Source organism: Nomascus leucogenys, chromosome 4 (assembly GCF_006542625.1).
Source record: "Nomascus leucogenys isolate Asia chromosome 4, Asia_NLE_v1, whole genome shotgun sequence".
Lineage (NCBI taxonomy): Eukaryota > Metazoa > Chordata > Mammalia > Primates > Hylobatidae > Nomascus > Nomascus leucogenys.
Window position 1 is genome coordinate 142499580 of NC_044384.1, and position 144179 is coordinate 142643758.

Consider the following 144179-nt stretch of genomic DNA (forward strand, 5'->3'; position numbering starts at 1 on the left):
CATCATGCCCAGCTAATTTTTGTATTTTTTGCAGAGACGAGATTTCGCCATATGGGCCAGGCTGGTCTCGAACTCCTGACCTCAAGTGATTTGCCCACCTTGGCCTCCCAAAGTGCTTGGATTACAGGCATGAGCCACCATGCTCAGCTGGACTTTACATTTTCAATGCTACGCTTTATAATATGTGTCATGTCATTATAGACTTTTCTGAAATTTTGGAACTATGATGTTCAAAAAGGAGGGCCCCATATCCCTGGGTCATTTATTTAAATGGTAGGTACTAGTAACTTTATTTTTAAACATGGAAAATATTTCAAAACCTTGTGGACGGAAGCAAGGTCTTAAACCATTTGTCTCACTGTGACTGCATCTCATTATAGTTCAGACTGGTAACTGAAACTCCACTCCCAGGGCTACACAGCTTATGCTTTGCACACACACCCTTGGAAGGAGGCATGGAAGACAAAAGCACCTGAGCTTCACTCACCACACCTAGGAGCATGGTTGGGTCTGTGGAGAGTGATGCCTTGCTCTCCCTTTCACTGAGGCACCATACAGGCCCTGATATGGTTTGACTGTGTCCCCACCCAGATCTCACCTTGAATTCCCACATGCTATGGGAGGGACCTGGTGGGAGGTAATTGAATCATGGGGGCAGGTCTTTCCCATACTGTTCTTGTGACAGTGAATAAGTCTTATGATATCTGATGGTTTTATAAGGGGAGTTCTCCTGCACAAGCTCTCTCTTTCTGCCTGCTGCCATCCGTGTAAGACGTGACTTGCTCCTCCTTGCCTTCTGCCATGATGGTGAAGGCCTCCCCAGCCATGTGGAACTGTGAGTTCATTAAACTTCTTTTTCTTCCGAGTCTCAGGTATGTCTTCACCAGCAGCATGAAAATGGACTAATACAGGCCCCTTTTGAAAAGCCCCACAATAGAGTGTCTCCCTGTCCAATGCTTGCCTTTAGCAATAGACATGAAGTGGGGGATGATAGGGCATCCTCTCTGCAACCCATTCTCCCTCTCCCCTCCTCCTGGACATGCTTCATTTCAAAATGCCAACTATGCTACAGTTAGCCTCATGTGTCATGACTATTTCACAGATGTTTTCCATTTGTCTTTCATTGGACTAATTTTCCTTGTTTTTCTCAGAAAGAGGATGTTTTCTCCAGGATTGGGTGGGCAGTTGGGGGTTGGGAGGGGACATGGCTACTGTGGGACCCCCAGGAAAAGTTCTGGAATTCTGGGCGACGTCAAGGCAAATCCTTCGGCTTGCAGTGAAAGGGCCTGGGTCCTGTGGAATATCTTCAGCTGAAAGTACTTTCAACGGATGCTAAAAATACATTGCAGTTTATTTTCCCCAGTAGGGAGCATATGTGTTCCCACTTGACCTGGAAACACAAAGAGATCCAATGTTAAATGTAATGTTGCTCATTCCAAGATAAATGAGTTTTCTGGAGAGCAAGGGAAAGAAAAAACAACAGTTGTCTGGACATAGTTTTGCCTTTGCTCTCTGGAGGACTCAGTGTCTTGAACACATACTTTATGCTCCATGCTTGTAGTTAAGTGGCAAGTCTCACGTTTCTTAGCCATTGCTGATTGGAACTGGCTGTCTTTCTTTTTTTTTTCTTTTTTTAATGAGACAGAGTCTCGCTGTATCGCCCAGGCTGGAGTACAGTGGCTTGATCTCGGCTCACTGCAAGCTCCGCCTCCGCGGTTCACATCATTCTCCTGCCTTAGCCTCCCAGGTAGCTGGGACTACAGGTGCCTGCCACCACGCCCGGCTAATTTTTTGTATTTTTTAGTAGACACGGGGTTTCACCGTGTTAGCCAGGATGGTTTGATCTCCTGACCTCATGATCCATCCGCCTCGGCCTCCCAAAGTGCTGGGATTACAGGCGTGAGCCACCGTGCCCAGCCGGCTTGCTTTCAAATCAGATGAGTCCAAGGCAGATTTATTAAATTTAGGAAAGAGGGGTGAGGTATGTTTTAAATATTTTTTAAGTAAAATTTTTAAAAATCCAAGCAAAAGGGGTCAGATTCTTTGTATCTAATCTGAGCTTAATAAATTCTTCTTCCATCTTTTTCAAACAATGAAGCCAAAATACGAAGTCTGAAACACCCTCTAATTGGACTGTAGATTTACAGACATTGGTATTAAACCTTTTCTGTTAAAACGAGCAAATTGAACAAACACAGCTGATCTACAACTAGCATAGACATTCTGTTGGTTTCCTGCAGTGACATTTAAGAATAGTTATTAAGCCTAGTTCTTATAGTTGGGGACACTTTGTTTAGAGCTTTGCATTACCCAATATAATATTCTTCAATTTTGTAAGAGCTCAGTTCAATTTCTACTGAAGACTGGGTGGCAGCCCTGTCTCCAGCTGGTACCTCTTTCCCTCTTCTCTACAGCTTAAAATACACAGTCTGCTCCCAGTCAGTTAAGAACCAATCTCCTCTACCCTCCCGAGCCCTGAAGAATTAGCACAGTGATTAAATACAGGAATTTTACAGTCTGCCTTGATTTGAGTGAATTTTGCCACTCAGTATCTCTGCTTTCATTTTTCTCCATCTGTAAATGAGGCTAATGGAACCTACTATTCAGGGCTGTTGAGAAGATTAAATGAAATATTGCATGAAAAGCACACAGCACCGTGCCTAGGCGAATAGAAAACTTTTAAGAGATGTTAGCTATTATGACTGGCGATTATTCTGAGATTTCTCAGTGAGCGATGCCCAGTGGCAGGAGAGAATGCCATGATCACCAAGACCTCGTTTGACAAAACTGTTTGATGTCAATTTTTAACACTTTATTTCTAATCCCCTGCTTTGGACCAAGCCTAACAGCTTTCAAAGGGATATCTCTTCTTGGCTGGGTGCAGTGGCTCACACCTGTAATCCCCAGCATGTTGGGAGGCTGGGGCAGGTGGATCATTTGACGTCAGGAGTTTGAGACCAGCCTGGCCAACATGGTGAAACCCCGTCTCTATTAAAAATACAAAAATTAGCTGGGCTTGATGGTGTGTGCTTGTAGTCCCAGCTACTGGGGAGGCTGAGGCAGGAGAATCGCTTGAACCAGGGAGGCAGATATTGCAATGAGCCTAGTTCACGGCACTGCACTCCAGCCTGGGCAACAGAGCAAGACTCTGTCTCAAATAAATACATACATAAATAAATAAATATCTCTTCGTTTTCCTCTTTCTGTTTTTCTCTTGACTTTTTCCACTTCTATCTCCTCCAAAGACAAGTCAAGAAGGGTGTGGCCTAATTAAAATCGCGAAAGTGAGATTTTCTCTTAGTTGCCTTTAGCCACATGGCAGGAAGCATTGTTGTTGCTGTCATTTATTTAAAGCAAAATACGATCTAAAATTACAAGCAAGAAGAAATGTGGGAAACCCTTTGCCCCTTTTCATGATACAGACAGCATATCTTCAGCTTCTCCAGACTTCAAGGAGAAAATTCAGTTCATTTTCTCATGAGATGTTGTAACCCAGCCCTGGGATTCACTTGTGTGGAAGAGTTAAGTGATTGCCAAATTTTCTTTCAAGACTAGACAGGTAATTTTCATATTCCAAAGTCAGCTGGAACCTCCAGCCCATGAATATCCTGTCTTCTAAGGTAGTGAATAACTAGGTAAATGAAATCAGAACAAAGTCTAAATCAGAACAAAAGCAGCTGAAAAAGTGCTACATTTCCTGGAAGCTGTGCTTTCTGAACTCCTGAAGGGTAAAGGGAGAGCAAATTAAAGGGTCTGTTTTAAAGACCAAGTCAGTTAACAAATTGTACTAGTTTCCTAAGATTACCCTAGTTTTAAGAACAGAATGTCTCCTATCCTGAGAAACCCCTCAGTCTTGGGCACATTGGAATATTTTGTCACCTTAAAATGAAGACTTGATTAAGCTGTGATAGATTAAATTAAAATTCAATGGAAAAGGGCGCTCATATGATTTTCAAAATGCATCTTTAATAGACGTAGAGTAATATAAATATAAGTGGAAAAAGCATACTGACTAAATGTCCTCCTAAGAAGCTGTCATTATCTAGGCAAATCCTGGCCACTCTGCCCATGTAGTTATAGTGCTTCGTTTCGTAGCACTTATTCTAATTGCAAACTTGATCCCTAGAAGGAAATAATTAGCCTTTACAGGGACTCCTTTTGAAAACCCAAACCTTAAAGTGACACCAAATGTCCTATAGGCCAAAAAAGGCGAAAGTTTCCAAAGGAAGTTTTTTAATATTTTCAGCGATGGGAGGTCAAGGAAGGAGAAAGGGTGAGTTGACCTTTAAGAGGGAAAGGCTCATCAGCATGGTGGGGATGGAAACCAGATTCCTGGACTGGCCCAAGGAGGGAGCCAGGGGTGAGGAGTCAGACTAGCGTAGACCAATTATGGAAGATATTTGACAGAGAAAGGAAGTAAAGTAGTCAGATAGTAGCTAGGGCATTAGCAAGGTCGAGAGAAAACTGTCAAGATGGAAAAAGGTTGATTGAATATGCTGAAGACAGAGCAAAAGAAACCAGGATGAAAGCTTACTTGGGGCTTGTTGATAGTTTTAGCAAAGGATAGGAACCAACTACTCTTGCCCACCTCTATTCAGACTTTTTTTTTTTTTTTTTTTTTTGAGACAGAGTCTCGCTCTGTCATCCAGGCTGGAGTGCAGTGGCATGATCTTGGCTCACTGCGACCTCTGCCTCCTGGGTTCAAGCGATCCCCCTGCCTCAGCCTCCTGAGTAGCTACGATTACAGGAGTGCACCAACACGTCTGCCTAATTTTTTTTTTTTTTTTTGTATTTTTAGTAGAGAGGGGGTGTCACCGTGTTGGCCAGGCTGGTCTTGAACTACTGACCTCAAGTGATCCGCCCACCTCTACCTCCCAAAGTGTTGGGATTAGAGGCATGAGCCACCCCACATTGCCAATCCAGACTGTTCTTGACAAAAGATGCTTATATGGAGCATCTAGGATTCTCCCTTCTAAATAGCCATGTTTCAAGGCCTCACTCAAGACACAACCTCTTTCCATGTACTCTCCACTCTCCTGAATGACTCTGCCCTTGCAGAGAGGGTCTAGACTCTGGAAGAAAGCCAATGTGTATGGAATGTTCTTGCCATCATAAGGCAGCGGCGACAGAGAAAACAATCTAAGAGTCAGAAAACAGGATATATTAAAAGGCTTAAGCTGAAAAGGTTTTGGAAAGTTTATAGATTAGGTTCATGACATTGGATAGACCTCTAAGGAAAGAAAACTTTATATAACAGAGTTCCTCTTCTCCAAACAATGTGGTTGTTGTTTTTGCTTTTAGAAGAACCCTACCGTTTGCAGGGCCACGCTTATCCTTTACAGGGCCTGGGGAAAGGGTACACGTGAAGGCCCACATGCCACACGCCTAAATATCTGAATGTGTTACATCACCCTAACACATGTGGCACATTCACACTCCTTGCCCTAGCCTGGGTTTCATCCAGCACAGAGAGGAGCTTCGTCGGCACACACCTGAGGTCCAGCTCCTGCACAACCCCCAGCTCTAGGGATGCCCACCTCAATAGCTTCTTTTGAATGACTATGAAAGACTGCTCCACCCTCCCCATCCAGGCTTGAGGCTATTTGCAATGGGAATTCAGGGTCCTCCATACCATGTGTGTTCTAGAAGGTGGAGGGGGCGTGCTCCCTTGGCCCATCAGAAACTTTACCACAAGGGCTACAGCATGGTGAGAGGAGGGCCGGGTTAGGTGCCCACGGCAGGATCCTTCCCTGGGTTGATACTTGGGAGGATCACTTGAGCACAGGAGATCGAGACCAGCCCGGGCAACATAACCAGACCCTGTCTCAATGAAAAAACAAAAAAGATGACACTTTCATGAATCCTTTCTTTCTTTTTTTTCTTTCTGAGATGGAGTCTTGCTCTGTTGCCCAGGCTGGAGTGCAGTGGCATGATCTCGGCTCACTGCGACCTCTGCCTCCTGGATCCAAGCGATTCTCCTGCCTCAGCCTCCTGAGTAGCTGAGACTACAGGCACCCACCACCACACCCAGCTAATTTTTGTATTTTTAGTAGAGAGGAGGTTTCACCATGTTGGCCAGGCTGGTCTTGAACTCCTGACCTTGTGATCCGCCCGCCTCGGCCTCCCAAAGTGCTGAGATTACAGGTGTGAGCCACTGCACCCAGCCCAGGAATCATTTCTATAGTTCTTTATGAAGCAGTTTCTTTGAAAGTGGAAAGCACAAAGAAAAAAAAATTTAAAGCTGTATGGAACACAATATCTTTTCATAGAGTTTTCCTTTATCATTGAGTTATCTTTTACCATTTGACTTTCTAGTTTTTAGCATATTGACTTTCTTTTGTTGTGTTGTGTTGTGTTGTATTTTGAGACAGAATCTCACTCCGTTTCCCAGGCTGGAGTACAGTGGTGCAGTCTTGGCTCACTGCAGCCTCCACTTCCCAGCCTCAAGTGATCTTCCCGCCTCAGCCTCCTGAGTAGCTGGGACTACAGGTGTCAGCCACCACACCCTACTAATTTTTGTATTTTTGGTAGAGATGATGTCTTGCCTTGTTGCACAGGCTGGTCTCGAACTCCTGAGCTCAAATGATCTGCTCACCTCAGCCTCTGGAAGTGCCGGGATTACAGGCATATGCCCCTGTGCCCATTCACATACTGACTTTCAAAGAACTCACGGACAAGGATTCTTACAAGGCTTCCTACCATATTGACTGCATCAGCTGAGGGGCTCACAAAGAATTGCCCCCCTCAGCAGACTTATTCACACCAGGCTTTGGGGCTTTAGTGTGGGTTGAAGCCCTAGCGCAGGGTCCTATCCAGTTCTTTTTATTAGATAAAGCAAATTATAGATGATCTCCTGACAAATGAAGAGTACAGTTTTCCAAGGACATTTAAAGTGGAAGTATAAGCTGGTCAGAGTGGCTCATGCCTATAATCCCAGCTACTCAGGAGGCTCAGGCAAGAGGACTGCTTGAGCCCAGGAGTTCAAGTCTAGCCTGGGTAACAAAGCAAGACCCCTATCTCCAAAAAAAAAAAAAAAAAAAAAAAAAAAGAAAGGAAAATATAATTTTCTTTAGAGACAAAGTCTCACTCTGTCACCCAGGCTGGAGTGCAGTGGTGTGATCTTGGCTCACTGCAACCTCCGCCTTCTGGTTTCAAGCAACTTTCATGCCTCAGCCTCCTGAGTAGCTGGGGACTACAGGTGTTCACCACTACTCCTGGCTAATTTTTGTATTTTTTTGTAGAGATGGGGTTTGGACATGTTGGCCAGGCTGGTGTTGAGCTCCTAACCTCAAGTGATCCACCACCTCGGCCTCCCAAAGTGCTGAGATTACAGGCATGAGCCGTCATGTCCGGCCATTTTTCTTTTTTAAAAAATTTTTTTAAATAAAAATATTGTTAAAAAAATGAACACCATGAATTTGTGTGTGTCATCTTTGTGCAGGTGCCATGCTAAATCCTCTCTGTATTGTTCCAATTTTAGTATATGTGCTGCTGAAGCAAGCACAATTTTCATTTTTTCAATTGATTCCAGCTTCTGCAGAAGGAAGTATAATTTTTTGATGGCTTCTAAAGAGGAAGAGTTAGCTGTTATCGAGTTATAATCATGTAAGGCGGTGTAAGATGGTGATGCCTACTCCAGTCTCCTTACCCAGGCTGAGTTCATATTTGCGTTAGAAGGAGCTGCAGGATGGAGAATTTGGGGTCTGGCTCCAGAACAGCGTGAGTACAGGTGATGATCACAGGGGAGTACATTCCACATGGGGAGTGAGCAGTCCTGCCTCTACTCTACCTTGCTGGCTGATTGAGAAGTCACTTACTTTGAGCCCATTTCCTCCTCAATGGGGGGAAAAAAGGGTCAGCCTAGATAACTCAGAATATTTGTTGTAAAATTCTGACTGTCTCTGGGAGGGAGTGTGGGTGGGGATACCCTGAGCCATTTGAACTCTCGGAAGTCCTTCAGAGTGAACACAGATCAGCTCTTGCTGTTCACTTACTCACATTTCACCTGTGGTGTCAGAGCCTCGGGGACCCAGCAGAACGGGGGAACATCCTCCAGTTACAGCAAGTACTGCCTGCAGCCTGATGACCATCACTGGGGTGGATTTCCAGCCTCAGATATTCATGTGCTTTCTTTGGAAACACAAACTTCTCACGTACTGCACCAAATATGGGTCCCCAAATGACAGCCATAGCGCACGTCGGGTAGAGCTGCAGTGGGTCAAGTGGTGCCTTTAACCAATTAAAGGCAGTTTTTGGTTCCTGAAAACTATTTGCTTCCTTATCAACCAACCTGAAGGGAATGACGGAGGCGACATTGGGAGTCTTGGTAGATTTCCAGGCTTTCATAAGTTCGGGAGAAATTATTGACTTAGCATAGATGTGAGCTCAAAGAAACATTTCCTAACAGCAATAAAAATAAGCATTAGAGTCGAACAATGGACTGTGTTTCCCGAAATAGCTATTTTCTTGAGTCCGCAGAACAACATGTGCTGTATTAATGGGGATATAGTATTTGTTTCACAGCGTTGTTGTGAAGATAAATGTGATACCCCAGATAAAACATCTTGTGTCCCCCCCATCTTAACAACCCTCCTTTAGGCTGGCGGGCCACCTGCTCAAAAGCCTTCCCCAGAGGGGTTAAAACCGTGTTTTAGTAGGTCTGATACGGCTGGGCTGGGGGAGATCCTCTAAAGCCAGTGTGACATTGACCCTAGCCAATGTCCAGGCTCTTGACAGTATCCAGAGAATGAGTTCAAGGACAACTCAGAAAATAGTGACAATATGGAGATTTACTGCAAAGGGAAAAGTACACACTCAGGAAAAGGGATTGTGGGTGTACTCGAGAGAGGGTCACGCACAACGGGGCTTGGGGCTGCTACCTTTATAGGTTTCTTTAACCAAGGGGTGAAATATTCATGAAAATCCCTGGAAAAGTGTGGAGATTTTTCGGGACTGTGGTTGCCATCCATTTTTACTTCAAATATGGGTGTCCCCGGAACTGTCATGGCACTGGTGTGATTTAGGATGTTAAAGAGCATATAATGAAGGCCTAGGAGAAACCTAAGTCAAATCCAGGACCACGTTGGGTCCAGCCGGTCTTAGCCAGCTTGGTACACACCCTGGTTTTCAGGGTCTAATCAGCCCATAGCCTCTAGTCAAGTGAAACTGCTGCCTGAAATTTTTTATTCTCCTCTGACCACCCTGCATTACTCCTGTCTCATGTTCCACACGAAATAGGGCCTCAGGAAATATTTAACAAATGAATGAATGGTTGCCTGTTCTTCTGCTTTTGTTTAACCACACTCTTGTCCTAAGCTCCTATGATGATACCCAGGGCTTCCGAGTTCTGCCAGTTCCACTACGGCGTGGATGCAGGGCGAGTGGCACGGGAGCAGGTAAAGGATGAGTAAGGGAAGCCGGCGGATCCGACGCATTAGAGAACAAGAAAAAGAAATCCTTAGAGACTGGGGGCCAACAAAGAGCCAGGCGCGGGCGAACCCACCAGGGGAGCCCTGGAGCGCCACATCCGCCGCGGGGACGACCTCCCGCCCGGCATGGTCCGGGGCGCAGGCCCGCCCCCCGCCAGGCGCCCCCGGCCCCGCACCCGGCGCCCTCCGCAGCTCCCGCCCCCGGGGCGGTGCCGGGAAAACGCGGCGCCTCCGCCGGTCACGTGGGGGCCGCTCCGGCGGGCGGCGCTGCCGCTTCCCAATCGCGCCCTCCCAGCGCCGGGGACGCGGCGCCCGCGCTCCCGCCCGAGCCCGGGGAAACGGAGACAGGGAGGCGCCGCCGCCCCCTCCCCGCGGCTGCGCCCCGGCCCTGCGCCCGCAGCATGCCCGCCGCCGGGCCGAGCGCCGCCCTCCCCCAGGAGCTCGAGGAGGCGACGCCGCTGCCGGCCGCGGGACCGCGGCTGCGAGGGTAGCGGGGCCGGAGCCGGGCACCCCGAGGGGCCGCTCGGCGGGCGGAGAGGGAGGAGGAGCAGGCATCCTCCGCGGCGCGCGGGCGGCGGCCCTGCTGCCCGGCGCGCCCATGGCCCGGCGGCAGGGAGAATGCAAGCTGCTCTCCACGCGCTCGGCGTCCCCCAGAGCCACTCGCGTCGCCGCCGCCGCCCCCTAGCCGCCGGCGCTCGGCCGCTGGCTGCGCTAGGACCCGCGGCCGCCGGCCGCCGAGCGCGGCAGGGCAGGCAGGGGCAGGAGCAGGAGGGCCCGGGGCGCGGCGCGGCATGTAGCCGCGGGCTCCCGCGTCCGCGTGAGGCTGTCGGCCCGGGACCCCGCCATGGCTGGGATGGACAGTGGCAACCTGAAGACGGCGAGGCTGTGGCGGGACGCCGCCCTGCGTGCCAGGAAGCTGCGGAGCAACCTGCGCCAGCTCACGCTCACCGCCGCCGGGGCCTGCCCCGGGGCCGGGGCCGACGCGCTCGAGTCCCCCGCCTCTCCCCAGCTCGTGCTGCCGGCCAACCTCGGGGACATTGAGGCACTGAACCTGGGGAACAACGGCCTGGAGGAGGTACCCGAGGGGCTGGGGTCGGCGCTGGGCAGCCTGCGCGTCCTGGTCCTGCGCAGGAACCGCTTCGCCCGGCTGCCCCCGGCGGTGGCCGAGCTCGGCCACCACCTCACCGAGCTGGACGTGAGCCACAACCGGCTGACCGCCCTGGGCGCGGAGGTGGTGAGTGCTCTGAGGGAGATGCGGAAGCTCAATCTCAGCCACAACCAGCTGCCCGCGCTGCCCGCCCAGCTGGGCGCTCTCGCTCACCTGGAGGAGCTGGACGTCAGCTTTAACCGGCTGGCGCACCTGCCTGACTCCCTCTCCTGCCTCTCCCGCCTGCGCACCCTGGACGTGGATCACAACCAGCTCACTGCCTTCCCCCGGCAGCTGCTGCAGCTGGCGGCCCTGGAGGAGCTGGACGTGTCCAGCAACCGGCTGCGGGGCCTGCCTGAGGATATCAGTGCCCTGCGTGCCCTCAAGATCCTCTGGCTGAGTGGGGCCGAGCTTGGCACGCTGCCCGCCGGTTTCTGCGAGCTGGCCAGTTTGGAGAGCCTCATGCTAGACAACAACGGGCTGCAGGCTCTGCCCGCCCAGTTCAGCTGCCTGCAGCGGCTCAAAATGCTCAACCTCTCTTCCAACCTCTTCGAGGAGTTCCCTGCCGCGCTGCTGCCCCTGGCTGGTCTGGAGGAGCTCTACCTTAGTCGCAACCAGCTCACCTCGGTGCCATCCCTTATCTCGGGCCTGGGCCGGCTTCTCACCTTGTGGCTGGATAATAACCGCATCCGCTACCTGCCGGACTCCATCGTGGAGCTGACCGGCCTGGAGGAGCTCGTGCTGCAGGGGAACCAGATCGCGGTGCTGCCCGACAACTTTGGCCAGCTCTCCCGGGTGGGTTTGTGGAAGATCAAAGACAACCCACTGATCCAGCCCCCTTACGAGGTCTGCATGAAGGGGATCCCCTACATCGCAGCCTACCAGAAGGAACTGGCTCATTCCCAGCCGGCGGTGCAGCCCCGGCTCAAGCTGCTCCTGATGGGGCATAAGGCTGCAGGAAAGACTTTGCTGCGCCACTGCCTCACCGAGGAGAGAGTGGAGGGATGCCCAGGAGGAGGGGACGAGGAGAAGTGCTACCCACCGTCACCTCCCCCTGTGAGCAAGGGCATCGAGGTGACCAGCTGGACGGCCGATGCCTCCCGGGGCCTGCGGTTCATCGTGTATGACTTAGCTGGGGATGAAAGTTACGAGGTGATCCAGCCCTTCTTCCTGTCCCCAGGGGCCCTATATGTGCTGGTGGTCAACTTGGCCAGCTATGAGCCTCGCCGCTTTCCTACTACCGTGGGCTCCTTCTTGCATCGGGTCGGGGCGAGAGTGCCCCACGCGGTGGTGTGCATCGTGGGCACCCACGCGGACCTGTGCGGAGAGCGTGAGCTGGAGGAGAAGTGTCTGGACATTCACCGCCAGATCGCCCTGCAGGAGAAGCACGACGCGGAGGGGCTGAGCCGCTTGGCCCAGGTGGTGGACGAGGCACTGGCCCGGGACTTCGAGCTGCGCTCTGCCAGCCCCCACGCAGCCTACTACGGCGTTTCGGACAAGAACCTTCGACGGCGCAAGGCCCATTTTCAATACCTGCTCAACCACCGGCTGCAAATCCTCTCCCCGGTGTTGCCTGTTAGCTGCAGGGATCCGCGCCACTTAAAACGCCTTCGGGACAAGTTGCTGTCAGTTGCTGAGCACCGAGAAATCTTCCCCAACTTACACAGAGTACTGCCTCGATCCTGGCAGGTGCTGGAGGAACTGCATTTCCAGCCACCTCAGGCCCAGCGACTGTGGCTAAGCTGGTGGGATTCGGCGCGCCTGGGCCTGCAGGCGGGTCTGACCGAGGACCGACTGCAGAGTGCCCTCTCCTACCTGCATGAGAGCGGCAAGCTACTCTACTTTGAGGACAGTCCGGCCCTCAAGGAGCACGTCTTCCACAACCTCACCCGCCTCATCGACATCCTCAATGTCTTCTTCCAGAGGGATCCCTCTTTGCTGCTGCATAAGCTGCTCCTAGGGACCAGTGGAGAGGGCAAGGCGGAGGGGGAAAGCTCCCCGCCCATGGCGCTGCCCACTCCGAGCCAGGAACTGCTCCGAGCCACCCAGCTCCATCAGTATGTGGAGGGCTTTCTGTTGCATGGGCTCTTGCCAGCTCATGTCATTCGGTTGCTGCTTAAGCCTCATGTCCAGGCCCAGCAGGACTTGCAGCTGTTGCTGGAGCTGCTGGAGAAGATGGGACTCTGTTACTGCCTCAATAAACCCAAGGGCAAGCCTTTGAATGGTTCCACAGCTTGGTACAAGTTCCCATGCTATGTGCAGAACGAGGTGCCCCATGCAGAAGCCTGGATTAATGGGACCAACCTAGCTGGGCAGTCTTTTGTGGCTGAGCAGTTGCAAATTGAATATAGCTTTCCTTTTACCTTCCCACCTGGGTTGTTTGCACGGTACAGTGTCCAGATCAACAGCCACGTGGTGCACAGGTCGGATGGTAAATTTCAGATCTTTGCCTATAGAGGGAAAGTTCCTGTGGTGGTGAGTTACAGACCTGCCAAGGGAGTCCTGCAGCCAGACACCCTGTCCATTGCTAGCCATGCATCATTACCAAATATATGGACCGCATGGCAAGCCATAACCCCCTTGGTGGAGGAACTGAATGTCCTGCTTCAGGAATGGCCTGGACTGCACTACACCGTGCACATTCTCTGTTCTAAGTGCCTTAAGAGAGGATCGCCCAATCCACATGCTTTTCCAGGTAAGCGGAGAGAGGGAGAGGTTCTGTGGTAAGCTGTAAGATACGTTTTTGGAGATACTTGGTTCTCATTTGGCAGAATGTTTATTTAACTTCACGGGTTCTCCAGGAAAGCTGCATAAGGGAAACAGGGAGATTTGGAGATGAGCAAAAGGCGGTAAGTACCTGAGCCTTACGAAATGCAGTCACAAGTGTCATCCTCTCCTAATAGACTCAGACTTCCAAAATGGGTTCCAGTCACAACATTTGCCATCTCCTTTCTCCTCTTGTCGATGTAGCCCACATTTGGTGGAAGGAAATTTCAGGTGGTTGAACAAATGCTGGACAGTGTCTGATATTAGCCTCTTACTGATCCTTGGCTAAAGTGTTTATTAGACACATCTCAAAGGGGTAGATGAGTTTGAGTTTCAAGTGTCCGGTGTCACAATTTTTTAAAAAACTTTAATTTTCGTGAGTACATAGGTTTGTATATTTGTGGGGCGCATGAGATGTTTTGATACAGGCATGCAATGCATAGAAATCACATTGTAAAATGGGCTATCCATCCCCTCAAGCATTTAAGCACTCTGCTTACATTCAGAGTGAAATTAGAAAGTAAAAATTACTGCTCACTTTTCTTAAGAAATTCCAGAGAAAATCTTTTGTAATTGGAGTGAACGATGGATGAGTAAAGACAAAAATTTCAGACTGTAATGCATGACTAAATCCTGGAGCTGCTGCTCCCGTCCGCCCACTCAGGGGCATGAAAGATAGATGACTGAAATCTTTGAGGGGCGTTTCCTCGGGAATTTCCTGACAGTTTGGAGTTTTACAGACGTCTTAACGTTGTTTTTTGGTAAGTGTTAAGCAAATGAAGCTTTCTAGCAGTGCTTAATCATTGAGATGGAAGGGACAAAAAGTTAAGAGTTTTCTGGGGAGTGTTTTCCAGGAGACATTTTTTTCGTTTTCTTTTTTAAACCATCATAAGCAAGTGGAAGAATTCCAGGACTAGTTGTCTGGTGTTTTTTTTTTTTTTTTGAAGACTTTTTTTTTTTTTTTCTTAGAGCAGTTTTAAGTTTATAGCAAAACTGAACGAAAGGTAGAGATTTCCCATATATCCCCTTCCCCACATGTGTAGCTTCACCAACAACATCTCTCACCAGAGCAGTACATTTGTTTCAGTTGATAAACCTGCAGTGACACGTCAGTATCAGCCAAAGTTCATAGTTTACACAGGGTTTACTCTTTGTGTTGGGCATTCTGTGGGTTTGGACAAATGTCCAATGACCTGTGTCCCCCATTATAGTATCATACAGAGTAGTTCTACTGCCTTAAAAATCCTCTGTGCTCTGCCAATTCATTCCCTCCAACCCTGGCAACCACAGATCTTTTTACTGTCTCCGTAAGTTTTGGCTTTTACTTGTATGGGATTTTTTTTTTTTTTTTTTTTTTGAGCGTGGTTAATTGGTGTCAAACTAGTTTTTAGTTGGAAACATGTCCATTTCCTCATCCTTTGTAGTTCTTTAAACAACTGTTTGTGTGTGTGTGTGTGTGTATGTGTTTTGTTTTTTGTTTTTTTGTGGAGCAGGCTTGGTTAACAACATTCCAAGGGTCCTAAACACAAACCAGACAGAACAATAGCATCCTTGCACGTTTCTTACCTGGGTCCCCACCCCCAGGGGACCCGGAGGGGTGATGAAATGGAAGACTGCGTCCCAGTCTGATTTTTGTCCTGGTCAGATGGGGACAACAAGAATGCAGCTGGTAATAGTATCAGGAAGGAATTGAATACCAGTATTTCCGAAGGTGACATCTTTCCTTTGCCCTAGATCTAGGTTGAATTTAATTCTTCAGTGTGAAAAAAGCCGGTGTATTCAGTTACCAGTCAACTGAGCCATGCATTCTGTATGTTTATCTGGAATCTTGTCACACTCCATGACTTGGTAGACTCTTCAGTTTGTTTTATATTTGTCGTTGTGTGTTATTCATGGAAGCAAGATACTTCTTTATTGTGATACCAAATTGAATAAAGTGACTGGGAGTTACACATTTACAGGGTAGTTTACTAAAGGAGACCTGAAGCCATTCTTAATCCAAAGTAATAAAACGAATGTTATTAACAACAAAAGGAGAGACACAGGTTATTGAGCAAGTAAAGATCTTCTAAGAACTTTGAGGAGTAAGGGGCGAGGCTGCAGGTTTTTTTTTTTTTTTTCTAACCTCAGCTCTTTATGTTTGATTCTTACCAGTCATAAATTCCACAGACAAGCTTGCGCTGAGATGCAGAAACAAGCCCCTTGTCTTGTTTTGTCTATTTGCCTTTCAAATGAGGCACACCTGGTTTTGCAATCCAGGCTATAAGGAAGAGATTTTTTTTCAACGTGGAAAACAAACGATTGAAAAATTGTAAAATTATCTTACAGATTGAATAGGAATAAATCATCAGTTGTTTGTAGAACACAATTATAAAATGTATACATATACATATAATTATAAAATATGTACATATAAAATATATACATATATACACCAACATACATATTTTTGTCTTATTTATAGTCTTTTTGTTTTTTTTTTGAATTGTGTTGTTTTTCCAAAGTAGCAAAGGGCATAGAATAGTAGAAAACATGATTATAGTACATTTCTCATTACATTAAGAAGATGCAAAAAACATTTTCCTCTTCTGTATTTCTCTGTGATAGCCATCATTTGTTAGTAATTGTTACAATTGCGAAAGACTTGGTAAGAGTTAAAATAATGAGTTAGAAATAAAAGCTAAATGTCGGAACAGAATTATGTGGAGTGTTTAAGTAGAGCATACATTAAAAATAGATTCATTGAATCCCTAGGTTATTAAAATATATATTAATTAAGCAGAAACCCTTTGAATCTATTGGTAGCCTTTGCCTTTTCATGTTTTTTTGTTTGTTTGTTTTTGAGATGGAGTCTTGCTCTGTTGCCCAGGCTGGAGTGCAGTGGAATGATCTTGGCTCACTGCAACCTCTGCCTCCTGGATTCAAGCGGTTCTCCTGCCTAAGCCTCCCAAGTGGCTGGGATTAGAGGCATGCGCCACCATACCTGGCTAATTTTTGTATTTTTAATAGAGGTGGGGGTTTTGCCAGGTTGGCCAGGCTGGTCTTGAACTCCTGACCTCAGGTGATCCACCCACCTCAGTCTCCGAAAGTGCTGGGATTATAAGCGTGAGCCCCTATGCTTGGCCACCTTTGTCTTTTTAAGAAGTCGTTTTGCTTTTGGGGACATTAAAAATTGGTTACTTTTGTGTTTTATAAAAGTGTCAAGTTGTCCTATAAACTATAATAATTTTATGTGCACTGCTGAAAAAGTTGGACTTTGAATTTTCCTAACTTTGGGATATTAAGGTAAGAGTAAATAGTAAATTACCGTCTCCCTTGATTTTATACAGAAAAAATGTATAAAGTTACATTAATATCTTTTAAAATATTTTTATGTGAAAAGCCTATTTTGGCCTTGTCCTGTTGGATTTTCTGGCCTGAGCTGCCCTACTGTAGTTGACCACGGGAAGTATAATGATAAATTTCTCTTTTCTTATTTTGGTTTATACAAGAAAAGTAATGGGCAGCGTGCAGTGGCTTATGGCTGTAATTTCTTTGCTTTGGGAGGGTGAGGCAGGAGGATCACTTGGGTCCAGGAGTTCGAGACCAGCCTGAGTAATGTAGCCAGACTCCTTGTCTACAAAAAAAAAAAAAAAAAAAAAAAAAATCAGCTAAGCATGTACACTTGTGGTCCCAGCTAGTTGGGAGGCTGAGGTGGGACAATCACTTGAGCATGGGAGTTTGAGGCTGCAGTGAGCTATGATTGTGCCATTGCACTCTCACCCTGTCTCTTTAAAAAAAAAAAAAAAAAAAGAAAGAAATGATTGGAAAATGCACATTCAGCAATCACTAGTTTCATAGTTTTTTGTAAAAACAAATCACATTGCCAGAGAGATGACCTATTTGTCCTATTTACAATAGGTAATCTGACAACGTGATTATCTTTTTAAGACATGTTATTTAAGACAAAGGGGTTGAGTGACAGGGGATTCTTTTGGAAACTCGGAGATGGCCTATGATGAAGCCTAAATGTCACTGTGAAAGTCTTGACCTGCTTTCTCCATCCTGGCCAATATCCTAGCCTGGTCAACATGGTGAAACCCCATCTGTACAAAAAATACCAAAAAATTAGCTGGGCATGGTGGCTCATGCCTGTAATCCCAGCTACTGGGAAGAATGAGGCACGAGAATCCCTTGAACTTGGGAGGCGGAGGTTGCAGTGAGCTGAGGCTGTGCCATTGTGCTCCAGCCTGGGCGACAGAGCAAGACCCTAGCTCCAAAAAGAAAGTCTTTACCTGCTTCCTGCAGGTACCCTTTCGTTTCTACAGACTTGCTGCCCGTAGCTGGTAGCCAGGATTCCCTTCCTTTTGCTGTTTTCCTTCTCATTAGTTCGTCCTGTATACTTGTCTTAGAGCAAGTTTCTTCTTGTGGGGTATTTGCTTATGCTTTTATTTTGTTCTACCAGTATGACCTCTAAACTCAGAAAGTTGGTACTCTCGAAGTCGAGCGAGGATATATTGAGATGTGGTTAGAACATAGGCTTGCAGCAAGATTCGAGTGCTTTGATATTCCTTTTAAGCAGATTAGTGAATACTGTGTGTTTTTGAATTGGATGAGTGTGTCTTAGTGAGTCGAACTTCGCACTGACTGCAGATTTTCACTAAATATCCTACTCTCCAAATTATTTAAGATCATTTTAAAAAATAATGAGAAAGCAACCTAAATCATTAGATAGAATGAGTTATGTGGCTTTCTTTAGCTTTACTGTCTTTCATTTACTCAGTAACTTGATGCCTTTCTGTATCTCCTGCCAAATGTCTTCTGTCCTTTAGTTTCTTGCACACGGAGTGTACCTCTCCGACAACACTCAGCATATTTGACTTGTTTTGTTGGTGTTTGGGTGCGTCATGATATATCTTTGATTAGGTTGTTCACTTGCTGCTTCTGAGCCAGAGACACACCCGAGACTTTCTAGCCTCTGCGGAGCCTCTCAGATGTTTGCTGAATGATAGTTTGGTCTTTTTATGAGAAATACCTTTTCTTTTTTTTTTTTTTGGGGGGGGCGGGACAGCGTCTCACTCTGTCACCGAGGTTGGAGTGCATTGGGGCAATAATGGCTTACTGTAGCCTCGACCTCTTGGGCTCAGGTGATGATCCTCCTACTTCAGCCTCCTGAGTAGCTGGGACTCCAGAATCACCCTACCATGCCTGGCTAATTTTTGTGTTGTTTTGTAGAGACAGGGTTTCGCTATGTTGCTCAGGCTGGTCTCAAAGTCTACCTGCCTCAGCCTTCCAAAGTGCCGGGATTACAGGCTTGAGCCACCAAACCCTGCCTGAGAACTATCTCTTTTTCTTTGTTATTCACACACTCAGTGAAAATCCCAGGTAGTATTGTAATGATTATCTGGCTTTGTTTAGCTTCCCAACTCCCTCCCCCTCACAGTGTTCCTCCAGCATTCCCATTGTGCCTCTATGACTGGTCTCACCCTTGAATGGGTCCTTCATTTTGACCACTGAAGCAAAGCAAAATTCTTGCCTTATTATATCTAAGTTTTAGAATTACTGGCATTTGAGCATGACCTAGTTGTTTGGATTGAATTAGTCATTGTTTTTAATTAAACAAAGGTTATTCAATATGTCTTTGGTTAAGCTTTGTTAATATTGATGCTTCTTGGCTTTTCTTTTTTATGAACAGGCCTCTGAACTCCCTGGGACTTTGTTTCATGTAAAAATCAAAACCTTAATCAGGCACTAGGATAAACAAATACTGTGCAGAATAGAATTCTAGAAGGCTAGAAAGGCCTTTGGAGTATTCGAATTATTTTAAGTATTGGGTGCCTCTTCTTTAAACCCTGGAATAGGCTCTCAAGTCCATCCCTGCACAAGTAGTTTAGAATTTCCTAAAGTATTTTTTCTTTAAAAGTTTTTTTCCTTTTGTGTGTGTGTGTGTGTGTGAAAAATAGAGATAGGGCCTCGCTATGTTGCCCAAGCTGGTCTTGATCTCCTGGCCTCAAGTGGTCCTCCCTACTCAGCCTCCCAAAATGTTGGGATTAGAGGTGTGAGGCACCATACCCAAGCAGTATTTTTTATTTAATGATATTTTATGTCATACTCTGAGGTTATTCCCCTTTGTCTGTGAAGAAGTGGGGGGTTTTAGCTCCATATTACAGCAGGGGAAAGAGTGGGGAAAGCTGGAATTGGACATTTCTGGTTGTCTTCTCATCTACCCATTGACTTGCTTATGTCCATGGGAGAGTCTCGCTCTGTCGCCCAGGCTGGAGTGTAGTAGCGCTGTCTAGGCTCATTGCAACCTCCACCTCCTGGGTTCAAGTGATTCTCCTGCCCCAGCCTCCTGAGTAGCTGGGATTACAGGCCATACCACCACCCCCAGCTAATTTTTGTGTGTGTGTGTGTTTTTTTTTTTTTTTAGTAGAGACGGGGGTTTCACTATGTTAGTGAGGCTGGTCTCGAACTCCTGACCTCAGGTGGTCTGCCCACCTTGGTCTCCCAGAGTGCTGGGATTACAGGTGTGAGCCACCATGCTCAGCCTATGATGTTCTTTATCTTAAAGTATGCGTTTTAAAGGAAGCCAGTGTCATTTTCCCATGTGGTTTTTCTGGTATACACATTCCTGCCTTCCATATCTATCGCCTAATTCTTATAGAAATGGGGGAAGAGTGGGCAAGGGGCACTTAACAGCAGGATGGAAGTGTGCATTTAATGTAGGAGCTGGCCACAGAAAGCCTTCTACCACCTGACCTTGAGGGAGTGAACACGCCAACCTCCCAGAGCTGATGGTTCCCTGGCTGCTGCTTGCTTGCTTGCTTGCTTGCTTGCTTGCTTGCTTTCTTTCTTTCTTTCTTTCTTTCTTTTTTTTGAGACGGAGTCTCGCTCTGTCACCAGGTTGGAGCGCAGTGGCTCAATTATCGTGCCTAGGTTCAAGTGATTCTCCTGTCTCAGCCTCTCGAGTAGCTGGGATTACAGGCAACTGCCACCATGCCTAATTTTTGTATTTTTAGTAGAGACAGGGTTTCACCATGCTGGCCAGGCTGCTCTGAAACTCCTGACCTCAGGTGATCCGCCCACCTCAGCCTCCCAAAGTGGGATTACAGGCGTGAGCCAGCACGCCCAGCCAACATTCTATAGTGGGGAACATATGGATGGTGAGGAGCGTGAGGTCTGATGGTGGAGGTGGAGTAGGTGGAATAGGTGCAGGAAGGAAGATGTTTTCAGTGGTTCCCAGAAAGTGTGTACAGGTTACACCTGCTGGTGTGAGTTCCTGGAAGGTCATGGAAGAGTGGCTGGCCTAATGCAGACATGATTGCATGTGTACTCTATACCATGGTGGCTGCGTGGATAACAGTTCCCAGATTCCACTGCCAGTAGGGCTGACTTACTTGTGGAGAGCAAGAATGAAACATTCTGAGTTATTTTTATTTTTGGCACTAAATCCTTCAAAACATTTTTCCTTCCTCAATCTCTTAGCTGAAAATACTGGGGCTTTGTTTATTAAAAGAGTAAATTTAATGAAAAGCTATCACCAACAAGTTTTTTTCTTTCACTGTAAATCTATAGAAGCAAAGAGTCTAAAAAGTGCACGTTAGAGCAGGAGAAGAATGTGGGCAGAGGAAGACAGAGGCACTGGGTTACTGCTGTGGGCTTGCAGGGACATTGTGAGTTTGGAGCCTGTTTCACCCATCTTAGGAAGGGATGGGTCAGGCGTGGTGGCTCACACCTGTAATCACAGCACTTTGGGAGGCTGAGGAGGTGGATCACTTGAGGTCAGGAGTTCGAGAACAGCTTGGCCAATGTGGAGAACCGTCATCTCTACTAAAAATACAAAAATTAGCCAGGTGTGGTGGTGTGTGCCTGTAATCCCAGCTACTTGGGAGGCTGAGGCAGGAGGATCACTTGAACCCAGGAGGCGGAGGTTGCAGTGAGCTGAGATCGCGTCACTATACTCCAACCTGCACGACAAAGCAAGACTCCATCTGGAAAAAAAAAAAAAAAAAAAGGAAGGGATGTCCTGCCCTAGACCGACAGCCCGCAGCACCCAGCCTTTTGCAAATGGTTTCCTTCACTTTTGCAAATCTGAACAAGCACACTTGAGAGGAGGGTGAGGAGGCAGGGAAACTGGAGTCATGTTAAGACTGCTCTCTGGAGGTTTCTGTTTTGCATGTGCCATTCTGCTTTTTCGGTGATGTGGCTTAATGAGTCAAGCCCTGATGACTGATGCTGCTTTTCTTCCTCATCTTCCTCCTCCTCCTCCTCTTGAGTGAAAGTCACATAATATGAAACAGCCATTTTAAAGTGAAGTATTCCATGTCATTTAGTACATTCCCAGTGTTGTGCACCTGCCACAGGTGGAGGGGTGGGGCAGATAAACTATTCCATGTCATTTAGTACATTCCCAGTGTTGTGCACCTCCACAGGTGGAGGGGTGGGGCAGATACATTGGTTTCATTCTTCCTGGGGCCAATTGACTGGGAATTCTTTTGCCAGGCTTTGTGGCAACTTTCTTTCCAAGGTATGACTTAAGAAGAGCAGGGGTTTGGGGGCTGGGCCTGGAGATGCCATGTCGATTGGAGATCTTTGTCATGGTTGTGTGGATCCTCTTAGTGTGGATGAGAGGACAGAAAGGAGGGCATCCAAGCCTCCTGGTCTGTTGATTTAATGAGGGGTGACATACACGAGCTCCATAGAGAACACATAGAAGAGAAGTACAAATAAATGTTGTGTAATTCCTGTCTTCTGCATAGAGCTTTTTTTTAAAAGATAAATTTTAAGTTTAACTCCTGGAATGACTGGCAAGACCTAATGAAGGTAGAGTGGCAGCGGGTGGTGATGGTGGCAGTGATACAAATTTAGATGATTACCAAATTAGATAAGTGTCATCAATCACTGTTGAATTCCTGCTCTATACAGAAGTTTGTACTGAAGTGGGAGTTCTAGGAAAATCAAATACGTGATCTTGGGCTTGGGGAGGTGTGTTAGGATCTTGGTTAATGTCATTGTTGATTCTTGTAAGTACAGAATCTGACCCCGTATGGAGAAAATCATTTGCATATTTGAATATTACTTTGGGGGGGAACCCTGGCTTTTGATTTTTCCAGGAAAAAAATGTGATCCTACTGAGCAAAGCAGGCCACAGCTTTGAATTTCCTTCCGATGTACAAGTGGGTGGAAAGTAATGCTCAAGTCCCTCTTTTGAGTTGACTTTCAATTTGGATTACTTGTTTGCGAGAAATTTCAGGCAGAACTTGTGAGGATGCTGAAAAAAGGAAATTCATTGTACATGAGGATTTCTAAAAACTTCCCAAACTAATCAGCCTTTCCGAGGAAAATAAATGCCTCTTCTTCAGGAGTCCTTACCTTTTTTTTTTTTGAAACGGGAGTCTCGCTGCCACCCGGGCTTGAGTGCAGTGATGCGATCTCGGCTCACTGCAGCCTCCGCCTCCCGGGTTCAAGTGATTCTCCTGCCTTAGCCTCCCAAGTAGCTGGGACTACAGGCATGTGCCACCACGCCCGGCTAATTTTTTTTGTATGTTTGGTAGAGACGGGGTTTCACCATGTTGGCCAGCCTGGTCTCAAACTCCTGACCTCAAGTGATCCTCCCGCCTCAGCCTCCCAAAGTGCTGGGATTACAGGCATGAGTCACCATGACTGGCAGTAGTCCTTACCTTTTTTGTCATTTATAGACTTGCTCCCATTTGGGGAAGGATTCCAATCATCAGTCATTTCTGAACACCAAAGACTACATGAATGCCTTCTCCAAAGACAGCATCCATTAAAGTGCATACCATCATAATAAAAATACATGACTGCTGGATTTCTTTGCTGAGAGATGCTTTGATGAAGTACTTTTCTACTATTAGTATATTAAATGTTGAGAAAATTAAAGAGTTTAATTTTCTTGGATCCTCCTTATTCCTAAAATGAAGTCTGTGCTTTTAACAGTGTATTAGTACTAGGTTATAGCAGTAGTGAATTTTAGGTCTCTAGAACAAGCCTCCCTCCTTTCCTCCTCACTCCTTCTGTCCTTCCCTCCTTTTTTCCTTTTTTTTTTCTTTTTTCGAAAAGAAGGAATTTTTAAAAAAGTAATGGAAAGGGAAAATATAAAACCAGAAAAATACTTCACCTGGGTGCCGTTGTTTGACTTACGAACTTTATTATTGTTTTAATATGATTCTTGTTTTTCATGTCATAAAGTTATTGTGTTAATCATCACATCAGTCTCCCTATTTTTGGAGAAAAATAGAAAAGGTGACAATGTTGACATTTTCTCATGTTGCAGAGATGGTGCTAAGTGCCTCCTAGGGGTGATCTCATTTCATCCCCACAGCAGCCCTAGGAAGTAGGTATTATTACTGTCTTTGCTTTCAGAAGGAGAAATTGACATTTAGAAATTAAGTGAATTCCCTAGAGTTAGAGAACTCTAGGATATCAGCCCCGAATCTCAGCTCTGACCCACCGTCGTGTGGGTCTCAGTTAGGTTGCCATTGATTTCCAGAGTACACCAGCTCACCTCCTCTCCCTTCATATTCTAAGTTCTGGGCAGACACAGTCTGGTACTGCACGGGAGCTGCCCGTGCGGAGGTCAGTGGAGGTCATGGTCAGGTGGAGGTAAGGTGGGGAGAGCGCCATCAGGGGTCTCAGAGAAGGGTTCCCGGAAAGGCCACACTGCAGTTGAGTGGCAGAGGATGATTTCTAGTTAACCACCTGAAGAAGGGAGGTGTGGAGCATTTCAAGTTAGAATGCCATTTAAAAGGCAGGGAGCACACAAAGACTTCAGGAGGCCTAGGTATGGGCATGTGTGCACAGAGGCGTTTTGCATTTAGAAATTATAATAAGGGAGAGACTTCTTTGTTTAAATGACATTCGTGGAGTGGTAGACACTTGCCAGTGACCCACTGGCCCATCAACTGGAGTTTTGGAAGCACTGTTCTAGCCTGTCCCTTTGTCATTGTGCTGGGCTCTATTGAGACCTTGGAAGAGATTTATGGCTGGGAAGATGGAAGGGTAGTTGCACATGATTTGCTCAGACTCATCATCAAGTTATTGTTAAGCTGACAGAACACCTGCTCTGCAGAGCCGTGTCTAAGTGTGCTGCTGGTCACTTTCACTATGTCGGAGTAGAGGGAGAAGAGGAGCATTGGTTCTTCATTCTAACATCAGCCAGAGAGCCGCATGCCTCTGTAATCCCTAGGAATGTGTTCCAGAACATCGATTTTCCCTGCTCTAAATCTTACCCTAATAGACCCTGCAATGAAGGCAAATTCGGATCTGACACAATTACCATTTTATTGTGGGCTGTTTCAGTTTCACTATATTTACTTTATGCTTTTTTGTGTGTGACACTACTCACTGACTGAAAATGCCATTTTTATTAAATTTGCATTAATGGAACACCATAGTGTTTTTTGTTTTTTTTTTTTTTGAGCCTGGGTCTCACTCTGTCACCCAGGGTGGAGTGTGCAGTGGCACAATCACAGCTCACTGCAGCCTTAACCTTCTGGGTTCCAGTGATCCTCCCACCTCAGCCTCCGCAGTAGTTGTGACTACAGGCACATGGCACCATGCCCAGTTAGTTTTTATATTTTTTGTAGAGACGGGATTTTGCCATGTTGCCTGGGCTGGTCTCGAACTCCTGGGTTCCAGCAGTCCACTCACTTGGCCTCTCAAAGTGCTGGGATTACAGGTGTGTGCCGCTGCGCCCAGCCCTGGACCACCATGTCTTATGCATTTCATTTGTTGGACACTACTTACCGCACTATGACAGTGGTTTCTTTTTTTTTCTTTTTTTTTTGGACTGAGTCTTGCTCTGCTATGCAGGCTGGAGTGCAGTGGCATGATCTTGGCTCATTGCAACCTCTGCCTCCCGGGTTCAAGCGATTCTCCTACCTCAGCCTCCCGAGTAGCTGGGACCACTATTTAGAAGAGTGATAAGTTTGTGGATAAAAACTCTTTTCTTCATAGAAGAGGTGGAATACAGTATGATCTCTGTTCATATGAACACCTTATGCTCTTTTAAAAATGCTTTTCCCCCTTTATAAAAACTTACAGGCCAGGTGCGGTGGCTCACACCTGTAATCCCAGCACTTTGGGAGGCCGAGGCGGGAGGATGACGAGGCATACACCACTATGCCCAGCTAATTTTTGTATTTTTAATAGAGAAGGGGTTTCACTATGTTAGCCATGCTGGTCTCGAACTGCTGACCTCAGGCAGTCTGCCTGCCTCAGCCTCCCAAAGTGCTGGGATTACAGGCATGTGCCACCACACCCGGCCGACAACAGTGGTTTCTTGCATCTTATCATCATTTGAGTTTGTCTTCCCTTGCCTGCCAACTTATCAAAGTTTCCTCAATTACATTTAATCAAATCCTAGGAAGGAGAATATGTTTTTAAGTGTTAGTTTATATTTTGTTTGTATCTGCTTTATAGTTTGACTTGAAACAGTTGGGATTTTGTGTAGTTTTCGAATTGAAGCATTATAATATGGTGGTTAGTTGCAAGAGCTCCTGCAATAGACTGCTGGGCTCTAATCCCTGTGCCACTGCTTCTTAGTTGTGTGACTTTAGGCATCATAATAGTTTGTGTTGGTTCTGAGGATTGAGTTATATGTGTTAAATGCTTAGAACAATGCTTGTCACCTGGCAAGAGCTCAATAGGCCTTTGCTGCTGTTTCCACCATTCCAGAAGGTACAAGAGTCTAAACATACATTTAGAAGAGTGATAAGTTTGTGGATCAAAACTCTTTTCTTCATGGAGGAGGTGGAATACAGTATGATCTCTGTTCATATGAACACCTTATGCTCTTTTAAAAATATTTTTTCCCCTTTATAAAAACTTATAGGCCGGGCACGGTGGCTCACACCTGTAATCCCAGCACTGTAATCCCAGCACTTTGGGAGGCCAAGGCGGGCGGATCACGAGGTCAGGAGTTCGAGACCAGTCTGACATGGTGAAACCCCGTCTGTACTAAAAAAATGCAAAAATTAGCTGAGCATGGTGGTGCGCACCTGTAATCCCAGTTACTCCGGAGGCTGAGGCAGGAGAATCGCTTGAACCTGGGAGGCAGAGGTTGCAGTGAGCTGAGATCGTACCACTGTACTCCATCCTGGGTGACACAGCGAGACTGACTCAAAAAACATAAAAAGTTTGGAGGGTAGAAGAAAAAAAAAGTTTCTCCTGGTTGGTATCTAAAGTAATCACTACACATTTTGCCCTGTGTCTTTTAGCTTTGTTTCCTTCTTAAGCTTAGGTTTTAAAAATATGTAGTTATAATTGTATAAATAATTCAAATATTGATTTTTTTTAAACTTATGCTAACATGAATATAATTTCCTGTGATTAGTATTTATACAGTAATTAAAAATGCTGGCATAATAGTACATCAAGGTGATTTTTCACCTTTGTTTATTTAACCTTGTGTTGTTTTTGTTTATCCAACCATTTGTGCTCTTGTTCCCAGTTTTTTTTGTGAGTGATTCTCTGATGACTGTATTTCTTTATGAAAACTCTTTTTTATTTGGGCAGTAATCCCCGAAGTAGAGTTATTGAGTCAAAGGCAAAGAATGTCATTAAATCGCAGTACACGTTTACGTTGCTTCCCATGAGGATGGGCACGTCAGATGCAAGATCTTTTTCACTGTACCTCCTCAACATTCGTATCATCTATAAAATGCATTAACGTTTAATGGAAAACAGTATGTCACTGGTGACTGAAGATTTTAACTAGTGGATATGTACGTTTTCTTGTATAAATGTTGCCTAGTTGTGTTGCTTCTTTTCCGAATCCTCTAATAACATCTTCTGGCATCATCTTGGTGGTTTTTCTTTTTTTTTTTTCGATCACAGTGTTTTATCAGTTTATATTAACTCTTCATATATGAAAGATAATAACCTTTTGTCTATCATACTTAAGGCATTTTGTTCTAGCTTGTTTCCCTTTTTGCTTTAAAGACCTTTAATGTTTTGAAGTTTTAAATTTCATTCAGTATATTAATAGCTTCTGCTGTGATTTCTTCTAGAGCTTAAAAAAAAACCTCATAACATTTTTCTAAATACAAAGGTGACAGCAAGAATCACATACTGATTCTTCACCCTTATAACTTTACCTGAAAATAAAAAAAAGTACTATCCATGTGTGGATGGTAGATTCATTAGCAAAGCCCCCTTTTTCATAACCCCTCCCCAAACTGTCTCCTCTGTAAAATGTTTCTTGCTGATTTCTTCGAGGAAAATAAAGCATGTATTTGCATATATTTCAACAGGAACGAGATCATGTTGTACTCCTTGTTCTGCACCTCGCATTTGATCACTTCAAAATATATTTTTGAGATGCCTCCATATGAACAGTTATAACCCTATTATAGAAGATTATTATATATGTGTGTGTGTGTGTGTAGAATGTTATAGTATATCCTACAAATACAGCATAGTATTCTACTAATGGATGTATTGTTTAGTCACACCTATACCGACAGATCTTTGATCCTTTCCAGATTGTTAAACTAAGTACGTTCTCCACCTTCCAGAGGTGTAGGAAATACTCAGTTTTATTTCCTTCAGGGTTAATAATCCCTCTCCATGCTCGAAACACTCTTGAGATGCAATTGGAAAAAGACAAATCTCTAAATCAAAGTGGTGGGACCTAAAAAAAGCCTCGAGGGTTAAGAAACCTTCGCTTTGTGATTTGAAACAAGGTAATTTTTAAAAATTGGCTTTGGTAATGCATATGAGAACACCATTGTTTTCAGCATAATTATGCATTTCACAGCTTAATTCAGCCATTACATGTGATGCAGTGTTTAGACATAGCAATAATTACAAATCGTACATGTTTACAGATAAATATACTGCTGATCAAAATACAACAGTGGCAGCGAGAATGATGTTCTGTCCGTGTAAGAAATCAATGAAAAATAATTAAGAACGAACTGTATCTCATTGACTCAAAACATTGCATCTGCCTTTCTGTCCCATCTGTTTTCTAAACAAAAATCTGCCTGTGCTGCGTGGTTGTTTTATTTGTATCCTATAACCATGCTCTCGAGTTCCACACCGTTGTATTTTGTACACCTAAGCTTGGTGTGTTCTGCACAGGAAATGTTTCTTGGATGTTTTATCCTCATACCAAGTGGGAATTTAAAATTTAAGAGATTACCCACACTCTTTGCTTTTCTGTACGTGTGATGAAGAAAGAGTGGGTCTAACCCAGCACTCTAAAATGTGTTTGACCTGTAAAAAAAAAAAAAAAAAAAAGTAAGCAATTAAATCTTGTTTTAGTTGCTTCTGTGTTTAAAACATACTTAATGACATATATATTTATTTGAAGCTAACAAAGTCCCCAGTCAGGTTCTTGGGAGTTTTTTCACAGGACTCATTGAATTATTTGGTCTTTAAAATCCTTCATCTCATGCTAACTGCCAAGTCAATGCAGACAGTATGGCCAAACAGAGCTGGTCACGTTTTCCCTGAACATGCTATTAAAAAATATATTCTCTGGGATTCTCTTGACTCATGGCATAGCTGAGGTGCCTTTGATTCAGGAGGGCTGTTGCTTATTAATTGCATGTGGAAGAACTAAAAATAGAAATGTGAGTTTTCCAAAAGAACACTATGATACCAAAAATGGCCCACTGGCTTGCCTAGAGCTGGGCTGTTTTGTGCCCAAGGTACAGTAATAAGAACTGGGTTGCAAAGCCCCATAGGGTGCATCTGTCCCCTTCCCTGACACCACTCACCCCCAGATGGCTCATGAGTGGCACTGCCTGGTTGTCTCCATCTCACTCTTGCACGATGTTCTGCTGCCTGTCTGGGATGGAGCAGGTGTTCTTCTGAATGCATTTGTTAAGCCTCTGAAATATGTGCATTTCCCCCTCCCCAAGAAAAACATGCATGTGCTTTTCCCCGGTTACTGTATTGTTCCCATCTTTTTTTTTATTTTTATTTTTTCCCTTGGGATAGGGAATATCCACTCATTTTCTGTTTGGTCCCTTCAGGAATTTGTCTTAGGGGCTGTTGGGCCAGGCTTCACTGCAGCCAGCCAGAGCTTATCAGTTGTGTGTTAACCTCTTCCAGACACTTCTTGAACGCTGTTCATGCATCCGAGCCTATGCATCTGAGCCAGCCTCCTCCGTGTAATGTGGTGCGGCATTAAAAGCTTACCCAAATAGCAGGGATGACTGCATCTTGTTGATTACCAGGGCTGATAACATTTTCTTGCTTAGCTAAAAAGAAAAGCCAGATGACTGTCTCCAGGAACTGATAAACTGCCATGCATCCGGCCCCAGGTGGTCCGCATAAAGGAAGCTACAAGGTTGGAATCCTCCTGCTGTCCCCTTTTACAGTTCATAAATCTTCTGGTTTATGGGGCCGTTTGTGATTGCAGACACATTTATTCATGGGGAGATTTCCATCGAGATCATAACCCACTGTTAAGCAGGAGGAAGAATCAGGAATTAGAATGGTGTACATTGTTCTTTGTTACAAAAGAATCCTGATTCTTTGGTCGTAGACAAATATTTGCTTTTGAAGAATCTGGTGGTGTGTCTGTGGCTTTGTTCATATCCGTGCACAATCACATGCTCCCTTGCCTCCCAAGGACCTAGAAGCTTATGTTACACAGATCGTTTTATAATGCTTGCCATCCGGGCATGTGTTATTCAAAGTGTGAATAACTTTTTACCTTAGCTTCCTCTTCCTTCCTTCCTTCTCCCTCCTTTGATTTAGCTCATTTCTGGAATGGGGCAGATTTTCATCTCAGGGAGTTGATGTGGTTTCCTAGGGAGGGTGACAGAACAAGTGTCACCTTAGCTATAGCTAGAGATGAATATTGCCATGCAGCTTACTTGCTTTATGTGAAACCAGCATTAGAGAAAGAGGCCTTGCATCTTTTATCAGCAGTATGTTAACGTCTCCCAGACACTTCTTGAATGCCATTCATAAATCTGAGCCCATGCATCTGAGCCTTGGATGAAATTAAATCAGTGGATTAGGAAGTCGGGGGCCTGGACCTCTGGGAAACCACTTGGCCTCCCTGGGCCTCAATTTCTTCTGTAAATAGGAAAAAATAATTCTAACATTTCCTAAGCTTTTACACCTGCTATCAGAGTCTCCTTAGATGTTGTGAGGGGGAAATGAATGAATAGATGTCAAGTCCCCAAGTAGTTTTTTGTTTGTTTGTTTGTGATCACTCTGTTGCCCAGGCTGGAATGCAGTGGAGTGATCTTGGCTCACTGCAACCTCCACCTCCCGGGTTCAAGTGATTCTTGTGCCTCAGCGTCATGAGCAGCTGGGATTACAGGCATGTTCCACCACGTCCAGCTAATGTTTGTATTTTTAGTAGAAACTGGGTTTCACCAAGTTGGCGAGGGTGGTCTCAAACTGCTGACCTCAAGTGATCCATCCCACCTCGGCCTCCCAAAGTGCTGGGATTACAGGTGTGAGCCACCATGCCCAGCTGCAAGTAGTTTTTACCATATAATAAGGGCTCGGTAAACATTAGCTCTGATTACCATCATCCTGGTTTACAGATCAGGAGCGGAGACACACAGGAGGGCTATGTCATGTGTCTAGGGGCACACAGCATGTAGCAGAGCCCAGGCTGTCCTCAGGAACCTATGGTCTTTGCTGTCACCCTGTGTTGCTTCTCAGGAAGGCAATAGCTTGTCACCCATTAAAAATGGGTAGTTATTTGAATGAAAAACAGAATAACCCCGGGAGGCGGAGGCTGCAATGAGCTGAGATTGCACCATTGCACTCCAGCCTGGGCAAGAGAGTGACGCTCCTGTCAGAAAAAAAAAAAAAAAAAAAAAAAAAGATAAGGACTCCTTGTGTAAAATGCACATGCTTGCTTTTAACATTGCAGTACTGGACTATAAACATTTGCTGGGGATTGGCAGTGATCAGCCATGGGGCAGAGCATGGGGCATGGGAGGGGAGCAAGGCCCTGACCCCGGGAAGCTGCAGTCCAGGGAAGCAGTGTGGACAATAAGCAGAGACTTGCAGGGCTGTGTAATAAATTCCAGGAGAAAAAGATCTCCAGGGGCTTGGAGAGGCCTGCGGGATGGAATCCGTCTTGATCCAGGTGTGTGTGTATAGGGTGGTTAGATGGATGGGAGGTCTCCAGGGGAGGTGAGGCTTAGGGACTTTCTGTAAAACCAGGGCCCCTGACGTGTGATGGGCTGTACAAATTACTGGAAGCCTAACTATTCATTTATCAACACAGGTCTGTAAATATTTTTGTTTTCTTTTTAAACCTTTTTTGTTTTCCTAGGAGACAGAGTCTTGCTCTGTCATTTAGGCTGGAGTGAGGTGGCATGATTTCAGCTTACCACAGCCTCAACTTCCTGGGCTCAAGCTATCCTTCCACCCCAGCCTCCCAAGTTAGCTGAGACTGTAGGCACCTGCCACGATGTCGGGCTAATTTTTTTGTTTTTTGTTTTTTTTTGTAGAGACAGGGTCTCACTGTGTTGCCTAGGCTGGTCTTGAACTCCTGTGCTTAAGTAATCTGCGCACCTTGTCCTCCCGCAGTGCTGGGATTACGAGTTGAGCCACTGTACATATCCCGTGTAAATAACTTTTAGCCTATCTATTCACTAGGTAGCACTTTTTCACCACAAGGAACTTCTGGCATCTCGGTGTTAAGCTAAATTAAAGTCTGATGGTTTTTTTCAGAGGGTGAGAGGGAAATACTGAAGGGTCAAACGGGGAAATGTCAAATTTCCATTTTGTCAGCACACTTAGGGCAGCAGTGTGGAAGATGGATTTCAATGGAGTAAGAATGGAGTCAGAGGGACCACTTAGAGGTAATTCAGACAATAATAAACGATAGAGGCCCCCAGGTAGGTCCTTGGGGATGAAGGCAATTGAGTCTCAGATGTTAATGAGGCAGAGTCCTGGGCCTCTTTCCTCCTAGCTCTGAGCTCTTGAACCTTCCCAGGCTCCGGTTTCCTCATCCATCAGACAGAAAGCATGACTGATTTAAGTGTATGTTTCAGGAAAAATTTTAACCACAGTGGGAAGAAGACTGTGGCATGTTTTAAAAAACAGAAAGCGGAAATGATTTGATAAGATTAATTTCAACAGGACTGATGTGGAACGGCTGCTAGCTTAATTGGTTTATTAGGGTCGTGTAGCCACCCTCTTATGATGGATACCAAGTGAATTCCAGGAGATTTATAGTCTTAGGTTTGTAAGCAGTGCCATTTGCAGAGGAATAAGGTCCTTTATTTCTTAAATTTAGAAGGGTCTCATAGAAATAAGGGACTTTATAAATATCTAGTAACCTGTCACCGCTTTAAAATACCGCAAAGATAAATGATGCTGATTGCCGCGTGCTTGGCATGATGAATTATGTATGTAGCGTGCCCTGGAGTTCTTTATGGCTGCACATAACGAATCAGCTTTTGTTCTAGCTTATTTTCAGTGGTAGTGCTTGTAAAAGAAGAGGTCAAAACAGATGCATTGAAGAGATGTGGTTGGTGCAGGATGATCGGGTTTTGCTGTCCTGTTCTGTGCATTGCTCTTGTTTGTGCTTTGATTTTTCATTATCAACTTTGGGGAGGGTGGGAGAGCAGCCTTGGGGCATTAACAGCTGCATGATAGCACAGAGCAGGCAGCGACTCTTCTTGGTTCATGCACCTCGAAAGTGGCTGTCTTTTTGCCTTCCTCCTCCTCCTCTCTGCACCTGCTTTGCATAGCTCTTAACTACTTTTCCACCTAATAATAAAGGAAATTGAAATAAATGGTTAGGAACATGCCCATGATCTTTTTTCTCACTGACTTTCTCTAGACTCTAGACGAAACTATAGAGGATTAAGAAACATAAAACACAGCAGAGAATGTCTTTTTTTCCCTCTCCCTTTTTCTCTTCGCCTAGCAAAGTTTTCTTTAGAATCTGAGTGAGGTATCAGAGATGCTGTTTACATATGAAATAGCGATGACTACAGGTGGAAGCCAGTTGTAACGTTGCATAGTCATTTATAACTTCTTTCTATGTGAAGGTTACTACCCACTTTATGAGAGGAGCCTCCCAGACACAGGTGTCACGCCTGACTCATGAGTAATTCATTAGAAAGGGCCCAAGCTGTGTGTTTCATTGTGGGTTTGTGAGCGGCCTTATCTTACATAAGGTGATCATTTGTTGGGCTGATCCAAGGCAAAGATCCGAGTAGTTGGGAGTAGCTCCAAATTGAGATGAGCCCAGGCCTACTGTGCATATCTGTTTGGAAGGGCACATCTGCCTACCAAGGGCTGGTTCCAGTGTATTAGCAGAGTGGCACTAGGTAATCAGTTTACAGTCAGTTTAAAAATGTTGAGGCTATCCCTCTCGATTAATTATGGCTTTTGGCTCGTACTAGATTTAAAAAAAATCTTTGCATCTTTGCAAGAATAATCATTAACTTAGTTTGTCTGTATTATTAGCTGAAGGACGCAATACAGTGCTCATGCAGTGTAGAGAAATGAGATAACATGTAGAGTTTACATGTAAGTAGCTATTGGTCAGGATATTTATTCATTGATTCTAGATTCATACAGCAGGAATTTCCAGAGGCCTTGCAGCAAGGGATAAGCAGCTGGGAGATTCAGCTGAATCCCCTTCAGAGCCTATGCGTTGGGAACTTGGTCTGGAAAATGGATCAGCTTTGTGCGCTATACCACTTATTATAATAAATGGTAAAAGTAAATCTGGACAGAGTGCCACAGGAGTTCAGATGAGAAAGAGGATCCTTCCAACTGAGTGGGGCCCTGGAAAAACTCGACTTCCATTTATTAGTGGTAGGAAATGCATGTTGAGAATGAAGGATGGGGTTAAACAAATGGTCTTTCCCTCAAATCCCAGGGTTTTTAAGCTCTTAGTAAAAAAGTATAGCAATTTATGGCCGGGCGCGGTGGCTCACGCCTATAATCCCAGCACTTTGGGAGGCCGAGGTGGGCAGATCACGAGGTCAGGAGATCGAGACCATCGTGGCTAACGTGGCGAAACCCCGTCTCTACTAAAAATACAAAAAATTAGCCGGGAGTGGTGGCGGGCGCCTGTAGAGCCTGAGGCAGGAGAATGGCGTGAACCCGGGAGGCGGAGCTTGCAGTGAGCCGAGATCGTGCCACTGCACTCCAGCCTAGGAGACAGCGAGACTCCATCTCAAAAAAAAAAAAAAAAAGTGTAGCAATTTATAATGTTTGAATTATCATTAGTCTATTGGCGTGTAATAATACTTTGCATACTTTTAGAATCCTGGGGTTGGATTAATAATAAAAGAGTAGAAACATTGTTTTTATAAAAAAAATTTTCTGTGCGGCACCTATAGGGAAGTACCTATGGGCCTCCTTTTAATTTTAGACTATTTTAGGAATGTTTTATTTTATTTTTGGTATCTTAGGAACCATAAGAAGCATACTTTCAAGAATGTGAGGGTATATTTTTAACTTTCGTTATAAAAGTGTTACAAAAAGTTTATATGGTGAAGAATTTAGTGGGTTTGCATATGCTAATGACCATTGTGATTTTAATAAAACCACAGCTTGTGTTTAATTCCATTTCCTACTAGCATAGACTTGAAGAGTTCAATGCATCTGCTTTATTATCATGTTTCCTTTAATCTATATTAATGCACCTTAGCAGTATCAGAAATTTTGTTAGTATAGTATGTGTAGCTGAACTGTAAGCTAAAAATAGATCATACCAACCCATGTCTCTTTCTTTTTTTTCCCACTGTCACCTTCAAATTTATTCTTAGCGACTTGTAAATGATGGGATTACACCTTAAAAACTGTCTTGTATCGGATATGTATTTCCCCATTCTCTAAAGAAGGCTAATTATGCAAGTACATGGTTTTTTCCTGATTCATCAATTCATACCATGATTTTATTTTCAGATTCCTCGAGGTAATTGCTTGTTAGACTGGTTCACAAGATGAGAGATATCCAAGTAGTCATATGAACAGTTTCCATCCCATTCATGCCATTCTATCTTCTGCAGAAAATAAGTGAGTCAATCACTGTTTATGAGAATGTATAAGAGACTGGGGAGAGAGAAGGGACTCAGTGGCCATTTTGTATCGTGGATCCTTTTTACTAGGCATAAGAGTGATCCTTACTGGCTGACTGCAGTGGCTCATGCCTGTAATGCGAAAACTTTGGGAGGTTGAGGTGGGAGGATCGCTTGAGCCCAGGAGTTCAAGACCAGCCTGGGCAACATGGCAAAACCCCATTTCTACAAAAAATAGAAAATTAGCTGGGCGTGGTGGTGCATGCCTGTAGTTCCAGCCAGTGGGGAGGCTGAGGTGGGAGGATTGTTTGAGCCAGGGAGGCAGAGGCTACAGTGAGCTGACATTACGCCACCATACTCCAGCCTAGGGGACAGTGAGACCCTGTCTCAAAAAAGAAAAAAAAAAAACAAAAAAGAAGTGATCCTTACTAAGTCGCCATAGATCCCTGTTCTAGGTTCCCATTCAGTGTCAGAGTTTTATCGTCTGATAAAACAGGGATCAGTTAGAGAGCTTTTAGCAGGCAAAATGACACTGAGTTTACTGGACCAATGGTAAAGAGAAGTGCTCCTGGGTTTCCAGGCCCTCTTCTTCTATATTCTTCCTGCTTAGAAAAAGAGAATAATAAAACCACTTCAGCTAGGAGTAAAGCTTTCCAAAAATTGTCCAGCCAAGTCCCCAGGGAAACCAGGATTTCAGCTTCTCTGTCATCACCTCTGTTTGAGGTTGGCATGCTTTGGCACTTTTTCCATGGCTGCACTGTCAGGAGAGCAGGCCAAGCCGCCTGAACAAGGAGGGGTGCGAAGGACAGTCATTCTGTAGCTGGAATAACCCTGCCCTAGTTTTTCTGCCTTCCTGAGAAAAATAATAGACACCACTTGTTTTACATCAACCAGGCTTCTGACCTTTTCCGACTATGAAAATTAAATTCTTCTAAGACACTAAGTGTCAAATTTGGGAATCAAAAATAGTTGGACTAAGTGGCTGCCTGGTTTAATAGTGGCAACTCAATTCAGATTATAATTACTAGAAATTTCAAAGAAGTTATAGGAGCCTCACCTTGAGTAGACTAGGATTTGACATTTGAGTGATATAAAACTGTACTTAACAGCCACTTTCTAAAATGAAGTTTTCTGGAGAGTCATTCATGTCAGGTGTTATCTGTTCCTTTTCTATGTGATTCCACTTCAGCAGGGCTGTCCTGAGAGGGGTTCCTGGTTGTGTTTAGCTTTCATCGAGTTAGGGTAGTAACTGGTAGTCTCCTTCCTCTCCATTCTCTGTACCTTGTGTCTCTCTTCCCATTTTTCATTGTTGTATCCAGGAGTTCCTAGTTTTTGCCTTTTGAGTTTTGTTTCTTAAACTAAGTGGAGCTAGGCTTTTATGGGGAAATAATTTCTCAGCCTGTCATCTTGAGAGTGAAACATTTCTTTTTTTTTTTCTTTTTGAGATGGAGTCTCACTCTGTCATCCAGGGTTGAGTGCAGTGGCACAATCTCGGCTTACTGCAACCTCCAGCTCCTGGGTTCAAGCGATTCTCCTGCCTCAGCTTCCTGAGTAACTGGGATTACAGGTGCACACTACCGTGCCCGGCTAAATTTTTGTATTTTTAGTAGAGATGGGGTTTCACCATGTTGGCCAGGCTGGTCTTGAACTCCTGACCTCAAGTGATCCACCCACCTTGCCCTCCTAAAGTGCTGGGATTACAGGCATGAGCCACCACACCTGGCCTGAAACATGTTTTTGGTTTGTTTTTTAATCTAGATGGAAACTAGATACCCTTTCTAGTAACTAATATGTAGTTCATACCTAAAGCCAAAAGAAATCTCAAGTAATTTTTTTGGATGAGACAATTTCAGCACCATGCTATATAACTTTATGATATCATCTTATCTGAGTCCTCTCTCTCTCCCTCTCTCCTTCCCTTTCCTTTTTTCCCTAGTGCCTGTAGGTGTGAGTTTAAAGATAAAATGACTGCCAAGTGAGCCCAAGTTCAAGGACTTTTTTCCTGGCATGCAACTGGAAAATTCAGTTTACATGATACATTTCAAAACTGTCTGGTGGGTAGCTGGTACAAATGATAGGAAGAGAGTAGCTAATTTTATGCTCATTGTGGTTCTATAAGATGATGTAAATATATGAGGATTTTAGGAGAAATAAATGAAAAAGTGATCTCACTGAAACAGTTATTTGTAGATTGCATTTTCACTTGTCTGAAACACATCAAGGTTAACATAAGAATATTTAGGATATGAATTTGGTCCGAGGAACATTAAAAATATTTTTACTTGGTGATTCTGACAGGAAGACATTGTTTCTACTAATGTGCGAGGGTGGGCAAAGAGGAGGAGGAGTCGGGCAGGGCCATTTTGTTGCTCAGTGTGAATGGCATCCTTGAATTGTGCCGTGGACGGCCCTCATGGCCAGTAGCAGCAGATTTGGTTGAGCATAGGGGTAGAAAATTGTTTTGCTTTTTACCTTGCCCTTCTGTGTTTATGTTACCAAAACACCAGAGATTTCATTTAGGTCCTGCTGCTTGCCGCACAGAAAGCCAATCACTGCTGAGACGAGTGTTGCCAGGGAAGAAGGCTGTAATCGGGTACTGCAGCCATGGAGATGGGAGCTCAGTCTCAAATCCATCTCCCTGACCAACTAAAATTGGGGGCTTATATAGTGGGAAGGCAATGTAACTACGTGCGGGTAAACAGGAATTAGGGAGGTATAAGGAAGAAGGTTGGTCAACAGGAAGCTGGTGGTCACTGAGGCAGCCTTAATGGGTGAAGGGTCTGGTATCTCCTTGTCCAAATGCAGTGATCTGATGACTTTCAGCTCCTTGATATCTGGGAGCCCTGATGGTTGGTTTTCTGAGAAAGGAATTCAGGTAAAACAAATGTAACTTTCTTAAGTTTTAAGACAGGGTGGGTCAGTTTCTAAGCTCATTAGAAACTACATATTAATATATTAGTTCTGTGAGATGATGGGGCGGGTTTCAGTTAGACGTAAGGGCCAGACTCTGAGTGAAAACAGGCCATGGTCTGGGTTAAGGACCAGTATGTTAGGGAAATGATTCTCTGAGGCAGTCCAAATAGGTAGGAATCAGATGATCAAAACAGAGGTTAGAAAACTTTTAATGATATGGTCTGGAAAAATCTAAGGTCTAGAGACCACAGGTACAAGGGGTTATGGCTAGTGGAACAAGAAAAGAACATATGTCGTAATAATATAGGTAAGAGTCCATTCTGGATGAGGTCAACTGGGCAGGAATTCTTTATGCTCCATCTAAGCAGGAAATACATGGAGGCCTTTGAAGTCCCACTGGCATGTGTGCAAGGAGCCACGGTTAATTTACAGAGGAAAAAGGAATGGAGGGAGTAACAGCATCAGTTTGAGGTCCTGTGATATATCTATCGGAGGTGAATTGTCCCACAGTTATTAAATTATTTAAAAATCAGTACTGTATTCTAAATTACACTGCCTGTTTTCAATGCTTACTTTCCAGCTATAGTAATTAAGACAGTGTAGTATTGGCTTAAGTATAGACAGATAGATTGATGGAACAGAATAGACCCACGCATACATGGCCAATTGATGATGGACAAAGGTACAAATATAATTCAGTGAGGAAAAGAATATTTTCAGGTGGTGCCAAAACAATCAGGTAATTGTATTAATAAAAATGAACCTCGAGTTATTCCTTGTACCATACACACAAATTAACTTGAAATGGGTAATAGATCTAAATGTAAGTGCTAAAACTGTACAGTCTTACCAAGGAAGCATAGGAGAAACTCTTAGTGACCTTCAGAGGGGCAAAGATTTTCATTGTTAAATAGACTTTATGTTTTAGAGAAGTTTTAGGTTCACAGCAAAATTGCACAGAAGGCATGAGATTGCCCATCTGTTCCCTGCCGCCACAGGTGCGCAGCCTCCCCCATTAGTAGCATCCCCAACCACAATGGGACTGGTTACAATCGATGAACCTACATTGACGCAATATTGTCACCTGAAGTCCAGTAGTTCACACTAGGTGGGGTTCACTCTTGGTGTTCTGTGAGTTTGGACAAATGTGTAATTAGATGTATCCACCATTATAGTATCATACGGAAGAGTTTCACTGCTCTAAAAATCCTCTGAGCTCTGCCTGTTCATCACCTCCACCCCCTAACAACAGATATTTTTTCTTTTTAGCATAGAAACTAAATAATTTTTTAGTTTAAGAAATTTTTTTTAACTTAATCTAAATTTAAAACTTTGGGTCTTCAAAAGATCTGTTAAGAAGATGAAGAGGCAATCTATAGTCCAGGAGAAAATATTTGAAAAATATATATCTGATTAAAAAAAACAACCTCTTATAGCTGAGACAACCCAGTTAAACATGAGTAAAATATTTTGAGTAGAGATTTTCCAAAATATGATGTATGAATGGCAGGTAAGTATAAGATGTCAACATCATTAATCATTAGTGAAATGTAAATTAAACCACTGGGAGATACTAGTGCATGTTCCCTAGAATGGCTGAGATGAAAAAGACTGACCACACCAAGTCTTGTTGAGGAGCTGTGACAACTGGAGCTTTCCTACACTGCTCTTGGGAGTGGAAAATGATACAGCATTTGGGGAAGCAGTTTGCTAGTTTCATATAAAGTTAAACACATGTTTACTAGCTAACTCAGCAATTTCATTCCTAGTTAATTCACCCAAGGGAAATGAAAATACATTTTAAAAAGACCCACAAATGTTCATAACAGCTTTTTCCACAATTGCCACATACTGGAAACAACTTGTCTGGTGCATGGAGAAACACATTGTGTTACGCAACACATCAAGGAAAAGAGATGAACTACTGATAAAGCGATATGGATGACTCTCAAAAGCATTATGCTGAGTGAAAGAAGCCAGACAAGAGTACATATTGTATGAGTCCATTTATATGAAGTTCTAGAAAAGGCAAAACTGATACAGTGTCAGAAAGCAGGTCCGGGGCCGGTGGTATAGGGAAGGGATTTACTGCACAGGGGTACAAGAGAACCTTTCTGTGGTGATAGGAATATTCTACCTCATGATTGTAGTGGAGATTGCAAGACTATATCTGTAAAAATGCATCAAGTTCTACGTTTAAAATTGGTGAATTTTATTACATGTAAAATGTCTTTATTATATCTTGTTAATTAAAAAAAAAAGTTTTGATTATACGATTTCCTTAGATGTCCTGAAACGTGTCCTTTTCACGCTAATTTGGTATGTGCCTTGTGATTATATCCTTTGTATATGAATATTTCGGTGAGCGGAACATTGTTGTTGGAGATATATCCAGATTTTCTACCTTAGTTTGTGTGATTGATTATATTCTCTTAGACTGAACCACATGAAATTGTTGATATCCAATCATTCTTGACCTACAAAAGCAGCAATTTCGCATGGCATAAGTATAGTAGAAATTTTGTTTGCTTTTTAATTCATTGGAAAGACTTGGTAATGGTCACATCTCGATTGTTAAGTTTCAAGGATTTTGTAAGACACAAGGCCTCAGTGTTCTGTTTTAAATTACATGTTTTATTTTGCTTTAATTCAGTTTGGTAGATGTTTTATATATGTCTACCACTTTTCAGGCATTCTACTTGAAATTACAGTGGATGAATGTAAAGATGAGTTTGATATTACCTCAGCCCAGGAAACGTTAAGTGATGAAATTAAGAGGCATGTGTAGACTTTCTGTCATAATCGCTAATAGGGACTGTGAAATAGAACTCCCAGTTCTTGTCATGTCCATTGCAGTGATTATAATAAGGTATTTGGGCTTTCATAGTGATGAAATAAGTGGTTGTGGGTTTGTATACGTATGTATACATAAATATGTATGCATAGGAGCCCAGAAGAAATGGAAACGAGACCAATGATTTAATATGCGTGAAAATCAGAACAGTCTGCCAAGAGCAAACATCTCTCTCAGCCTTTTTCAAGAGAAGAAAAGGTCTTGTAGTTTGGCATTACTCATTGGATGACCTCACACTGACTCTCCTTTAGTTATTGGTTGAATGCATGGAGCCCTCAGTCCTAAGTGAGATGGTCTGGATGATGTTACGGCGTTTCACTTGGGAAAGTGGCTGTCACTTCATCCTTAAGCATCCCGTTTGCTGTGACGGTGACAGAGCCACACTCAGCACCACAGGAAGAGCCCTGGGGAATTCCTGAAGACACATTCTAGAGAATCCAGTACAAGTGTATATAGGTTGGTCACCTTGATGCCATATTTTCTCAGGCTTCTTTTAGAGATGCATGCCAGCAAAATGGAAAGGAACAGAGGGGGTTCTTGAAATTTCCTAACTGCCGTATTTTCTCCTTCTCTTTTTTTAATAATTAAGTACAGGGGAGTGAGAAGGCAGGGGTTGTTGTTATTTTTACATGGAATGGACCTACCCTAGCAATCAGATAAGATTGTTGACACCGTAGCACAGTCTGTTGTCTTTGGGCATCTGCCACCAAAGAGAGTGTACCCAAGAAGGGCTTTCATGTGAGTGGGATGGGTTTCCATCTTTTGTTCTGTGCTGTTTCTGTGGAATCTTAGGCCTCCGTGTGCTCCCTCTGACTGTACCTTTGCTCTTGATGAAGGATTTGCAGCCCTGAGAGGGAGCAGGCAGACCCAAATTAATTATTTCCATTTTGTTTGTGCGCTGTGGGACAGTGGGAGAGAATACAGGCTTTGGAGCTATCCAAATGTGGTTCCTATCCTAAATCCTCCACCTAAGGTATGCAGTCCTGGTGGGCGAGTTATTTTAATTTGTTTGAACTGCCACTTACCTGAAAATGGGATTAATACCAGATGTCACTTAAAATTAGTAAAAAGTACAGTTGACCCTTGAACGAGGCAGGCATTGGGGGCGCCAACACCCCATGCAGTTGAACATCTGAGTATGACTTTTGACTTTGCAAAACTTCACTACTAATAGCCTACTGTTGACTGGAAGCCTTACTGATAGCGTTAACAGTCAATAACACGTATTTTGTATATTATATATATTATATATTGTATTCTTACAATAAAGTAAACTAGAGCAAAGAAAATGTTATTAAGAAAACCATAAGGAAGAGGAAATATATTTACTGTTCCTTAAATGGAAGTAAATCATTGGTAAAGGTCTTCCTCCTTGTGTTAAAATTGAGTATACTGAGGAGGGGGAAGAAGAGGAGGGGTTGGTCTTGCTGTCTCAGGCATGGCAGAGGTGGAAGAAAACTGTCATATAAGTAGATCTGCACAGTTCACACCCGAGTTGTTAAAGGATCAGTTGTATTTTATTAAGCTGTCTTTGAATAGGACCCAGTATCTTAGTGTATGAGAAAGCCTTTGAAGAGTTCCACAGTTAGGAAACATGGTGAGCTTTTTTTCTTTTGGTGTGAGGGGCACAGAGTCTTGCTCTGTCACCCAGGCTGGAGTGCAGTGGTGTGATATTGGCTCACTACAACCTCCTCCACCTGGGTTCAAGTGATTCTCCTGCCTCAGCCTCCTGAATAGCTGGTACTACAGGCTTGTGCCACTATGCCCATGTAATTTTTGTAGAGATGGGGTTTTGCCATGTTGGTCAGGCTGGTCTTGAACTCCTGACCTCAAGTGATCCTTCCACCTCAGCCTCCCAAAGTACTGGAATTACAGGCGTGAGCTACCACACCCAGCCATGGTGAGCTTTGTTTAACGAAGCATTTTTCAAACTTAGTGACTGAAGAATCTTTATGTGTGTGTATGTGTGCACATGTGTAAGAAGGATCATCCCCTGGAGCTGGTATTGTGCAGAAAATATGTTGAGAAATACAAAACAGACGTTGTAGCTTGTGTTCATCGATATAGTCTTTTTTGACTGAGAATGCTTTATCCTTGTTGTTACAGATATTTTTACTTTATTTCTATTTTGGTCTGAATCATGAGTGTAGTTGATCCTTGAACAACAGAGATGGGAACTGCGTGGGTCCACCTAGACGCCACCTGTGCATACGGAGGGCTGACTCTTCTCATATGCAGGTTCCGAGGGCCAACTTTAGTACTTTATGCATAGATTTTGGTATGCTGGGGGTGGGGGCCCTAGAACCAAACTCCCCATATATACTGAGAGAGGACTGTCTATTTTCGTTTTTTACACAGCTGTATTGAGGTGCAGTTGTCATACAGTGAACTGCACACATTTCAAGTATACAGTTTGGTCAGTTTTGATGTGTGTATACCTGTGAGGCCATCGCCACAATCAAGAGAGTATCACCCAAAAGGCATATTTTTAATATAGTTGTAATCATAGCATTGCATAATCATTTTCAGTACCATAGGTCTCATCTGTTGCTTTAGGTCTTAGTAAAATAAATCACTCTTATTGAACCCTTCCTAGCCTCCAAAACTGGATGGGCCATTTAATAGAATTTTTTATATTTAATAGAATTTTAAATATTAAATTTAAATTTTCTTTCATTTATTAGAAATTTCAAAGGGTAATCATGTTATATGTTTAGATTTTGATGACATGGAGACATCTGGGACTTGCTTAGTTTTAAAAAAGCAAAATTTATGTCATAGAGCTATTGTAAAGACTGAATAAAATAATGCATATGAAAATGCCTAAGACAGTGCTTGGCATGTAGTGCGCACTTACTAAACAATTTCCTTCCTTGCTGGCTCCTTAACTACTCCCTGCCTTGCATACCCCCTGTGCTCTGTCCCAGTTTGCGTTCAGATACTAGACAGATGGCTGTTGCTTTGGGATAGGTCAAAGGCTGTCAGGCATGGAGGCAGGCGAATGACCCAGATCAGTGAACACCAGTCATTGTCTTAGAGCATTTTGTTTTGTTCAGCTCAGCTATTTGAATCATCTTGGATTTTCTCATTTGTTTAGAAAAAGGTTTCCCCAAAATTGGTGGTGTTGGGTTCCTGATAGCAAAATGTATCAACAAGTGGGCAGTCAGCAGATGGAATTTGCCCAACTCTACAGGGAAACTTGCTTTAGGTATTTTAAAAGTTAACTTGTCAATGTCACTGTAGGACAGTTATATATCTACTGAGTTTACAAACAAAAGTTTTTTTTTTTTTTTTTTTTTTTGAGATGGAGTCTTGCTCTGTCGCCCAGGCTGGAGTGCAGTGGTGCGATCTTGGCTCACTGCAACCTCTGCCTCCCGGGTTCAAGCGATTCTCCTGCCTTAGCCTCCTGAGTAGCTGAGACTACAGGCACCTGGCACCACACCCGGCTAATTTTTATATATTTTTTGGTAGAGATGGAGTTTCACCATATTGGCCAGGCTGGTATCGGACTCATGAGCTTGTGATCCACCTGCCTGGGCCTCCCAAACTGCTGGGATTACAGGCGTGAGCCACTGCGCCAGGCCTGAACTCATTTTTAATTAGAATTCTTATCATTTCAGTCGCTGAGTGGAGGAAAAAAGAAAGGACCTAAGCCCAGAAAATTCACAGGTTTGTTTCAGGGTAGAAAAATTTGGCATGTTTTGGCCTGGAAGATGTCTCATTATGGAGTCAGAAATCCGAAAGGGATATTAAATTAGGAGCAAACTTGTCCTGTGTTGGTTAACCACTGAAAGTTGCATTGGCAGTTTAATAACTAAACAATAGGGCCACATGTGGAATTTATTGATCTCTCATGAACTTTCTGTTTAAATCTTTATTGCTTTGAATTGATAGGCTTCTTTTTTTACCTTCCACTTTGCTTAAGGGACTGAATCTGTTTTTGGCGTTCTAAGACTCTTTAGCATTTGGCAGTGCCTTTCTAGGATGTTTTCTTCTGCACTGCCTCCAAAACAAAATTATAAACAGGCTGACTCTTTTGGGATCTCTCTTTTTTTTTTTTTTTTTTTTTAAACTTCCCTGATGTAAAAGTGTCAGGTTTTGAGCAAGTTTGAAAGATGAGAACTAGAATATATTTCTCTTTCTGATCTAGAGAATCCTAGTGGCTTGTAGCGCAGTGTATAAACAAAGCCATGTGGCTGCAAGTTTTCCCGTGTGCAGCAGTAAACTGATAAATGCCGGTGACAGGAATCTGGCTCATGGGCTTGAAGCCATCCATTAACTCATTGATTGATCAGACATCATGGGGGTCTGCTAAGTGCCATGATGATGCTCTGTGCTGGGAAAGATGCAAAGATGAATAGGCTAGGAATAAAAGACCAATTTTATTTTTTAACGTGTCAGTTTTTTTAATATTGAAATGTAGGACCTTGCAAGTAAAATACTATTAAGCTAATTTCCCAATTTAGAGTCTTTGAATTATTGTCTTGGATACTAAATATATTCAGTGTTTCCCACCAGTGGATCCCAAAGCCTCCCCTGATACATGTGGCAATGGTCAGGCCCTCTTTTTTATACTCCTCAGGAATTCCAACAACAAATATGTACACCCCACCCCTTACCTCCCTTGCTTCTTTTCTTTTCTGCCTCCTACTTTCTTTGATCTTGAAATAAGGGGAAGTATCTTCTGGGCAAGTTCTATTTCTGTGCCAGGCTGTGCAGATCATGCTTGCCCCAGTGCCATGAGAAAGACGCTTGAGTGAGCTCGGGACAGATCTCTCCAGCACTGTCCTGGCTTGACCCCACCTGACCAGTGACTCTTGTACCTTGCCCAGCTCCTTTGCCTGCTGGTGCAAAAAGAGGTAGGGAGTTTGTTTTCCAAATATGGGCCCCAGATCTTACGTTCAGAGCTGTGCCTGTGAGGAGTTCATGGGGAATCCCTCATCTCGGCAGACATGGGGAAGACTGTCTTCTAAACTGTAGTTCTGAAACAGGTAAACATTCAGTCCCCACTCGCTCTCAAAGTACAGAAGTGAGGAGGCTTATTTGGCAGTGAAATAACTCAGTGTCTTTTCCCACCTGTGTTTGTGAATCCCTTATGGCCAGTGTTTTCTAACCCCCTTCACATTACCTTGTCAGTAACTTGCTTCAGATGCAAATAACGGCAGAAAGCGTAATTTTTTGTTGTTTTCTTTCTTGAGACGGCGTCTCACTCTGTTACCCAAGCTGGAGTGCAGTGGCATGATCTCGGCTCACTGCAACCTCAGCCTCCCAGGTTAAAGTGCTTCTCCTGTCTCAGCCTCCCGAGTAGCTGGGACTACAGGTGCCCGCCACCACGCCTGGCTAATTTTTGTATTTTTAGTAGAGAAGGGGTTTTGCCATGTTGGCCAGGCTGGTCTTGAACTCCTGACCTCAAGTAATCCATGCGCCTTGGCCTCCCAAAGTGCCGGGATTACGGGTGTGAACCACCGTGCCTGGCTGAAAACACTGTAGCAAGTTCATGAATCAGGATTAAAGAATCTGTGGGATATATAGAATGATAGAATAAATTCTATAATGTTCATTTTCATTGTGCAGGATAGAGACATTAGTGTGCATCTCAGTTAGGATTTAATTGCTCCTTCCCTGTGTTCTTGAAAGCGCTTGGTAAGTGCCTCTAATCCTCCATTGTATGATTCTAGTTCAGGTCTGGCTCTTTCACCAGACAGTGAGCTCCCGTGGTAAGATGCCATGTCTTAATTCATCTGTTTTCCCCTTGTCCTGGTACAATGTTACGATTGCCAGATAAAATACAGGATGTCGGCTGAGTGTGGTGGCTCACGCCTGTGATCCTAGCACTTTGGGAGGCTGAGGCAGGTGGATCCCCTGAGCCCGGGAGTTCGAGACCAGCCTGGGCGACATGGCGAGACCTCTCTCAACAAGAAATAAAAAATAATTAGCGGAGGGCACACGACTGTGGTCCCAGCTTCTTGACAGGGTGAGATGGGAGAATCACTTGAACCCAGGAGATGGAGGCTGCAGTGAGCTGTGATAGTATCACTGCACTCCAGCGTGGGTGGGGTACAGAGTGAGATCCTGTATCAAAAACAAACAAACAAACAAAACCCAAAAAACCCAAAACCAAAAAAACAAGATCGCCAGTTTGAGTTTCAGATAAACAATAAAGTGTTGCTTATGGGTGGGTGTCATGTGTACATCTGTTGTTACCTCTGAATTTCACATAAGCAATGAATAATTTTTAGTGTAAATATGTTCCATGTGATGTTCTGATTTAGTTAGTCATAATACATATTTTTTTCTTTCTTTCTTTTTTCTTTGAGACAAAGTTCCCCTCTGTCACCCAGGCTGGAGTGCAGTGGCTCAATCTTGGCTCACTGCAACCTCCGCCTCCCAGGTTCAAGCGATTCTCATGCGTCGGCCTCCCGAGTTGCTGGGACTAGAGGCATGTACCCCCACACCTGGCTAATTTTTTTTTTTTTTTTTTGTGACAGAACCTCGCTCTGTTGCCCAGGCTGGAGTGCAGTGATGCGATCTTAGCTCACTGCAAGTACCACCTCCCGGGTTCATGCCATTCTCCTGCCTCAGCCTCCCGAGTAGGTGGGACTATAGGCACCTGCCACCACGCCTGGCTAATTTTTTGTATTTTTAGTAGAGACGGGGTTTCACTGTGTTAGCCAGGATGGTCTTGATCTCCTGACCTCGTGATCCCCCCATCTCGGCCTCCCACAGTGCTGGGATTGCAGGCGTGAGCCACCACACCTGGCCTAATTTTTGTGTTTTTAGTAGACATGGGGTTTCACCATGTTGGCCAGGCTGGTCTTGAACTCCTGACCTCAAGTGATCCTCCCACCTCGGCCTCCCAGAGTGCTGGGATTACAGCTGTGAGCCACCACACCCAGCTTATATTTTTGTTTTGTAAATTGGGCAACCTTATACAATGCCCATGACTTAGAAAGGATTTTTTCTCCTAAATCAGTGTAATTTAATAATGTGAACACGATAAGACAAATCAAGGTGTTCATGGAGTTGGTTGGTCTCTTTTATGGAATGCAAAGTGGGAATTGGAAATAGTAATTACCCTCCTTCACCAGTGTGTTAGTGAATATGGACCATTTAACCTACAACAATTACATAACCTTGACAATAGAAATAGGTAGCTAAGCCAGGGGTGGTGGCTTCTGGCACTTTGGGAGGCTGAGGTGGGTGGATCACTTGAGGTCAGGAGTTCGAGACTACCCTGACCAACATAGTGAAACTCTATTTCTACTAAAAACACAAAATTCACCAGGAGTGGTGGCACACACCTGTAATCTCAGCTGCTCAGGAGGCTGAGACAGGAGAATCCCTCGCACCTGGGAGGCGGAGGTTGCAGTTAGCCAAGATTGCACCATTGCGCTCCAGCCTGGGCGACAGAGCAAGACTCGGTCTCAAATACATATACGTAGCTAGGACCTGAACTGATGGGCGTACCCACACTGTTTGCCTTGTACATGCCAGGCACTTGCAATGTAAGTTGTATGTGTGTGTGTTTTTTTTTTAAAGAATGAGCAGAGATCTTGTGCAATTGTCCAGGTTAACTAACAAAAATAGTTGTCTGGGTTTATGGAACTGAAATTAGGAGTCAGATCCTGGTTCCCTTCTGTCTTCTCTGCTATTTCTGGTTGCTCCTTTTTATTCCCGAAAGGTAGAAAGGGGCAGGTAGGACAGGAGCTTGTCGCCTGTTGAGCTAGAGGGAGTAGCTTCAGAGCAAACTGTGATAACATGGGGCCTTTTAAGCCTCCATTGTTTTGTGGGGTACGTGAGTGTGTGTGTGAGTCGGTGTATACATACACAGTACAAGTAAAGAAGCCTGAGTGGATGGCGAGAGCCTTGTTTGTGTAGTAGGAGAAATGGAGCCTGTAGGGGCAGAGTCGGGGTCTTGAGAGCAGACACACGGACTGAGTCAGGCAGTTGAGAACAGAGTCAGGACCTCCTGCTTCCTTTGGGTTATATTGGGTTTTTTAGGCCGCCTTTCCAGCCACAAAGTAGGACTCTGAAATACATCTGGGTATAAATGTTCTTATGGAAACGCAATCCCTTGTGACTTTAAGTATGTAGAAGTGAGGGCTCATACCCTTCTCCCAGAATGTAAATTTGACTCATCGGGGCTAACAGCAATGATAGCCTAATATAAGAAACTGTTTACTGGACTTTGTTCTGATGTCAGCCAAGTTAGAGCTTTGCATGGTGGGAAGCTTTCTGTTGGCTGTGCCCTATTAGGGAAGGCAAAAATAGAAAGCTTTTTCTCTGGACTTCAGAACGGAATCAATGCATGGTTATTAAAAGCATCAATGGCAAATGGCCATGGAAGTCAGAATCTCAGCCTTAATGAAGGGCGATCGTGTCCACAGAACCCATTATTTTGCAAAGAAATAAAATAATAAAATCCTCCCATTGGTTTTAGAGTGGCTGAAACCAGCAGGCACCAGGTATAAACCCTCTTTCAAGGGTGTGTGTGTGTTTGTGTGTGTGTGTGTGTGTGTGTTTGAGACAGTCTCGCTTTGTTGCCTAAGCTGGAGTGGCATGATCTCAGTTTCCTGCAGCCTCCACCTCCCAGGTTCAAGCGATTCTCTTGTCTCAGCCTCCCAAGTAGCTGGGATTACGGGTGCATGCCACCACACCCAGCTAATTTTTGTATTTTTAGTAGAAATGAGGTTTCACCATGTTGCATAGGCTGGTCTCCAACTCCTGACTTCAAGTGATCTGCCCGCGTTGGCTTCCCAAATGTGATTATAGGTGTGAGTCACCGCACCCGACCATTGTGGTGTGTTTTAAGTAGTCACACTAATGACATTTATACCTTGCTTGGTACTCCTGAAATCTCAGCTCTCTGGAGGACAGAATATCTGCTAAGGGTACGACTCCCATGGTGCTGGAGAGGGGTATCCTTTGAATGGAAGCCGGAATTCCACCACCCACTCCATATGTCTCCAAAACTGGGCTTGGCATCACTGTTCCTGAGGGAGCGCTCAGCCCTTGTTAGGGATCCTCCCGGTGACCTCACATTTACACTTTTAAGCTTCAACTTTGTCTAGAGAAAACATTTTCTCTCTATCACCAAGAGAATGAAGAACATCATGATCGCTTTTCAAGTCTCACCTGCCAGGAAATCTTTATTTTGCGGGGGCCATCAAAACTTCCTCTTTTTACATGTACCTTAGTTTACTATTACTTTAAGTGTTTTGGTTGGATTAACTTCCTGTATTTGTTCTTAAGTACATTCTTTAGTTAAAGTGTTACTCGGTGAATGGAAAGAGAAAAACAAGGCAAGAGGAAGGGGTATAATATGAAAGAATAGAGTTTTGTTTCCAGTTTTGTTTTGCAACAGTAGATAAGAACCGTAAACTTTCTAGTCCCTGTTTTTTTAATAATATATGGAAACTCGATTTTGTTGTACTACATGGTAGGATGAATTTAATTAAGCTGCCAAGCAAACTTGTTGATTTAGATAACAACTCCACACGCAGAGTTTGAAGAGGCTGTTTTGCGGTATCTAGACTTCACTTTTAAGAGTATTTCCCTGAACTTATCCATGCATTTCTGAGACGGTTGTTTTCTGACTGTTCGTTTTATGTTCGTGCAAAGCCTAGTGTCCTACTGACTTGTAGGGACCCATTGAAATGGCAGAAGCTGTGTGCATATTAATTGCCGGAGAAATGCTAAATATAATCTTTGGGATCAACCACAAAATCTAGTTTCTATTTATAAGACACCCAAGACTAAGTAAACTGTAGGACAAATGAAATGTGCACATTCTTTTTGGTAAAATTCAGCATCCTGAAAACCACCAAGGGTTAAGAAAAAGAGAAAACTGTATTCCTTCCTATTCTGTAATTCATCTAGCCTTGGGATTTTCTCCTAAGCTCTTGAGGCACACTTACATACATGACCCTGTGTAAGACTTTTGGGTGACAAAGTTGAGATTCACGAAGGAGGAACAGAGCAGGTGTAGGTGATTAGTGCCCAGGGTGGTAAAACCATCGATGGAGCTATCGGGGTGAATATGGAACCTACTGGCTGGAGATGGGGAAAGAGAAGAGACCACTGAGATTACGTGAGTGTTGAAGGGTTAGATGAATTGGTGTGTAGCAGTGCTGGCCTGGTCTTTCTGTGTGTTCTGATTTTTTTTTTGAGACGGAGTTTCACTCTTGTTGCCCAGGCTGGAATGTAATGACGCGATCTCCACTCACTGCAACCTTCGCCTCCTGGGTTCAAGCGGTTCTCCTGCTTCAGCCTCTTGATTATAGGTGCGCGCCACCACGCCCGGCTAATTTTTGGGTTTTTAGTAGAGGCAGGGTTTTGCCATGTTGGCCAGGCTGGTCTTGAACTCCTGACCTTAGTGATCCACCCGCCTCGGCCTCCCAAAGCGCTGAGATTACAGGTATAAGCCACTGCGCTCGGCCCTGGGTGTTCTGATTTTATCTCTACTAATAAACTCTGTGGCTTTGGACATTTCACAGTCTCTGGTTCTGTCTCCTAATCTTTAAAATGAGAAGCTGGATTAAATGATCTTTAAAGTCTCTTCCAATTTAAAAATTCTGTCGTTTGCTGGGAAAATTTAGCACCACAGTCTATCTGTCTAATATGGGAAGTTTTTTCAGATTGGGTATCAGTGAGACTTACATTGCTATTAAACATTTAATAAAAAGTGGGAAATTATTAGTGTGTATTGTCACAGACATATTAAGCTATTTGCATTTTAATGAGTGAAAGAGAACTTTAACTGTTAACATTTACCAAGGGCTGTAGCTGAGAGTTAATAGTTTACAAGGGGTATAGGTGAGAGTTAATGGTTTATAAATGTTAACTAGTTGAATAGCTGTTAGTTGCCTCTGGATTTAAAGGTATACACACCGACTTTTGGTTTTGGTAGCCTCAAACCTAGTCAAGAATCATACAAAATTACCTTCATTAGAACAAGCATAGCATTAGCCATCCAGTGCTATGTAAGGTAAAGATTTCAAACTCTCTGTGAGGCTTCATTAAATTCCTTTGCTTTCCTGAAAGTTTCTGCCATCCTGAGAAAGTCTAGCAGGTTCTTCAGAGACCTGGTTGCTTTCTGTCTCAGAATATTTAAAGGAAAGTAGATTTTCTCAAAATGGAATTTTCCCTGGGTCATACCAGGCAATTAGGGCTTTGAGCCATGAACTGTCTTCAGGATTTGGTTCCCTCTGAGAGAAAGGGAAAGGAGATAACTTCTGCCCTTGCTAGAAAGTAAAGCTTATCTACCCTTACCTATTTGCAGTTCAGACAAAGGAATAGTTTATTTATACAAAAGCATAGTTTCCCTTGACCACAATGAAGCATCCACTTAGACTGCTCATTTCTTGACCAGGAGACCCAAAATGCATTTTCAGCCCAGGGGAGGCTCTTTGGGGCCACAGTTGGACTGAACAGGACCGCAGCTGTGATGGTCTAATTTGCAACTGGTAAATACCTTTATAATAACCCCACATTTTTCTTACTGAGACAGAATACACACATGTGTAAGTGCACACACATAAGGCACATGTGGGCTGGTGAAAGGAGAAAATCAGTGAACTGATACCTTTCAGAATTAATTGCTGCAAGGCCGGGTGCGGTGGCTCACACCTGTAATCCCAGCACTTCAGGAGGCTGAGGCAGGCAGGTCACTTGAGGCCAGGAGTTCAAGAGCAGCCTGAACAACATGGCAAAACCCTGTTTCTATTAAAAATACAAAAATTAGCTGGGCGTGGTGGCTCACGTCTGTAGTCCCAGCTACTCGGGAGGCTAAGGCAGGAGAATTGCTTGAACCCGGCAGGCAGAGGTTGCAGTGAGCTGAGATGGTGCCATTGCACTTCAGCCTGGGCAACAGAGCTAGACTCTATGTCTCCAAAAAAAAAAAAAAAAAAAAAAAAGATAAAAAGGAATTAATTGCTGCAGAGCTGTTCTTTGCACTGTGTACCTTTACCCTGCTACTGGGAGGAAGTGGTCAATTCCATCATGTAGCAATTTAAGAAAAAAGTAAATATAATAGTGTTTTGAATTCAGAAGTAGATCCCCCTTCCTACCTTCAGAAGAAAAAAGCTAACTTGATTTAACCACTTTTTAAAAACACCAGTTTTGAGAACGGAAGCTGACTTCGCACTGTTTGATTAAAGTGGTTCTGTGGCTATTTAATTCATTTGTGTTAAGTAGCCTGTGGGTCGATGGCTTGCCATGGCAGTCTGTGTTTTTAATTTGTTTGCTTTAAAAAACATATCCTAATGTAAGGACCAAAATCTTTGTCCATTCTCTATTGTGTACTCAATTTATGGTTTAAAAATAACTACCTCTTGCGAGATCTGATTGTTTTAAAAAAAATTAATAACTGCCCAGCTCCGTTAGTAGTAAAAGGGCTTGTCGTTATCTCATGAAGTATTTTAATTCAATTTCCAGTTAAACGATCAGGGGTTTTTGAGTTCTGCTTGAGCTGTTTGCCCTTTACATGTGTCTCTTTATGTTAATGGCTTTCACGTTTATTCCTTTGCCTGCAGTGGAGAAGAAAATGAAATGGGACGGCATAGTTTTTTTTTTTTTTTCTTCCTCTTTAGGCCAGACTGGCCCTTTTTAAAATGGAAAGTAGAGGCACTCCCTCCAAATGGCTAACACGGGTTCAGCAGTGTGTAAATTGGAGTCATAATCCCTTCTTTGAAGACTAGGAGGAGGCTATTATGATAAATGTTGGAGAAATGATTAAAGAGTTGAGAACAGCAGGATGCAAGTGGCAATGCAAACCCTGTGGTGTCAGGTGGGACACTCTGGGAGCTTGGCTAAAAGGGACAGAGAAGCAATTAGCCATTGCAGCCCTGGGCGGGCTGGGTGGAAAGCAGCCGTCCGGGATGATTGTCCCAGCAGTTCAGCTGCAACCCAGTGTCTAGGCTATGCTTTGTTTTTTTCTCACCTTTTATCCTAGGATGGGGAAAATATCCCCTAACAGGGAAGGATGTTTGGATAGTGCTTTTCATATTACCTATGTGCATCACAGCAAGTATACTGCCTCTTTCAATATTTACAAATCTTTTTCTTAAGCATAACTGTGGTGCGAAATGGAGGTTACTCAGCAACATGGGCTATACCAGGTATTGATTAGACTAAGCTGAGCATCCCTCAATGAATGAATTGACTTTAAACACCTGCTGTGTGAAGCGGTTGGGAGTAGAAACTTTCCTATCACTGTTTATGATAAAATGGAATTTTAGTCCGTACACATTTTCTGAAGGTCCAGAGTGTGCAGGGAATTTACTGCAAAATTGTTTTATACGTCTGTCATGAGTTGTCTTCATCAGGTAGTTAGTAAATGACAATTTTAAGCATAGGGCTGCTTTTATTTTTTAGTATATAACCACCAGCTGTCTTATCAATAATGAATTTCCATTCTGCCTTTTTTCAAGTAGATCCTGCCTGCTTCTAAGTAGATCCTGCCTGCTTCTTTGTTTCTTAAGATATTTCTGGCTGGGCGTCGTGACTCACACCTGTAATCCTAACAGTTTGAGAGGCCAAGGCAGGTGGATCACTTGAGGTCAAGAGTTCGAGACCAGCTTGGCTAACATGGTGAAACCCCATCTCTACTAAAAATACAAAATTAGCTGGGTGCGGTGGCGCATGCCTGTAATCCCAGCTACTCAGGAGGCTGAGGCAGGAGAATCGCTTGAACCTGGGAGGTGGAGGTTGCAGCAAGCCCAGATCAAGCCATTGTACTCCAGCCTGGGTGACAAGAGCGAAACTCTGTCTCAAAAGAAAAAAAAAAAACAAAAGATATTTCTAACTAGTCAGTATACACAAGTACCTGTGTCTCCAGTCTTCCTGCCAATTAAAAAAAATATCATTGGTGTTACCCTGATTTTGGTGATTCCTCTGAGAAATCTAAGACAGCTGTTCTGCTGAGTGTGTTTGGAGGAGGGATGTTGGAATTCACTCATTCATTTATTCATCCATTCAACAAATATTTATTGTGTCTGGCATATAGTAGATGCATAACAAGTTTATTCATTCATTCTGCAAGCATTTGTTGAATGCAGTGTATCAGAGCTCGTCATAGACACTGCACAAAGTCATTGTTTTTATGGGTTTTACATACTTATGATGAGAGACAGAATGATGGGCAGGGGTGGGTCGGTGCTATTTTAGATAAAGCAGCCAAGGAAAACCTGTCTGCGAGGGATAATTCAGCAGAACCTTGGATGAAGTTCCCTTGAATAAGGGAATGAGCAATCTTGTTATGTGAGGGAAGAGCATTTGAGGCAGGGAGAACAAGTGCAGAGGCCCCGAGACAGCTGTGTTCTTGGTTTGTTTGAGGCACCACAGGAAGGCTGCAAGCAGGGGGAGAAGGAGAAAAGAGATCAGAGAGGTGCCCGTAGCAGAGGGAGATTATGTGATGGTTGGGAACTTTGAGCTGACAACATTTTAAATGAGCTAGTTTTAAAAGGTCCTGGAGAGTGTGTGGTGAATAGGTAAGGGTGAAGGCAGGGAGGTAAGGCAGGAGACTTTTGCAGTAGTTTGGGCAAGGAACACTGATACCTTGGACTTGCATAGTATCAGTGGAGCTGGTGACCAGTGGTCATTTTCTTCTTCTCCTCCTCCTCCTCCTCCTCCTCCCCCCCTCCTCCTTCTCCTCCTCCTCCCCCTCCTCCTCCTCCCCGTCCTTCCCCTCCTTCACCTCCTCCTTCTCCTCCTCCTTCTCCTTCTCCTCCTCCTTCTCCTCCTCCTTCTCCTTCTCCTCCTCCTTCCCCTCCTCCTTCTCCTTCCCCTCCTCCTTCTCCTTCCCCTCCTCCTTCTCCTTCCCCTCCTCCTTCTCCTTCCCCTCCTCCTTCTCCTTCCCCTCCTCCTTCCCCTTCTCCTTCTCCTCCTCCTTCTCCTCCTCCTTCCCCTCCTCCTTCTCCTCCTCCTTCTCATTCTCCTCCTCCTTCCCATCCTCCTTCTCGTTCTTCTCCTCCTTCCCCTCCTCCTTCCCCTTCTCCTTCTCCTCCTCCTTCTCCTCCTCCTTCCCCTCCTCCTTCTCCTCCTCCTTCTCGTTCTCCTCCTCCTTCCCATCCTCCTTCTCGTTCTTCTCCTCCTTCCCCTCCTCCTCCTTCTCCTCCTCCTTCCTCTCCTCCTTCTCCTACTCCTCCTCCTTCCCCTCCTCCTTCTCATCCTCCTCCCCCTCCTCCTCCTTCTCATCCTCCTCCCCCTCCTCCTCGTCCTCATTCTCCTCCTCCTCCCCCCCTCCTTTTTTTTTTTTGAGGCAGAGTCTCGCTCTGTCACTTGGAGTGGAATGCAGTGGCGTGATCTTGGCTCACTGCAGCCTCCACCTTCCACATTCAAGCGATTCTCCTGCTTTAGCTTCCTGAGTAGCTGGGATTGCAGACGCGTGCCACCATGTCTGGCTAATTTTTGTATTTTTAGTAGAGACGGGGTTTCGCCATATTGTCCAGGCTGGTCTCAACTTCCTGATCTCAAGTGATGTGCCTGCCTTGGCCTCCCAAAGTGCTGGGAACACATGCGGTAGCCACTGTGCCAGGCCCATTTTCTAGATCTATTTGGAGGATCGAGCTGAACGGGTTGTTGATGGATTTGTTCTGGGTTTTGAGAGAAAGAGGTAAAGACAAAGCTTTTTGGCCTGACAACCAGAAAGATGGAGTTCCTATTTACTGAACTGGGAAAGCTAGGGAGAAGAGCAGATTTTGTGGGGAAAATTAAAATTGGGTGTGGGACCCTTTTAGTTTTTTATTGTGGTTGTTATGAAAAGCTATTATTGTCTCATTCAGTCTTCTCTATGCTCTTCTATAGGGATAAGTGTGGTTTTGTTAACAAATCTCAGAGTGTAACACTAAGCTTAAGGTAGGGAAATATTGTCAAAAAAAGGAAAATTGAGGATAAAGACTAGAAAAGACCCCTGAGGAAGAAGCATTCCCAGGAGCCTGCCATGGGCCCCCCAGCAGGAAGGTCTTGTCAAAGGCCATTTAATGAAACTGTAAGTGTCTTATTGAGAACCTGTTTCCTGCAGCCTCACAGATGCCACTCAGAATCTTCTGTTCCTGCCTCTGCCTCTAGATAAGTGTACACCCAGGCTTGGGTTTCACTACCCAATATGCTCTGTGATATGCTAATATTAGTAAAAAGAAATATGCTTTTCTACTGCTTCACAGATACATCAATTGTAATCTTGCCAGTGTTGGTATTGACAATGAAAGCACCTTTTAAAAAAAGTTTTTAAGTGTTTATAGGACTTTGTCTGACTTTTGTATGAACTAACCTGGAAAACTACCATTATTTGTTCAGCTGATTAAATCTGAAAAAGAATGGCAGTTGAAGCAGAACGTAAAAAATCCACTTGATTTTATCCTCTTTGCGTATGAATGACAGAGTGGCAGTTTAAATTTCTGTTCCCAACTCTAAAGTGCAAAAAAAAACATGTGCATTCAGAATACTGAGGGTAGTTGTATCTTAATCCATTTTATAGGTCTTCTTAGTTTTCCTCTTACTCCAACAAAAATGAGTTCTTTCTTCTTCTTTTTTTGTTGCTCTTGTTCATATCTTCATCCAAGGATTGCTTTGTCATGTCGATAGTTTGGGGCCTTCTTTTTAAAAATACAGCAACAACCTCACTGACCAGTATTAGAAGTTAAATTTGCTTTTTTGGCCGGTGGTTATGGCCTGTGTGCCAGACACTGTTTTGATGTAGTAGTAGTGCCAGGTAACACCCCTCCTCTCTAGGAGTTGAAAATCAAGTTGGGGAAGAGGAACGGTCAGTAATCCAATATGCCAATGTATAATTTAAGCTTTGAGAAGATACAAGAGAGGTTCAGGGGATAGAGAGTGATGGGTGGTGCATGAGAGATGGTCTGAGGAGGAGGCATCTGAAGCGGAGACCTGACCTCGCAGGAGCCTCCCGTTTATGCCAGGAAGGTGGACAGAAGTCAGCCCTGCCTCTGCAGAATTAGAGCATGCCAGTTGTGTCATTTTTAGATCCTTTCAGATAAGAAGCTGGTGCAAGAGTCATGCTAACTTTAAACAATGACAGGTGTGCTGTCTATATGCCTAGGCACATTTGTATTTTTGTAAACAAGACTGGCTAAGTGTGAATAGACTCATGTTTTGAAGAAGTCTGGACTATTTCCTGAAATGAGCAAATGACACATTTGAAGCCTGCATCTGGTAAGACTACCTGTGGGTCATTTTTCCCATTTTAAAGAGAAATAGTAATATTGAGACAATGATTAATTGACTTAGAATCATGCAGTTTTTAGGGCTCATATGGAAGGACCTTTGGAGACAACGTTGGCTGATTTTTCCCATTTCTTTGGATGACAAAGCTGAGCCGAAGAAACTGCCCACAGTTCCCCTGCTAGGTTAGTAGTAGAAGGGCTGACAGTACATTCTGGGCTTGCTGACTTCAGAGTTCTTTCTTCTCCAGCTGTCATTCTTTTCCAAAGGATTAGAATCTGTGTCTGCGTGGCTTTCAGCATGACACCCGTGTAGGTAGAGTCCCAGAGAACAGTGGATTGTTAATTACTTAAATTGATCCCACAATCACTTATAAGATTCTGCTATTTTTTAATATTTTGTCCTCTTTAGGCAGGTAATTCTGCTTTGGTTAATGATAAAACAGAGGTAATTAATTCTTCAATTTCTACCTTTCCATTTTTGGACTGTAGCGTAAAAGTTAAGTTTAAGAGAAATGCGACTCCTTCCTTTCCAGCCTGTTAGATAGGGATGAGTTCGCTGGTGTTTACGGGAGCAGGCGCAGGGTGAAGTGTGGCGAGAAATGAGCCTCTGCCCTCTCTTCTGACCTGCTTCTTCTACAGTGGACCTGCTCACCTTCCACTTTCTTTTTTTTCTCTCCCATACAGACCCCGCTCCCTGCTTTCTCTCTCACTTTATTTGTTTATTTATTTTTGAGATGGAGTCCCACTCTTTAGCCCAGGCTGGCGTGCAGTGGCGTGATCACCACTCGCTACGGCCTTAACCTCCTGGGCTCAATCCATCCTCCTGCTACAGCGTCCTGAGTAGCTGGAACTAAAGGTGCACAACACCATATCTGTGAGTTTCTTTATTTTTTGTAGAGATGGGGTCTTGATATGTTGCCTAGGCTGGTCTTGAGCTCCTGGCCTCAAGTGATTTGCCCACCTGAGCCTCCCAAAATGTTGGGATTACAGGTGTGAGTCACAGCGCCTGGCCCTCTTTCGCTTTCTTGGATGCTAACCAGATACTACTCTTTTGTTTTCCTAATAATTCAAACCATGCTAATTTGAAAATGCAGATTGCCAAGGCCCAAGTGAGAAATTGGAGAGATCACAGGGAGCACCGTGAGCATCCGTACGTGGGTCCTGCAGCATCAGGTGGGAAGGAAGAGGAGGCAGCGTCTGGGACTTCTCTGTGATGATGCATGGGTTACCAGGATTAGGGCATTGCTTCTCCAGCTTTAACATGCTGTCCGATCACCTGGGCGCCTTGCTCAAAATGGATGATGCTGAGTCCAGAGATTGCGGCAGGGGCTGAGGTTCTCCTTTCCTTACCAGCTCCTGGGTGATGCCGGTGCTGCTGGTGCAGACCACACTTGATAGCAAGGCTATACGGATGAGGCTTCTAGTGCGGATTACACATGCCTCCTGTGTACTTTGATGTTGTGAGTTACTGTGTACCGAGGAAATGTTAGCATTCAAAATCAGACGTGGGGTCGGGCATGGTGGCTCATGCCTATTACAGTCCAGCACTTTGGGAGGCTGAGGTGGGTGGATCTCCTGAAGTCAGGAGTTAGAGATCAGCCTGGCCAACGTGGTGTAACCCCGTCTCTACTAAAAATACAAAAATTAGCTGGGCTTGGTGGTGGGTGCCTGTAATCCAAGCTACTCGGGAGGCTGAGGCAGGAGAATGGCGTGAACCTGGGAGGCAGAGCTTGCAGTGAGCCGAGATTGTGCCACTGCACTCTAGCCTGGGCAACAGAGCGAAATTCCGTTTCAAAAAAAAAGAAAAGAAAATCAGACGTGTGAAGTTACAGTTTCTCCAGAAGGTAGGGTGGGTTGTGCTGCTTCTTTTAGGACTTCCTTGAAAACCTGCAGCAGGCAGTCCGGTTACTAAGATGATTTTAAAGGCGCAGCCTTGTTGGCACTCTGCCTCCCACATTGCTTGGCTCTCCGTTTCATTCTTTCACCATAGAGAAACACCGGCCCTGATTATTTTTAACTGCATGCCTTGCTGAGACTGAGTAGGGGTTTTTATTTCTGGAGCTAATGCAGAACAGACATCCCTCTTTCTTTAAATGCAGAAAATCTCACATAGGGTTGCCAAAGTAGGATGGCATATTTCCTAAAATTCTGCAGCAACATAAGGGTGGCTTATTCTGGGATACGAACAGGAAGATCAAGTCTTTTTGGTTCAACCCAAACTCTCGTACCAGTGGGGTGTGGCACATGTGGGGTCTGGAAGGCTTCATGGAGCAGTAAAGAGTAGAACCAGGGGCTGGCTTCTTATTCCTGTTCAGTCTCTCTGCAGCCTGGAAGGAGCTACTTAACTCCCTTTTGGCCTTACCATTGCCATTTTTGAAATAAAAGTCCTCCACTCCACTGTCTGACGCAGTGATTGTCAGCTCACAAGGCCGCTTACATTCAGCATGTTTGCTTGAGGGGAGTGAGTGAGTGTTTTGCATGTGGTGGATCCATTCCCAGCAAACAACAAAAAGAAGTCTTTTTTTTTTTTTTTTGAGACGAAGTCTTGATCTGTCGCCCAGGCTGGAGTGCAGTGGCGCATTCCCGGCTCACTCCGCCTCCCGGGTTCAAGCGATTTTCCTGCCTCAGCCTCCCGAGTAGCTGGGATTACAGGCATGTGCCACCACGCCCAGCTCATTTTTGTATTTTTAGTAGAGATGGAGTTTCACTATGTTGGCCAGGCTGGTCTTAAACTCCTGACCTCAGGTGATCCGCCTGCCTCGGCCTCCCAAACTGCTGGGATTACAGGTGGGAGCCAGTGCACCCGACCCAAAAAGAAGTGTTGAAGTATAGCCCGCCATCGGTATTTTTAGCACATTAAGAATATCTTAAAAAATACGCGAAGGAGATGTTACATAGTTAGCTTGACCTTTATTAAGGCAGTTGGTAATTGCCCTACATTTTATTATTTTTTTACTTATTTAAAGGTAAATGAAGGTATTTAAAATATTACATGTGATGGGGCTTATAGTTTTATATACAATGTCAAAGTTTGTGTGCCTTGTTTAAAGCAGATCTAATATGAGAATATGCTTTTGTGTAAGAAGTGTATCATTTTACAAAAGGATTTATAAGATATTTAGAAGCAGGAATCCTGTAGTACTTTAAAAAGTGGTACCTTCTACACCATCTTTTTAGGAGCATATTTATCACACAAGGCAAGGCAAATCACTAAGTTAGGCATCCAGGTACATCGAATTAGACTAGAAGGGTAGTGAGGTGTGAGATTTAGGGGGACAGGGATTCTAAGAACCGACGGCATTGAACTAATGGACTTGTTCCTAAAGGAATGTTGACGAAGTGATCATCCATCTTAAAAGATTGTGCCTTCAGAAGAATTGAAGGATACTTTTGCCCTCGTGTATAGTGTGCCGAGTTTGATGATATGTCATCGCTGGGTCGGGTCCATGAATGACCAGCACCATCATGGCTGCCAAGTCCTCGAGATTTGAACAAGATGTTCCAGATGGTAATGAACCATTCTTTTTTGTTTTTTTTTGTATTGAGATGGAGTCTCGCTCTGTGGCCCAGGCTAGAGTGCAGTGGCACAATCTCAGCTCACTGCAACCCCCGTCTCCTGGATTCAAGTGATTCTCATGCCTCTGCCTCCTGAGTAGCTGGGACCACAGGTGTGTGCCACCATACCTGGCTAATTTTTGTATTTTTAGTAGACACAGGGTTTTGCCATGTTGGCCAGGCTGGTCTCAAACTCCTGACCTCAAGTGATCTGCCCGCCTCGGCCTCCCAAAGTGCTGAGATTACAGGTGCGAGCCACTGCGCCTGGCCAGTAATGAACATTTTGTTGTGTCCCTGGAGTCTTCCTAAGAATGAGGTAATGGCAGTGGGGTTGGGACAGTAGGTGCTTGGATATATCTTTTGATGGATAACAGTTCTTTAAAAACATTGAGTTACACTGTACAAATATATATGTGTATATATATCCATTTACTAGAGTTAAGAGAATGCATTCAAATACTAGTGGGTCTGTATCATTTTTTTTTCTTTTTCCTCCAATTATTGTGTTTATCTTGACTTGCTATCAAAGCTCTGGAAATACTCATCTGAGACAGTCCAGGCATGGTAGGTTCTGGATCTTCCACTGTAATACTACATGAAATGAGATACTCTTTGTTTCTTAGAAACAGGTGGATTCAGCCAGGTGATTGTTACTCTTTGGGCTCGTGTTACAAGGATATCATGATGGTGTTCCATTGATACATGTAATCAATAATATATTACGTTATTTCAGCCAGACTCAGGAATAAATAATCCTGCTCTCTTTTATTGAGAGCAGCTTGGTGATTTTCAAAGTTTGTTTGTATGCCATCATCAGATCTGCAGAGCAAGCTTATGAGATGAGGAAGGCATGGATTGGTGGACATAAGAAAGGGAGGGTTAAGGCAAGTTGTTACTTACCCACAGTCACTAAATTCATAATTGGTAGATTTGGGACCAGAACTAGGATATCTCATTTCCAGCCCAGTGTTCTTTCTGTGGTATTTGTTAAAGGGGCCGTCTGGTTAAAAGGACAGTCTGGCTCTTTAATGATGATAGCTTTCAAATATATAACACTTTACAGGTTGACAGGCTTTTACATAGGTAGCACATTTTCTTCACAGAAAGACAAATGATGTCTTTACATACGTTGGATGAAGATGTGGAGAAATTAGAGACTTTGCATACTGTTGAGAAGAAAAAAAAACTTTATTTTTCTCTTTCTCAGTCAGTTTTTGCATCAAGTCTTTTATAGTCCTTATTTTTTTTTTATTCTCTCTTCCCCAGGTTTAATCTTCTTAAGAGGCGGAATTATAATACTAAATAATATCCAGAATAATAGATAGTTCCTGCAGGAAATGGGTTTATTGTTCTCATAAATTTTAATGGTCTAGTTTGTCAATATTATTCTCATTTCTTAATAGCATTTGTCTTTCTGAGTAATAACTTGTACTTGAGTTAAAGTCTTTCACATGTGTAGAGTGGAGCAAAGAGACCCTGCATATATTATAAAATGGTACATGCCTTTGGTTGGTTGTCATTGTGTTAGATCAGAGAAAGTCCTTTAAAATATGAAAATAACTGGTACTGAGGAAGGGAGAAGAGAAGGTTGAAGATACGTGGAATTTTATTTATTTATTTTTTTTTTGAGGTAGAGTCTTGCCCTGTTGCCCAGGCTGGAGTGCAGTGGTGCAGTCTCGACTCACTGGAGCCTCCACCTCCCAGTTCAACCGATTCTCCTACCTCATCCTCCCAAATAGCTGGAATTACAGGCACCCACCCCCATGCCCAGGTAATTTTTGTATTTTTAGTAGAGACAGGGTTTTGCCATGTTGGCCAGGCTGGTCTTGAACTCCTGACCTCAGGTGATCTGCCCGCTTTGGCCTCCCAAAGTGCTGGGATTACAGGCATGAGCCACCGTGCCCAGCTGGTATATGGAATTTTATGTGAGGCTTATTAGGAGGTGTGGGGTATAGGGAGAAGAAGGACAGCTTCGCTTCTTTTCATCTTTCAATATGAAAGCATAGCAGGAAAGTGTAAAATTTTTTTAATGATGTATAGTTTGCATGCAATAAAATGTACCATTTTAACTATACATTTGGGTGAGTTGTGACAGATTTAGATACCTACCACCACAATCAAGAATATAGACCCTTCCCCTCAATCCTGGGGTTCCTTCCTGCCTCTTCCCAGCCAGGCCTCCCTCATGCCAGCCTCAGGCAACCTCTGATGGGCTTTTTGTCACTGTAGATTAGATTTGCCTTATCTAGAGCTTCATAGAAATCCTAACAGATAGTCTTGTCTCACCTTTTCACTTAGTGTAATGTATTTGACACTCACTCTTGAGCTGTTGCACAGGTCAGTACTTCATCCATCTTATTGCTGAATATGCCAGTTTATTTATCCATTCACCAGCTGATAGACATAGAGGCTGTTGCCAGTTTGGGGTGATTTTAAATAAAATTGTTATGAACATGCGTGTACAAGTCTTTGTGTATTAGACATGTCATTGTTTCTCCTGAGTAAATATGCCAGGGTGGAACTGGTGGGTTGCATGGTATTAAATCATTTCACTGATTTTACTGAGCAGCCATAATACTGTTTTCCATAGCGGTTGTACCATTTTACATTCCCACCCACAGTGCACAAGAGTTCCAGTTTCTCCACGTCCTAGCTAACACTTGTTATTTATTTATTTTTTTCATAGTAGCCATCCTAATGGGTGTGCAGTGATATCTCATTGTGTTTTAAATTTGCATGTTCCTAATCATAAGTGGTGTTGAGCTGCTGCTGCTGCTGCTGCTGCTGCTGCTGCTTCTTCTGCTTCTTCTTCTGCTGCTGCTGCTGCTGCTGCTGCTGCTGCTTCTTCTTCTTCTTCTTTCTTCTTCTTCTTCTTCCTTCCTCCTCCTCCTCCTCCTCCTCCTCCTCCTCCTCCTCCTCCCTCCTCCTCCTCCTCCTCCTCCTCCTCCTCCCTTCTTTTTCTTCTTCTTCTTCTGTTGAGATGGGGTTTCACTCTGTCACCCAGGCTGGAGTGCAGAGGCACAATCTTGGCTCACTACAACCTCCGCCTCCTGGGTTCAAGCAATTCTTGTGCCTCAGCCTCTCAAGTAGCTTGGGAGTATAGGTGTGCGCCACCATGCCTGGCTAATTTTTGTATTTTTAGTAAAGACAGAGTTTCACCATGTTGGCCAGGTTGGCTTCGAACTCCTGATCTCAAGTGATCCTCCCACCTTGCCTCCCAAAGTGTTGAGATGAGGCATGAGCCACCGCGCCTGGCCGAGCATCTTCTTATGTATTTATTGGATGTTCTTCTTTGGAGAAATGTCTATTCAACTCCTTTGCTGCATTGCTTTTTAAAATCTTTGGACTTGAAAGCCCAGCAAGGAGAACTATTTTGTTCTTCTGCTCTAAGAATATATAAAGATCTTGCTCAACTCAGCAGAACATTTGTATCATCATTTCAGAACTGCAGTGGTATGAACATCTAGTTGTTAATTACATATTTAGAATAGTTCATATTTCAAAATGCTAAATAAATATTTGTGGGCACTGAGCCTAGTTATTATGTTTTGCCAAAGTCACAAGTTCCCTCATTGCACGTCCCAATCCAGTTCAGCTTGTACAAAAATGCTTAAAATCTTTTTTGCATGAAACTATGTTTTGGTCCTGACATTAAGCAGACAGAGTGAGACTTGTATGTCTTTAAAGAGTCATTTTAAATAAACAACAAGATGACTATCACTGCAGGGGAACAAAAAGAGGAAAGAAGAAAGGTTGGTTAACTTAGAGAAAAATGACAAAATTCAGATGGGAAAGGGAACCAGAATTTTTAGACCCCTGTGAGTAGAAAGGGAACTAAAGGAAGTTATCTAGGTCTACTTCATTTGTTCTCCCCAACCTTGAGTTCATGGATCGAGATGAACGGAGATACCAGGAAGTGTTCAAAAAGGAAAACTGGGTGGTTGGGTGAGGTGGCTCATGCGTTTAATTTCAACACTTTGGGAGACTGAGGTGGGAGGATCACTTGAGGCCAGGGGTTTGAGACTAAACTGGGCAACATAGCGAGACCCTGCCTCCACAGAAAAAACAAAATTAGCTGGGTGTGGTGGTGGACACCGCTAGTCCCCAGCTTCTTGGGAGGCTGAGGCGGGAGGATCACTTGAGCCTGGGAGTTTGAGGCTGCAGTGAGTTCTGATCATGCCACTGCACTCCAGCCTGGGCAACAGAGCAAGACCCTGTCTCTAAAAAACAAAACAAAACAATAAAGTAGAAGGAAAGCTGGGTACTTTTTCTAAGAAGCTAGGAGCCGTTGATAATTACAACTCACAGAAGCAGACTTTTTGAGTGGGACACCACCGAGAATCTGAGGCTACTCAAACTGTTATTTTGTCAGAAGCAACAGGGTTGCCTGAAATTTGCATTTGAAACAGTATCCTTTTTTCACATACACAGCCTTTATGTAATTGTTCAGTTGTGTTTTAAAAAGAAATAACATCATTGAGGTGTTTGGTTTTCTCCTTTTCTTTCCTCTCTGTCTTGCATGGTTTAGCATGTTGTTTTAGGTCAACAGATATATTATAGATTGGAGTTCAGCAAACTTTTTCTGTGAAGGGCTAGACAGTAATTATTTCTTGCTTTGTAGGCCATAGTCTGTCTGGCAACCACCTACCTGTGCCACTGTATAGCATTGGTTAGCAGAATTGCACCATCTTGGAAAGCAGTCGTAGATAATATGTAAATGACTGGCTGTGGTTGAGTTCTAGTAAAACTTTATTAACGAGAACAGGCAGCAGGCCCTCTTTTGCCAACTTTTGTTCTAGATAATCACAAGAGGCCATGAAAAGTTTAATTTCCATACATGAGAGCTGGGTCTGAATATTGACTCTTCTACGTAGTATAACGGGTGTCCCAAATACTGTTACCCAGTAAAGGATCTTTTAAAATTTTAATTTGAAACCATATTCAGTGGCAGGAATCCTGAGGGAGTGAGAGAGAAAACCTTTATAAATATTAATAAGTGCTGAAAATTAAGTTGTTGAAAAAATTGTTCTCATAAAAGATCATTATATAGCAAGTTTGGAATTTAGTTTCAATTTTCATTTCCTTGTAGAAACATCTTCATCGTGAGGAAAATGAGGGAATTAATGAACATTTGTTTCCTGAGTGTGAGCTGTGATACCTTGTAGTCACTGAGATGGCGGCTGCCTGGTGGGCGTCTCATAATTCTGCCCCGGGATGCTCACCATCTAGAAAGATGCTCAAGACCCATGGGACAGGGTATTTTTTGGGAATGTGCGTTTTAAACTTTTCTTGCAGTATTTAATTTCTAAATAAACTTTATTAAGGTATAATTTATATACAGTAAAAACGCGCCTATTTTTTTAAGTGTATGATAGATTCTATGGGTTTTGACATGCATTCACTCCCAATCAAGATAGGGAGCATTCCCATTACCCCAGATGTACCCTCCCCTGATGCTCACCCTCGAACAACCACTCATCTGCTTTCTGTCCACGGGAATTAGGTTTGCCTATTAGAGAACTTCATATACATTGAGTCACTTAGTATGTGCTTTTTTTGTGTCCGGTTTAGAGGTTTCCAAACTTCCTTGGCTCACAGCACCTTAAGAATCCATAATTTTTTCATGGTGTTGAAAGTGAAAAGGGATACCTACCCGTTCCATTAGATCCAGAGAACTCATTGAAAGTAGCTTACATGGTGTCCCACAATTATTGCTGTTTCCTTCAAAGATGTAAAATATCCAGTGGCATGTCTGTGAGTTCACTGGGGGCCCTGGGGTGATTTCATGCACCGTTGAGGAACCACAGATCTGGCTTCTTCTACTTAGCATAATGTTTTGGAGGTTTATTTATGTTCTTCCACGAATGAATACAGTCATGCGTCCCTTAATGATGGGGATACTGAGAAATGTGTCATTAGGCAATTTCACTGTTGTATGAACATCATAGACTGGACCTACACAACTTACATGTTACAACCTATTATGCACCTGGGCTATATGGTCAAGCCTGTTGCTCCTAGAATACAAACCCATGCAGCATGTTACTGTAATGAATACTGTAGGCAATTATAACACAATGGTAGGTATTTGTGTATCTCAAATCTGAACACAGAAGAGGTACTGTCAAAATACAGTACAAAAGACAAAAAATGGTGCACTTGTATAGGGCACGTCTCATGAATGGAGCCTGCGTACTGGAAGTGTCTCTGGGTGAGTCAGTAAATGAGTAATGAGTGAATGTGAAGGCCTAGTACATTACTGCACATTACCGTAGGCTTTATGAACAAACAATGAACACTTAGGCAACACTAAATTTATTAAAAATAATTGAGTTATGGCGGCTAGGATGTCACTCCGTGATAGGAATTTTTCCATTCCATTATAATCTTATGGGAACACCATAGTATAAAATGTCATTAGGCTGCATGTGACAGTAGTCCGTTCCTTTTTTTTTTTTTTTTTTTTTTGACAGAGTCTCACTCTGTTGTCCAGGCTGGAGTGCAGTGGCACGATCTTGGCTCACTGCAGCCTCCGCCTCCCGGATTCAAGCAATTCTCATGCCTCAACCTCCTGAGTAGCTGGGATTACAGACGTGTACCACCATGGCCAGCTAATTTTTGTATTTGTAGTAGAGACGGGGTTTCACCATGTTGGCCAGGCAGGTGTTGAACTCCTGACTTCAGGTGATCTGCCCACCTCAGCTTCCCAAAGTGTTGCCTGTTTCTTTTTATTGCTGAGTAGTAGTCCATTTTAGGAAGTACTGCAATGTGTTCATTCATTTGATGGGACATTTGGGTTCTTCTCATTTTTTTGACAATGTGAATAAGTCACTATGAACATTCACATGTAAAGCTTTGTGTAAGCATATATTGTCCTTGCTCTAAGATTAGAATTGCTAGGTCGTATGGAAAGTCCATGTGTAGCTTTTTTATTTATTTGTTGATTTAATTTATTGATTCTTAAAGACAGGGTCTTGTTCTGTCACCCAGGCTAGAGTGTGGTCATGCAGTCATGGCTCACTGCAGCCTTGAGCTCCTGGTTTCAAGCAGTCTTTCTACCTCAGCTTCCTGAGTAGCTGGGACTTCAGGCATGCACCACCATGCCTGGCTAATTTTTAATTTTTTTGTAGAGATGGGATCTCCCTATGTTGCCCAGGCTGGTCTTGAACTCGTGGCCTCAAGCGATCCTCCCACCTTAGCCTCTCCATATGTCAGGATTATGGCATGAGCCACTGGAGTCAGCCCATGTCTAGCTTTATAGGAAACTGCCAAACTTTTCCAGCGTGTTTGTACCATTACATTCTGATATGGTTTGGATGTATGTCCCCACACAAATCTCATGTTGAAATGCAATCCTTAGTGCTGAAGGCGGGGCCTGGTGGGAGATGATTGGATCGGGGGGCAGTCTCTAATGGTGTAGCACCAATCCCCCTTTGGTGCTGTTGTCAGGATAGTGAATTCTCATGGGATGTGGTTGTTTAAAAGTGTGTGGCACCTCCGCCTCTCTTTCTTCCTCCTGCTCCTGCCATGTAAGACACCTGCTCCCCCTTTGCCCTCCATGATGAGTAAAAGTTCCTTGAGGCCCCCCAGAAGCAGATGCTTCTATGCTTTTTGTACAGCCTGCAGAACTGTGAGCCAATTAAGCCTCTTTTCTTTATAAATTACGCAGTCTCAGGTATTTCTTTATAGCCGTGTAAGAATGGGCTAATACACAATTCGACCAATAGTTTGTGAAAATTCTTAGCCTGGGCAACAAAAAGAGACCTCACCTCAACAAAAAATTAAAAGTGAAAACTTAGTCTGGAGTAATGGCATGTGCCTGTAGTCCCGGTGACTCAGGAGGTTGAAGTGGGAGGAACGCTTGAGCCTGGGAGTTCAAGGCGGTAGTGAGCTATGATTGAGCCACCACACTCCAGCCTGGGCAACAGAGAGAGACTCTGTCTTGAAAAAAAAAAAAAAGAAAGAAAAAGAAAATTCTGGTTGCTCCGCATGTTCATCAGTACTTAGTATTGTCAGTCATTTTAATTGTAGGCATTCTAGTGGTTATGTTGTGTATCTTAGTAAGGTTTCTATTTGTGTTTCCCTGATAGCTAATGGTGAGCATCTTTGCTCATTGTGCCATTTGTGTGGTTATTGGCCGTGTGTGTGTGGTGTGTGTGTGTGAGTGTGTGAAGTGTCTTGTTCTAATTTTTGCCCATTTTTAATAGGGTTGCTTGTCGTCTTATCATTGAGCTGTATGAGTTTTTAAATATATTCTAGAAACAAGTCCTTTGCCAGATGTATGTATTACAAACATGTTCTCCTAGTTGGTGGCTTGCTTTTTCATTTTCTTCAAGTGTCTTTTGAAGAGCAAGAGTTTAACATTTCAATTTGTCAGAGTCTTCTGGTTAGTACTTTTTTTTTTCTTTCTCTCTGTCCGTCTCAAGGTTAAGAAGACCTTCACCTAGAAGTTTGTAATTTTGGCTTTTGCATTTAGGTCTAGGATCCATTTCAAGTTACTTTGGTGCATATGTGTGTGTGTCTGTGTGTGTGTGTGTGTGTGTGCGTGTGCGCCTTGAAGTAAGGGTTGAGGTTTATTTTATTTTCCATACAGATATCCAGTTGTTTTAGCACCATTTGTTGAAAAAAGCTATTCTTTCTCCTTTAAATTGCCTGGGCTGTTGTCAAAAATCAATTGACGGCTGAGGGCGGTGGCTCACACCTGTAATTCCAGCACTTTGGGAGGCTGGGGCAGGCAGCTGATCACGTGAGGTCAGGGGTTTGAGACCAGCCTGGCTAACATGGTGACACCCGTCTGTACTAAAAATACAAAAGTTAGATGGGCGTGGTGGTGCATGCCTGTAATCCCAGCTACTCAGGAGGCTGAGGCACAAGAATCGCTTGAACCTGGGAGGCGGAGGTTGCAGTGAGCTGAGATTGCACCACTCCAGCCTGGGCGGCAGAGTGAGACTGTCTCAAAAAAAAAAAAAAATTGACCATTTGTGTGTTTGTCTATTTCTGAACTCTCTTCTGTTCTACTGATCTATATGTGTGTTCACATTACCTTGATTCTTGTAGCTTTGTGGTAAATTTTGAAATCAGATACTTATGGAGATGTATTTTTCCCATCCAAGTACTAACCAGGCCCGAACCTGCTTAGCTTTCGAGATCAGGTAGTATGGCTGTAGACAAGAAAGTGTATTTTTAAGTTGGATTTATTCGATCAAGCTTTTATCAAATGCATTATTCTACTCATATTGGAAAAATGAAGTAAGAGTATCATTTTTCAAAGTTAGCATTGCTTGGGACTGATTTTTGACTCCCAGATTATATGTTGAAGCCCAACCCACAATGTATATTGGAGATAGAGTCTATAAGGAGGTATTAAGGTTAAATGAGATCATAAGGGTGGTTGCCGATTCAGTGGGATTAGTGTCCTTATTGGAAGAGACCCCAGAGAACCCACTGTCTCTCTCTCTCTCTGCCATGTGAAGACATAGCAAGAAGGCAGCATTCTACTAGCCAGGAAGAGGCCCTCACCAGACACCAAACATGCAGGCACCCTGATCTTGGACATCCCAGCCTCTGGACTGTGAGAAACTACATTCCTATAGTTTAAACTACCCAATCTGTAGTATTTTGGTGTAGGAACCTGAGCAGACGAAGGCAAAGAGCAAGCTGACTTTAAAGGAAGGGAAAGTATACTGAGAATATTGGCTGGGCACATTGGCTCATGTCTGTAATCCCAGCACTTTGGGAGGCCGAGGTGGGCGGATCACCTGAGGTCAGGAGTTTGAGACCAGCCTGCCAACGTGGCAAAACTCCGCCTCTTCTGAAAATACAAAAATTAGCCGGGCTTGGTGGTGCTGTAATCCCAGCTACTCGGGAGGCTGAGGCATGTGAATTACTTGAACCCGGGAGGCGGAGGTTGCAGTGAGCCAAGATCACACCACTGCACTGCAGCCTAGAAGAAAGAGCAAGAATCCATCTCAAAAAGAAATATATACGATAGGATTCCTTGCTTTAGGGCCAGCTTTGGTGACCTTGGGTGCATGTTTCCTTTCCTGTAAAATTAGAAAATTGGTACAGAGAACTCTAGAGCAACCCCCACTTATGTCCTATTTAAATTCAATAACCTGTAATTTTAGATGGATTATGAGTGATTTTCTCTTTTACTTGTACCCTCTGCCCTGATTCAGGTTTTAAAATAGCTGAACAAAAACAATACTGAAAGCCAAATCGTTTGATGCAAACAGTGGCTGACACTTAATAATATTAGTCTTCTTTTAGTTAAAATGCTTCAGGAAAATCCCGATGTAGATAGAACCAGACTGTAGTTTATTTTAGGAGTTTTTACAGTCATTTCTTCCTTGGGCCTTTTGCTTGGTGTGTCCTGACACAGGACTGGAAGCAATGCTTTCTCGTTAGTTAATGGCTCCCCAGGTCAGGGGATGTGGGGCCGCCTCTCATATCTGTGTCCTGGGACAGATCTCAGGATTGGAGAGTAATTAGAGGTCATCTAGTCCCCTGCATTTCAAATGTGGTCCCTGGACTAGCAGATTCGATCTCCCCTGGGAGAATATTAGGAATGCAGAATCCCAGGCCACACCCCAGACCTGCCAAAGCAGGCACACTCTAAAGCAAGGCTGAGAAGCACTGTTTTAGTTGAACAGTGAAGAATCTTCTGTATGGTCTTCCCAGCAGACCATCTGGCCTCTGGACACCTCTGAACGTGACCTCACGTGAGGCAATCTGTTCCATTTGTGGATAGTTTTGTTCAAGTCTCTTTTTTTGTATTTATCTGAAATGTATCTTCCCCTACCTTCTAGTTTAACTTGCTGTCATCCATTGGTCCTCTCAGTGTGTCAGGCACTGAGGATACCCCACGTAATCTCCTTTCTCAAAGATCTCACAATCTTTTGTTTGTTTTTTTGAGACAGAGTCTCACTCTGTCGCCCAGGCTGTAGTGCAGTGGCGCGATCTCGGCTCATTGCAACCTCCACCTACTGGGTTCAAGCGATTCTCCTGCCTCAGCCTCCTCAGTAGCTGGGATTACAGGTGCCTGCCACCTTGCTTGGCTAATTTTTGTATTTTCAGTAGAGATGGGGTTTCACCATGTTGGCCAGGCTGGTCTTGAACTCCTTACCTCAAGTGATCTACCCACCCAGGCGTCCCAACGTGCTCTGATTACAGGCATGGGCCACGGCGCTGGACAGATCTCAAAATCTCATATAGAAGTAGAGATGTCCATGAATGAACTAGAGCACAGCGTGAGAAATGCAGTGAAGAAGATGATGTCCAGGGTGCTGAGCTGCACGGGGAAGGGTGCTGGAGAAGGCCTCCAGTTGGAGGTGTAACCCGGTACACATACTGAGTTGGAATCTGCCAGACTCAGGATGGGGAAGGGGTTCTGGGAGGGCGCTCCAGACCCAGAGAAGAGCTTTGCAGAGGCATGAGAGGTGACGTATTGGGGTCCCTGAAAGGTTTGATTTCCTTATGTTAAAGTAGCAAGGAGCTGGGAAAGTGGGCAGGGGGCTGGATCACAAAGGGCCCATTCTGCAGTGTCCAAGGAGTTCACTTGAATGTGAGAGGCTGGGGCGAATAGATTTGCATTGTAGCAAAAAGGCTGCTGGCTGCAGTAACGGGCCGGAAGAGGGAGGCAGGGGTGCTCTCAGCAGATTGACAGAGCCTAATCTAAAGGAAAGACATGAAGGACTGAGCTAGGGGCAGGATAAGAGCTCGGCCCCTAGTCTCTAAGGAATCTCCCTTAGAAATCTAAAGCAGCAAATCCTGTCCCCTCAATTCTCCACTTTTGCTCAATGCTTATTCATTAGGGGCCAGCTCTTTCCAGGCTATGCACGCCATGAAGAGTGCACAGATAAAGGTGGCGTGGGCCTTGCCCGCATTACAGAGTGTCACTGCTTAGTGGACAGTGGGCATGTGCAGTTATTCATTCTTCATGTGGTATTGTTTTAAATGCCCTTAGCTTTTGCGTTTTTCCTCCGTGGAGTGGTCTAGTTGATATTCCCCTTAATTGGTCGTGTCTGAAGCTGAATTGCAGGGTCTAGGTAGTGGTGTGAGCCGTGTGGACTAGGGCCTGGGCTGTTCCCTTCTTTCTGTGAAGACGGCCTAAGATACAGTATGGCCCTGCGTCTTCGAAGGCCGTCTGAGAACACTGCAGCTTCAGACTGCCCTAGGTCAGAGCTACTGGCAGCATCCCAAGGAGGCCTTGGCATGTGTTCTGCCTCCCTACTATTTCTCTTCTGTGTCTGATAGCTTTGATTTCACCGCACCTCAGTCTAAGCTCAAACTATATCCTATTAGACATTATCTTGTTAAACATTTCCTGTTGCTCCAGGCTTTTGAGATGTTTTTTAATCTCTGGTTTCATCCTGTTAATTCATTCTCTTGGTTGTAAGCCACACAAATGATTGACGAGTTCCCTTGTATATTTGCATCATCATCATTCACTGAAATGTTCACGAAGGTAGGGCATATGTCAGAGTCCTGGCAGATGTAGGCTGCTTCACAGTGTGCCTCCAGATTGGGAAAAGGTGGTATTCCTAATCAACGGGGGAAGTAAATTCATCAATAAATGTGGTTTAGGACAGCTGAAGAGCTGTTAGAAAAAAAAGGGAGCTGGGGTCCCTCCAACATTCCTTAGATAAAAATAAACTACGTAGCAAAGACAGTCTCTTAAAAAAAATTAAATTGTCTGAAAGATTTAGACTTAAACAATGAACTCATAAAAATTATTAGAAGAAACATGAGTAAATTTTAAATATATCTTGGAATGGAGACAGAAGACTTTTTTCCCCCCTAAGTGTGTCACAAAACACAGAAGCTGTAAAGAAAAAGACTAACTTTCCTAAAAGAAAAATTTCATGAGGAAATTTTAAAGTTCTGTTGGGCAAAAATTCCATAAATGAGGTCAAAAAACAAGGAATATATTGGAGAAAAATATTTGCAGCCTATGTGTCAGAGCTAATTCCTTTGCCATAGAAAGAAGTCTTAGAAGTCAATAGAAAAAATGAAAAACAGATAAATAAACCAATGTTCATTGCTAGAAGTGAGCATGTGAAAACATAGTAAACTTCATTTTGTTTAAAAATGCAAAGGGAAATAAAGAGATCTCATTGTTTTCACCTGTGGAATTGGAAACCTGTGATGAAGTCTGGTAATACCCACCTTGCTGGTGAAAGGGTGAGAAAACAGACATACTGAGTTGACCAGTGTTGTTGAAGGGCATTTCTACAATATCCTTAGACTAGAATTTAAAAGGTTCGTATTCTTAGGCTCGGTGATTCCACTAATGAGCCTGTAAATGTTTTCCAGCAAGTATGCAAAAATAGCTACACAGATATTTGTAATAATAGCATTTATACTAGCAAAAAATAGAGGCAGCCTATATGACCATCTGTGGGTGTCCAGCAAAATATGGTGTAGTGTTAAAAATGGCACAATTCTCTATGTACTAACTAGGAAAGATACTACATGGAAAAGCAAATCACTATGCATAGGAGGATATTGTGTTAAAAAATTAAAAAGATATACAGGATGTCAGTAAGGAAGGTATTAGCTATAAATTAACAAAAATGAAGGGGACGTATTTACCTTGTACAACAAGGTGTGTGTGTGTGTGTGTGTGTGTGTGTCGCACACTGCTAGCTGCCTACCCAATATCCCTTCTCTTCTTCCGTATTCACAGAACTCTGGATTGTGTGTCAGGTAAGAACGTGTATGTCATATGTCACTGCATATGTCAGCAGTGCAGGATTGAGACAGGGTCTCACTATGCCATCCCTGCCTTACATACCATCTTTCTGCCCTGCGGTACTAATTATGTGGGCCTCTGTCCTCATGGCAGCAAGATGGCTGCACTGTACCAGACCTCACATCTGCATTTCTGATGGAAAAAAGATGTAAGGAGGAAGGTAAGAAATTGGAATCAGAAAACCCAAAATATTTCCAGAAATGTCCAACCAACTTCTTTTTTGAGATAGAGCCTCATTCTGTCACCCAGGCTGGAGTGCAGTGGCGTGATCTCGGCTCACTGCAGCCTCCACTTTCTGGGTTCAAGCGATTCTCCTGCCTCAGCCTCCTGACTAGCTGGGACTACAGGCGCCCACCACCACGCTCGGCTAATTTTTGTATTTTTAGTAGAGATGAGGTTTCACTGTGTTGGCCAGGCAGGTCTTGAACTCGTGACCCTAAGTGATCTACCTTCCTGGGCCTCTCAAAGTGCTGGGATTACAGGCATGAGCCACCGTGCCTGGCCCAACTTCTGCTTACATTTCACTGGCTAGAACTATCCCATGGCTACCCAGACCTTCAGGGAATCTGTCAAGGCAAAAATTTTGATTAGGCACGCATTCTTACCTGACACACAATCCAGAGTTCTGTGAATATGGAAGAAGAGGAGAAGGGATATTGGGTGGGCAGCTAGCAGTGTGCGACACACACACACACAGACACACACACACTGTGTTTGCATGCAGTATTTCTGGAAGGCACCTGAGAAGTGGGTAACAGTAGTTACCTCTGTGGAATAGACGGGCAGTCAGGAGGAAGGTGGATGTTTATTTTTCACTTTATAAAGTTCTTTCCTGCAATTTTTTTTTTTTAAAATGAGTATGTGTTAACTTGGAGGAAATTGATAGCAAGCTGACAACAATCCATTATCAGAACCTCTTGAGTACAGCTGTCTAAGCAGTTACTCAGAACCAGGTCACATAACCTCTGTGGACTTCAGCCTCAACTGCAAAATGAGAGGCAGTTAGTATAGATAGTCTCTTAGGCTCCTTTTACCTCTGAGCCTCCTCCAGTTAATTACACAATCTCCAGGAGCTGAAGGAGAGAACTAAGAGTCAGCTCCTTTAGCAAGAAAAGACATCCAGCATTTTAAACAGATTCTTATTTAGCCTTTGTTATGGCTGAATTGTGTTCCCTCTAAAATTCATATGTGGAAATCTTAATCCATAGAAGGTAACTGTATTTGGAGTTAGGGTCTTTAAAGAGGTAATTATGGTTCAATGAGGTTATTAGGTTGGGACCTAATCCAGTAGGACTGGGGTTCTTACAAGAAGAGGAAATTTGTACCCAAACATCCACAGAGGGAAGGCCACGTGAAGACACAGGGAGAAGGCAGCCACCTGCAAGCGGAGGAGAGAGGCCTCAGAAGAAACCAACACTGCCAGCACCTTGATCTTGGACTTCCAGCCTCCAGAATTGTGAGAAAATAAATACCTGTTCTTAGGCTGGGCACAGTGGCTCACACTGAGAATCCCAGCACTTTGGGAGGCTGAGGCAGGTGGATCACTTGAGATCAGGAGTTTGAGACCAGACTGGCCAACATGGTGAAACTCTGTCTGTGCTACAAACACAAAAATTAGCTGGGCGTGGTGACACGAACCTGTAATGCCAGCTATTTGGGAGGCTGAGGCAGGAGAATTGCTTGAACCCGGGAGGCGGACGTTGCAGTGAGCCGAGATTGCGCCACTGCACTCCAGCCTGGGCGACAGAGCGAGATTCCATCTGAAAAAACAAAAAAACGCAACCCTTTTCTTTAAGTTCTCCAGCCTGTAGTCCTGTGTAATGATAGCCTTAGCAAGCTGATGCAGTCTTCTGTCCCTTTACACTTTAGTGACGGGAGCTCTGCATTTTGCAGAATCTCCAGGACAGCATGAGATTGCACTGACTTAGCTACTGCCCCTGTTCCCTTCCCTGGCGAAAGCAGGTCCCCTAGGAGTCTAGCCTGGGAACCTGCAAATGCTAAACGTGGGCTGCGGGCAGGGAAGCACATCTGACTGGAAGAAGCAAATCTGTTCCCGTGAGGCCAGCGCAGCCTTCCTCCAGGGTCCGATCGCCGTGCACACCTCCTTCCTGGGTTCCTTGGGGCCTTGCCTCCAGCTTGCTTACCTGTTCTCTAATGTATTTTCTTTCCTTGAACTTCAGAACTGATGGATACCCTGTCTCTCTCTTGATTCCTTGCCTGGCTTCTGACTGCTAAACCCATCTGGACTACCAATGGTTTATCTTTTAGAGATGATCTATATCTCTTCAGCTGGTGAGATTTGAGAGCAGGATCTTATGTTATATGAGTGACCTTATAATAGATATTGGCAAGAATCATTTTCTTCTTCTGGTGGAGCAGAAAGGGGTGTGTGTGTGTCTGTGTGTGTGTGTGAGAGAGAGAGAGAAAGAGAAAGACTTTCATTGCCCTTTAAGCCGTTACCCCAGCATGGCATCTGAGCTGGAAGACTCTGAAATGGCCTGCAGTGTTCCAGGCCATTTAAGGGAGACTGAATCTTCTCTGAGGCTAAGTGAGGGCTGGTTTTCCTGTGCTGGAGTGGGTAAGAACTCCGGGGTACCCTGTGTGCTGGGAGGGAGGCAGGCCTGTATTTCCAACAGATGCTTAGATGATGGAAGGTAAGGAGAGGTTGGCCTCCAGGCATCCTCCTCCCTGCGAAGCCCCTGAGAAGGTGGCCTTATTTATGGAGTTTGCCTGTCTATTTACTGGCTTCTTCTTATGGGAGCGTAGAGGACCCCGCTGGTCAGGTGTCAGACAAGAGAGCTGTACGGATGCATAGATTTAGTTGTGGCTCACAGGCAGGTAGCCTGAGCTCCTAGGGGGAACTGTTTTTGCTAAGTAGGGAATGAAAAGCATGTTTATTTATGCACAAAATTAAATCTCTCCTATTTTTATACGATTTACCGTTGTTTTCTTCCCCGTAGGGAAATCTGCTGTGATAGAGAACTGAGTAACAGGCCTTTTATGTGAGCACTGACTCATACATTATGCACGACGTGGCTAAGATCTTTGAAGCCCAGGGAGACAGGCACATCTCTGAGTGGAGAGATTCTTTCTTTTTTCAGCCCTCACTATCTTCTGTGCTACGTGAGAGATGGAGCACAGCCACCGTGGGTCTGTTGAAATTTCGCAGATGTTGCTCTTCTCGGTGACCTGTCGGTTCATTACCTGTGTCAAAGACTGAACACGGGAGAATTAGGGAAGTGGTGGGAGGGTGGCCTGGGAGAACCAAGGACATGTTTATGTGCCCTATTTAGGCGATTGTTCTACTTCATGCTAAATTTGTGAGGAGTTTTATGAAGCCTAGAAAACTAAGTAGAAAATATATTTTTACAGTATTTTAAGCTGGAACAGACTATTTAAAGCTGGAAGAGACCCTAGAGATAAACCAGTTCAGTCTCTTCGTTTTGCAGTAGAAGGGGCGAGGCCCAGAGGACTCATGGTGTTTCGGGAACTTGCAGGGAGTTAGCGCAGCACCAGGATCAGAGCGCGGGGCCGTGTCCAGCTCCTTACTCTTTTTGTTCTGGCAGGGATGCCCACCGGGCCTTCACAGTACATTTCTCTGGGTACAGAGCAAAACATTATTCATCTTAAAGCCAAGGTTTCAGAAACTGTTTTTATAATAATTTGTTAGAGCCACATAGTAACTTAGAAATAAACATTTACAGTTAATGAGAAAAATGGATACCCCTGAGAAAAACCGTTTGTAGTTACTGTGTTCTAGTCAGAGCTCTTGAGCTCATTTAAAAGGAAAGTCGGGATTCTGGCAGAAGGAGGGCTATCCCCAGATTCCAAGGATGGGAAAGAGAATCTCTCCGTGGACTGGAATTGGAGACTGTTGTGTGTCCCTCTGTCTCTCCTTCCCGGTCTTCTGTCTGTGTCCTCTGTGCGGGATCCCATACCTGGCTCTATTACCCTCCCTTCCCACCACCAGCCTGTCGGTACCTCCTGTCCTGATTTTCTGGTTTTCAGTCATTCTGACCCCTTCTCAGTCCCCCTGACTTGGTCCCTGTCCCCATCTCATTCCCCCTGACTTGGTCCCTATCCCCTTCTCAATTCCCCTGGTTTAGTTCCCTGTCACCATCTCAGTCCCCGTGACTTGGTCCTTGCCCCTGTCTCAGTCCCCCTGATTTGGTCCTGCCCCCGTCTCAGTCCCCCTGACTTGGGTCCCTATCCCCGTCTCAGTCCCCCTGACTTGGGTCCCTGTCACCATCTCAGTCCCCCTGACTTGGTCCTTGCCCCTGTCTCAGTCCCCCTGACTTGGTCCTGCCCCCGTCTCAGTCCCCCTGACTTGGTCCCTGTCACCATCTCAGTCCCCCGACTTGGTCCCTGCCCCGTCTCAGTCAGTCCCCCTGACTTGGGTCCCTGTCTCCATCTCAGTCCCCCTGACTTGGGTCCCTGACCCCGTCTCATTCCCCCTGATTTGGTCCCTGTCCTCATCTCAGTCCACCTTACTTGGGTCACTGTCTCCATCTCAATCCCCCTGACTTGGTCCCTGTCCCCATCTCGGTGCCCCTGGCGTGGTCCCCTGTCTCCCGCTCCATCCGCTGCCCCCATCTCTTCCCTCTGCATCAGGCATGGTCACGTCTTAGTGCCATCTCACCCTCTCCCTGAGGACTCGCTCCATTTTCTTCTCGCCTCAGACCAGCTTCCTCTGCAGCTGCGCACGATGCAAACGACCTCTCCAGCCTCTCTTGGCTTCAGTCCCCCACCACAGACTAATTCTATCTCTCACCCCAATTTCAAATCCCCATGGAGCAGTCTGATCCGCCTGCTTCAGCTCCTCTCAGCCTGCCTGGTGCTGCCACACAGAGGAATTGGCTGCCTGTGGCTGGGTGGACATTCCTTGTGTTGTGTGTGGCCAGGGTCTCAAGGCCTCATGCTACACACTTGTGTATAGCATCTCATGCAGGCTTCACCACAGTCTTATGAGGCATGCAGTGACCTCACCCTTAGACATGTGCAAACTCAGGCCTAGAGCTGTCACAGCCATTTGTCGTGGGACCCACTGCTAGGAGATGGCAGAGCTGGAGCCAGCCCGCAAAGCCAGCGCTATGCTGTTCTCCTTTTGATGCGGGCTTATCCAAAGTTAATCAGTGAATTCCTCAGATGTCCACATGTTCCTATGCTGAGTAAACCCAACTGGCTTTTGCACATATTTGGAAAAGCTACTGTTAGGCACCTAGACTAGGTTTGATAGCAATAGGATTTTATTAAAACCTTGATGGAGAACCTGCGTAGTGTCTGCTAACATCTTTGCATGCTTGGAGGCAGAGGAGGATTTAATATACATCAAGTCTGTGTAGCAACATCAAAGGAAGATTTAAACACTGCTGGCTTTTTTGTGCGATATTTAAAAAGCACCTCCTGCCTTTTAAGAAAAAGTGAAGCTCTGGCATAAATCAAAGTGTGATTAATCTGTGATGATTGACTTGTATTTTCATAACCTCTGGCATTAGTAACAAGTTTGTATGGACATAAGAGTTGTAAGCACATTTGGGAGGGAGGTGACTGCTTCATGCTGTTCTCCATGCCGATCTTTGTACATACTTACTTGGATTCTGTAAAATTCGGCATGATGAAATCCAAGAACCAAAAATGCAGGGTGGAAATAGGCTTAGTAGTAAGTGACCTTCTATTTCCACTTTCCTCCTCCTTGTTAAGATTCTTTGACCTCCTGCCACAGGGGCCTTAGAGGCATCCTGTAAGCTTTGCACAGAAGCTGCTAATCCCGCGTCAGGCAGTTCATTCCATTTCCATCTGGCAGCTGCTCCCTCTCACACCCAAGGACTCACAGGGAGTGGCCGCTGGGCCTGCAGACCCTGGGGTACAGGCATGGGGAAGATACGTGGAACTGAGACCCAGTGGCCTCCCCACTTCCCTGTGCTGACTCACGTAGGCTGTCATCTCTGTTGGCTTTTAAAGGAAGAGGGGTAGGAAGGACAGTGAAATTAGAAGCCTTTCCAGGTCTTGCTTGAGAGCTTCTCTCTCTCACTGCTGCTATTTTTTCTTCATCAAATGTGTGATGTGGGTTTGTTCAAAGCATCCAGTGGCTTCTCCACTTAGATCATTTAATTCCACAATGCAAATGGCAGCACAGCTTTGGCCTGGAATCCCACTTCGCACTTGGTCAAGGCCACCTTTAACTGCCTGGCCAGGCAGCTAGAGATTTTCCCGGAGCACCCCTGGAGTTTTTCCCATCCTGACTAGAGATAATCTCAGAGCGGGAGCCAGCCCCAAGTGGGAGGGCCTCTGAAAGACCACAGGATGGGAACATGGATGTGTGGACTCATTTCCTCAAGGGGATGCAAGGAGATTGATTAGGAAACGGGGTATTCCATGAAAAAAAAATTTATGATATTAGTCCACTTACGTAAAATCATTTGGGTGAGCACGGGCGGAGGGGCAGGGTGGGGAAGAGAAAGACATTGAGATCAACTGAATAAAGGAATTGGGACCAAATACCATTCTCACGCTAACCTGACTGTCGGATAATACACTGTCAGATGAAAGAAGAGAATGTTGCAGTTATGCTTATGGCTTGATTCTGCTTGGAAGGAAAGAAATCAACACAAAAAATTCCTGGTGTGTGCATGCGCTTTTGGAAAAAGGTGTGGGGAAGGGCACACAGCAGTCCAACCCTGGGGACTTGACAAGGGGGAGCACAGCAGTTTAACCCTGGGGACTTGAGAAGGGGGAGCACAGCAGTCTAACCCTGGGGACTTGAGAAGGGGGAGCACAGCAGTCTAACCCTGGGGACTTGAGAAGGGGGAGCACAGCAGTCTAACCCTGGGGACTTGAGAAGGGGGAGTAAGGGAAAGGACTATATCCTTTTCTTTTCACATCTTTATATTTATTTACTTATTCAAACCAGCACTGTTAATTTTTGTAATTTAATAAATTTAGGGGAAGACTTTTTAAATGTGTGAGCTGTTCTGGGGGAAAAAATTAGAACAAAAACTAAATTTACACTGGGATAGATTATTTTAAGTTTTGTGTTTCACAGATAGTCTATATAGACTGGGTGTGGTGGCTCACGCCTGCAGTCCCAACACTTTGGGAGGCCGAGGCAGGAGGATAGTTTGAACTCAGGAGCTTGAGACCAGCCTGGGTAATGTAAAGACTCCGTCTCTATCACAAATAGAAAAAGTCAGCTGGGCGTGGTGGTGTGCACGTGTGGTCCCAGAAACTCGGGAGGCTGAGGCAGAAGGATTGCTTGAGCCTGAGAGGCTGAGGCTGCAATGAGCTGTGATCACACCACCACACTCCAGCCTGGGTGACTCAAAAGGTACAAAAGGCTCTGTGGGGAAAAGAAAGTTGTCTATTCTGTCCACAGCCATGTGTTTCCCTTCCTGGAGGCAGCCACTTTGGCCACATTCTTGCATATTCTTTTTTTTTTTTTTTTTTTTTTTTGGGACGGAGTCTCGCTCTGTCGCCCAGGCTGGAGTGCAGTGGCACAATCTCGGCTCACTGCAAGCTCCGACTCCCGGATTCACGCCATTCTCCTGCCTCAGCCTCCCGAGTAGCTGGGACTACAGGCGCCCACCACCACGTCTGGCTAATTTTTTGTATTTTTAGTAGAGACGGGGTTTCACCGTGTTAGCCAGGATGGTCTCAATCTCCTGACCTAGTGATCCGCCCACCTCGGCCTCCCAAAGTGCTGGGATTACAGGCGTGAACCACCGCACCCAACCAATTCTTGGATATTCTTAAAGAAATGCTCTATGTTTTAAAAAATCTAGAGATTTGTTTATAATGTATATATTTGCATGTATATAATGAGTAGGGAAAGAAAGTCTCCCACCCGAAAATGGTAGTAGAATAGAAACAGTGTTTTGTATGCTTATTAAAAGTTAAATATATACACTGCAAAATACTGGTATATAGAGAAATGTCTGATTCTTTTTTACTGGCCGTGTGATATTCCATTATATAAGCCGACTTTATTTAGCCAGCTTCTATTGATGAGCATTTTGATTGTTTTCAATATTTTACTCCAGAAACAACACAAAAGACTCGAGATTGTATTCTTTGACACGTGTTAGCATATCCGTAAAATAAATACCTTGAAGCGGAATAATCTTTCTCCAAAAAGGGGCTACAAATAATACACTTCCTTCAGAAACGTGATTCACGTGTGAAAGTGATTCACACGTCTATAAAGAAGATATTCTTTATAGAACAAGGTCTGCGTTGGAAGTGGGATAAAATATAATGATAGCGACAGGGACTTTAGAGAAGGACGTAAGAAAGTCAAGGCCCTTGCAGTTGCTTCTCTCTTTCCAGAAGACATTTTTGCTCAAACTTTGGTTTTTATATTGCAGGGTAACAAGGGTGTGAGGAAGGAAGTCAACATTGAGTGAGTTGCTATTATGTGCCAAGCCTAGGGTTAAGTCAGTTGCAAGTATTGTTTAATTCTTGTAGCGTTCCTGTAGGGTCCATATTTGGCATTTACTATCCACAGTTCACAGATGAGAAAAATGAGGCTCAAGAGGCTAAGTCAGTTCCACACGGTTATCCAGTGGATAAATGGCAGAGTCACCTTTCAGACTTCATGAAAGTATTTGTGCTTTTTACAGTCCTTCTCCTCTTCCTTGTAGAAAAATAGAAATTTCTGTAGCTCTTGCGTTGTGAAGGATCTGGGGATACATAAACCATGAACTAGGTGGAAGACCAGTTTCACCTGAGGTTGACCTGTGATGTATGACTTTGCTTGTGCTTAAGAAGTCACTTTTAATAAGTTTGTAGGGTGTGCAGAGAAGATTTACTGTTGGATTATGTGGATTGTCTTTAACCACAAAGGCTGTGTTCCAGAAACTCTTCTGAGTCTACTGACTTTAAAGGAGAAGAGCCAGCCCTGAAATGTGATGCTCTGAAAGCTGGTCAGGTTTTAAGGTGGACCCACAAAGCCCCCATAACTTAGAACATTCTGAAAGAGGATGATGTATGGGTGGCCATGATTTCTTGGTGTTCTCAGTCCATAATGGGGTGCATTGGTGAGAATGTATGGATAGATACAGGCTAGAGCAGGGGTCCTCAATCCCCGGGCCACAGACCAGTACCAGTTCATGGGCTGTTAGGAACTGGGCTGCAGGGCAGGAGTGAGCAATTTCATCTGTATTTATAGCCACTCCCCATAGCTCACATTACTGCCTGAGCTCTGCCTCCTGTCAGATCAGTGGCAGCATTACGTTAGATTCTCACAGGAGCATGAACTCTATTGTGAATTCTGCATGCTAGGGATCTGTGCACTCCTTATGAGAATCTAATGCCTAATGATCTGAGGTGGAACAGCTTCATCCAGAAACCATCCCCCTGCCCTGCCATCCCTGGAAAAATCATCTTCCACGAAACTGGTTCCTAGTGCCAAAAGGGTTGGGGACTGCTGGGTTAGAGCCACAGCAAGGAGAATAGGAAGGGCGAGAGCCCCCCCATCCGTGGGCTGGGATGGAGTCCAGGGGCGCTGCGGCAGCACTCGAGGGTGCAGCAAGGCTGGGGCTGTGGCCAAGGATACAGGGCAATAGGTGGCCTCTTAGGTGGAATTGTTGAAAGCCTCAGAGCACTGCGAGGAGGAATGAGGCCATTTATTATTTTTGAAAGTCAAGTATGTGTAGGTTGGCACCTGCCCATACTTTTTATTTCAAATGGCTTTATTAAACGAATTACCTCTGATACAAATGGACGTCAATTAACCAAGAGCTCGGGTGTAATTTGATGTAATTTCTCAGCTCCAGAAATCAAGTGCTTTTTTTTTTCCTTTCATAAAAGCCAGGGTAAATTTTCTCATAGCTGATAGAGATTATTATGATAGTTACTCATTTTATCAGAAGTGATGTAATATCCAGTCTAGATGGCGAGAGGATGGTGCTCTTTGGAGCTAGTTTTTGGAGTCTGCCACTAGATTGCTGTGTGCTTCTGTACTGAAAGCAGCCAGCGTCCTGATCTCTAATTACCCTTAGCCTTGGCGTCTCTTGGACATTTGGAGGGGGATAGTGTTGGATGAACTAAAGCTTGTGTCTCACTTTTAAGTTACAGTTCTCTGAACCTTGTGAACAGGTAGGGAGTCATTTCCTGCGGTCGAAGAAGAGGAGAAAGAAGCCATGCTTGTATATATCTTTAGTTGATTAGAGATGGGTGAGAGTATGTTAACCTTGACTTACCTTTCCCTAAATGTCAGCTCTTACATGTGAGTCCTTCAGTCACTAGGTGTGTTTCCACGTTATTGCTACTCCTTCAAAGTTTATAACCATAAACTATCTTTAACTACTTTGACCTACTGATATAATAGCCATTGCTAGGCAGTGTCATCTACCAATTATTATTAGATAGTATCTAGTATTATTAGTATTAGAATTTTCTACATGTTTGCGTATAGCTTCAGCTTGAGTTTTATCTCATAGAATATACTTTGTTTCTTTTACAAACAATACAGTGAGGCACAAATGAAATAATCATAAATATTTCACAAAAAGATGCATGCTTATATGGCATTTCTGGCTGTGTGTGCATTCGATGTATGAGATTCCCTGATTCTTTAGCATGAAACTCATGGGATATGATCAGTGAAATTTGTCCCTCTCAGAACCTGTCAAGCATTTTATTTTCTTGGGGAGAATGGTCATGCCATAACCCCAATTGGTATTTCTTGGTGATAGTTTAGGTTTTGGGTTAACCATAAGGTTTTGTGTTTTTGTTTGTTTGTAATTGAGATATAACTGGTGCACAGAAAAATGCATAGTTGAGTGTCCAATTTGATAGATTTTGACATATACATACACCCATAAAATCATCACCACAGACCCCGTGATGAACGTATCCATCACCCTCACTCCTTACTCATTTCCGTTCCTTCCTGGCTCCCATCCTCAGCCCCGGCAACCACTGATCTGCTTCCTGTCACTCCAGGTTAGCTTGCATTTTCTAGAGTTTTGTATAATGGACTCATCCAGTATGCACTCTGTTTTTGGTCTGCCTTCTTTTACTCAGCATAGTTATTCCCAGGTCATCGATGTTGGCGTGTATATCCATGGCTCATTCCTTTTCCTTCCTGGGTAGTAGTCTATCGTATGAATACACCACAATTTGTTTATCTGCCGACCTTTTAACAGACGTTTGTATTGCTTCAAATGAGGGAGTTTCTAGTTTTTGACTACTTCAGATGAAGCTGCTACAAGTCTTTGTATGGATGTATACTTTCTTGTCTGTTGGGTAAATATCTAGGAGTGGCATAGCTGGGTAACATGGTAGGTGTATGTTTCAACTTTTCAAGAAATGCCACCCACTGTATAGGAGAGTTCCAGTTCCCCTACATCCTCACCAACACTTGATTATGCTGAGTGTTTTTCGTTTTAGAAATTCTAGTAGGCATGCAACAAACTTATGAAAAAAAGCTCAACATCACTGGTCATTAGAAAAATGCAAATCAAAACCACAATGAGATACCATCTCACGCCAGTCAGAATGGCAATTATTAAAAAGTCAAGAAGCAACAGATGCTGGCGAGGCTGTGGAGAAATAGGAATGCTGTTACACTGTTGGTGGGAATGTAAATTAGTCCAACCATTGTGGAAAACAGTGTGGCACTTCCTCAAAGACCTAGAACCAGAAATACCGTTTGACCCAGCAATCCCATTACTGGGTATATACTTAAAGGAATATAAATCATTCTGTTATAAAGATACATGCATGTGTATTGTTCATCGCAGCACTATTCACAATAGCAAAGACATGGAATCAACCCAAATGCCCATCAATGATAGACTGGATAAAGAAAATGTTTTACATATACACCATGGAATACTGTGCAGCCATAAAAAGGAATGAGATCATGTCCTTTGCAGGGACATGGATGAAGCTGGAAGCCATCATCCTCAGCAGACTAATACATGAACAGAAAACCAAACACCACATGTTGTCCCTCATAAGTGGGAGCTGAACAATGAGAACCCATGGACACAGGGAGGAGAACAACACGCACTGGGGCCTGTGTGGGGGGCGGTGAGAAAGGGAGGGCATCGAGAAGAATAGCTAATGGATGCTGGGCTTAATACCTAGGTGATGGGTTGATCTGTGTAGCAAACTGCCATGGCACACGTTTAGCCGTGTAACAAACGTGCACATCCTGTACATGTACCCCGGAACCTAAAATAAGAAAAAAAAAAATTTTAGCAGGCATGAAGTAGTATCTCATGTGGTTTTAATTTACAGCTCCCCAGTATGCATCACGTTGAGTGTCTTTTCATGGTCTTATTTACCATCGGTTTACCTTCTTTGGTGACTGTTAGAACTTTACCCATTTAAAAAAATTATTTTATTTATTTTCTTAAGTTTTGAGAGTTATTTACATATTTAGCACATAGGTCTTTTATCAGATATATAGTTTGCAAATATTTTCTCCCAGTCTGTGACTTGTCTTTTCATTCAGCATTTTTGGAACAGCTTAACTTTTTTAACTTTGATGACAGGCTTACTATTTAAAAAGAAATTACAGTCATTCCTTGCTTAACAATTTGGATATGTTCTGAGAAACGCACCCTTGGGCGCTTGTGTCATTGTGCGAACATGACAGAGTGCGCTTACACAAACCTAGATGGTCTAGCCTACTACACACCCAGGCTGTAGGGTCTAGCCTGCTACACACCCAGGCTATAGGGTCTAGCCTGTTGCTGTTGGGCCACAAACCTGTACAGCATGCGACTGTACTGAATATTGTGACCATTGTAACACAATGGTAAGTATTTGTGTATCTAACCATGCAAAAGGTACAATCAAAATACAGTATAAAGATAAAAAATGGTGACCAGGCATGCTGGCTCATGCTTGTAATTCCAGCACTGTGGGAGGCTGAGATGGGCAGATCACTTGAGGTCAGGAGTTTGAGACCAGCCTGGCCAACATGGCGAAACCCTGTCTCTACTAAAAATACAAAAATTAGCTGGACGTGGTGGTGCACACCTGTAATCTCAGCTACTTGGGAGGCTGAGGAACAAGAATCGCTTGAACCTGGGAGGTGAAGGTTGCAGTGACCGAGATCATGCACCTGCACTCCAGCATGGGCAACGGAGCAATACTCTTGTCTCAAAAAAAAAAAAAAAAAAAAAAAAAAAGATAAAAATGTGGTATACACCTGTGTGGGGCACTTAATATAAATGGAGCTTGTAGGAATGGAAGTTGCTCTGGGTGAGTCAGTATGGGTGAATATGGAGGCCCAGGACATTACTACTGGTGTAGACTTCAACACTGTACATTTAGGCCCCATCCAATTTATTAAGTCTTTATTTCTTTAATAGTAAATTAACCTTAGCTTACTGTAACTTTTTTACTTTATAAACTTTTAATATTTTAACTTTTTGATTCTTACGATAACACTTAGCTTAAAATACATTGTACAGCTGTACAAAAATATTGTTTATATCCTTATTGTATGAGTTTTTTTCTATTTAAATTTTATAGTTTTTTAATTTTTAAAGCTTTTTTGTTAAAATGAAGACACACACACATTGGCCTAGGCCTACACAGGGTCAGGATCATCAATATCAGTGTCTTCTACCTCCACATCTTGTCCCACTGGAAGGTCTTCAGGGACAGTGACAGTGATGGAGCTGTTATACCCCATAATAAAAATGCCTTCTTCTGGAACATCTCCCAAAAGACCTGCCTGAGGCTGTTTTACAGTAGTTTTTTAAAAATAAGTAGTACCCCCGAAAAGAATGATAAAAAGTATAGTATAGTAAGCACATAATCCAGTAACATAGTTGTTTGTTTCTATTATATACTGTACATAATTGTATGTGCTAGCATTTTATGACTGGCAGTGAAGTAGGTTGTTTACACCAGCATCACTGCAAAGATGAGAATAATGCATTGCTCTACGACATCACTAGCTGATAAGAATTTTTCAGCTCTTTTATAATCTCTTAGGACCACCCTTATAAATGTGGGGTCCACCATTGATCAAAAAGTCATTATATGAAGGCCAGGTACAGTGGCTCATGCCTGTAATTCCAGCATTTTGGGAGGTTGAGGTGGACGGATCACTTGAGGTCAGGAGTTTGAGGCCATCCTGGCCAACATAGTGAAACCCCGTCCCTACTAAAATTACAAGCATTCGCTGGGCGTGTTGGTGCACGACTGAAACCCCAGCTACTCAGGAGGCTGAGGCCAGAGAATCGCTTGAACCTGGGAGGTGGAGATTGCAGTGAGCTGAGGTCACTCCACTGCACTCCAGCCTGGGTGACAGCGAGACTCTATCTCAAAAAGGCAAAAAAGAAGTCATTAGACAGTGCTTGACTGTATTTTATTCACAGTATCAAGCACTAAAAAACCTATGGCAAAAATAAGCACAAAGCAAAAGCAAAACATGCCTGTAGCCACAGTACCCCTTCCTGCCAAGACAGTGCCACAGGAACCATATTCATTCACACACCTAGGGCAAAAACCCCTGTCAAATATAAGAAGTAATGATTTCTAAGAAAGACCACGAGCATCAGGCAACAAAGGACAGTGATCCTGAGCTATGAGAAGTGAAGGAGGCAAGCCTGTCATTGCCCCAGCTTACTGTCTTGAGAGTTTTCAGGCTGTGGTGCCGGGAGGGTGTCCTCCATAGCCCACCCAGAGGAGAGAACTGCAGAAAGAAAGATCTCCAGAGATGTGCCCACCACCCTGGGACCCAGCAGGATACTGACCAGCCCGTGTCAGTAACCAAGACTGGAGGACAAAAAGGGGGATGCTAAGATCTTACTCCAGCTTCAGTCTCCCCCTACCCCACACCCCCGAACCACTAAATGATTCTTTGTATCTCTGCCTTCCCCCCTCAAAGGAAGCCATTTGCAACTACGATTCAGAAGAGGACATTTTGCACTACACTTACGGGCTTCTCCGAGCCATATAATCCTCAGAATTGAGAAAATATTTTAAGAGGTTGGCATTAGAATCGCCCCAAATGGAACTTGACTTTGTTGTGGTTTTCTCTTTAGTCTGAAAAAGATCCAGTAATCTGGTAAGAAAGCAAGGCAGGGTGACCACTTCCTGGAGTGCTTCTGGTTTTGGGGTTTTTTGTTTGCCCTTAGATGGCATGCAGGGAAGGTGGTACTGCCCAGGGAAGTCTGGAAGCTTCCTAGCTGGGGACTTGTGTGCCCTGTGGAAGAAGAGGGTGTGGACTCTGGCCCCTGCAGCCTAAACCTGCACCACACCAGTGTGGGATTCAGAACCACACACCTGAGGGCACTTGAGAGACTTCCGTGTTTAGGCCCCAACTTAAGTATTCGGGGATGGATATGTTTAGTTCTTCAACATATATCTAAGGCCTGCCGTGTTCCTGGCACTGTTCTGGATGCTTGGGATCCAACAGTGAGTAAGGAAAATCCCATTCTTGTGGAGCTTACGTCCCCACAGAGGAGACGCAGCATCAGCTAATAATGCGTCAGGTGGACGTTAGTTACCCAAAGGAGAATAATAGTGGCCTTGGCCAGGCATGGTGGCTCACACCGGTAATCCCAGCACTTTAGGAGGCTGAGGTGGGAGGATCACTTGAGACCAGGAGTCTGAGACCAGCCTGGGCAACATGGCGAGACCTCATCTCTACAAAAAATAAAAAAAAAAAAATTAGGTATGATGGTGTGTGCCTGTGGTCCCACTTACTTGGGAGGCTGAGACTGCAGTGAGCTATGGTTGCGCCACTGCACTCCAGCCTGGGTGACAGAGCAAGACCCTATCTCAAAAAAAAAAAAAATTATTCTGGTTTGCAATTACAATTTTTCAGAGGTTGAAGAGGTTTAGCAGTGCTGGGTTTAAATTAGCCGTGCAATTTAGTGCTTTTCCTGTCATCATAGATGCTGTGGGTTTCAAATGGCCTCAAGTCCCGGCTGGATTTTATTCTGCAGATGACACTTGGGTAGGAGTGTAGATAAAGAAAAGCTGGTGTTGAGAGAGCATTCCAGCCGTAATCCTCTCCCTGTAGTGCTATGGGAGATGTTTCCGTCTGTGCGAGACATTACTCATGAGCAAAAGGAGAAAGTTGAGCCATTTCAAGGTTCCTTCTGGTCTTGAGGCCCTGTGGGTCCGACTCCAAGCCTGCGGGTTTTCTCCTCTCCCAGGACTCTTCAGGGAGGCCTCAGCTCTACCAGACCTCCCAGTCCCAACCTTCACTGCTCCTCCTTCCTCCCTTCCTTGGAGAAAAATGAATTTGCAGAAATGTTAGGAGACAAGAAGCAAGTACACCTGACCCTTGAAGAACTCGGGGTTTAGGGGCACTGACCAGCCCCCTCCCATGGAATCACATCCACATATAATGTTTGATTCCTTGACTTAACTACTGATAGCCTATTGTTGGCTGGAAGCCTCAACGGATAACATCAATAGTTCATCAACATGTATTTCGTATCTTTTATATATTATATACTGTGCTCTTACAATAAACTAAGCTAGGGGAAAGAAAATGTTTAGAAAATCATAGGAAGAGAAAATGTATTTACTATTCAGTGGAAGTGGATCATCATAAAGATCTTCACCATCGTCTTTGTATTGAGTGGGCTGAGGAGGAGGAAGAGGAGGGGTTGGACTTGCTCTCTCAGGAGGTGGCAGGGGTGGAAGAAAATTTTCCTGTAAATGGACCTGCATGGTTCAAACCTTTCTTGTTCAGGAGTTGACTGTATATGGCTTCTGATCATTTTTTTTTTTCCCAAGACGGTCTTGCTTTGTCACCCAGGCTGGAGTACAGTGGCATGATCTAGGCTCACTGCAACCTCCACCTCCCAGATTCAAGCGATTCTCCTGCCTTAGCCTCCAGAGTAGCTGGGATTACAGGCACCCGCCACCATGCCTCGCTAATTTTTGTATTTTTAGTAGGATGAGGTTTTACCATGTCAGCCAGGCTGATCTGGAACCTCTGGTCTCAACCAATCTGCCGGCCTCGGCCTCCCAAAGTGATGGGATTACAGGCGCAAGCCACTGTGCCCGGCCTGGCTTCTGATGATTAATAAGGATGTCACATGATTCCCCTTAGTACTTCAAAGTCAGGTGGATTTTGATATGGTCATTGGGGGCTAGTGTTTATAATTTCAGGTCGTAAAGGTTCCTCTTATTTTCTCTTGAAAGGAAAATGAATGTTGGGAGGAGAACGTTGTCGTCTGAATGCTCTTATGCCGTCTGCAGTAACTTCTCTGAGCCTGGAACCATTTTCCAGTAAGAAGTAGGTGACAGGCTATCAAAATAAAGAGTAACCTTTTGAAAGCACTTCAGTGCAGCACTGTGGGCTTTTTATAATCTTGACTTGCGTTTTGTGAGAGGAGAGGGCTGAGCTAGGTTTGGGCTCTGTTCCTCCCCCTCCCCATCTCCCCAACTCTCTTTGATCTGTGAAGCTTGTCTCATCCTTAGCCAAGTCTGCTGGAACTTTATCCAGAGCAGGAAAAGGGGAAATAGTTTTCCTTTCTTGGGTGGATTTGTATTTATATAAACCCTTAGCGAGCAAAATGGAGCCAAGTGGCGCACGTGTCTGCAGGGAGGCGTGGTGGGACGAGTGAGCGGCGGGAAGAGGCAGCTTTGACTTGGGTCAGATGGTGTCAGACCTTTTAAGGGTCAGTGAGGAGAGGATGGTGTAAGTCCTTGTGCACCTTTTCTTAAGGACATACTTACATGTAGGGCCATTATAGAGCAACAAAAGGCAGGGTGTGTGTGCATCTCACTATATGTCTATATCACCGTAGAGCAGCTGTCTCCAACCTTGTTTGGCACCAGAGAGTGGGGTTGGTGGGATGGTTTCACGATGATTCAAGTGCGTTACATTTGTTGTGCACTTTATTTCTACTATTATTACATTGTAATAGATAATGAAATAATTATACAACTCACTATAATGTGGAATCGGTGGGAGCGCTGAGCTTGTTTTCCTGCAACTAGTTGGTCCCATCTGGCGGTGATGGGAGTGACAAATCATTAAGCATTAGATTCTTATAAGGAGCGTAGATCCCTCACATATGCAGTTCACAATAGAGTTTGCCCACTCCTATGAGAATCTAATGCTATGCTGATCTGACAGGAGATGGAGCACAGGTGGTAATTTGAGCAATGGGGAGTGGCTGTAAACAGATGAAGCTTTGCCTGCTCACCTGCCACTCACCTCCTTCTGTGCTGCCCATGGACCCGTACCAGTCCATGGCCCCGGTGTTGGGGACCCTTGCTATAGAGTCATTCCTCCAACCCTTATCTGCGAGGGATACTTTCCAAGCCCCCACTGGCTCCTGAAACCACCAGTGGTACCAAACCCAGTTGCCATCAATTGGAAAATGTTTCCGGTCATATCTTTTGCCCACAAATGTAATGCCTTTTTCATTTTAGCTAAGCACTTAGCAGGTGCTGTAACCACACCTTTTGCAGTTTGAAGTGCAGCAGCAAAACTAGCACGGATTTATTTTTCCTTTTTCACAGTTTCACAGAATATTCATTCTCACTGTAGATCTAGTAATTTTAGCATGCAATTTTTTTTCTTTCCTTATTAAGTCAAGACCTTTCAGCTTTTTACTAACGCACTTAACAGCTTCTCTTTGGCAGTTCCAAATCACCAGCATCACTACTCTTACACTTTTGGGCCATTATGAAGTAAAATAAGGGTGACGTATTAAGCACTGCAACGCTTTGACAGTGGATCTGATAACCGAGAAAGTGCCTAAGTGATGAGCAGGTGGGGAGCGTCTACAGTGTGGGGACACTGGACAAAGGAGGGTTCATGGTGCTGGGGGGTATGGAGCTGGACAGCTCGAGATTTCATCATGCTACTCAGAACGGTGCTAGATTTAAAACTGATGATTGTTTATTTCTGGAGTTTTTCATTTAATATTTTCAGACCCAGATTGATGGCTGGTAGCCAAAATCTTTAAAAGCAAAAACCACAGGTGATGGGGGACTACTGTATATCTAAATATATCACTATATATAATGATACATACAGGTGAATGACAAGTTCAAGTTCATTTCACTTTTTAAATTGTTACTAAGAGAATAATGTAGAAGGCCTTAGCTGTCCTTTGCAACATTGACCTCGGAAGTTTTATCTTCTTACAGTGTGTCCCACTATTAATTTACTTCCATGAATTAGTCTCTTCACACCAGCTCTGGCCACTTCTTGTGGTTGGTGAGGTTTTTAAGTGTGCACGCCGTCCACGTGAATGCTTTCTTTTCATTGTAGGGAGTGCAGGGAAAACTTTCCCTTTGCTCTCAGAAGAAGGTTCAGTGAAAATCAACTGATGAAAGGCAAATTAATAAGAATAAGAAGATTACTAAGGCAAATAAATTTATTAACATTCGAAGGTAATTACAGTAGGATACAGAAGCTATACCGTTTTTCATAGGGGAGGGAAGAGATGAGAATGTAGACAGTTCTTTTGAGAGGCAGTAAGTGATGATTAGGGAGAATGAATGGACCACAGAGACCGAAATTAACTTGTAAGTGATTCTCTTTGGAATCGGAATGGGCCTGAGAGGCAGACACTATCTCGGGAAAAAGTCTGTCAGGTGTGGTCACATTCGTCAGGCTTTTTTTCTGAGGTAATGAGATTCCAGGGAGGGCATAGAAAGCATTTATGTTTCTTTTGGTAAGCTCTCTTGGTCAGATAAGGACGTTCCAGGAATAGTCCCTGCCCTTGTGGTTTGGGGACAAGACAAGGTTAGAGGGGCCTTCATTCTGAGGCTTATTTCAGAGGGCTCTCAGCTTTCAAAAGCGCCCAGCGTGCTCAGGCGCCATATTTTGAGGAATGATTTTCTATACCCCCAACATCATAAAACCACCTCATTTAAGCTTCAAGTGGTGCCTCATGATTCCTTTCTAGGTTTTCTTTTTTTTTTTTTGAGACAGAGTCTGGCTGTGTCCCCAAGGCTGTAGTGCAGTGGCACAATCTCTGCTGTCTGCAACCTCTGCCTTCCGGGTTCTAGTGATTCTCCTGCCTCAGCCTCCCAAGTAGCTGGGATTACAGAGGTGCACCACCTCGCCTGGCTAATTTTTGTATTTTTAGTAGAGATGGGGTTTCAACATGTTGGCCAGGCTGGTCTTGAACTCCTGACCTCTAGTGGTCTGCCAGCCTTGGCCTCCCAAAGTGCTGGGATTACAGGCGTGAGCCACCAGGCCCCAGCCCCTTTCTAGGATTTTTAGAAATTCCAGAGAAATCTCATACAAAATCTGAAGAAAGCATCTATTGTTCTTGTGTTATTGCAATTTGTATAGTATCAGAGTTCATCTGGGACTGATGAAGATGCTGAGAACAGTAAGTTTAAAGAACTTTGATATAGAACAATATTTTACTTTGCTATTGTTCTGTCTTTTAGAACCAAAAATAAAGCCCTTCTTAGTAGGTGACTCAGCTTCCTGCAACCTCCCTGGGGAAATTTCTTCTACATATTAATACATGCCACGTAAGCCAGGTTCACTTGCTGGCCCTGGACGTTTATTCTGGCCCCCAGGAATATTTATTTTGTGTCTGGTAGAGCCTCACACTTCAAAGTGGAATCCTCCTGAAGTTTCTACCTGGCCTCTCATCCCAGTGTTGTAACAGACACTTGGGGAAGGAAACTCCCCAGGGACTCTGGAGATGCCAAGACCCTGATACTTTTGCAGCAGGTGGGCGTCCCCGGAGGAAGAGTGGCGTGGAGGAGGGGAGATGGGCTCTCCTTCTGTTGCAGGTGTTAGAAACAGAGAAAGCAAGAGGAACAGGAATCACAAATCACCAGGCATGAGGAAGACGTAGGGAAGAATGCTACAGAGGATTGGATGTGTATGAATTGTTTTTAAAACAAAACAAAGCAAACAAACCCCCAAACAGGCCGGGCACAGTGGCTCATGCCTGTAATCCCACCTATTTGGGAGTCTGAGGCAGGAGAATCTCTTGAACCCGGGAGGTGGAGGTTGCAGGGAGCCAAGATCATGCCACTGCACTCCAGCCTGGGCAACAGAGCGAGACTCTGTCTCAAAAAAGGAAACAAAACAAAACAAAAAAAACCCCTCCAAATGAAAGGTTATCATGAAAGGGAAATGCAGTTGACCCTTGAACACACACGAGTTTGAAATGTGCAGGTCCACTTACATTCGGATTTTCTTCCACCTCTACCACCCCTGAGATAACTAGACCAACCCCTCCTCTTCCCCCTCCTCCCCAGCCTCCTCAGTGAACAGGCAATGATGAGGAAGACCTTTATGACGGTCCACTTCCACTTAATGAATAGTAAATATATTCTCTCTTTCTCATGATTGTCTCAATAGCAGTTTCTTTTTTCTAGCTTATTTTATTGTAAGAATACAGCACATGCTATATGTGACACACAAAATATCTGTTAATCAGCTGATTACATTATTGTTAAGGCTTCTGGTCAACAGTAGGCTTTTTGTAGTTAAGTTTTTGGGGTGGTCAGAAATGATACGTGGATTTTTGACTGCTTGGGGTATTGATTGTTCAAGGGTCAACTATATAAGCTTATAATGTGAGGGAAGAGACTAAATTGTGGTCGAGATTTGAAAAATAATTTTAATAGCAGTTTTTTCTCCTTGGCTTTCTGTGGTTCAACGTTTGCCAAATGCATTGGAAGGGGCATTGTGATCTGAGGCCCCAGCTGTTTGATCTAGAAGAGACCTGACTGATGATCTCTCATGGGGCCCTTGGACCAAATGCAGCTCTTCCTGGTTTAGCAAACCTGGGATCATTTAGTCATCCTCTTCTCCCTCCTATCTTTCAAACCAAAAAATAATTTTAAAAAAGCCTTATGGAATTAGCAAGCAAACATTACTGTCAGGATGATTGTCTTCTGCCAGGAGTTGGGCTAAACAAGGAAAAGCTGAGCTCACGGGCTCCAGGTGGAGCACCTGCCATGAAAGGAAAACTGAAAGGTGCCCGTCATCTGTGCCCAGTGTGTGGGCCTGGCACGGCTTCCCTGGTGTTATTCATTGGGAGAATCTGAGAACCATTGTGTGAGTCGCAGAAGTAATCAAGAGTGTGGCCGTTTTTCTTCCTTCTGCCTCTAACTATCACCACTTTGGAGGATGCTTGGTAGAAGTGGAAGCCAACTGCTGACACTGAGTTTGTTTAGTGTTGCCTAGTGACCAGGCCATGAATACTCACTGAAGATAGGTGCTGAGGGCATTCTGATTTAAGGGCATCTCTGAGAGGCCCCAACTGGCCTGGTTTGTTTGCCCTGCCGATTGTACTCTGTGACTGATAAGACTTCACAAATGGTTTCCAAAGTTTCGAGACACTGAAGGGTGTTTCTGAGTGTTCGTTATTTATTTATTTATTTATTTATTTTATTGAAGTCTCAGCATTCAGATTCAAAACCGCACTTGAGAATTGACAAATGCCTGAAAATGGAAATTTCCTTACATTGTTAAATTGCCCAGAACTCAGTGGATTCCTACATTTTGAAGAGTTGCAGAGGTGTGTGCTGAAAGTGAAAACAGTTCTAGGAGAGGGTCATAATTTTTGATGGTGTAAGTTTTTGTAGCTGTCGTTGGAACCATACCTTAGGATATATTCAATTATCAAGTGACCCTATGAGTTTGAGTCGTTTTGAAAAGGAATGATATCTGTGGGGCATTGGTTCCAGGACCCCCATGGGTACCAAAGTCTTTGGATGCTCAAGTTCCTGATATCCAGTGGCATGGTATTTGCAGATAACCTATGAACACCCTCCCAGATGCTTTATTTTAGTTTAGTTTAGTTTTTTGAGACAGAGTCTCACTCTGTCGCCCAGGCTGGAGTGCAATGGCACAATCTCGGCTTACTGAAACCTCTGCCTCCCAGATTCCATGATTCTCCTGCCTCAGCCTCTGGAGTAGCTGAGATTACAGGCATGTGCCACGATGCCCCGCTAATTTTTGTATTTTTAGTAGAGCCAAGGTTCCACCAGGTTGGTCAGGCTGGTCTCTAATTCCTGACCTCAGGTGATTTGCCTGCCTCGGCCTCCCAAAGTGCTGGGATTACAAGTGTGAGCCACTGCTCCCAGCCTCCTCCCTTACACTTTAAATCATCTCTAGGTTACCTATAATAACTAATACGATACAAATGCTATGTAAATAGTTGTTATACTATGTTGTTTACAGAATAATGACAAGAAAAAAGTCTACACATGTTCAGTGCAGATGGAATTTCTTTTTCTTTCTCTTTTTCTTTTTTTTTATTTTTTGAGACAGGGTCTTGCTCTGTTGCCCAGGCTGGAGTGCAGTGGCGCGATTTCGGCTCACTGCAACCTCTACCTCTCGGGTTCAAGTGATTCTTCTGCCTCAGCTCCCCCGGTAGCTGGGATTACAGGTGCCTACCACCATGCCTGGCTAATTTTTATATTTTTAGTAGAGAATGGGGGTTTCGCCATGTTGGCCAGGCTGGTCTTGAACTCCTGACCTCGAATGATCTGCCCCCACCCCTTGGCCTCCCAAAGTGCTGGTATTACAGGCATGAGCCAGCACGTCCAGCCCAGATACAATTTAAAAACAATTTTTTCAACCTGCAGTTGGTTGAATCCATGGATGCAAAACTCACTGATAAGGAGGGCTGACTGTGTAATTGAGCCAAGAGGAAACCTTGTTCACAGGAAGAATGCAACATCCCTACAGTTTTGGGGAACCACTCTGTGAATCCCCAAAACCCCCTAAGAGTATATGTGGCTTAGTGCTAGAATATACCTGTGGGTACCCCAGCTGACTTGTTAGTGGCTGTGCAGGAAGATTGTTGGGAAATCCACCGATAGCCTGCATACCTTGGGTAAGTCCCTTTCAAGTTCAGCAGCAACTCAGACCCTTTAAGGGTGTTCCAGCTGCCTTCCCTATGAATTCAGCATCCCATGTTGGTGGCCTTCCAGGGACCACAGCTGGTGCCTCATCATGTTTCCCAGAAAGTTCTATAGCCTCCTTTCTGCACAGCCTGCTCCTTCACCCCCCAAGATAGCTTCCCAGGGAATTTGTTGGCACCCAGAGGACAGTCCCCTGCCCGCTAGCTTTGGCCAGCTGATCATGGGCAGTCTGGCCTAGGGCAGCCCAGCCAGCTTCTCCACCTTTCTGTACCCTACCCTTCATTACTTCTAACTGGGTAGCTTGTAAGGAGCAGAAATCTATTTCTCACAGTGTGGGAGGTTGGTAAGTCCAAGATCAAGGCACCGGCAGATTTGGTATCTGGTGAGGGCTTTCTCATTCACGTACGGTGTCTTCTCGCCATGTCCTCACATGCGCTTGTGTGAACTCTTTGTATATTTAGAATAGTAAGCCTCTAGAGAATCTTCTCGTGACCACAGTAATAGTGTCAAGTACTTACTCACTGCCAGATACAGTGTTTAGTCTGTTTCTTGTATGTATTACCTAATTTAAACATCACGATATCCTTGACACAGGATATCTGGTAGTGATGAGTTTAGTCAGTCCTGCTGTCAAAGTTCAGCACAGCCACTTCCTGTGACTGTTGGCAAACTACCTCTAGCATCTGAGCCTCAATTTCCTCTTCCGTATATAATGAGGATAATTATTCTCCCTACCTTCTGGTGTTGTTGTGAGGACTGAGATGGTACATAAACAACATCAAGCCAATAAAAGGTGCTCACTAAATGTCAGTTGCTGCTGTGGTCATCTTTTCTTCTTCCTGGATTAACTTAGGCTTATTTTGCAGTTTGACATACATTACACTATGATGGTGAGGTACAGTGCACGCATCGTTCTCCATTCTGATAACAAAAGTTGCTGGGTCCTTTGTCTAAGTGTTCCCCACTCTGAAGTCTTTCCTAGTCCTGTGAATCAGTATGAATCTCTCCTTCCCCGAACTCCTCCAGCATCTCTTGTGAATTTCCTCGGGGACCTCATCATACAGGACTGTAGTTCTTTGCACACCTGGCCTCCCCTGTGGACACTGGGGTCCTCCATGGTGGAGGCTGTGCCCTCAACTCTCAGACCCCTGCATCTTCTTCAGTTCTCATACACAGTAAGGTCTCAGTAGTTAGTTACTCAGTGAAATAATGCACTTTACTTTGAAGATCAAGTTTATGTTAAATTTGAGAATGATTAGCTTCGTTTTGCTAGATAGCACACACATAAACCGTTCTTCATATTTGAGTTAAGGTCATTTTGAAAGGAAAAAGCTGTTTTTCTTATGTTCTTAATCTAGGAACTGTGCGCATTTCTTAAATCCTAAGGATACTGGCAGCACATAGTAGGTTGTTGGAGTACACAAATGTGCTGGAAATCATGGACTGTTCTGCTTGTTGCTCAGTATTTCTTAACATCAAGTGAATTTTTCACGTGTGAAACTTCTCAGTGCCTTCCACCTTCGTGCTCTGTTTCCATGGATGGCAGTGCTGCTAGAGGTAAGACCCAAACAAAACCAGTTACCTGGGTCTGTGTGATGCGGAGAGTCTAGGGTACAGTTAGAGGTGATAATGGAGGCTTAGTAGTCTGCTATACATTCATTCTTTCTTTCTTTCTTTCTTTCTTTCTTTCTTTCTTCCTTTCTTTCTTTCTTTCTTTCTTTCTTTTCTTTCTTTCTTTCTTTCTTTTTTTTTGAGACAGAGTCTCACCCCGTCATCCAGGCTGGAGTGCAGTGTCTCAATCTCGGGTCACTGCAACCTCCACCTCCCAGGTTCAAGCGATTCTCCTGCCTCAGCCTCCTGAATAGCTGGGACTACAGGCGCGTGCCACCACACCCCGCTAATTTTTTGTGTTTTTAGTAGAGACAGGGTTTTACCATGTTGGCCAGGATAGTCTCTATCTCTTGACCTTGTGATCCGCCCACCTCGGCCTCCCAAAGTGCTGGGATTACAGGTGTGAGCCATTGCACCCAGCCTATTATTTCAAATTCTCTGGCAAAATGATCTGACCACTGAAAGCTATGACATACTAGTCAAGAAGCCTGCTGCACCAGGCTGGTGCCAGGGATGGGTGCTGAGGACAGGGGCTTGGCATCTGCACTTGTTATTCTGAGTGCCCAGGCAGATAAAAGCAGGTGGAGCTGGGGCCTGTGTGGAATTCCAACCAGGAGAGAGTTTTCAGAGGAAACCAAAGAAGCCGCCTCTGTGTTCAAGCCCTGGGGATGATTTTAGGACAAAAGTAGAACTTGAAGATAGCAGGCAAGGAGCTAGGTGAGGGCAGTCCCAGAAGTAAGGGTGTTAAGAGATTGGGGTGCCCACAGCAACTTCTCGTTGGAGTCCTGGCCCCTGTGGTGCATGGTGGGTGGGTTGGTTTACAGACATGCAGCTCTCTGTGGGATTTGGAGCAAATCTGTTAAACTCAGAGGGCTTCTGACTTATTAGTTGATGTTTGGACTGGACGCCTTCCAGGTTCCAGTCTAGCTCGAACATGCTGTTACTTGGGTTCATTTTATTACTTTGATAAGCATTTAACGTTTACATTTTTAACTTGCATTTTTATATTTGGGGATCTTTTCCTAGCTGGTGTTTGAAGTGCAGTTCTGATATCCACATAGCCATGCTACAAGCTAATGATGCTAAATTAACTTTTGTAGCGGTTTGCTGTTTACAGGAATTTGGTTAAGGAACTCAAATTACATTCAGTTAATATTGTGCGACACTATATAAAAATGTTCACATCAGAAAATTAATGTCTTTCATAAAAGTATGCTGCTTAGTTCATTAATTAAAAATAGCGTTTTTAGATTGCTTATTTAGGAAAGATGAGTTCTGGCATAGAGAAGCAGTCCCTGCTTTGGGGAGGCACCTGCCTGGGGGCAAAGAGTAAGGGCCCCACAAGTGGGTTCCCAAGTTCACGTCCCGAGCCTGCCGCTGGTTAGCTCCTGACTCTGGGTACGTCGCATAACCTCCCTGAGCATTAGCATCCTCATTTGTAAAACGAGGATAAACCCATCTAGGGCCATTGTGAAGATTAAACAAGGTGTACATTTACAACTGAGAGCCCAGTGCTGATATGGGCATGCGCTGTCAGTGTGGCCTTTGTGGGGGATGAGACATTTAGAAATACGGTATTTTTGTTTTGTTTTGCTCTTCGAGATGGAGTCTCACTCTGTCGCCCAGGCTGGAGTGCAGTGGCCTGACGTCAGCTCACTGAAACCTCTGCCTCCCGGGTTCAAGCGATTCTCATGCCTCAGTCTGCCGAATAGCTGAGATTACAGGCGCCTGCCATCATGCCTGGCTGATTTTTGTATTTTTACCATGTTGGCCAGGTTGGTCTTGAACTCCTGGGCTCAAGCGATCCACCTGCCTTTGCCTCCCAAAGTGCTGGGATTAGAGGCGTGAACCACTGTGCCTTGCTGGAAATACAGCACTTCGAGGCAAAGGAATTTCATGTCATTATATGTCAGCAGATACAGTGGTCCCCTTATCCATGGTCTCACTTTCTGTGATTTCAGTTACCTGCAATCGACTGTGGTCCAAATACATGTGAATGCAACGTAATAATATTTTTTGAGAGACCATATTCATATAAGTTTAATTATTAATACAGTATTGTTATCATTGTCCTATTTCTTGTTGTTAATTTCTTGCTGTGCCTAATTTATAAGTTAAACTTTGTCGTAGGTATCTACTTATAGGCAAACCGTAGTCTGTATAGTGTTTGGTACTGTCCTTAGTTTCAGGCATCCGCTGGGGTCTTGGAATGCGTCTCCCAGGAATAAGGGGGGACTGCTGTTCTTTGGAGTCTCTAGAATTTCTTTCTTTCTTTTTTTTTTTTTTTTTTTTTGAGACAGATTCTCACTCTGTCTTCCAGGCTGGAGTGCAGTGGTGCCATCTTGGCTCACTAGAACCTCTGCTTCCTGGGTTCAAGCGATTCACCTGCCTCAGCCTCCTGAGTAGCTGGGACTACAGGCACCTGCCACCAACGCCTAGCTGATTTTTGTATTTTTAGCAGAGGTGGGGTTTCACCATATTGGCCAGGCTGCTCTCGAACTCCTGACCTTGTGATCCACCTGCCTTGGCCTCCCAAACTGCTGGGATTGCAGGTGTGAGCTACCGCACCCAGCCCGGAGTCTCTAGAATTTCAAGTCAGCAGTGGAAGTGGTTGGTGCAGAGAATTGAAGTTTTAATTGCAGTAGTGTCTTTCCCCAGTTGGTGTACATTTCACATCCTTGATTTGGTTAATTGACTTTCTGGAAGCCAGACATGGTGGCTCACACTTGTAATTCCAAGACTTTGAGAGGCTGAGGTAGGAAGATTGCTTGAGGCCAGAAGTTTGAGACCAGCCTGGGAAACATATCGAGACTCCCCTCTCTACAAAAATAAAGTAAAAGGTTAACATTTAGCCAGATGTGGTGCTGCATACCTGTGGTCCCAGCTACTCGGGAGTCTAAGGTGGGAGAATCACTTGAGCCTGGGAGATCGAAGCTGCAGCAAGCTATGATTAGGCCACTGCACTTCAGCCTGGGTGACAAAGCAAGAGCCTGTCTCAAAAACAACAACAAAAAATTTAGTTCCTAGGTTTAATTTAAGTAGGGCAGTTTGAACAATAACATGTCCCATCTGCAGCCAGGAGCTGTTACTTGAGTACTCTCTGAGAAAGGGCAGGGTGCCCTGGGTATGTGGATGAGAGCATGGAAGTCATCACTGCTTTTAGAGATGTAATGACCTAGTTGAAGAGAGATTACATCCAGGGCATGCAGAGTAATAACCTTCCTTTAAGTATTGTGGTGATCCATTAGGTTAATTATGTGTTTTTACTAGACTCGTTAGATAGTGTTGTGTCGTGCATCCACTTCACACATACCTATCAGGGCAGTCCCCTTGCCCGGAGGAGGCTGGGCTGATCTTAGGCTGTTTGTCTTTTTAACACCTTTAGCCTGCTGTGTTTCCAGATCATTTATACAGGGCTTTGTTGAACAGTTGCTGTGGTCTGCTTGAGTCCCATCTGCCCCAGATGCTAATTATGAACACCTCCTTGGCAGCCCTTGCTTCAGTGGGCTCTGGGGACTCTGGCTCAGTCAATGATATCTAGATAAAGATCCCTGGAGTCAGTCTGTTAAAAGGAAGGTGAGCAGAGCAGTGACAGATGCTGTCTTTGTCTAGTGTGGGCCTTCCTGCCATAACCATGAGAATTTTCTCCACGGTGACGCAGAGGAGAATTTAGGCGTTAGAGCTGGTGCCCAGGCAATTCTGCTGTTCTTGGTTGCACATTTGTTCTCAGACCCTTCGCTGCTTCACCTCTGCCCTTCTCTGCCTGCCCCCATTCCCAGGCAGTGCTGTCTTTGTAAAATGAGCCCATTTTTAGGGCACATCTCTGTAACACATTTTTCTCTCTCCTCCTACAGGGGAGTTGCTGAGTCAGCCCAGACCAGAAGGAGTGGCAGAGATCATTTGCCCCAAGAACGGCAGCGAGCGAGTGAATGTTGCCTTGGTTTACCCACCCACGCCGACTGTGATCAGCCCCTGTTCCAAGTGAGTTCTCAAAGACCCTCTGGCCCCCGGTCCTGGCTCCTGATCCCAGCTCCATAGATATGACAACAAAAATCCAGGTTAAACTGCATCTGCACAAACCTTGCAAAGGCCTCCTGAACAGACATAATTCTTCTGGATGACATCAGCATCATGATTTATGCAGCAAAACAGGAACTTTTATTTCTTCTTTTTTGTGATTTTTTTTTTTTTACTTTTGCTAATAAAGTCAGAACATTTTTTAACAGCCTTTTTGAGGTGTCATTCACATACCACAGTTCACTTACCTAAGTGTACAGTTCATTGGTTTTTAGTTTATTTGCAGGTATATGCAACCAAAAAGAACATATTTTTTTTTTTTTTTTTTTTTTTTTTGAGACGGAGTCTCGCTCTGTCGCCCAGGTTGGAGTGCAGTGGCGCGATCTCGCCTCACTGCAAGCTCCACCTCCCGGGTTCACGCCATTCTCCTGCCTCAGCCTCCCAAGTAGCTGGGACTACAGGCGCCTGTCACCACGCCCAGCTAATTTTTTTCTATTTGTAGTAGAGAGGGCGTTTCACCATGTTAGCCAGGATGATCTCAATCTCCTGACGTCGTGATCCACCCGTCTCGGCTTCCCCAAGTGCTGGGATTACAAAAGAACATATTTTTTTGATGGGCAGTCTTAACTCTGTCATTGCAGAATTAAGTTGGTGCTCACATCAAAAAACAGTGCAGGCCCATTCCATGAGCAAAGCCTGCAGAAAGTCAGTAATAGACTGTTTTTTGTTGCATGGTACTGATTTTTGAGTCTGTCCCTGAAAATCAAGGGCTGTGCAGTTTGCCACCACCTTGCCCCAAAATGGACTTGAAGACAGAGAACGTACACATGCAAAGTAACTTTTGGATAGAACATTAGGTTACTATTCTAGATAACACTCATCCTGTTTGTTTGGGTTTTGTGTATGTTTGTTTTTTGTTTTGTTTTGTTTGTATTAAGAACCAAAGAGGCCACTTTTAAGCTGAGATGAAATGCCTGTTTACCTCAAATCCTGAAAAGCAGCAGCCACAGATCTTCTTGGGTCAGATCTCATGATCTGGGTGATGTCAGTACCATGCTTTCTCCAGCAAAGTATTCATATCCATGCAGCAAACTCGACTTTTTTTCCTAGCTGGCCACATGGAATTTTTTAGTGAAAAAGTTTTGTATGAATCTAAGCCTTTTTTTAGGGAGGTGGGAAAGTGTGCCTTTGGGAATTGTGACCTGTCATCTCCTCTTGGGAAACTTGCTGTCCGGTCACCTTCCAGGCAGTGTGACAGGTGTCCGTCTCGCCCCTCACGTGGCAGCTTCCCTCCCTTTGGTGTGCTCCCTGCAAAGCAAGGGTTTCCAGTGGCATTCTCATTCATTAGCTGCTGCAGTAGGAGTAGGGGGCACTCAGCTCAGTACCCCATTTCTCCAAACTGGGAAACTCATTACACAGAACATCTCTAATCTATCCTTGCTGGGAAATGTCACTGAACACCCAAGGGAAACTGTTATCTAATGCTCTTGTATTCAGAGTACTGTTTAACTATCATGTGCATAGTTTAATTTATCACTGACCCTGAGACATTGTGAATCTTGTAGTGCTTCTTTTTTTTTTTTTTTTTGAGACGGAGTCTCGCTCTGTCTCCCAGGCTGGAGTGCAGTGGCGCAATCTCGGCTCACTGCAGGCTCCACCCCCCGGAGTTCATGCCATTCTCCTGCCTCAGCCTCCCGCCTAGCTGGGACTACAGGCGCCCGCCACCTCGCCCGGCTAATTTTTTGTATTTTTAGTAGAGACGGGGTTTCACCGTGTTAGCCAGGATGGTCTCGATCTCCTGACCTCGTGATCCGCCCGCCTCGGCCTCCCAAAGTGCTAGGATTACAGGTGTGAGCCAACGCGCCCAGCCAGCAGTGCTTCTTAAATATTAAAATAGGATTACAGAGTAACTGTTATTAGGTTGGTGCAAAAGTAATTGTGCCATTACTTTTGCACCAACCGAATATTAACCTGAATATCCCCTGTCCTGAACATATCAACAACCGAAATTTCATTGTTTCTTTTTTAATTTCTTTGAAATTGTACACATTGGTCCCTTTCTTTCAGATACACCTGGGTGAGGATGGATAAGGGGATATTATGTGTTTTCTTTTTCTTCTCCTCTCTCTCTCTTTAATTCCCCGTAAGTTCTTAAAGCTTAAGGGGTTATTACAGAACCAGCAGGGTATGAAACAGAGGAAACAAAAATTCAATATACTTTGCATTGGCGTAAACTTTCCAGAGCCAAGAAAGACATGAACCTATTGTTTTGCCATAGCCACAAGCCGTTGAATAGGTGCAACACAGGTAGGAGTTAAAATATCCATTTGCACTAGAAACCTCCCTGGCACCAAGCGAGCTTTATCAGTGTTTTGCCGTGGGCTTCTTGTACTGCTGCAGAAAGACCACATTTATACCAACCTGAAAAAATTGTTACCAGCCTCTCTCTCAACAGCGTATTGAACCTGAACGAACAAGCAGCCTTAAAGCCTTGGGTAAGCGGCGGTACATGGCGGCAGACATCTAGATGCCGAGGAAGCCCCTTTAGGGATTGAACCGCTTTTGACCTAGCTATCAGAATCATTTTATTTTGAATAGGTTAAAAAAAAAAGTCTCATGAAATGGATGACAGCTTTGCAATATAATTCTCAACTCTAAATGAAGGAATGTTCTCTAAATAGGGAAGTTTCATATTCCTGGCAAGACGTTTCTTGGAAATTACCATATTTCAATGCAGCTGCAAGGGGTAAATGATCTCTTGTGTGACTTTATAGAAAAGCACACTTAGACGTGAAGCCTGTGCTCGAGCTGCCCAGTGTTTCCCCACCACCTTCACTGCCTTAAGCACCCACAGTTTACATCCATGAACACATGGACAAAAACCCGTGTGGAGGCTGGGCTAGGCTCCGGGGAAGGTCCCGTTCATGGGTGGATGACAGTGGATTGGAAGCGGGAGATTTGGGGGGATCGATGAGGATAGCTGGCAAAGAAGCTGTGGTTAAGTCAACACAGAGCTTGGGCCTGAGCCTGAGACTGGGGGTCTCAGCAGGCACTAGACATTGGAAGTCTAGGGCTGTTGTGCTGGCTTTCAACTCCAGCCAAGGTAACTTAAGCAGGTCACCATAGAGGTCAGGCTTTTTTTTTTTTTTTTTTTTTGGCAGAGGGTCTCACTCTGTCACCCAGGCTGGAGTGCAGTGGTACGATCTCAGCTCATTGCAACTCCACCTCCAGGGTTCAAGTGATTCTTCTGCCTCAGCCTCCTAAGTAGCGAGGACTACAGGCGCACGCCACCACACCTGGCTAACTTTTTGTATTTTTTGGTAGAGACCGGGTTTCACCATGTTGGCTGGGCTGGTCTTGAACTCTTAACCTCAAGTGATCCACCTGCCTTAGCCTCCGAAAATGCTGGGATTACAGGCATGAGCCACCATGCCCGGCCAAGGTCAGGCTTTCTTAATGAGACATGTTAAGTTAGAATTTCTCAGGGAAGGGACCAGGCATGAGTCATTAAAAAACAAAAGAAGCCACCCAGATGAGTCTAATGTGTGTACACGACTTTCTGATGGCTCAGTTCCAGTCCGTGTCTCTAAGGGTGGGCTCCCTGGCCAGTGGTGCCTTAGGACTGCTCTGTAGTCAATACCTGCTGTGTGGTACAAAGGCAAAACTGTCCATGCTGTCTGCTGTCATCTTCAGCACAGTCCCTCCCACTCTCAGGTAGTGTGAACATATCACTTACTGTTCAAATCAGGAGAGGTTTGAGAATGATGGGACAGCTGTCAGTCATGCTGGGATGATGGGTGCCCACCAGAAGGCTCCCAGGTAGACCAGAATAATCACTCTAGGTGATTGCTGGCCATTGTGGGGCTTAGATGGGTGATCTAGATCTCATGATGGTTTTAAAAAAGACATTCCAAGCTCTTCTTTGACTGGTTTAGCCCTGTCCTTTGTTGGTCAAATCAGAGACTTGTCATTTAACTGTCTGTCTTTGACTAATGGTTCTGCAATGCTTTCTTTATAAAGAAGAAACCATAGATGACTGTTATCTGATTGGCCGTTTTTAATGAATTCCAAGCTTTTCTATTTCTAATTTTTAAAAATTTCTAGATGTTTTGTTCCCCCGTTGGGAGAGACAGAGAATAAGAAGTAGGTAGTGATTTTTTTTTTTTTAAAGAACATGATTTATTCTTATAACTTGTCTCAGTGGATTGGTGGTTGAGGTCTCCACCAGCATTTCACTGGGAAGAGGTTTCAGGAACAGGATGAAATGCCTCCCCTTCTGCACCTCACCCTCCAGGGAGAAACAGGAGTTGAGTGGCTTCTTCTCCCCCTTGCTGATTATCAGATAGAAATGTGAGTAATTTCCATGCTTTGAATATCTTGAGTTGATTTTCAAGGATATCTGCATTTAAGATGAGGTGAACATTCACCTAGTAGCAAATTTCCCTGGGTTGCTCTGAAAAATTCTGACCTCCTCAAGGATACAGATTGTGACAGCTACATTTTTAAAAGCTTTATTGATGTATAATTTCCATACCAGAAAATTCGCCCATGCAATGATTACTAACGTATTTACAGAGTTGTATTTATACACCCATCACCACAATCTAATTTTAGAACATTTTCTCCACCCCAAAAAGAAATCTCCTGCCTATTTGCAGTTAACTTGTGTTTTATCCAACACTTAGTTCATGCAGTCAGTAAGTTTTTTTTGTTTTGTTTTGTTTTGTTTTTGAGATGAAGTCTCTGTCTGTAGCCCAGGCTGGAGTGCAGTGGCGTGATGTCAGCTCATCACAACCTCCACCTCCTGGGTTCAAGCAATTCTTCTGCCTCAGCCTCCAGAGTAGCTGGGATTACAGGCACGCGCCACTGCACCTGGCTAATTTTTTATTTTTTGTATTCTTAATAGAGACAGGGTTTCACCATGTTGACCAGGCTGGTCTTGAACTCCCAACCTCAGATAATCCGCCTGCCTCAGCCTCCCAAAGTGCTAGGATTACAGGCGTGAGCCACGCGCCCGGCCAATAAATATTTTTAGTGTCACTTTCAGGAATGGTTTTGCTGGCTGGTGTGTTAGTATGAAGCAGATTTCTGAGTTTTTTGTTTTTTGTTTTGTTTTTTTTGAGACAGTCTCATTCCTTCACCCAGGCTGGAGTACAGTGACATGATCGTGGCTCACTGCAACCTCTGCCCTCTGGGTTCAAGTGATTCTCCTCTTATCCCCCCTGAGTAGCTGGGACTACAGGCACATGCCACCATGCCTGGCTAATTTTTGTATTTTTGGTAGTGATAGGGTTTCACTGTGTTAGCCGGGATGGTCTCGGTCTCCTGGCCGTGGTCCGCCCGCCTCGGCCTCCCAAAGTGCTGGGATTACAAGGCGTGAGCCACCGCGCCCGGCCGATTTCTGAGTTTTAAAGAGGTTCTCATAAGCACGTTGTCCTTGGCACAGTTCAGTCTAAAGGCAGTGGCTTGTCTTGCTCCTGCCACTGCCAGCCCCCTATTTCCTGGATGGTGGAGAGGAGCTGGAGCTGCTTGGAGAGCTCCTCCTTTAGAACTTCTTCATGGCAGCCTAATTAGGCCCTAGATATTTCAGGGGTACTGAGCCTTGACATTAGGAGTCAAAATACAGGGCAAACATATACTTCCGGTGGGCAAGGTAGGAAGCAAGTAGACCGCATTATCTTTTAAAGCTTTTATTTGTGAATTCCTGTCTCTGTCCAGCTACTCTTCAGGTTGAGACCCAATATTCCAATTCCCAAAGAGCGTGAGCTTCTCTGGACAAATGGCAGCTTGCTGGTTGCGTTTCATTTCTAGGGATCGTGCAGAATGCTTGTCTTTCTCCATCCAAAGAGCTTTAGAGCAAATCCGTCCTCCACCAAACTGAAGACTCTTTGATAACCTGCCAGATAACCCAGTTTATCTACTGATTTTTATGTAAAAGACTAAGAAAATTCAACAGGTCATCGTATGAAAATGTTTTACCTTGAGGCATTACTGACATGCGACCCACATTCTAACATGTGGTTTCTTAATGGACTGACCCTTGAATATACAGGAAATGGGCATGTGTCACTCTTATTTCCTGATGGTTGATGTTTCTCCTACAGTGATACCGTATCTGTCTGTGCTCCGATATGTGGGGAGTGGTGCGAGTTCTGAGACTGAAGAAGGAAGTTCATTCTGATTTTGGCTGATCATGTGTTACAGAATTAGCAAAAAAAAAAAAAAGGGTGGGGTGGTGGTTTGAAAATTGTTGAGCTAAGCTTTCTCCATTTTTAGGAAGTACTAATAATAATAGAGGGGAAGGCTGAGTTATTGCATTTCAAAGTACCCATTTAAAATCTTGGATTATTGCCTATATACTGTAGAGTTCCCATTCAAGCAAGATACCCACTAAATTCCAGTTACTTGCTGTTTGTAAGTATTCTCAAAAGTACCGTGATTACTTTGCACAGGAATTTTGGCAGTAACATCATTTTGACATAAAGACATTTAAGACCAATTGCAGTAACCTTTCATAAAAAGCAGGATGAAGTCTGTAGCCTTTATATCACCAAACAAACAGGCCATGTATGCCTAACAGCACACAAATTAGTATGAACTCGATAAAATATTTTTAAAAAGCAATGGCGTGAGATGAATTAGGCTTCATCACAATGGAGAATTTTTCACTGACCACAGAATTTTAAAATAGAGTGAGGATGGGATGGTATTTTATAAGAAAAGGCCATGTGGAGGTTGCCTGTGGGGTGTTTCACATTGATTTGCATTGATTTGTTTTGTTGTATGCAAGGAGTGAGACAGCTCTTTGCCTTGCTGTTTTAACAAGCTAGGAGGAATTGTGTTTCTTTAATTATTTAGTCTCCCATCAGCCACATTGATACTGGAATTTTTCCCTCTCTGCTTAGGTATCTTCATACTTTCTTGGAAAATTAATTGGAAAAGATAGTGCTTCTTTTCCTTATGCCATCATTTTTACTGTACCCAAACTGTGACTTTAGGAGCACCAATTTTTAAGGGTAAGTCTCCGTGAAGCAGAGAGAATTTCTTAAATAGGTAAGGCCTTCTTGAGGACTCGGAGAGATTAGGGGGGATATGGCGGTGTTGGGATGAAGAGATTTTGGAGAACAGGAATCCTAGACAAACCTTATACGTCTCTAGAATCAAGTTGCATATGGGAATTAGAAAGAAGGGAAATGCTTGATTCTTTTGCTGAATTTAGTATGATATTGCATAGACAGTGATCTTAGATCCTCGTTCGAAAAAGGAAGTCATTTTTGAAAAATTTTACTATTATGCAGAAATAAAACATCAGGTGGGTCCACACCTTCAGGAACTACACAGGGAAGTATCGAGATGGTCACAAGGAGGGAGAAGGAGGGACTGGGGGCAGGAGGGGAGAGGGGAGGAACGGGCAAGGCCAGGTAGGCAGGTCTAGGACAGGTTCATTTGAATAATCTCAGTGGCCCTGCGGCAGAGGGGTTGCCTTAGTCGTCTGGCACCTGTCTGAGGGGTGATTAGGGCAGGTGGATGGTGGCCTGGAGTGCGAGAGCCAGTAAAGGAGGTGTTCCAGGTGTCGGTTCAGGATTAGTTGGTTTGTATTTGAAAAGTATACTCCGGGCAAGTTGTTTTACCATCTCTAGGAATTGGCTAATCCTAGGAGGGGCAGTCCCTCCAGAGTCTGCAAGGCCCGGAATAGGAAAGCACCAGAATACAGAAAATAAAAGACATGGTTAATACGACATGTCATGGCTTCAGTTTCAGCCTAAGTGTCTCAGTACCTTGAGTCATAATTTCTTCGTTGCATCCCGGAAGGGCAAATTTCAATTCCCTAACCTGGGAGGACTCGGGGGGCTGGGTGGGCCCCAGGCTGGCCCCTCCCTTCAGCTCCAGACCTCTGTTTCCAGTGTCTCACCTGGCATCATCCCTGGATGTCCTGTAGGCTTCACAGGTGTACAGCTGAATTTATTGCCTTCCTCCCACAAAGTTCTTCCACAGACTGTGACCTGTCTTGGGTAACAGCGTAGCTTTACACCATGGGCTCCAAGCTAGGAGTTCATGAGCCTCAGTGCCTTCGTCTGCTGTTTTCCCTATACATAGTAATTCTCCAACACCTTTTATCCCATCTCATCAGTGTCCTGACATGAATGAATTTGACCCACATCTTCAGCTTCAGCCTCTGGCTTTCCTCTAGGGCCCAATCCCCTCAGCTACCACTTCCCCCATCTCTGCCAAGGTTCCTGTGACTGAGTTTCAGCTGGCTGCCTGCTCTCTTATCTTTTTGTCCTTCAAACCGACAATAATTATCTTTTAACATCCAGACCCCATCACGTCTCTCCCTCTTGAAAAGCCTTGGATGGCTTCCTGGTGATAATAGGCTCAAGTTCAAACTCCTGGCCGTGGCTCACAAGGCCCTGCACAATCAGACCCCGGCCACTCTGCCGACACACAGGATACTCCCTTACCGTGGGAGGTCAACCATGGTGGGCCCTGGCTGCCTCTCGGTCCCCTGGCTGGCTGCTGCCCTTCTCTCCTACCCAGTGAAGGCGCATTGGTCACTGAGGCCAAGGTCATATGTCAGCTCCTCTGGGGAGCCTCCCCTAACCGTCCTAACTATAACCAGTCACTCTGTTCTTCATGTCTCCTCAATACTTTTTGTTTCTTTGTTTGAGACAGAGTCTTGGTCTGTCACCCAGGCTGGAGTGTATTGGCACAATCTTGGTTCACTGCACCCTCCGCCTCCCAAGTTCAAGCAATTATCCTGCCTCAGCCCCCCGAGTAGCTGGGACTACAGGCGTGCACCACCACGCCTGGCTAATTTTTGGATTTTTAGTAGAGGCAGGGTTTTGCCATGTTGGCCAGGCTGGTCTCAAACTCCTGACCTCAGATGATCTGCCTGCCTCAGCCTTCCAAAGCACTGGGATTACAGGCATGAGCTGCCGCACCTGGCTCTCCTCAATACTTTTTATATACCTCTTTTGGTAATGATCTCATAGTATCTTGGCTACTTTTTACCTGTGGCTTTTTCGTCACATCTGACCCATCATTCATTCAACAGATCTTTGTTGAGTAATTATCCTCTAGTAGGCATTGGGCCGGGTGTTGCGGATACATAAAGAGCTAAATGAAATCCTGCCCTCCAGAACCTAATAGGCTCTTCGGAGAAGATGGGAATCAACCATAACCAGGCAAACTTGTCAGAGTCTAATTATAGTAGAAACATGGTACCTGCCGTGATAGGTGTATGGACAGAGTCCTGTAAGCACAGGGAAGAAAGAACTCTACCAGGAAGAATCAGTAAAAGTTCCAGGAAGTCGTATTTGAGGTGGATCTTGAAGGAAGAGGACAAGTTTATGGAGATAGAGAGGTGGGGAGAAACAGAGAAGGTTGGTGATTTTGATGGTTGTTTTCTCTAAGATCCCAAATGTGGAAGAAGGCATATAGATGTGAAACAATTTTCAAGCTGGTTGAACAGTGGGATATTCCCTCTAGGTGTCCTTGATTAGGTATTCTTGTGTTTCTCAGTCTTACGTGTAGCCCGGGGAGCAGACTGTCTGCATTTCTGAAGGTCTGTTAGATTCAGTGGGAAAAATGTTTATGTAACACATCTCCCATGTGAACCCAAAACTCACACCACCAAAGTTAGCTGCTAGGTTGAGACGTGTGTTTTTACACTGCCATCCTCCTTACAGTTAGATTGATTATATTATTAGTTGAATTTGAGGCAGTTTTCAAAACCCTCTCTTCTGGGAGTTTACTATACTAATAGGCATTCAAAAAATTCTCATGGCAGAGTGCCTTAGAAATGTGAAACTCTTTCCTAGGGCTCCAAATATCCAACTTCTCTTTTAGCTTTGAAGTCAGATCACCCTAGTGAAAGGCCTGGCTCTGTCACTTGCTAGTATGCACCCTTGGGGAAGTTGTTTCGTCTTTTGGAACCTTAGTTCCCTTCTTAGTAAGATGCCGAGGCCGGGCGCGGTGGCTCACGCCTGTAATCCCAGCACTTTGGGAGGCCGAGGCGGGCGGATCATGGGGTCAGGAGATCGAGACCATCCTGGCTAACATGGTGAAACCCCATCTCTACTAAAAATCAAAAAATTTGCCAGGTGTAGTGGCGGGCACCTGTAGTCCTAGCTACTCGGGAGGCTGAGGCAGGAGAATGGTGTGAACCCAGGAGGTGGAGCTTGCAGTGAGCTGAGATCGTGCCACTGCACTCCAGCCTGGGTGACAGAGCGAGAGTCTATCTCAAAAAAAAAAAAAAGTGCTGAGTAAGATGGAACTTACATGGTGGGATTATTAGGAGTTGAAGATAAATAATGCACTACAGTGAACAACCTAATTCCTGGCATGTAGTTAGTAAATGAGAGGTTTTTGGTTTTTTTGTTTGTTTGTTGTTTTGTTTTGTTTTGCTTTGCTTTGTTTTGGTGATGTCATTATTATCATGCTTGAATGAGCCCATGACTGAATCTTGTATGGAGTGGAGAAGTGTTTAGGCAGATGCTGAATTATCAGTATCCATGAAATCAGTGTCTCTCCTAACTAGAGATGGGGGATTGGAGGAAACGAATCATAACTCTTTTTTCCTTTCCTTTCAATGTCTTTGTATATTTTATTAAAAGTTGCTAAAAAAAAAAAAAAACCCTTTCAAAAACATCCCATCACATGTCATTGTAGGGAAGCAAAAATGAGAAAAACACTTGATATTTTTTCCTCTAACCATTTTATCGGAACTGAATCCCACTTTTTTGCTGAGGCTGCAGTAGTTTATTCATTCTATATTGATCAGACTCCAGATTTTTGTGGACAACTTAACTTACAACATTTTAAGTAAAATCATGCATTTTAGGCGGACGGACAGCTCACTTTTTAGTATATATTCCTTCTCCTAGAGGATTATTTGGTGTGTGTCTTATGTGTGACCGTGTGTGTTTATTGAAAGGAAACAGTTCCATGTTTAGACCTTTGGGTTGTTAGTTAGAGGTCTAGTTAAGCTATAAAATTACAGTGGAATAAGTGGTGACAGCCAGTTAGTACAGTTCCCTTTTTATAACTGAACTGAGCATAATACACTAACAGAAATGTTTGGCAATGGACTGCTGAAATGACTCTTTCCTTTGTGGGGACATTAGTTGCCTGACATTTACGTGTTTATAATGAGTCCTACTCCTAGAAGTAGAAATGAAAATATGTTCAGAAAATAGATTTCTATCATTACTTCCTTTTCTTATTGAGGGTAGCCTTGTCCAGTACCTTTTTGTCATCTCTGTGCTTTCTTCTTGTCCACCCATACAGGAAGAACGTTGGTGAAAAGCACAGAAACCAGTGACGTTTGTGGCTGTGGAGTTTCCATGGAGAAAAGAGAGCATCTGAACACCTGGACCATCTTTTGGACCTGGCAGACCCTCTGCACTCCCCCCAGCGTGTTCTGTGAACTTGAGTGACCACGTGTGCTTGCAGGGTGCTTTTTGGAAGACTGGGGAAGAGTTGGGGAGGGGGTGGTGGGGGGAAGCATGGGCGAGAACATGGAGCAAATGTTTTACAACCTGAACCTCAGAACTGTGATCCTCCAAGGGGCGCGCTACTTGAAGAAAAGAAAAAAAAAAAAAAAAGTCGAATGGCTTCTCAGGGATTTTGTTTTCTGTGCACATATAAGCCATAGTTACAGTACAGGTGGCAGTATTTAGAGCACTCAGATTTCAGTTCTGTTAAATGTGAAAGAGGGATCAACTGACGTTCATTGCTGTTCCATAACTAGTGTAAAATATGTATATGTTTATCTTTATTTTTATAATATGCAAATACATTTAAATTTATACAGTTTGAAGCTTCTAGCGTTAGTTCACACTGGGTGCAATATTCTGCATGAGAACTGTGCCAAGATGGGGCTGATTTCTTACTTTAGTATAAAACTTTTTTGTTTTTTCTTTATTCTTAATCCTCCTCACGTTAAAAAAAAAAAATCTCTCTGTTAGCCCTTGGATCAAGTGTTGGTTCATAGAGATTGCCAATAATCAGAAAGAACCTTAAATGTGCATTTAAGACTGTGTCCCTTCCCTTCTTTTCGACAAAGGTCCCTGTCTGTATAAATCTTAGGGCATGCTGGTGGGAAATCCTTTGCTCTCCAACGTGTTATTAGTTCTGGGCAGAGATGGGGCACACTCAGGGGCCAAAGAGGACAAAAAGTCCGTGCCAAACTTGAGTCTTTTAATGGTTTAAGATAATCAGGAGTCAGTTCTGAATCTTACAAAGTGCTCTGCTTAATAAGTACCTTACTTAGCAGAGCACTTTGCAAACATATTACCTATTAGCAGAGCTCTTTGTAGACCTTCCACATCTGGCTGTCAGACCTTAAGGTTGTGAATTTAGGCTCCAGTTGTGTTCATTGGAGAGCATAATCCCACATGGGTTATTTATAAATACAGAGCCTCTGATTGGACGGTCTGCTGCCAAGAACTAGTAAAACCCTTGTTTTAAAATCTTCATGAGGTAAAACTTAAAAAGCCAACCGAACAAATTGCTCTCCCTTCTACTTTTGATTGGGACAAACAGCATATGCTACAGTAATAACATGTTTTTCGGAGAGTGTAAAAAACTCTGTTTACATTTGCCTCCTCCATGGGTTGATTGAAAATGTATAAAACTGCTTCTTGTCAGCCTCAGACAAGAAGAGTGAGTTGCTGGGACTCGCTACTCTTTTACTTCTTTTGTAAAGTATTGACTCTTAGAAGGCCACAGTATACAAATCTCAACATGTTTCTTAAAAGAAATAACGAGCAAGCTGACTGCCCTGCTAGAAATCACAAACCGATTTTTGTAGAATATTTTGTGCCCCAGGCGTTAATTTCACTGACTCCAGAACCTGCAGTTCACAGAATGATTTCTCATGATCATAAAAATTGAATGAGATCAGACGATGTTTGCATTTTTTTTAGTACTTGAATAGGACACCTCAAGTTTGAGATTTCGTTGTCTTTTAGAACACAGTCACAAGATTAATCTGGTGAATCCTTTTGTCACAGTTCTCGTGTGTGTGTGCGCGTCTCTGTGTGCGTGTGCATGTGTGTAAAACTGAATGGTAACATTTAATGGTTTTTTGGACCATTGAATAGTTGGGAAATAAGAATTTTTTAATTGGCATGAGACAGTTCCTCAACTGTCAAATTAACCCACTTTGACCCGTCTTTAGAAAAAGGCTTATTTGTATGATTTTGGGCTAACTCCCCTGGGACCATATTAAATGACAAAAATGCTCCTTTGGGTGACACACCCTGCAAAGTATTTGCTGTTATGAACATAAATGCCCACATTCTTAATATTTAATATTTTTGACAAGTGATGTTTTGTGCTGTCATCTGAACCCTAGAGAAGCAGTGTCAGAAGAAACCTTCGTGTCACACGTGTCTTAGCAAAAGGGTTACCATGATAGAGGGTCGTGTGACCAAAAGATGCTCCAGAGAAGCTTGAGAATTTGTTTCAGGTTGGGAGGAGGGTTGGAGATACAAAAATCACTCTGCTCTACAGGACTCTTCAGCTGTCTATGCAAGAAATTCCGTTTTCTCTTTCAACACCTGGAAAGACACAGCGGCCCACCGAGGCGACAGGCGATTCATTAAGCACAAGAGGAATGTTTTCTAAGCCAAGGCGTCCCTTGCCTCTCAAACAAATGCCCTCCAAGTTTGTTAGGGTTTCTATTCCTGCAACTTGTGGTGTCAAAACCACTTCCTGGAATTGTCAAAGCACTGCCAAAGTAAATGTTTTTCCCCCTTCTAAGAAAAAAAAATGACAGTGCTCATATTTGACACTTGTGTATTGGACTCTCTTTTGAATGAATAAAAAGGAAAGGGTTTGGTGTAATTCCTGATGGGGTGCGTGTTGTTTTTCATGCCATGGTTTGTGAATTGTAATTGTGGTTTTCCATTTCGTTGTCGTAAATGGGCAAAAATTAAAAAAGAAAAATCAATAAAAATACAAAGAAATGGTTAAGCAGTTGTATTCCCAGAGCTTAATTATTTCTGATTTTGTTCATTTGTTTTTACTTTTAATTCTATCAGTTAGGGAATGACTTTTATAGTTTTAGTTCTTAGTGGTACTGTTGGAGCTGTGGGAGGTGGGTGGTGGTAGCTATCATCTGTTTGGTAATTGGTCCCCGAAGAGAAAACTAAAGAGTCCCTGTTTTAAAACTGCCTCTGTTTTCAGGCTGAGGATGTAACTCTTGAATATCAGCTCTCTTAAATCAGAATCTTTTTTTTTCTTTTTTCAGTGATCCACTATATTCCTAAGTCACAGCTGTTGAATTTATGGTAGGTTTGGAAGTTCCCCTGATCTTTCCTTCAAAGGCTCTTAGCAGAAGTCCTGCTACATACTGCCCCAGGGTGCCCTATTTGCAAACTGGAAGAGCAGGCCCCTCAGGTACGCATCAGAGGATTTAGTCCTCCATATTGTTTAAATAAAGGCAAAGAAAAGAAGGAAGGACCAAAGCCAGGGTGTTAACGTGGTGAATCCATAACGGGTCTGCAGCAACCTCAATTCTTGCCTCCTCAGAAGAAAGAATTCAACCGAGGGGCATAAGACAGCGGGAGAGACCGAGGCAAGTTTTAGGGCAGGAGGGAAAGTTTATTAAAAAGCTTTAGAACAGGAATGAAAGGAAGTACACTTGGAAGAGGGCCAAGCAGGCGGCTTGAGAGATCAAGTGCACAGTTTGACCTTTGACCTGGGGTTTTATACGTTGGCATTTTTCCGAGGTCTTCCCTGATTCTTCCCTTGGGGTGGGCTGTCCACATACCAGCGCTTGGGAGGGGGCGCATGCGCAATGTGTTACTGGAGTTGTGCGCATGCTCACTTGAGGTGTTCTTCCCTTACTAGTTGAATGTCCCTAGAAGGTCCTGTACCAGTTAAGCGCCGCCATTTTGCCTCTTAATGTGCATGCTTGAGCCTGCTCACCCAACTCCTGAGCTCTCATCCGAAAGCTGCTGATAACCAGCTTCAGCTGTTTTCTATCTGTTGGGAGCCAGCCTTTCCCTGGCACCGGCTGTGACCAATTATTATTTTAGAGAGACAGTGTAACAACCACCTGACCATCTCACCTGATGGTTGCTGGGGGGTTCTTCTGCCCTGTTCATGTCTGCCTCACTACCTACTGTAACAAGAGGAGCCCTGCCCTGAAGACAGCAATACAGGGAAGAAGGGATCGCCTGAGACCAGGAGGGCCTCACTGCAAGACTCCTGACAAGGCAGGTAGAGCCATGGGGTGCCCAGAATTCAAAGTCACTTCTGCCAACAGAACAGAGGAAACCAGGAGGCAGTTAGAATTTCCAAAAGAGAAGTGTCAGTGGAGGTGCGTCCCACGTGGGAGAGGTGTGGCTGGCCCTACCGCTGCATCCTGCAACCCCAAGCACGCACTCTGTGCCACTGCTTCCCTCCTCCTGGTGAAGGTCGTGCAATTAGCACACATGAATTTGGGCCTTGTTTTTCTTTTCTTTTTTTTTTTTTTTTTGAGACAGTCTCACTGTCGCCCAGGCTGGAGTGCAGTGGCGCGATCTCGGCTCACTGCAGGCTCCACCCCCCGGGGTTCACGCCATTCTCCTGCGTCAGCCTCCTGAGTAGGTGGGACTACAGGCGCCCGCCACCTCGCCCGGCTAATTTTTTGTATTTTTAGTAGAGACGGGGTTTCACCGTGTTAGCCAGGATGGTCTCGATCTCCTGCCCTCGTGATCCGCCCACCTCGGCCTCCCAAAGTGCTGGGATTACAGGCGTGAGCCACTGCGCCCGGCTGTTTTTATCAAGAAACAGTTCTTTGCTGAGCAGGCCACACAGAAATACGTGTCAGTGGCGACAATTATAAGTGCATTGCTTATCACATATGTTGTTCCCTCCTAAGGCAATTTCCCCCTTTTGTGAGCTTTTTCAAAGAACTTCCAGGTTCACTGAACTTTTGTAAACCAAAAGGTGACTGAGGCAGGTTTCAATCGATTTGAGGTTTATTTAGCCGAGGTCAAGGACGCGCTTAGGAAAAAGCACAGGTCACAGGAGCATCTGTGACCTGTGCTTTTTCCAAAGGGGTTTTGGGAACTTTGGTATTTAAAAGGGAAAGAGCAAGCAAGAGGGAAAAATAGGGAGGGTAGGCAATGAGGCGGATGGTTACCTGTTTGTGAGGCTCTGATTAGCTTCACTGAATTTACATTTTACCTGTGAAAAGAGGGAGTAGAGGAAAAAAGCAATTATGCATTGTCTCCAGCTTAGTAAATCTACATTTTACACAAGATAAGCTCAGTAAATCTACATTTTACACAAGATAAAGTTAACGTTTAAAGAGGGGGTAGAGGAAATGAGGCTGTGACATGAGATTGTGAAATTACAGCTGTTTGTTTAGGAACAGAAGGAGCAGCAGTTTTTGCGTGACTCAGTTCCCATGCTGAACTTTCCCTTTGCCATCCTGAGTTTGGGATCCTGAGATTCTATTTTCCTTTCACTCTTTGAATACGTTGTGCCTGACACATGGTGGCAGCTTCTGTACCAAATTCAAGTGCCCAGGGCTTCCTTTGCCCATGGCTGCTGGTGCCCCCCAGTGGAACTGGCAGTGACAAAGGCCATCACCTGATGGAAATGGTGCTCCTGCTGCCAAATCAGAAGGGGGTGTGGAAGGACTGGAAGGGGTGTTAGAAAGCAGATGACTTTCTGAAGTGATCTGTGTTCAACGGCATGAGAAAATTCACCGGGTAACAGAAACCCTATTTGAATATTTGTAACCTCTTTCAGGGAAGCAATACTTTCTTCATCTTTAAAAACTAGGAATATGTTTGAATGAAATGAATTTTATTCTAAATGCTGAGAAGGATTCAGACTGCTTCATGGAACATTTGCGTCTCCTGAGGTACAAATACATGCTCCTCTTTAAAATGATTCTGAGATCCAATAAGAAATGCTGCATTGAAGAAAGCTTAAAAGAGGCTGGGCACAGTGGGTCATGCCTGTAACTCCACCACTTTGGAAGGCCAAGGAAGGAGGATTGCTTGAAGTCAAGAGTTTGAGACCAAACTGGGCAACATAGTGAGATCCCCATCTCTACAAAAAAAAATTTTTTTTAATCAGCCAGGCGTGGTGGCATGCTTGTAGTCCGAGCTACTCAGGAAGCTGAGGTGGGAGGATCACTTGACCTCAGGAGTTTGAGGCTAGTCTAAGCAACACAGTGAGACCTCATTTCTAAAAAAAAAAAAAAAAAAAAAAAAAAAAAAAAAAAAAAAAGCGCAGTGTGGTGGCACATGCCCCACCTACTCAGGAAGCTGAAGCAAGAGAATCACTTGAGCACAGTAGGTCAAGGCTGCAGTGAGTCATGATCACACCACTGCACTCCAGCCTGGGCAACAGAATGAGACCCTGTCTCTAAAGAAGAAAAAGAAAGCTTAAGAGAGTCTTTGCTGCAGGACTCTGAGAACCCTTTAGAAACCAATACAAAAGGTGCATCTCCAAAAGCTGAGAGAATGCGCAGCATTTCCATGTGTATCTGAGCGTGGAAGGAACACGCCTTTCCCCAGAGCCGTCTGGACATCCTCCCAGACCAATGTTTCCAAAGTAGGGCCATGTACTCCAGTGCAGTGTCAGGCGTTCGTAATTGAGGCACAGATGGCATCAAGTCATAGAGAATCACTTGTCTTTTGCATTACGTAGGAGGCAGCTAGGTGCACTGACTCATACTGCCTCCATTTGAATCCTGACTATCCTGAGCGTTTCAAGGTCAGATAACCAGATCCACACGTTTGTGTCTTTCCACAATGTCAGATTTTTGTTGGTGCTATTTCAGTCACAGAAGCCACGAGCTACATAGAATTACCAAGCAGGCGATTCTCCTTACTGTTACCCATTCACTCAGTAGTCAGAGCTGTGAGGCTCAAACCGTTCCACAAGTCAGTCAGCATTGCAAACCGTACATAGTGTGGTATGCTTAATCGATATATAAATGTTATAGATTAAACATTCCACATCAAATAAAGTAAATTTTACATTGAGAGAGGCCAGGTGCAGTGACTCACGTCTGTAATCCTAGCACTTTGGGAGGCCGAGGTGGGCAGCTCACTTGATGTCAGGAGTTTGAGACCGGCCTGGCCAACATAGTAAACCCCTATCTTTACTAAAAATACAAAAATTAGCCAGGCGTGGTGGCGTGCGCCTGTAATCCCAGCTACTTTGGAGGCTGAAGCTGGAGAATTGCTTGAACCTGAGAGGCAATGGTTGCAGTGAGCCGAGATGGTGCCACTGCCCTCCAGCCTGGGTGACAGAGTGAGACTCTGTCTCAAAAAAAGAAAAAAAAAAAAATCAAGAGAAAAGGGATGAGGGAAAGGGTTAACCAGTCCAGGAAGAGCAATGTAGACAAAAAGAATGTACTGCAAGGTCTTGCAAGGAAGAGTCTTTTATGTGGGCACATACTTCAGAGGTGGATGCCAGGTGCTTATCACAAGTGACAGCAAGACAGTGTCTGTTAAGATGGGCGTTTTGAGCTGGCAAAGTCCTGCTCTCCAGAGTCCTTTGGTGAGGACTAATAGTGGAAAAGTGCGCCTGGTTTTGTCCTTATCTGGTTGGGTGCAGTGTCTATTGATTAGGTGAACATCTGGTCCCTGTCGGCGTGATGCCTTTTAAAATGTAAGATGGAGTCTTTTTCTAAGATGGAGTTCATTATGTTAATGCTGCTTGATCCACTGCCTCTGCCATTTATTCTATCTTGTACCTCAGAGGATTAGTCCGTTCTCACACTGCTGTAAAGAAATACTTGGCTGGGCACAGTGGCTTACGCCTGTAATCCCAGCACGTTGGGAGGTCAAGGAGGGTGGATCGCCTGAGGTCAGGAGTTCAAGACCAGCCTGGCCAACATGGTGAAACCCCATCTCTACAAAAATACAAAAATTAGCTGGGCCTGCTGGTAGGTAACTGTGATCCCAGCTACTCAGGAGGCTGAGGTGGGAGAATTGCTGGCACTTGGGAGGCAGAGGTTGCAGTGAGCCGGGATCATGCCACTGCACTCCAGTGTGGGCGACACAGCGAGACTCCATCTCAAAAAAAAAAAGATGAAAAGAAATACTTAAGACTGGGTAATTTATAAAGAAAAGAAGTTTAATTGGCTCACAGTTATGCAGGCTGTACAGGAAGCATGATGGCTTCTGAGACCTCATGAAACTTTCAATCATGGCAGAAGGTGAAAGGGAACCAGGCATGTCTTACAGGGCTGGAGTAGGAAGAAGTGGGTGGGGCGGGGAGGGGTGGGCGGCATGGGGCTACATACCTAAACAACCAGATCTCGAAATAACTCACTCACTATCGCAAGAATAGCACCAAAGGGGAAATCCACCCCCGTGATCCAGTCACCACCCACCAGAACCCACCTCCAACCTTGGGTACTACAATTTGACATGAGATTTGAGTGGGGACACGGACCCAATATCACTGTTTCCTCTTGTGTAAATTGGGGAAACAATCTACCGCATACAATTGTTATAAATATTAAATGAGATACCATGTATAAAATGCTTATGACAGCACTAACCAAATACAGCTATTCTATTGCATAGGTCTTTTTTTTTTTTTTTTTTTTTTGAGATGGAGTCTCGCTCTGTCGCCCAGGCTGGAGTGCAGTGGTGTGGTCTCGGCTCACTGTAAGCTCTGCCTCCCGGGTTCATGCCATTCTCCTGCCTCAGCCTCCCGAGTAGCCGGGAATACAGGCACCTGCCGCCACACCTGGCTAATTTTTTGTACTTTTAGTAGAGACGGGGTTTCACTGTGTTAGCCAGGATGGTCTTGAGCTCCTGACCTCATGATCCACCCGCCTCGGCCTCCCAAAATGCTGGGATTACAGGCGTGAGCCACCGCACCCAGCTGCGTAGCTCTGTTTATACAGAGAAAGCAGGCCTCAAGTTCAGAGCCTTTAATAGTGTCTAGCTACAATGTTTAATTTTTGTTTTCATTATATTTATTAATTGGCTTTTTGCATGAGTGATAAAACATTTGCTTTAAAAATGAACCCATTTAGAAAGAAATACTTAAAAGCGTATTAGAAAAAGTTTTAATAAGTGCAGTTGATACACAGATATAGAAAAAACTGTGAAGATATGGTAAAAATTATGAAAGTGGTATGTGAGAGTCTGCATAATATAATGAAACTAGACAGTCCAGGACTCCTGGTCTAATGTGATCCCACTGATTAATGCAACCCATGGGAGAGACCAGGTGGTTTGCCTGAGTAAGTCTGGAGGACCACAGAAGCTTCTAAAGATGACCAGGTGCAGTGGCTCATGCCTGCAGGAGAACTTTGGGAGGCCGATGTGGGTGGATCATTTAAGCCCAGGAGTTCGAGACCAGTCTAGGCAACATGGCAAAAACCCATATCTACTAAAAATACTAAAATTAGCCAGGCACAGTGGCATGGGCCTGTAGTCCCAGCTACTTGGGAGGCTGAGGCAGGAGGATCACCTGAGCCTTGGGAGGTCAAGGCTGCAGTGAGCTGTGATTAGGCCACTGCACTCCAGCCTGGGAAACAGGGTGAGACCCTGTCTCAAATAAATAAATAAAATAATAAATAAAAAGATGCTTCCTCCAGTTTTAAAATTTCTGCTAGAAAGAGGCTTATTGGGAGATTATGGAACAATTATTATGTTACAAAACTAATATTTTTAAAAATTGAAAGGTAAAGTAAGTTGTGCATTCTTAAAATTTGTTTCAGCACAGCCTTTTCACATAAATATAACTCTGAAACTTGGGCAAATGTATTTGATTTGTGAAAACTTTCATGTTTTCAGGAGGTCCTTATGGGTAGAATACTTCTTCTCGGAATGTTTTACTGAAGCCAAACTGAAAAAGTGAACCCACATGTTTCCCTCATTAGAAGTAAAAGCCAAATCTTGCTAACCGATTCGGTACACATAGAACAGAACAAATTGCTTAGGTTTATTTTATGTTCAGTGCTTGAGAAATCATGGCATGAAATGAGGTTGGATAGAGGCCACATACCCCGTGTGTGTTCAGGGGTTTATGTAATGCCCTGCCAACTAGAGATCCAGCCACTCTTTTCTACTCCAGAAAGCATTCCTCACTGGCAAATGAGCAGGACTTCCAGAATGGAAGGGACACAGAGTGAAGCTCAGTTGAAATTCTCCCCAGCAAAACAGCCCATTTCACTGGGGAAAAACAATGAATTAAATTAATTAATTAATCAATTTTTTTTTTGAAACAGAGTCTCATTCTGTCGTCCAGGCTGGAATGCAGTGGCATGATGTCAGCTCATGCAATCTCTGCCTCCAGGTTCAAGCATTTCTCCTGCCTCAGTCTCCTGAGTAGCTCAGACTACAGGTGTGCACCACCACGCCCGGCTAATTTTTGTATTTTTAGTAGAGTGGTTTTGCCAGGTTGGCCAGGCTGGTCTCAAGCTCCTGACCTCAAGTGATGTGCCCACCTGGGCCTCCCAAAGTGCTGGGATTACAGGTGTGAGCCACCGTGCCCGGCTGAAAAGTATTTTAAAAACCAAAATACAAACAAGTCATAATTTAAAGTCTCTGGAAATTGTCCTAGAACATATAGCAGATGGAGAAACAGTCATTTGAGAAAATGTATAAACAGCCGGGCATGGTGGCTCACTCCTGTAATCCCAGAACTTTGGGAGCTTGAGGTGGACAGATCACCTGAGGTCAGGAGTTCGAGACCAGCCTGGCCAACATGGTGAAACCCTGTCTCTGCTAAAAATACAAAAATTAGCCAGGCATGGTGGCAGGCACCTGTAATCCCAGCTACTCAGGAGGCTGAGGCAGGAGAATCTCTTGAAGCTGGGAAGTGGAGGTTGCAGTCAGCAGAGATGACCAGCCTGGGCAACAGAGTGAGACTCTGTCTCAAAAAAAAAAAAAAAGAAAAAAAAAAAAAGAGAAAATGTACTAAACACTGGTAAGAAGAATAGCCAAAGTCTGTGGCCTTTGATCCATGACCTTGCCTACCCCTCCTCCCCATAGCTCCAGAAGCTCTATTCTGGGCTCCATGCTCTGGCAGATGCGACCAAGAAGACACAGATTCCCGTTCCACTTAACACCCTGTCTGGGGCTGCAGTTTCACTTTGGGAGTGTTAAAGCAAACTAAATATGGCCTGAGAAGGCCTCCGTACCTCTATATTTGAGTCGTTGCAGATGAACTGTAACTTAGCTTAATAGACAAGATAGAAAACCTAACTTGGGAGTATGCCCTGTTGTCACGCCTGTAATCCCAGCACTTTGGGAGGCCGAGGCAGGTGGATCACCTGAGGTCAGGAGTTCAAGATCAGCCTAGCCAACATGGTGAAATCCCCGTCTGTACTAAAAATACAAAAATTACTTTGGGAGGCTGAGCCAATCCCAGCGGCCATACTTCAACCGCTCATAGACTGCTGAGTATTCAAACTGTTGAAATAAGGCAAACACCGACCTGCAACCAATCCAGCTGTTCTGTACCTTACCGCCAATTTCTGCACATCTTTTCACTTATTTTGTCTGTAAATCTTCCACTGTGTGGCTGTGCTGGAGTCTCTGTGAATCTGCTATGATTCTGGGGGCTGCCCGATTTGCGAATCGTTCATTGCTCAGTTAAACTCCTTTACATTTAATTCGGCTGAAGTTTTTCTTTTACCAGGAGGGAGGGGCTGCTGGCATTTCTCATCCTCCCCAGCTCCTTATTGTGGAAGATCTATTCCAAGCAAGGGTAGCTAACAGGACTAGCGCCTCCTTGCACTTAAAGGGCAGAAGCTCTGCGGCAGGCCACGAATAAGAGGCCTGATTGTCTCTGCCAGCTCTCTCACAGGGCAGAGATTCTATACCAGGGAAGGCAAACCAAGAAGACCAGGGCTGCCACATCATCCTCCCTCAGTGCCCCGCTGTAGAGCAGGGATGTCATTCCTAGAAAAAGGCCCTGTGGTGGTGGGGTCGCGGGGAGGGCATGCTGTCAGGGTGAAGAGCTCTGCAGCTCTGCCTGAGGGAACTGACTTCATTTGAAACAGTACCTGGAGAACTGCATGCCTAAGGGTGTTGTCAAAACAGTGGAGACTGTGTGGAGAGCAGTGAAGGAGGCTGGAGCTCCAAGATATGAGTGGAATGGCAGAGCAGCTGGAAGTTTCATGGAACCAGGGCAAGAGCCCAGAACAGCGCTGCTGGGATCCCAGTCAATTCTGGGATCACAGTCAATTCTGCGAGTTGGGAACGCGGTGCACGTGCACTAGGTTTCACCCACTCGAGGCCAGTCAGAGCAGGATGTTGGGCAGACCTGAAAGCTTTCCCCAAGCTGTGCATAGGCCAATCAACACAAGGCGGAAGGCTTGTAACCAAATGCAAGTCCAGCTGCTCACTGCTTGCGCAGTCCAATTAATGAATGAGGGCTAATAGAAAGCGACTTTTATTCTAGAGCTTCGCTGAGGGGAAGAGGTACAGGCTTCTGCCTTAAGGGAACCACTTCAGCTTTGGGGGCAGAAAGCAGAGGCTTTAAGGGGGACTTGGAGTGAATGCTATGGAGAGGAGGAGGTGCGGGGTCTGCATTACTCGGGACTTGCTGGCGGCCACCATCAAGGGCAGAGCTGGGTTGTAAATTGACTATCATCTTCAGGCAATTTCCTGGTGGGGGAGAATCTTGGAGAGTGCATGGTTTGATTCAACATTTGGTCCTTAGAATTTCTAAGCAAACATGTAGTTAGATAAGCTCTCAGTGCAGGGAGTGCCTGGTGGAGAGAAGGTAAAGGTTAGAATTGCATTCCTAAAGAGCTAAGTAAGAGGTGAACGTGCAGGGAAAAAGAGAAAAGATAAAGATAATTTTTAGGAAAATGGGGTAGTCATTTACAGTCTCACTGGTACAAGAGGCGTAAACACAACCTCTGAGCAAACACTGGCTGAAAAATAAGCTACTCCAACCCAGGGGTGAGGCCTAGGAAGCCAGGCTTAAAACTAAAATTGCTCTCATTCCTGACTATCTGGAAGACAGTGTGCGTGTTTCAGGCCGAGACATCTCAGGAGTGATTGAAGAGGGACTCCAAGCTACTAGTCCCTGGCTGAATGCAGAGCCAAACGAAATGTAAATTCCCCAATGTGTGATGGCAACCTCTGAACTACACACATATCCAACAGTGAAGGATGAAAATCTAACTAAGGGGCTTAAGCACAAACTTTGAGTAACCAGTAAGCTATGCAGACCCAAGAAAGGGAAATATATGAGCAAGGACATCAAAGAGCTTCAATAAATGAAATTATGTAGGTAATGATAAAAGCTGCATAATTACATGTCTTCATTTTTCTTCTCATGACTGATTTAAAAAAGCAATTGCACAAAACAATAGGTATCTAATTGTGTTGTTGGTCTTGTAACATACAGAAATGTAATATATTTGACAATAAGAGTACAAAGGAGCCAGGTGGAACCAAGATGTATTGGTGTAAGGAAATACAGAAGATGGTATCAGTTAAACCACACACTCTTTAATAACTGAATCAAAGAAGAAAGCACAAGGGAAACTAGAAAATATATTGAGATAAATACAAATTAAAACCGCAACATACCAAAACCTATAGGATCTAGCTAAAGAAGTGCACGGGGCAAATTTAGAGCTGTAAATGCCTATATTAAAAAGAAGAAAGATCTCAAATCAATAATCTAAACTTGACCTGAAGATGCTTGAAGAATAAAAGCTAACTAAATGCAGAAGAAGTAGGAGGAAAGAATAAAGAACAGAAATAAATGAAACAGAGAGTAGAAAAACAGATAAAAGCAACAAAATTAAAAGTTGGTTCTTCGAAAAGATCCACAAAATTTGGAAAACTTTTAGCAAGATTGATCAGGAAAAAAGGAGAGAAGACTCAGATGTGAAGGAAAGAGAGGGCATCACTACTGACCTGACAGAAATAAAAAGAGTTATATGGAAACACTGTTGTATGCCAAAAAGTTAGATAAGCTAGATGAAACTGGGCAAATTTCTATAAAGACAAACATTACCAAAACTGATTCAAAAAGAAATAGAAAATCTAAATAGACCTGTGTGAAGCAAAGAGATTGAGCTGCTAATTTTAAAACTTCTTACAAAAACAAAAACAAAAGACTGGGACCAGGTGACTTCACTAGTGAAATCTACCAAACATTAAAAGAACCAGTTCTTCTCAGTTTTTCCAAAAACTAGAACACTTCCTAACTCGTTTTATGAGGCTAATGTTATCAAAACCAGACAATGACTTCACAAGACAAGAAATCTATAGACCAATATCCCTAAAGAATGTAGAGGTGAAATTGCTGGAAAAAAAAAAAAAAAAGCTAGAAAACGGAATCCAGCCACACATACAAAGAAGTATACACCATAACCAAATGGGATTTATCACAGAAATTCAATGTTGGCTTAACATTTGAAAATTAATTGATGTAATATACTATATCAATGGAATACAACACAAAAACCAAAGATTTCAGAATAAAAAAGCTAAAACCCGTTCATGATTTAAAAACGCAGTAGTAATTAAAAAAAAAAAAACCTAACCATCCAACAAAGTAGGAATGGAAGGGAACTTCATCAGTCTGATAAAGAATATCTATTAAAAACCCACAGCTGACGTAATATTTAATAACATGATAATATTTCAGAAAGACTAAAAGCTTTTCTTCTAACTTCAGTTATAAGATAAGCATGTTTGTTCTCATGAACTGGCACATAGTACTGGAGATTCTAGCCAGGCAAGAAAAAGAAATAAAGGCATCTAGATGGGAAAAAAGAAACAAAATACCTCTATTTCCATACACCATGATCTTGTATATAAAAAATCCTAAAGAATCCACCAAAGAAAAAGAGGCATTAGAACTAACTATGAGTTCAGTAAGGTTATAGGACACAAGATTGTACAAAAATCAGTTGTGTTTCTACACACTAGCAATGAACATTCCAAAAATTAAGAAAACAATTCAATTTTCAGTAGTATCAAAAAGAATAAGATGCTTTGGAACAAAGTTAACAAAATGAGTGTAAGACTTGTATACTGAAAACTACAAAACATGGTTGAAAGAAGTCAAATAAATGAAAAAACAATCTATATTCATGGATCACAAGATTCTATGATGGCAATACTTTTTTTTTTTTTCTTTTTGAGATGGAGTCTTGCTCTGTTGCCCAGGTTAGTGTGCAGTGGCGCAATCTCGGTTCACTGCAGCCACTACCTCCCAGGTTCAAGTGATTCTCCTGCCTCAGCCTCCGAAGTAGCTGGGACTACAGGCACGTGCCACCATGCCTGGCTAATTTTTGCATTTTTAGTAGACATGGGGTTTCACCATGTTGGCTAGGCTAGTCTCGAACTCCTGACCTCAAGTAATCTGCCCACCTCAGACTCCCAAAGTGCTAGGATTACAGGCGTGAGCCACTGTGCCCGACTGTCAATACTCTTTAAATTTATCTCCAGATTCAACACAATGCCTGTCAAAATTCCATTTCCCTTTTTTTGTAGAAGTTGACAAGATGATCCTAAAATTCATTAGGAAATGCTAAAGACCCAGAATAGCCAAAAAATCTTAAAATAAAAAAAAAATGGAGGATTCTAATTTCCCAAACTCAAAATTGCAACACAGCTACAGTAATCAAGACAATGTATTATAGTACTGGTATAAGGAGATACATAGACCAATAGAATAGAATTGAGATTCCCAAAATTAACCCTTACATTTATTTATATTTATTGATTTTTGACAAAGATGACAAGACAACTTAATGTGAGAAAGAATACTTTCAACAAGTAGTGTTGGGACAACTGGGAATCGACATGGAAAAGAATGAATTTGGACCCCTACCTCATACCATACACAACATTTAACTCAAAATAGATTATAAACCTAAATGTAAGAGCCAAAACCAATGAAACTCTCTGAAGAACATATAGTAGTCAATCTTTGTGACCTGAAGTCAGATATTTTCTTAAGATTCAAAACCAAAAGCACAATTGACAAAAGAAAAAATAAATTGAACTGAACTGTATCTAAAGGTTAAACTCTTGTGCTACAAACAAGGCTGTCAAGAAAATGAAAACAACACACAGAATGGGAGAAAATATTTACAAATCATATATCTGATAAGAATCTGGAATCCAAAAGATATAAAGAGCATTTATCATTCAATAAAAGACAAATAATTCAATGGAAAAATGGGCAAAGGATTTGAATACACATTTCTCCAAAGAAGATAACAAATGGCTAATGAGCACATGAAAAGATACCAAAAGTCATTAGCCATTCAGGTAAAGCAAATCAAAACTGCAATGAGATACTACTTTGCACCCACAATAATAGTATAATAATGACTATAATGTAAAAGATAACAACTGTTTATGAGGATGTAGAGAAATTGGAATCCTGATACGTGGCTGGTAAAATGGCACAGACGCTTGGAAAACAGTTTGGCAGTTCCTTAAAATGTTAAACGTAGAGTTACCTTATGACTGGGCAATTCCACTCCTCCAGTTCCAAGAGAACTGAAAATACATATCCATCCAAAGAATTGTCAACAAACATTCACGGCATCATTATTTATACTAGCTAAAAAGTGGAAACACTCATATATATACCAATGAACAGATAAATAAAATGTGGTGTATTCACATAATGGAATATTATTTGGCAATAAAAAGGAATAACATGCTATCACTTGGATGATCCAGAAAACATTATGCTACGTTAAAAAAAAAAAGCCAGTCATAGAAGACCACACTGTATGATTTCATTTCTATAAAATATCCAGAATAGGCCAGGCATGGTGGCTCACGCCTGTAATCACAGCACTTTGGGAGGCTGAGGCAGGAGGATCTCTTGAGCCCAGGAGTTAGAAACCAGCCTGGGAAACATAGGGAGACTCCATCTCTACAAAAAAATTTTTAAAAAATTAGCAGGGCATGGGGGCACATGTCGGTAGTCCCAGCTACTTGGGAGGGTTAGGTGGGAGGATCACTTGAGCCCAGGAGGTTGAGGCTGCAGTGCAGTGAGCTGTGAGCTGTGATCACGCCACTACACTACAGCCTGAATGAGAGAGCAAGACCCTGTCTCAAAACTAAATAAATAAATATCTAGAATAGGCAAATAGATAGAGACAGAAAGATTAGTGGTTGCTTACAGATAGAGGGAGGAGAAATAGAGAATGCTTGTGCATGGCTATAGAATTTCTTTAGGGGAAACAAAAATATTCTAAAGTTAGATAGTAATGACAGGTGGACCACTCTGTAGTTATACTAAAAAAATCATTGAATTGTATAATTTAAAAGGGTGGATTGTATGGTAAAAGCAGTAAAATTATTTTTAAAAATGATAGATGAGCAAGATTGCCACTATAGGAAAAGGCAAACTGTATATAGTCTTTAGTTTATTAGTTGCAACAGATTACTGGATATAACCTGAAAACTCAATGAGGAACCTCTGTGTGTTATAAACAACTTTGCTTAAGAATTCTATCCTGGCCAGGTGCGATGGCTCTCATCTGTAGTCCCAGCACTTTGGGAGGCTGAGGCGGGTGGATCACCTGAGGTCGGGAGTTTGAGACCAGCCTGACCAACATGGCGAAACCCCGTCTCTACTAAAAATACACAATTAGCCGGACGTGGTGGTGAGTGCCTGTAATCCCAGCTACTTGGGAGGCTGAGGCAGGAGAATTGCTTGAACCCAGGAGGCAGAGGTTGCAGTGAGATGAGATTGTGCCATTGCACTGCAGCCTGGGCAACAAGAGTGAAACTCCCTTTCAAAAAAAAAAAAGAATTTCCGTCCTACATGATCACAGGAAGAAATAGTAGATAAATTTTACTTTTAGTTGTTAATACTGCCTTGAATTTATTCTAAGAGTTTATATTTAACTTTTGTTAGGCAACTCCTTTGAACTTAGTTCCTAGGGTTCTTTCCTGTGTGCATGTTGCTGGAAGGAGGTAGCAGGTAAACATGGCTCTCTATTTCTTTGCTTTGAACATTGAGGAGGTTTGGAAAAGTCAGCTTGATGTCAGGTCACATGTAGCAGCACAAATAAGAGCTCTGCAATACTAATAAGACAAAGATGGAGGATTAAGAGGTTTGGAAATTAATTGCTAATCCTTCTTGTACTGGTCCAAGTGTTTTAAGTGCCTTAATCAATTTTATCTTCCCAATAACTACATGAGGTAGTGTGTTATTCTGCTGGGACTGCCATAGCAAAGTACCATAGTCTGGGTGACCTAAACAACAGAAATGTATTTTCTCACAGTTCTTGAGGCTCAAAATCTGAGATCAAAGTGTTGGCAGGGTTGATTCCTTCCGAGGGCTGGGAGTGAAGGCGTCACTCTCTCCGTGGCTTATAGATGGCTTTGTTCTTCCTGTGTCTTCACGTGGTCTTCTCTCTGTGCATGTCTGTGTCCAAATATGCTCATCTTATAAGAACACCAGTCATATCAGATTTAGGGCCTACCGTAATGATCTCATTTAAACTTAATTACTCCTTTAAAGACCCTATCTTCAAATAAGGCCACATTGTAAGGTATTTTGCGTCAGAACTGCGACATATGATTTTTTTTTTTTTTTTTTTTTGAGACGGAGTCTCCCTCTGTTGCCCAGGCTGGAGTGCAATGGCATGATCTCAACTCACTGCAACTTCTGCCTCCTAGATTCAAGAGATTCTCCTGCCTCAGCCTCCCAAGTAGCTGGGACTACAGGTGTGTGCCACCATGCACGGCTAATTTTTTTGTATTTTTAGTAGAGATGGGGTTTCATCATGTCGGCCAGGCTGGTCTCGAACCCCTGACCTCAGGTGATCCACCCGCCTCGGCGTCCCAGAGTGCTGGGATTACAGGCCTCAGCCACCATGCCTGGCCTACATAAGAATTTTTTTAGGGGAGAAATAATTCAGCTCATAACAGGCAAGTACTGTTATTATTATACATCCCACTTCCCTGCTGTTAGGAGAGGTACGAGCACAGGTTTCTATGAGAAAGCCCTGGAGAACATAGGCAGAGAGTGATGGAGCCATACTGAGGATGGAGTGATGGTGTTTTCAGGTGAAACACAAGACTGGAATAAAGGAAAAGATTTGGCGTCACAAGTGGTTAGGCTGCTGGCCAGTGGCCTGGTAGAGTCTGAGGTCGTGAAGGAATGTGCCTACTGAATACAGCTCAAATTTCTTGGTCCATTGGCTTAAAGCTAACTTAACCCTATTCCCTGTACTGGTGTACTTGAGATGGTGAGTGCAAGCATACCTCTGCTTCCAAGGGGGTCTCCCTTGCCCACAGTCCCTGCTGCCTCTCCCTGAGTCCCTCATTGCTGGTTGAAGTAGGCATGGGCATCTGCTGGCCTGGCATGCAAAAATGGATCAGTCCAGCAAGGCTTCTACTTTTAGGACTAGACACTGTATCTGCTGGCTCACTGATCTTAGACTTTGCAAGATCTAGTACTGTAAGAAATAACTTTCTGTTATTTATAAATGACTCAGTCTAAGGTATTTGGCTATGGCAGCCTGAATGGACTGAGACAGGCACTCATGTGCTAGGTGCTATTTGGGCCAATGAAGATTCAATACTAGATAAGACCCTTGCATACAGCTGATTTGCTTGTAGTCCTAGATGGTAATGTTTGATACTCACTACTGGATTACTCACCACAGCTCCATGCCCCGTGCTGGCCCATCCTGGCCACAAGCTTTTCGCTCACACTGTTCAGAGTATTTCCTCATCATAGAATTCCCTTCAGCAGCTAAAATCCTAACCCATTTCCTAGTCTAGCTCAAATGCTACCTCTTCCTTATAGCTTTCTAGAAACTCTCAGACAAGGTTAATTTCCCTCTTTCCTATATCACTTAACACTTCTGTGGCCATCGTGGCTCTAAGCCATTTGGCATCAGAGTTCAAGTTATTTACATGCCTAATCATCTTCAGCAATGTAAACTCCTAAGGAACCAGAAATGAGCCTGATTCCCCATCTTCCTAGGGCTTATCATGGAACTTTCCCCATGTGATCCATTCAATGAATATCAGTTAAAATTAAATTCAACCTATGAGGAGCCAGTGAGGGAGAAAGTGAGCAGGACATTGACCTTCATCCCTTATTCCTAGCTTCCATATCCAAGAATGTGACCCACCCTATCTCCTAAAGTAAAATGAAATGGTGATGCATAATTAAAGGCTTCAGTCTAGCTGCCCTCCTACAAGTCTAAATTATCACCAGCTCATGGATAAGCTAGGTTGTTTTTCAGCCTTGGCATGTGGTCAGGATTGCACAGCTAGGAAGAAAGCATAATAAAACACTTCCAAGTGCTTTGAACTGGCAAAACTGTGTTTATACAATTACATGAAAACAAGCTAATATGATGGCATTGCAGACGTTTAATGATGTTTGGGGTCAGGAAATTACAGTTCCCTGGTTCTGTGTTTTACTGCAGAGTGGTTTGCATCTCATCAGAAAAGAATCTCACTTTGGAGTTAGCCCTTCGTGCATGGGGCTTGCTACAAATAAGGGGCTGGGGAAATGAATTCTTAAGTGAATTTTATTTCCTCCTGAGAGGTGAATATGATAAGTGGATTTAGCTTCTGGGATGCACCAGAAAATTCCACTACTGATGTGCAAGTGGCAGCAACGTGGAGAATAATAAAAGATATCTTCTGTGTCTTTTGTATGTGTGTCCAGGATTTTTTTCAACTACTTCTTCTATGGAGCCCTATGGACCTTGCCAAGACCTCATGGACATGGGCCAGAGATGAGCTAATGCAGTACTAGAAAGAGCATTGAACTTGCAATTGGAAGACCCAATTAAAGACTCAGATAGTCACTGAGCAGCCAGGGGATCTTGGGCATCTTGCTGGACTTCTTTAAATCTTTGATTGCTCATCTACATACTCAATAATTGCTTAGGGTCTCTTCCACAGTTTGAGTTGAATCTGTGTCAGTTCATTAGACTGTTGTCCTACATCTACAAAATTACTGTAGCTAACCTATCAACATTATGTTATTCTTCTAATTATACTGATTCATACACATGTTCTGACCTGGCTCTTTTTGTGATTAACGATGCATTTTCAAATAGTGGCCTGAGGTAATACGATTTGGCTGGGACTGTGACACTGTGTCCATACATGGTATTAGGGGCACAGCTTCCAGGATTGCTATTATCTCCCTAGCAGCATATTCTAATAGATAGTTCATTCATGTGATCACCAGCCTTCAAGGATTTTATCAGAGTATTATTTTTAAACTCAAAAGAACTAAATTTTCAAGTTCTTAAGCCGAGGGTTTGGATGAGGGATACATTTTCTGTGCAGGGGTAATCACTTGCAAAAATAAGGAGATTTGACACAATTCTAGGAAAATGGTAAATCTGACTTGAGAAATGTTTACCCTTTGGGGACCTCTAAAATGCTCTTCTTGGAATCCCTGTCTTTGAAACGTGGACCGATGAGACTATGAAGTGCAGCGTTCCTGAGGCCAAACTGCCCCTACGGAATCCAAAACAGATTTGCAGTGCATTGGGAAGACTGTAGCTGGGAATGGTGGTGCATGCCTACAACCTCAGCTACTTGGGAGGTTGAGGCAGGAGGATCACTTGAGCCCAGGAGTTCAAGACCAGCCTGGGCAACATAGCAAGATCTTGTCTCATTTAAAAAAAAAAAAAGATTATAAAATACAGATGCTAAGAGGGATTGTGTTAGTAAACCCACTTTATTTTTGATGTCTAGTGCTATAGATGCTTTCAAACACTATCCCTTTAAAGGTTGCCTTTTTTGGACTCATAGGTCACAGCACACCGAGGTCACAGCAGTGGAAGTTGGAGCACTCTGGAAAGCAATTAGCAATATCTGTTTAAAGTCTTTAATGCATCCAAATCCCTTCATCAAGTAACTCTACTCTCAGAAATCTATCCCAACATTATAAAGAGATGGTCAAAAATGTATGTATACAAGATGTTTCCAACAAAAATTAAAAGCAACAACGGGAAAATGATTCAGCACAGTATGTGATAGAAAATGTCACTAAAATGATGCTTCTGAAGACTTTTCTAATAATATACAGAAATTTGTATGCAGTCTTAGTAAAGAAATGAGGTTGTGAGTTTTACGTAGAATATTTTTCAACACACGTGAAGACAAATGCAAGACAAAAAGTTAACAGAGGGAGCCGGCACAGTGGCTGACACCTGCAATCCCAGCACTTTGGGAGGCAAACGGGGGAGGATTGCTTGAGCCCAGGAGTTTGAGACCACCTTGGGCAACATGGCAAAACCCTGTCTCTACAAAAAATAAAAAAGTTAGCCAGGCATGCTGGTGCACATCTGTAGTCTCAGCTACTCTGGAGGCCATGGTAGGAAGATCCCTTGAACCTGGGAGGCGGAGTGCTGAGATTGGGCCACTGTACTCCAGCCTGGGTGACGGAGTGAGACACTGTCTCAAAAAGATAAGGCTGGGTGCAGTGGCTCATGATGGTCATCCCAGCATTTTGGGAGGCCGAGGTGGGCAGATCACTTGAGGTCAGGAGTTTGAGACCAGCCTGGCCAACATGGTGATGCCCCATTTCTACTTAAAATACAAAAATTAGCTGGACTTTGGTGGCATGTGCCATAGTCCCAGCTAGTCAGGAGGCTGAGGCAAGAGCATCACTTGAATTGGGAAGTGGAGGTTGCAGTGAGTAGAGATCATGCCACTGCACTCCAGCCTGGGTGACAGAGCAAGACTTCATCTCAGTAAAAATAAAATAAAATAAAAAGATAAAAAGCTAACAGATTACTTTAGATTTGGGAGGATGGGTGATTTTTCCCTTCTCCTTAATACTTCACTCTGTTTCACAAATACCCACAATAAGCTTTACCTTAAAGCTTTTATAATTATACATTTTTAAAATTATAAAAGTCATTTAAGAAAAACAGCTGCTGTTCGTCCCTTAATTACTTGTTCCTTATTTGAGATGGCCTTGTCTCCCAGCTTATCACCTGCGTTCTCTCTCCCTGCAGAACATCAAAGCTACAGAATTGGCTTCTGCTGGTGTTGACTGCAAATGTCACAGCCCATAAAGCCAGGTTTAATGGAAAATCTCAAGATGGTGGGGACAACAGCCTATTTATTTTCAAAGGAGTATTTTAAGGATAACAGAAAGAAACACAGCAAGATGGGCATTCATGGATGACTCTGGCTGTGAATCCCTAGCAAAGTCAAGGGCCAGAGAGAGCAGACCAATGCCAGCACAACTTGATCCTACAGGAAGGCAAGGATGGTTTCATACTTTTTGGAACAGGCTTTTCTGTGGGAGCTCCAAACTCTTTGAAGATTCCAGTGTTTTCCCCCTAAATTAACCTATCCTAAAATAGTCAAGGTGGGCCCAAGGAAAATCAGAGCGCAGACTTTAAGCTTTGGATTTTTGGGCCACATCCAGCATATGAGCTTTTTCTGCAAGTTTGTCTTATGGGGTAACAGCAAGTGTACTTTGAAGGGATATCCCCCAACGTAGTTACTTGTCTGAATGATGAAATTATTGGCAGTGTTATTTTCCTTTTGATGCTTTTCTGTGTTTTCTAATCTTTTTGAGTGAGTTTGTGTTGCTTTTATAAGGAAAAGAATAATTTTTATTTTTAACATCATAATTGAGGGTGATATATGAAAAAGGTGCATAGGAAAGAAGACTCAGAAGGTGGTGAAGTAAGATTTTATATATATATCTTATTTATAATAATATAGATATCTTATTTATAATATATGTATCTTATTTATAATAAATAAGATATATATTAAAAAATACTTTCTTTGCATTTCCTAATTGCTTTGTAATGGAACTACATTCCATTTCCCATCAGAAAAATATACATTTATTTAAATGTACCTGAGTCGTAAAGTTCTAAGTGAACGCTAGAGAAATGTTTATTTTCATCGAGAGATATTCTTTTATTTCTGGGGTGGGAGGGAGCAATTCATTGGCTCCAGATTATTAGACATCCACATAACTCAAGCTTGATGCTGTTGCAAGTATTTACTGAGCATTTTACTTAGGACTGCACTAGTCTATTTGTTTCATTCATTTATTCATGCAATGTACATTTTGGATATTCTATACTTAAAAAAAATTGAGATAGAGTCTTGCTCTGTTACCCAGGCTGGAATACAGTGACATGATCATAGCTCACTGCAGCCTCGAACTCCTGGGCTTAAGTCATGCTCATGCCTCAGCCTCCCGAGTAGCTGCGACTACAGGTGTGCACCATCACACTTGGCTGATTTTTCTTTTTTACTTTATTTATTTCATTTATCTGTTTTTTGAAGAGAAGGCGGTCTCACTACGTTGCCTAGCCTGGTCTCACACTCCAGGCTTCAAGTGATCTTCGCACTTCGGCCTCCCAAAGTGCTGGGATTACAGGTATGGGCCACTGCACTCAGCCATAATATTCTGTACTTTAAGTGTATTGATAAATATATTTATCTGTATGCCGAAGGAACTTTCTGTCTTGCTGAGAATATAGATGAGTTAATCAACAATTATAGTTCAGCAGTGGTTCTTAAAATTAAGCATGCATCAGGCTAGGCACAGTGGCTCAGGTCTGTAGTCCTAGCACTTTCGGAGAGTGAGGTGGGTGGATCACTTGAGGTCAGGAGTTCAAGACCATCCTGGCCAATATGGCAAAACCCTGCCTCTACTAAAAATACAAAAATTAGCCGGGCATGGTGACATGTGCGTGTAGTCCTATCTATTTGGGAGGCTGAGACAGGAGAATTGCTTGAACTGGGGAGGCGGAGGTTGCAGTGAGCCAAGGTCATGCCACTGCACTCCAGCCTGGGTGATAGAGGGAGGCTCCGTCTCAAAAAAAAAAAAAAAAAAAAAAAATTACGTATGCATCAGAATCATCTGGAGGGCTTTTTAAATCACGGATTGTTGGGCTACACCCCAGAGATACTGATTCAGTCAGTCTGGGAATGCCAGGAAATGCTGCTGTGACTGGCCTAGGGCTCACACTTGGAGAACCACTGAAATATCCGTGCTTAAAAGAGAGGTATATAGGGTGCAGTGGGACCACCTCCAATGGTGCATTAGTGTTGAAAGCTGTGAAAGTGGAAATGAGATGGCAGAGAGCATGGGCCAACAAGGCAGAATTTGCAATCAGCCCATTAGAATCCTGGAAGCCTTACTTACTAGGTAGCTCTTTTCCTCTTTCAGGGCCTGGCAACAGCTGTCATCTCCTTCCGTGCTACTCTCTGGGACAGAATTCCCCCAACTCCATTTCTCTCCTGCCTCCTGTCAAGATTCTCTTTAAACTCCAAAGAAATAAGAAGGGGTTCTACATCCTCTGAAGAGGATAGACTCCAGGCTGTAGGTGGCTAGGAACTGGCCTCAAAACAAAAAGGAGCCCAAATCATTAAAACAGTTCTGATGCCATTAGACATACAAGGAACATAACCTCGCTGCTGTTGAGTCAGGCGCCGAACCACAAGGCCCTTCAAGAAGGAGGATTCACTAATAATAGCATCATTGGCCCTGGCAGAGCCTCTTCCAAATGCTTGTGTAGGTGAGGATGGGTGGGAAGGAAAGGATCCATGTCCCCTCGGCTGAAAATGCCTGCAAAGTTGACTGTGTTGGATAAATCCTTTTCTGTAGCTGCAGTGACCCCCATTTAGTGACTCTGTGAGTACATAATATAACCGATGGTTTCTCCTAAGTCTGCATAATCATAAAATGTTGTAAAGCTTTGCTGTATTAAGTTAGTAAGGCCACATATAAAATACCTTCTGCAAGAAGGTCGACTAGCTGATTACAGTATTCCCTGAGTGGAAGTTCAGCTGTCAAACAGAAATGGCACGAGCTCTAATTTCTGCAACTGTGAACCTTGTATTTTGTCAGCTGGGTAAATTTGAATGTACCAGGAGAGCTAGTCCTTTAAACTGACCCATGGAATAGATAATTTTGCAGTAGTATACTCATTCTCTAGTTTTTATTTAATATAAACTTGGAGTTTTATGGATTGCATGTGAAGGCTTCTGTCTACAATTTTTAATAAGTCTATAAAGGCGAGAGTCAGTACACCAGAATATATTTCGTTCTTGAACAAATGTGTGTGTGTGTAAGGAATAAATGTGAGAATAAAAGTAGCATGTAGAGAGGCGAGGTGCGGTGGCTCACGCCTGTAATCCTAGCACTTAGGGAGGCTGAGAAGCGTGGATGACCCTCTGAAGTCAGGAGTTTGAGACCAGCCTGGCCAACATGGTGAAACCCCATCTCTACTAAAAATATAAAAAATTAGCTGGGCATGGTGATGGTCACCTGTAATCCCAGTTACTCAGGTGGCTGAGACAGGAGAATTGCTTGAACCTGGGAAGCAGAGGTTGCAGTGAGCCAAGATCACGCCATTGCACTCCAGCCTGGGCAACAAGAGCAAAACTCCATCTTAAAAAAAAAGATAAAAGGGCATATAGAGAAGAAATTTGGGGTAAAATTCTTCTCAGGTTTCTCTTTTAATCTAGTAAATTTTTCTAGTCCCTTGCTTCCTTCCCTTTCTTGTCTTGCAGCTGATCTGATTTATCTTCCTATGTATCTGATGAATGGTTTATCCAGGGACTGGTAAAAGGAGAAAAACAAGATGCAGAGGAATGAGACTGAGAATACCACAGTGTGAACAGTTTCCCCAAAGTGCTTCATTTTGGCTCCAGGTCAGTTATAATCAACTGAAGCTGTCTTTGGTACATTAATTCAGGGCATCAGTTGTCAGAATCCACATTTCAAAGTGCTTTCCTTGCATATAAGGACACACTAGGTGGGTCTCTACAGAAAAAAAAAAAAAAAAAAAAAAGAGCACACTAGTCTGGCAGGACTTGAGTTCATATTTTCTTTTTTTTTGAGACAGAGTCTCACTCTGTTGTCCAGGCTGGAGTGCAGTGGCATGATCTTGGCTCACTGCAACCTCTGCTTCCTGGGTTCAAGCGATTCTCCTGCCTCAACCTCCAGAGTAGCCGGGAGTACAAGTGCCCACCACCATGCCAAGCTAATTTTTGTATTTTTAGCAGAGCCAGGGTTTCACCATATTGGCGAGGCTGGTCTCAAACTCCTGGCCTCAAGTGATCCATCCGCCTCGGCCTCCCAAAATGTTGGGATTACAGGCATGAGCCACTGTACGCAGCCGAGTTCATGTTTTCTGTGTGCAATGCAATGATGAGGTGGAAATTATTATACCCAGTTTACAGATAGGAAAGCACAGATGATAAAAATAGAAATATTTGTTTATTTTAAATGGCCATTTAGTTTTTAAACAGCAAAAATGTCCTGGGAAATATGCTTGACTACATGTGGGAAAAAGGTTGGATTTTTCTTCTTAACACATACCTAAGTAAATTCCAGAAGGGAATAAGGAGATTAACTGTAATCACTGAAAATACAAAACTACTAGATGAATAGAATGAATATTTACCTAATTTCAAATACAGTAGAATTTTCTAACAAAAGCCATGGAAGAAATTACTTCTTTTGATAATATGCATCTTTTAAAAGTTCTGTCTAACAGTACTGCAGACAAAATGTAAACATGGAAAATAAATTTAAAGAAATATTTGCAACATACATGAATGAAGAGATGGTGTACTATAAAAAGAAATTTTAAAAGTTAGGTCCGGACGCGGCGGTTCACACCTGTAATCCCAGCACTTTGGGAGGCCAAGGTGGGTGGATTGCTTGAGGTCAGGAGATAGAGACCAGCCTGGCCAATATGGTGAAATCCTGTCTCTACTAAAAATACAAAAATTAGCCCGGTGTCGTGGTGCATGCCTGTAGCCCCAGCTACTTGGAAGGCTGAGGCATGAGAATAGCTTGAACCCAGGAGGTGGAGGTTGCAGTGAGCCGAGGTTATGCCATTGCACTCCAGCCTGAGCGACAAGAGCTAAACTCTGTCTCGAAATTAAAAAAAAAAAAATCAAAAATTAAAATAAACAGTCGCCACCAGAAAGGGAGCATGGAGAAGTAACCAAGTGTTTTTGAAAAGAAGAATTTGACTTTATGTCCTCAGGTTAAAGACAAAAACTGTAAGCAATTATTGTAGTTAGTAGGTTTGTAGGTTTGTTTTTCACAGTCTTATGTGTTAGCAGTTCTGAAGCTATGTATATTCTATAATTGACAAAATAATGGAATCCAGGTTTTTTTTACTATCAAAGAATGGAATTACAAATACATGAAGGGAGAAAACTACAAGCATCTTGTAGTGTTGGATTGGAATTGGAGGTAGCAGTATA

The 144179-nt window shown here is 43.8% G+C and overlaps 1 protein-coding gene and 1 non-coding gene across 3 annotated transcripts; one reads left to right on the top strand and one right to left on the bottom strand.

Moving 5' to 3' along the window:
• Nucleotides 1–7396: 7396 nt before the first annotated feature.
• LOC115834883 lies at nt 7397–7504 on the bottom strand. Its single transcript, XR_004029883.1, has one exon. It is a non-coding gene; the product is annotated as a U6 spliceosomal RNA (small nuclear RNA).
• A 2193-nt stretch (nt 7505–9697) lies between these two features.
• Nucleotides 9698–118977, top strand: MFHAS1 (malignant fibrous histiocytoma amplified sequence 1). Of its 2 annotated transcripts, none has more exons than XM_030812406.1 (3): nt 9698–13270; nt 104835–104961; nt 116287–118977. In XM_030812406.1, the coding sequence occupies exons 1-3, from the start codon at nt 10273–10275 to the stop codon at nt 116318–116320; spliced, it is 3159 nt and encodes a 1052-aa protein (XP_030668266.1). In that variant the 5' UTR covers nt 9698–10272; the 3' UTR covers nt 116321–118977. The 2 variants fall into 2 exon arrangements, with proteins under 2 accessions (XP_030668266.1, XP_030668267.1); XM_030812407.1 differs by lacking the exon at nt 116287–118977 and adding an exon at nt 111903–112061 and having other exon boundaries at nt 10156–13270.
• Nucleotides 118978–144179: the final 25202 nt, after the last annotated feature.

Bases quoted from the DNA above. Each gene is read 5' to 3' on its own strand.
- MFHAS1 (XM_030812406.1), top strand. From the start codon at position 10,273: ATGGCTGGGATGGACAGTGGCAACCTGAAGACGGCGAGGCTGTGGCGG. The intron at 13,271-104,834 runs GTAAGCGGAGAG...CTCCTCCTACAG, and splicing joins CAATCCACATGCTTTTCCAG to GGGAGTTGCTGAGTCAGCCC. The intron at 104,962-116,286 runs GTGAGTTCTCAA...CCACCCATACAG, and splicing joins GTGATCAGCCCCTGTTCCAA to GAAGAACGTTGGTGAAAAGC.